Raw genomic sequence first — 110,803 nt, 5'->3', positions numbered from 1 at the left:
CCAGATGTCTTTACAGAAAGATATACACATGCAGATTTTAGATACCTTTGCAAGAGATGTAATGGGGATCCATAGATAAGTAAAGCACATTTAGGGACCTTGTATAAGGAACTTATATTTTACTGAGAGGATCTTGTTGTAGGTATGACTGAAGTGGAAAGGCATTCCATAAAATTACTATGTATCTCTGAATATATAGATTCTTAGTTGTCTTACTGGAGGTGGAGATAGGGGAGATAAAGTAAGTTTTTCTATTTTCTATAGATAGATTTTCTATAAATTCATCTCTGAGTTTCCTTTCACTTTAAATCTTTTAGTCTTTTGTTAAATGAATTCTCCCTTAAGAATTGTGAGCAACTGACTCTTACCTCCTGTAAAGTTATTTAGTGAGTAAGTGCAGGTATTTAAAGCAGGAAATATTTTTGAGAGGTTTGCTCACTTGCCTCCCATACCAAGTATCTCGTCAACCATTCCATTTTTAAATTGAAACTTTCTAAACTCCATAATAGCTACAATTTTACAGTGCTTTGACATCACCTACTGTGTTTTTATACTTCAGTCTTCCCTGTTTGCAAAGTTTTATTCCTTATCTTTATTGACTGATGTTCTGTTGTGATCCTTGTGATAACTAGGATGATATTTTATGTATTTTACAAGGCATATAAAGTATTTTATATGCCAAATAATTTTTGGCATATAGACGTTAAAGTTTTTCCATATGAATTCCACTCTGCTCCCATGCCAAATACTTTATTTTGATGAAAAAATTTTGAGTTGTCTCTCCAGGTCCTCCACTTGCTAATGTTATCTCAGGGGTATTCTTAATTGTCACTTTAATGATTAGGCTGATATCTTTGTCCTCATTTTTCAGCTTTTGGGCAAGTGTTGACAAACTGATAGGTACAGCTTACTTGCCACCAGTGCAAGACGCTGAGTGCCAGATGATAAAATATTGTTACCCATTATCAATATCAAGAGGCCTTAGGCTCACTAATTGTAAGTTTCTTAAGCATTATTCTTTTATTCATTTTATTTCAAGGGCCTTATATGTTGAAATAAATTATTAATTTAGGTGGGTTTTAATTTACCATAAAACCCAAATAGGTGGGTTATCCGATTTGTACCTGGCTCAGGGGCTACAAAGATGAATGTTCAGACGCATCAAGTATATCAGTTTTATCCATTTCATCTGCTGAGAGCAAATCTCTTGAGTTATTTCTCTGATATCTATCACACTTCTGTTTTTTTCTGTTCTCTGTCTGGAAATCTTACTATTCGGAAGCTAAACCTCCTTGGACAAGTTATTTAATCTCATCTTTTCTCTTGTTTCTAAGTTTTCACTTTCTGGAAGATTTCCTTGATTTTGTCTTCTGACCTTTTTACAGAGTTAAATTTCTGCTACGTTTAAAATTTATAAGTACACATCTGTTATCTTGAATGTTCTTACATGTGTATTCCATTCTTGTTTTGTGATTGCATTATTGTCTAATTCTAAGTATAGTTGGTTTTCTTAAAGTTTTCTTCCCTCTGTAGTCTATTTCTGTACTTCGTTTGTCCTAGTCTCATATCTGTATTGTTATATTTGCTCAGAATCTTGTGATTATTTGTTGACTGTTGATATTTAAGAATGTGGCACCTAAAAATGATTGGAAGCTTTGAATGCAGAGGTGGGGCTTGTTGATTTTGGGGTTTGTAGTAGCATGATTTTTGTGGGGAGAACACCAATATGGAAGTAGGGAGGAGCTTTCTAAGTGGGGCACAAAACCCAGAAGCTGTAAAAGATGGATAAATTTGACACATAGAATTTATTCCCCTAAAACTTGTTAGGGGAAATAATGTTAAAAGACAAATGACTGCCTGCAATGGGAGAAAATCAAGAAAAAGATGGCCCAAAAAAGCCACAGAAGTGAAGAGACTTTTCATATGCACTTGCAAAAAAAAAAAAAAAAAAAAGATCAGTAAGCATATGTAAAATTTTAAAGTGTATTTTGGTAAGCATGTGGGAAAAAGGGCACTCATACTGTAGATGGTAATAAAATTGGTACTTTTTGGAGAGAGTATGTGCTTTCTAACCCAGAAATTCCACTGCTAGGAATTTACAAGTAGTTTTGGAATTATGCCAAGGTACATGCATAGAGATATTGTGTATAGCATTAATTATAACAGCAAAAACTGGAGAAACAACCTAGATACCCATCAGTAGGAAATTGGTTAAGTCAGAAGAGAAGAATATAGATCAGTGTGTGCAAAATATCATTTGTGTAAAAATTCCTAAAAGCACATATATGTGATTACTTGAATTATTTTGTTTTCCTGGTAGTATGTACAAAACTTGATAGTGTTGGCTTTAAGGAAAAGGGGTTGTAGTAGGTATTTTTCATTCTGCATATTACTATAGAACTTTAAATGTACATATCACTTTCTGTTAAAAATTTTAAAGATAAAATGGTAGATTGCTATGGTACTTACCCTGCTTTGTCTTTCCTTGGATAGAGCTTGAGGGTCTGCTTTAATTATCATTAAGCCCGGGATAACACATGGAAGAGTTACCGTAAAAACCTTTTCACCTTTCACTAATACTTGCATTTCACTTCATAATTTACAGAGTACTCTCATTTGTGTGAACAGGATGACTCCTTTTCCAATGTGAAATGTGGAAAGCCTGAGGAAATGAAGGAACAGAACATTTTGAGGAAAAAACTGATTTGAAAGTACATATTTCATTTTCAGTCTTAGTTAATACCACTCTCTTTAGCTTCTATGTCTCCCGCCCACTACTACCATTTTAGTTTCTTGGAGATGGAAGTTTCTGGCTTCTGATCAGAAACTTCCTAACCCCCTATTACTTTAACTTATATATACTGAATTTTTGTTTTAAAAAAATTCTTCTTTAACTGAGAGGTCTGTCATTCTTTTAGAAAATTCTACTCAGGGCTTTTGGTTACATGTGACAGTTTAAAGGAGATTACCATACCATTGACTTTATTATACTAACAAAATACTGAAGACCTTACATTTATAAGATGTATGTATGTACTCTTGCCTGTTTTTCAGGTGCTATGATGTAGAGCTCTGCCAATATAGGCCCTTTTGAAGTAGAGGCATTTAATCAAAATTAACGTTCTGTATTCACTTACAGATCATTTAAATGGTTTAAGAGATATATTATTAAACTTACAGGTAGAGACTTTTGTGCTTTGGCTTTTAACTCCCATTTTGTCTTTACCGTATGGACTAGATTCAAGCCTGCTAACACAGACCAGCAGTTGAGCTGCTGCCAACAGATGGGGAGGACAGCTGTGTGATATTCCATTTAGATGACTGAAATGTTAAATCTCAAAAAAGGCCACAGTGGCAGTGCTTGGAGTGAAAATTGCTTTCTGTAATTTGTGCTGTAATCATGCCAGTTATCCTCTGTGCTGTATTTCTAGGATAATGTCATCCATTTCTATGGTGTCAACTAACCTATATATACAGATGACTCACAGTTCTCTAACTCCATCCCTTTCTCCTTCCTCTAACACCCTGCCATAGCTTCCTCCTTCTCACCTAGCTCTTCTGTGAGAGCCAGAAGTCAGTTTCTGATTGTCACTAGAAATCTCCACTTGTATAACCCATAAGCACTTCTAGTTCAACATGTCCAAAGACAAACTCATCTTCCTTCCAAAAATATAGTACTCCTTCCGTTTTCTCATAGGTCATCAAAGCTTGATACTCTAGAATCATTTTTGACTTCCCTTTGTTACTTTGTGTATCAGTCACAAATTTCTGATGCTTCAGCCTGTGAAATGTCTCATATCTGTCCTACCTTCTTTATTCCTACTGTGCATATCCTGTTTCAGACCCCTTATCTCTCTCACATTCATTCATTTATTCACTACTTATTAATTGCTTATTATGTGTCAGGCATAGTGTGAGACTGTCTCACTATGTCTCATTTATCAAAGGTTGAATAAGGTCTCTCCTCTCTCCTTAATAGAATACAATGATAATAGTTAATATTGAGCATGTACCATGGGCAATGTACTTATATCATTTAGTCTTCACAGTAGCTTTTGGAAGCAGATGAGGAAACAGGCACAGAGAGGTAAGCCATATGCAAACCTTGATACTACAACAAGACAATACAGCTCGCTCAAATTCTACCTTAAACAAGGTGAATGTGTTAGTAAATATAGACATCCTCTCATATTGTGCATATTAGTTAAAAAAAAAGGGACTCATAAACAACGAGCCATTTATAAGTTAAAGATATAGTTTAGGGAAAGCAACTTTAAAACACTTGCAAAGAAATCTGAGAGAATCAGATGCTTGGTTTTTTGTTTGTTTGTTTTCATGTTGTCTCAGACATCACTAATTTGACAGCATTATTTTTGAGTAACTTGTCTTCACTGAGTCTTTTCAAAGCATACAAAGTTTTCATGGGAACATCATCTCTTTCTTAAATTATATATTTTATAAGTTAAAGTTTATTTTTTGAGATAATTGTAGATTCTCATGTAGTTGTAAGAAATAATACAGATGGGTCCTGTGTACCCTTTATCCAATTTCCTTCAATGGTAACATCTTGCAAAACTATATATATATATATATTACAGTGTCAGATACCAGAGAGAGGTTTTAAGATGAGAACTAAAACTGTCTCTTGCATAGACCAAATGCACATACCTTAGATACCAACTAAGGGATTAGTGTTCATTTTTTGTTGGCAGTTTCAGTGGGGGAATTGAAGGCAGATGCCTAGGAATAGCTGACTGAAGAACAAATAGGAAGTAAGGAAGTAGAGACAAGGAATGAAGACCATTCCTTGGAAGAGAATGAACGTTAGTTAGAGAGCATTACTGAAAAAGATTGTTTTTTAACTGGGGGAAATATTTTTAGGCTGAGGTTGAATCAGTGGAGAGAAAGGTTGAAAATATAGGGAAGTTTTACAAATTGTCAACCATAAGTGTGTAATAAGACTCAAAATTTATTTTAATGAAAAATATATAGAATAGAGATTTATGGAGCAAGGTCCAGAGGAAATGGGAGAAGATTGGGTTCAGATTGGAGGCAAGGAGGTAAAGAGGGGTAAACAGATTAATTTGTGTTTGAGTGATTTGAACCTAGTGGTTTTGTTCATCTTTGCAGAGCTCTGTGGAAAGAGGTAGGGAGTTTGAGAAGAGTCTTGAGGGTGGGAACAGTTGCTTAGATGCTGAAGGTGGTGCTGAGCAAAGGAAAGGAATGGGATTGTTGAGCCTAAGGAAAGAACACATTTGTAGCGGTGTCGGTTTGCACCGTGGGTCAAGGGTAGACTTGAGAAGTTAAATTGGGAGTTTATTAGCAGAGAAGGATGTGTAGTCATGAATGGATAGACTAAGGAAGGGTTGAAAAGTGACTGAGTTGGAAAACCGGTATAGAGTTATTGAGGGAGGCAGAGATGGAAGAGAAGGTCCTAAATTGAAAAGAGGATATTGGAGTTAAGATTTCAGAGGTCAAGGCGTTTTAGATTCATGTGGTCCAAGAGAGTGGGATAAGGAAATAGTGTGAAGATGAAAGGCACTATGATTCATAAAAATTTGGAGTGCTAAGGAGTTTGTATTTTATCTTGAAGTTGATGGGAAATCATCAAGGAAGGGACATGACAGTATTAACCTGTAAGAAACACTACTCTGATGGAATTGTAGAGAATGGGCAAAACTGGAAGCAACCAGAGACATATTGCTAGGCACTTTTGCACCCAGCTGAAGGGCGTGGTCCCATTTACAGCCCCTGTAGAGGGGAGAGCTTTCAGGCAGCTAAGTTTTCCACCACAAAGTTTCTGCCCTCTTGATTGAACCCAGTTAGCTGAACCAATCTGTCTTAATTACCTGCTCCAGGAAAGATCACACCCCTTCAGATGTATTTTGCCCACAGTCATCTTCTTTACAAATGTAATTAAACTCTCTTTTTCTGGGTTAACCTCAGGAACAACTAGCTCCTTAATATTTTTATGCCATTGAAATTTTGGGGCCAGATATGGCCACAGTGGGTGGAGACAGTATAACCTTTCTTGCCTTTCACTACTTTTCTGAGAAGATCTGGAAATATTTCAGAAACCCTCAGGAATAGAGTTAGTTTCTCCGATCTGGAACAGTTACTTTCTAAGTATATTTTTTCTGTTTACATTTGTCTCTTCTAGCACATTGTAAGTTCCTTCATAGTAACCTGCATTGAATTCATTTTGTTATAATGTGGTGCCTAAGTATCGTAGTACTCTGGCCCAAAAATACGTGTTTAAAAAACGTTCTGTGAGGGACTTCCCTGGCGGTGCAGTGGTTAAGAATCCGCCTGCCAATGCAGGGGACACAGGTCGAGCCCTGGTCCGGGAGGATCCCAAACGCCGCAGAGCAACTAAGCCCCCAGCGCCACGACTAATGAGCCTGAGCTCTAGAGCCCACGTGCCTAGAGCCCACGCAGCCAAAAATAAATAAATAAATAAGAAAAAAAAAAACAACAAACCGTTCAGTGAATGAGTGAGTGAGTGAATGAATGAATGATGGCTCCCACAGACTGAGGGAGCCTTGTTCTCCTTTGGGCTAGATGATCTCAAGGTCCCAACAAGTCTGCCCTGGAACAGGCTCAGTTGTAATGCCCAAAGAGTGCTCAGACTAACAAAAAGTGCCACGCCATCCATATATGCTTAATTTGGATGTAGCTGTAAAGAGACCTAGCTAGCTCGTTTCCGGATCTGCGAAGAGGCGGGAGGCTCTTTTCCGTATGGCAGCAAGACTGCCGCCTGCCGGAGCTAGTGAAACCGGTTTCCCTCCGGGAAAGAAGCCGAGACTACTTTCCGTACAGTAGCATGGTGGCCGCCAGCGGGGGCGGCCATAGCATCACGCCCGGGGGGAAGAGGCCGCCGTAAAGGAGGCGCCGCTTCCTCTTCTTACTTCTCCCGCCTCCCACCGGCTGTCGTAAAAGGGTGAATGGAGAGCGAGTTGTTGGGGGTAGAAAGGGAGGACAGGGGGCGCGGAGTCAGAGTGGCGCAGCAAGTGGCTGCAGGTGGCGACGGTGGCGGGGGGTGGGGAGTGAGGTAGTGCAAGGGTCGCGGAGGAGGCGGCTGAGAGGGTCAAAAGAAAAACTAAAGCTGCAGTCTGGCCTACTGGTCCGGGGGCCGCGGAGCCCCCGCCCGGGGAGATGGACCTCAACCGGATCATCCAGGCGCTGAAGGGCACCATCGACCCGAAGCTGCGGATTGCAGCTGAGAATGAACTCAACCAGGTAAGGAGCAGGCCTGCGGCGCCCCCCGCCGGCTCGCCGGACTCTCCCTCCTCGACGCCCCTGATCTCCACCCCCACCCGGGCCCCGGGCCCCGGGCCCCAGACCCCGACGCGTCTCTCGGCCGGTTCCACCCTCGCCCCAGCCCCCGCCCCGGGGTCCAGTGGCGCCGCACTCCCCGGATCTTTTCTCAACGGCTCACGCACCTGTTGGCCACCTTTGCATCTTTTCATGTCGTTTTCCTTCCCCAGTGCAGTTTGTTCAGCCTGCTTGGTCTGCAAAAAGAAGCTTTAGCAAGCTTTGCTAGTGTTTTAGGAATGTGATTTCTTTTCCTTAAGTACGCTGACTTGGTGGGAAAATTCACTTAAAATTCAAATCTGAGTTCAGCTTTTCTGCAGACCCAGCCCTTTTTAGGTGTTGCTGTGGGAAACCCTGCCCATCGACTGCTTCTGTGGGGTTGGCAGCACCGTTTAGACACTGATTGGCAGAGTTTTGTTGGAGCGTTGGAGAAATGCTGTCAGGAGAGTGCTCTGGAAGAACAGGCAATTTTTATGGTGGTAGTGCTTTGCGAAAGACACGCCGAGTAGTAAGTGTTTGTAGGGATTTCTTATAAACGGTAAAATGTGTGAGACTTTCTTTCATCCCCCATCCTCTATTCTTACTAACTAGGCTTGACCATGTTCCAGCGATACTACCGACATTTACAAATTTAATGATCCCAAACCCTAGCTTGTATTTTACTCCTCACCTGTAAGAATGAATCAGAGACCTCTCACTAAAAAGTACAAATTAAGGTCCACCCCCAGGATAGAGTGACAGCTGTTTGAGGTTGCAATAATCCTTAAAATGTAAAGGAATATACCTAAATTAGTGGCTCTCAAAGTGTTGCCCAGGATGAGCACCATCAACATCGTTTGGGAACTTGTTGGAAATGCAAATTATGGGGCTTCACTCTAGACTTAAAGAATTAGAAACTCTGGGGATGGGGCCCAGTTATGTTTTAATTAGCTAGCTAGGTGATTCTGTGCTTCCTAAAGTGTGAGAACGACCGTCCTAAGTAAATGTTTCTGTAGGAGTTCACTTAGGTTTTCCCTGGTTGTAGTTGACTTTAAAGTGCAGATATCCATTGTAAATCTCTGAAAGGGATTATTTTAATGGGAAATCTGGGTGGAGTAAGTGTGAATCCAGGATTTCCAAGAGATAAAAGGGAGAGTGAAAACACTGACTCTGGAGGGAAGGTTGAGTTGAACTGAAGCCCAAAGGGAATGCATCGGTGCTTCAAAGAGAAAAGGATTCTCACTCAGAATAGGGGAAAGTTAAAGTCAGTACCTGTCCCAGGCTTTGCAGAGCAAAAGTACTATATGTTGCTTGGCTAGAAGAGTAGTAATCCAGGCATTGGTTAGGAGGAACAAAGCAAGAGCTGAACTTGCAATCTACCAGTATGAACAGGGGAGTTGGCCTGTTTCTCTTCACAGTGAGGCCAGATGTTATACTGACAGTGTTGACAGGGATCGTGTCTTTGCTATCATGTTGTACTACCCTGCCTCTGTTAGCCCACCCTTGCTTTGTTTCTGAGTCATCAGTATGTAAGTGCGGTTGAATTTATTGAAGTGGAAAAGGTAGGTAGGAAAGCCTACAGAACTACAAGAGACATTTAGGATCCATTTCTACCCTTTTCTTCGTGATATTTCAATCCAAATCCATTCCAACCTCACTCTGCCCTGCCCCATATCCACCCAACTCATCACAGACCACAATTTCCTCTGCAACTTCTAAAAGTAGCTTATTGCTATGTCACTCATTTAACATTTATATTTAGTATAATGCTTTGGATTGTAATATGCTCTAAGTATTTTTTTGAATTGTAAGTAGAAGACCAAAGTATAATGTCACATAACCTTTTAATAAAACATGGTTTTAATGTCGGATTTTGTATGCTTTATCCTTTACCAGCACTGTAACCTCCTTTTTTGTTGAGTAAACAGGTGGGTAATCTACCATAAATGATTAGGGTCCAGCTTATTTAATATTTTAGTCTAGGTCCCCCCACGATAAACATTCTCTGCGTAGGAAATAGGGGCAGTTTCTACAGTGTACTGATTGATTTGTCAGTTGCCATTTAGAAGAGTAGGCAGTTTCAAATCATAACGGCCTGTGTTCCAAAGGACTGGCTCCTTGACTGCTATATCTGATATTGTTTCTCTGGAAAAAATGTGTTTTCAGTGTTATTGGAGGATATTAAGAATGGATCCTGTACACATTCATCATTGTCTTTAAACCCAGCAGTCCCTTTAGCAGCAGCATAGGGAAGTAGGAATGGGTAGATATCTTTTTCCAGTAACTCATCCAGAAAGGTGTCTTCTTTTAATAAATCATGGCCTCAAAAGGGAAGATATTTACTTTCATTGCCACTCTTTGGAATTTCTCCTTTTCCATGCATCTGTATGTATCATTTTTATTGCCCTTTAAGAGAGTTTGCTTCTATGAATAACATATTTATCGGGTTATTTGCAGGCACTACTACAAGACTCTGCTCTCATGGACCTTACATTCTAGTGGGGGATACAGAAAAGTAAATAATACAATTTTAGGTTATAAGTGCTGTAGAGAGTAAAGCTCTAGAGAGAGTGTTGGGATGTATAAGTAGTGTGATCAGTCTCTGAAGAATGGCATTGAGCAGAGACCTAGATATTGTGAAGAAGTGAACCAGATGAAGAACTGGGAGAGGAAGAAAGGGAAGAGCAAGTTCAGTAAAGGCCTTCAATTTGGTGTGTTGGAGGACTGGAAAAGTTAATGTTGAGGGAGCAATGAGGCAGAGTGGAAAAACATCAGGTTTTTTGCTTTAAATGAATTCTCATAAAATGCAGAATTTAGCTAAGCAAGGAAAGTTTATTTTCAGAAAACTTCACAGGTATGAACCAAATATCCTCAAGAAATCATTGAGAGATAGTATTATTATTATTTTTTAGAAACTTGAAGCCCAGGGTAGAAAAGGAAATTGGATAAATATTTGTAAGGAAAGTAATATGAGAATATATCTGAATTTACCACTGAATGTTTTAGCTGATCAAATTAATGTTGATTGAATCAAGGCTGAAAGAAGACAAAAAGTTGCAGAAGTTCTCTGAAATGTCAAACAGTTGTAAAAAGAGGAGTTCCAAAATGTGTACAATGACAACAGTGTTGAAATAAAATCTCCACTATAACTACTTCCAAATAAGTAGTATTAATCTAAGTGTAAAGGTTATTTTGTACTTATGTATAATAAGTAAACTATGTAGATTAAAACTAAACAATATATATGTTTCAATCAATGATTCACTACAGGATCTTACAGTATCTCAAAAGTTATAAACATGAGTTATTTTACAAGAATGTAAATGTAGAAGGTGAGACTGAGCTAAATCTGTTTTAATTTTGACTCCTGTAAACTGCTATTAAAAGAAATCTGTTTTCTTAAAAACTACTTTAAATTTCTGGTGGTTTCAATTTACTTTATACACAACAGATTTAAGATTTTGAGGTTTATACAGGATGAAAGGAAGAGCAATTATAAGATAATTTAAAATTTTACTGAAAGATATGGAAAGACTTGGAAAGCATAATGTTCCTGGATGGAAAGAAGCGATATTTTAAAGATGCCAGTTTTCTCCAAATTGTTGGTCAAACATTTATTTATTTATTTTTAATATGTATTTATTTGGTTGCACCGGGTCTTAGTTGTGGTAGGCGGGCTCCTTAGTTGCGGCACACAGGCTCCTTAGTTGTGGCATGTGAACTCTTAGTTGTGGCATGCATGTGGGATCTAATTCTCTGACCAGGGATCGAACCCCGGCCCCCTGCATTGGGAGCATGGAGTCTTAACCACTGCGCCACCAGGGAAGTCCCTGAACATTTATCTTAATAAATGCTATTATAAATAATAGGAAAGGTGATAAATTTAAAAAATGGAGTGGTATGCATAAACCTAGTGGTGTACTGAAAGGGATGCACCATAGATCCAGGCTCCTGGGAGGAGGTAAGCAGAAAAGACTCTCTGCATCATGGTCTGGCTTTACCCTCACTGAGTATGAGTCTTTTCTGGGAATGTCAGCGGGCAAGGCCAAGTGTGAGCTCTGGGAATGTGGCAGGCCTGTACTAGACAGGTACTAGGTCCAGGTACTAGACATCTGGAGGGTATATGATCAGAAGGAATAGGCTGCTCTCTATTTTTTTTTTGCTTCTAAAGTTACCATGGCCAAACTCAGGAATAGGTCAAAGTAGAACATGTCTATGGGGAGAAATGGCCCAGGCAGCAGGCAGTTCATCAGCACAGGCTCACTTGGGCATTGTTAAGTTTAAAAGATGCTCTGGCAACAGAGAGCAGCTGGTGACGACAGCTCTCAACACTGTCTTGTGAAGCACACTGTTCCAGTCTGGACTGGTTCCTCTCTATAGCTCATGCACAGCCATTGTCCATATTCTGTGTTGGATCTCTTGTTTTCTGTAGCCCATGTTTTCCTGTTTGTCAAAAATACCATAAACAAAATTGAAGCACAAATAAGCTGGAAACAAACACTTGCAATGTATAAGTCAAACAAAAATTTGAGATTAAATTCATAAAATATCTCCTAGAATTTATTAAGAATAAAACAAATATTCCACTTACAAAAGGGTGAGGGGAAAAAGGAATTTGTAGAAGAAAACAAATAGCCAACAAACAGGAAAAAAAATTCAAGCTAGAATAAATGTAATTTAAAATATGAATAAGGTTTAAAAGTTTTGAAGGAATGATAATGCTAATCCCTATATTAGATAGATGAACACACACGTATTCTACTCTTGAGAGTGTAAATTGCTACACCCTTTCCGGAGAGCATTTTGACAATATATGTCCAAAAAACATGAAAGTGTTCTTACTCATTTATTCATCAATTTATTCTAAGTAAATTTTTCTGACTTGGAGTATTTTAGTAATCTTCATTTGGCTTTGGAGAGTTTTTCTCACTTTAAAAGTGATTCTTTTATTTGGACAGTAATGCATTCAGGAACAGGTGCTAACAGTTATTCGTTTATATTGCCCTATTTTTTTATAAAATATTTCTTTGTAATTTCAGTCTTACAAGATTATCAATTTTGCCCCCAGTTTACTTCGGATTATAGTCTCTGACCATGTGGAATTCCCAGTACGCCAGGCAGGTGAGTTGGTTTTTTTATCCTTTATAAGTTTATTTATGGGTAAAAGTAGGACTAGCGTTTTATTTCATTTCTAAATATCTGCTTTCTTTGAAAACATAGGAAACACACGTGAAGTATTTCTAATGGCTTAAAAACTCCACTCTCTTTTTCCCTGGAAATTTAGAGGTCCATACTGAGCTCTTAAATCTCCCATAGCTTTTTCTTTCCTCTTCTCCCTTCTAGCTTCTAGCTACAGTTCCTTTTCTCTATAACCTTGTCATTTTTCCCTCTTAGCTTTCCCAGTTTTAATAACTTTATCTCCCTAATTTTTAATGCTTCCTGGTGGCCTTGCCTTTGTGCCCATAGATTAAGGCCATGAATTTGTATATATTAATTTGGTTCCATTCATGCGTCAGATCATGGAGATAAGGTTTGCACAGGTGTTCTTAACCACATGATTGGGGAGCAGGACTTTTGTTATAAACATGAAACTTACTTTTGAGTCTGAGGGATCTTAGGGTAGTTCCCTGATGTTGTGTATAATTCTTCTTTTTACTTTTTTAATGAACTGGTAATTAGAACCCAGAAGGTTAAAAAATGGAGAAAGTCTTGGAGTGTAATGAGTCCTGGAAAGAGAATAATTTCATGATAAAAGGGGTAAAATGATAATAGCTAATTAAAAAATATGTAATTGAAGAGACTTAAAGAATTATGTAGGTGATATGTACTAATAAATAATTTGGGCAATATAGAAAAATAGAAACAAAAAAGTAGAAAAAAATTACCTGACATTCATCACTCAGAAATGACCATCATTAACATTGGGTGAACATTAGTCTTTGCATGTGTTCAAGTAGAAGGATAGATGAACAATATAGAAATGGGATTATACTATACATGCTGATAAAAGTATTTAGTTTTACTTGAACATAACAGAATAAAAAAGTAGGGAACCATTAAGTTTTGGAAAAATATGTATGATTTTCTAAATGATCCATTTGTGGTTAAGAAAAACCTATGGAAAAACCTTCACGGTGGAATTATTTTTTTACTTTAATAAGGTTTATAAGACTTCTATGTAAGTTTTTTGAAACCACAATTCTCAATTTAATCTTTGTTTTATAAAATAGGGCTGTTTTGAAACCACATTTTGCTAAGTGGAACCTATTTTAATAACCTAAGTGTTTATAGCACCATTGTGAATTTCCCATAAAGCTTTGTAGAAACAGTATTTTTAAATATCTTAAAGCAATTTATTAAATTAATATGTCTTCTTTATATGACATATAAACATTACAAAAATACAGTTTATATTATTAGATTGCTCTTAATCCCACCCCCAAAGATACCTACAATCAACTTTGGTGCATGGTTCTCTAATTCTTTTTTTTTCTGTAGATAAGCTGGTTTTAAAAAGTAACAAAAATCTGTTTGTATTACACATGCTATTTTATAATTTCCTTTTTTTTCATTTAACCTTATACCCTTGGGGGATCATACCATGTCAGTGCATGTACATATACTTCATTCTTTGTAAAAATTATTCAATATTTCTTTGAATTAGAACTGCCATAGTTTATTTAAGCAATCTGATATTAGTGGACATTTCCTTTATTGTCCCTTTTTGTTGTTTTTGATAGAGGTAATGCTGAAATGAACATCCTTGGACACATATCTCTGGATGCTCGTGCGGATAGTTTCACAGAATAAATTTTAACAAATGGAAGTGCTAGGTCAATGTTACTAACAATATTAACATTTAGAATTTTGAATCTTATCACCAAGTTGCATTTACTTGCTTTTTCTATCAACAGTGCATTAGAATGCTGGGTTCCCCATGTCCTCACCAACTGTATACAACTTTAAATCTTAATAACTTAGGTAATTAAGTTTTGATATAAAATGTAAATAGCATTTAAAGGCAATTTTTTCTTCACAGTTTATGTAGATTTCAAATCTGTTAGCCACATGACAGGGTTTGTCTTGGTGGTTGATCATGTCCTAATTTATTAGGACAGCTTTCTACTTTAGAGCATCCATTTTGTTATACAGTCTGAAATATACTGTGTAGACTTCTACATTATCACCTGAATTTAAGTGCCATTTATAAATTTTCTGTTCTATTTAATCTATTATTAAAAATACAAATGCTCCAAGAATCTGATGGTGACACCCAGACAGATAATTTATCATTTTAGCATGACATTTTAAGAAGAATGATATGATCTTTGATTAAAAAATATCAGCCTGTATAAAGCTGTAAAAAATTATGCTAATATTAAGTGGAAATACTTAGTTCTGCAAAATATTCAGTTCTTGATTATTTTGTTTGTGGGCAATTCTAAAATATTCTTGCTATTATCAAGCAAGCTCATTAGTGAATGTCCTTTATTACCTTACTGTGAAGAAATAGGAAATAAATGTAATATTTTGATATTGGCAAGCCAAACAAAATAAATTTGGATGTTTGCTTCACTGTTTTCCTTTTGATTGGTAAGCTTAATAGCATTATTAAGGTTAACCTCAGTGTTCCAGAATACAAAACCTAGAAATAAACAGAAAGTTGCCTCTGATCAGTCCAGAAGCACTTCAAGAAGCTCTTTTGTTAAAACTAATGTGTCTTATTTGTAGGATACTCAGAATCTATTTAATCTTGTTTTAGATATAATATATACACTTTGTTACCTTATTTCCTAGCCTTTAACAGATTAAAGTAATAACAAGGGAGAGAAGGAGAGAAGGGCTACCAAATTACTATGAAAAATGGAAAAAGCTTAAAAACATCAACTCAAAAAGCACAGCATTCTGCTTCACAGAGTTTAATGGCATCCTTTCCCCTTTGAGGTTATGGAACCCAGTTGATCTGTGTAGTGGTGGCTCTGGGTCCAGAGGATAGAGCGTATGTGATGATTCATTGTGTTTGAGAAGGGGAGAAGCGTGTGTATGTTTTAAAACTAATTTCAAACTTAAGATGCTTGAAATTGTAAGTGGATTCTGCAGAAAAGCAAATTTTAATACTTAATTTCTTTATGAAGGAATTAAGATATTTGTATTTTCTTAGCTTTGGCAAATGTTAGATACTTGAATTAAATGATTAAAGGGAGATTTTTAGATTATTGGTACAGTTTCAGTTATTTTTGGTATTTTTCCTTCATTATCTTTAGTAATCCATGATTATCCATGAGAGTAATTAATATTCTCTTTTCAAATTATTCATTAAGTTCAATTTTATTTTAACTAATTGCAGATTTATTCCAACATATACAAATTTGTCAGTGTGCCTTTTATATAGGCCATCTCTTGTGATGTCCCATAATAAAAATATTTTTAGTTATAAAATTAATAGCGTTTAATGACTGAATTATGAGTAAGTCCATGATTTTACCATGTCTGTATCTTTGCTTCTGAAAGTTGTTTTTTATTTTCAAGACTAGTTCTGTAGGGATTAAAATGCTGTGTATAATATATTGATTTTTTGATTTTTCTTTTTGCAAAGATTAATCTCATGAAATCAGTCTGAACTGCTGACAGGTTGGACCATATTCTTAGATCATTTATTCATTTTTTTCAACAGTTTATGTATTTTTATTGCTGATGACTGTAATATTAAAAAATAAATATACTGGGACAAACGATGGTACTTAGTCCAGAGCCTGTGTGATCTGAATTAAAAAAAGACAAAAACCCAAACTATCTCACATATAGACACATTTTCTCCCTCTCTCTCCCTCCCTCCCTCCCTCCCTTTCACTCTCTCAAATAATTTTTGTTTTTGTCCTAAAAAATGGAAATCCTAGGTGAAATTGTCTTTTTCAGACCTGTGTTGAATCAAAACTAATGAAAGAGGAGCTTGTAGGGTGTCAGGTTTATAATTTCATTGGGTTTCTGTTGTATTATAGCCAATGTAGAACATGGTGGTTTATTCTCTGTGGTATAATGCTTTTACGAGCCAATTTAGTTTATGTTAAAATTGAGATGAAGGGAGGATTGGGTGGGGGGGAGAAGGGAGAGGAGAAACTTAAGGGAAGAAAGTTATAATGCTTTGCAGATCATCTCTCTTTATTCATATATATTATGTATATGTAAGAATATGACACTATAAGTATTAATTTACATTCAGTGCTCAGCTGGGATGGTTAGAAAACTTCACATCCCCTATCAAAATTCTGTAGCAGTATGTTAGCTTCTTTCAGAAGTCTTTTGTTAAATGTTGATGATGATTAAAAAGAATAGGAATAGAATCATTGATTATGTATTTTGATAGAAATAAACAGGTAAGAAATTTCCTGAGATTTTCCAAAAATATTTGAAAGCTGATGTCCTTTTCTTTATTGTTATATTTGCAAGTGGCAAATATTTCAAAAGGGTTAGATAAAAATTACCAATACTATAGGTATTTCAAAACGGTAGTGCGGGATAATAGCCAGTGAAAGAAAAACAAAAAAAGCAATCTGCATGAAGGACTGTAGAATTTCATGTGTTGTCAGTTCAGTATTAGGCATTATGAACAGTATGACTCTTACAGTCTCAAAGTACATTTAGTAGAGTTTCATTTAGACCATCTTGTATTTAGTCTAAGGATGCATACTTGAGTCCCTGGATCATTTTTCTGTCATGTAAATTCTGGAAGCTTGATTTAATGAGATGTTTCCTGGTTAGGCTTGCTTTACTAGCTAAAGAGAAACTTTAAATTCTTATCCATTTTCCCTTCCCCACTTGGCTATTTATAACTGTAAGATTTTCCATTTTTGCTGGGTATCATGTTTAGCGTTGAAGGGTTTAGGCTTTCATGCTCTGTAAAGCTGAATGAAAGCCATCTTTTTGATACTGCTACTTTAGCATTTTTTTTCTCTGACTTAGCTGCCATTTACTTGAAGAACATGGTGACCCAGTACTGGCCGGACCGAGAACCTCCACCAGGAGAAGCAATATTTCCATTTAACATTCATGAAAATGATCGCCAGCAAATACGTGATAATATTGTGGAAGGAATAATTCGGTCTCCAGATTTAGTGAGGTACATTATACTATTTCTGTATGCTTAGTAGGAAGCCCAAAATATATGAATGGGGGAGGTTGGATTTAATCATCAGCCTCAAGTTTGTTTTTTAAAAGAGATAAAGTAATGAAGATGGGCACTCAAAGAGTACAGTTTTAGTTATTTGTTTTTGCATTTGTAATTCTTTGCCTCAAAATATTTTGGAAAAAAAAATTTAGTTTCTATAAGTTGCCACAAAAAGAGTTGAGGCAAAAATCTAACTAAAATTGTTGTATAGATCCTTGCTATGTGAATAACCTGTGTTCTTAGTTATGAGCTCTTGACTTTTTACTATCTGCTTTTCTTTTCCCTGATACAGGGAAATTGACTTATGGGGGTTTTAACCTACCAGTTTTTGTAACACTTTACGTATCTTTTTGTTCATTTTTATGAACTGAGCTTCTTTTCTTTTGAAGAAGACAGGATAGAGAAAATATAAACTAGAAGAATTGTCTCTGGTTTTTCAAATTTAGATTAGATGCTATAAAGCAGCACTGTCCAATAGAACTTTCTGCAGTGATGGAAATCTTTTATATCCACACTGTCTGATATTTAGCCATGTGGCGTAGAAGCCAACTGAGTACTTGAAATGTGGCTAGTGTAACTGAGGAACCGAATTTTTAATTTAATTTTGATTAAATTACAGTGTGTGCATGTAGCTGGTACCTGCCCTTAGTGGACAGCAGAGGTGTAGGTCAAAAAAATAATGCAGTCTTAAAACAGGAGAAACAAATTCTTTTCACCATGAGCAAGTGATTAGGTTTCTTTTGAACATGTGGGAGGGAAATAGATGAAATTGAGGTAGGGGAATGAAATTATTTAACTTCAAGAGATTAGATGTAACCTTATCCCTGAGTGTATAATGTACATCGGCATAAGCAGAAGAAAGGGAAGAAGGTGTGAGGATAACAGTGAGGAAGGTGGACAAACATTGAACACCTCTTTGTGCAGTTGTTTGGGTAAGAGGAGAAAATAGGGGTATTGATGAAAGAAAATCATCATTCTCATTGGTTGCCCAAATGCCATCTGGTACTGGCTTCCCTGTGGTACCATCATGTGTCCACTTCTTGTCAAAATCTTTACATTTTCAAATCTCTCTGAATCTTGCAAGCAATGCTTCTACACATTAATATATGAAAGGATGGCTGTTCATAAACATCCTTTGCTTGGCTTGGAATTGAGAAAGGATTAAGAGGGTCAACCTGAAGATGAAATTAAAAAAAATGAAAAGTTTCAGTTTTATTGAATACAAATATGACCTATTTATTGTTTAGGAACAGCTGCTGGTGGCACAAGAGGTTATCTTTATTATGAGACAGTTCTTTGTGGCTTTGCTTCTTTTATGTCCTGAAGGCTTAACTGTAACTACTCTTAAAGAAATATTCTCAAAGTTTATTTAAGAGTATTGCAAAGGATCTTTTGCAATTAGATTTGGAAAAGATCCTTTGCAAGGGAAAGGCATTATTTGTTTGTTTCATTTCAGTGAAATCAAGTTATTGGCTGTCTTGGCGCTGTGGAATCCTAATTTAGCTAGATTCACTCTCCAACCATTTGCAAGTGACCATGTAAGGACATACTAATAGTTGGTAGAAGAGAAATTTTTTTCCCCTCACTTTCTTGTCAATCCCAATTACAGTTGGATCCAATTGAGGAAATGATTACTGACCTAAGTGTTATGAGATCACATCTTTCATAGCTTCACTTTGTGGTTTCATTAAAGAGATTTCTTCTTTTTTTTTTTTATGTCTTTCCTGTTGCTTTTTTCTTTATTTCTTTGGAAATAGCTCTTAGCATTCCTCTTCAGGAATTGCCAGCTAATGCTTGTTACTTCATACAAAAATTAGGATCTCAGGAAGCAGTGATAGGTGCAAAATACTGTGTGACTTGGAACTGATGATGAATGGTTCCAGGTTTTGGCTCACAGAGATGTTTCCCACTGTTATGTAGGCCTCCATTTTACTTACTTTGACCATTTTTAGGCTAAGTTTGTCCAGTTGAAATGATAAAATACTTTTTTGGTTTGTTTCCCCCTTAGGATATGATAACCAAAATACAAAATATAACAAGCTGGGAAATTTTACAGAGCTGGGGTGGATTCATTGTCTTTTTTTGGGAAAATTTTTAATGAATTTATTTTAAGTTTTTTTTTTTTTTTTTTGGTGTGGACCATTTTTAAAGTGTTTATTGAATTTGTTACAATATTGCCTCTGTTTTACGTTTTGGTTTTTTGGCCACAGGGCATGTGGGATCTTAGCTCCCCGACCAGGGATCAAACCCACACCCCCTGCATTGGAAGGCGAAGTCTTAACCACTGGACCACCAGGGAAGTCCCTGAATTTATTTTAAAATTCTTCATAGGACTTTATAGGTTTTTCTTTATAGGACTGCTCTTTTTCCCTCCACGCCAGATAAATATCTATATAATGTAGGTAAATAGAAATCAGAGTGTTTTTATGTACAATATTAGAGGTCTTTGAAGCCTGATATTTATAACTACTTAGATTTTGGACTTTTTTCCCCCACTTTATAGAGTCCAGTTAACAATGTGTCTCCGTGCCATCATTAAATACGATTTCCCTGGTCACTGGCCAGCGGTAGTCGACAAGATAGACTATTACTTGCAATCACAGAGCAGTGGAAGCTGGCTTGGCAGTTTATTATGTCTGTATCAACTGGTGAAGACATATGAGTAAGTTGATTTCTATTGGCTGAAGATACCAGCCTCCTGTTACTTAGAAAGAATTGCATTGCATAGAGGGGTCTGCTATGGGTGTTCTACAGAATCAGGTTAGTTTGGGAAATGTTGGATTAAACACAGTTAAACATGTTTATTTACTACAATTTTTCAAAGAATCTTTAATCTGCTAATGTACTAATCTCTAAGTTAGTGCTTTTCAAACTTATTTGTTAGTTTCAGAGGACTGTTTATTAACAGCTTTCCTTGGAAATTTTGATGGAGAGAGGTACCTTAACATTTGTCTTTAAGTAAGCACATCATTAAGTAAACCAAACATTTACCTTTTTGGATGCAAGGTAGAAAATGTTCAAGTTTCTTTGCTAGTGACTTTCTTTTCTATAAAAGTTGCTTGGGAGGTGTGGGACTAGTGTCGCATTTAATAGCAGTGCTTTCTAGCTTCTAAGGGGATTGCTGCTCCTGCATGCAAAATCCTGTAGTCTTCCTTCTAAAATGATTTTTAGAGGATATTTTAGATTTATACGTGTTAAAGTGGTCTAAGAGCACCTAAATTTGTAAACTGTTTTAACTTCTCAAAGTAGGGTGGTAGACGGAGAAATGTTTTTTCCACCACATTATTTGTTATATGATAGGAATGTCTATTTGAACTGTTTATCAACTTGTATTTTATAGCAAGAATTGTGGTATGTGAAAATTAATTTAAGTACTAGAAAAATCAATGTAGGAAAGTTGCAAAACTATCTTGGATTTTTTTGAACTAGTCTCTTTCTAGAAAGATTTTAGGTATTCTGCCTAAAACAGGGATATGCTCTTTCAAAGTTCCTTTCAAGTTTATTCTAACAATCCAAACAGAAAATGTAAGCTAGTGTTTGGAATATTATTGTTTAGCTTTATATAGTTTAAAAATATTGTTTTTCATTCATTGTTTATAGCTCTTTTGTGGGGGAGAAATTATTGTTTTCTCTTTTTGTCTTTGCTTATGTAGATATAAGAAAGCAGAGGAAAGAGAACCTCTTATAGCAGCAATGCAAATATTTCTGCCTCGTATTCAGCAACAAATCATGCAGCTCCTTCCTGATTCCTCACATTATTCTGTATTAATACAGAAGCAGATCCTGAAAATCTTTTATGCACTTGTGCAGGTAAGTTTCTATAGCAGAAGACAAATACGGAGCCTTGTATTTCTGCCTGATACATAGAAAGTGCTCAGTAAGTGTCAGTTATTGTTAAAAATTACATATTGTATATTCTCACATGTATTTCCTTAAAAAAATCCTTATGAGCAAACAGACTTTGAGAGGTCAACTTAATTGTCCAAGGTTATCTGAGTGGCAGAGCTGAGATTCAGTGTCCATATGCCTTTCACCCGCAGTGTCTGAAGTCTGGGTATGGAAGAAACAAGGTAGTTAACTTCCCTGAAACCCGATAATTTGACTAATCTGTCCATAGCATTCTGCCTGTAGATTAGTTATGATTATAGGAGAAGAGGAAGGAAAAGAAGAGAGCTGCTTTTTTTAATTGGGAAATCATATTGATGGTAGTTTCTTTGCATTTGACCCATTTAAAGCTAACAAACAAGATTGAGTGCCTCATTTACCTTAATTTAAAATACTTCCTTTTTCTTACCTGAAAGCTATAAAGAACATTAATATGGAATGTTTTAAATATAAAAATATTTAAAATTTAATCCTCAAAAGACTTGGGTAAGTTATTTCGATCTGGGCGGAGAAAGAATAATTGTTGTCAGTTTAAACTGTGTGATGATGAATGGATTAAGCCTTTATTTCATGCTTTCTAGTTAAATTAGTCACGGCAAGAGGGTAGTTTCATCAGGCTAGAGAGCCAAGATAGTTTGGTTTTGTTCTTGGCTTCTATCTGACGTAAGTACTTTTGTACTGTTCTAGAATATTTCACTTGAATAAAGATTTATATTTTTAGCCTCATCTTTTAAACTTTTAATAGAGACAGTCCAAGGCAGATTTTCCTTTTTTTTCAGCTTAGCCTTTTTTGGGGAAGAGAGAAGGGGAAAGGAGGCACATCTGAGAAAAGAGAAGAAACTGGACTACTAGGAAAACATATTCCTTCACCCTCTATTTTGTTTTTTCTTTTTTTAAATGTAATAAGGTAGGAAGATGTACGGTGCTTTTGTTTTTGTTCTTCCGTTCAGAAATCTTTCTCAGGAGAATCACTTTGTGGCAAATATTTTTTATTCAGTGAGATGTTTTGCCGTTAGATATAGTAATATCCCATTTATTCTGAGCCAGACTTTCCTTTCCTATTGGGAGGAGCATAGCCAGGAATCAGTAAGTAAGACAGAGGCTGATGAAATCGTTTTCTTAAAGCCTCTACTTCTACTTGGTTTGCTAAGAGAACAAAAATCTAAATTTTTTTTCCTCAACATGTATGTGCTAAAAATCTAAAAAAACAGAAAAAAAACCTCATCATTTGAAACCATTTTAGTAATCTATTATATGCTAATACAGTAATATTCTTTAGTGGGAAATCCTGGAAGCAAAAATTTAGAAGGCTTTAAGAGGCACAGTTACAGTGTTTATGTAAGTAAAAAGTGATTGACAATTTGGGAAGAGGCAGAAAAGTTTATGTTTTAAAAAGTATGATACAATGAAATTGATTTTGTCTAAGCATTTATTAAATATTGTGTACAGGGCTGTTGAATATTCCGTACATATTTCAGAACTCGTTTGTCCAGAAGTGAACTCATTGTTACTTTCCCCCAGCCCTTAGCCTGCTCCTCCTATGTTCCCCATCGTAAAGCCAACTGACTCCCCACTGCATTTAGAACAAAGTGTTAACTTTTTCCCATGGCCTATAAAACCCTTCATCTCTTGCCTCATCTTATACCATACTTAGCTTGAGCTTTGTTCTTTACACTCCAGCCATATGGAAATTCTTTCAGCTTCATGAGCAGATCATGTCCTCTTGTCACTTCTGAGCCTTTAAGGCACTGTGTTTCTGCCTGGAGCATTCTCCTTCCCCTTTATGCCCTGGTCAATTTGTGCTCCTCCAGGTCTTGGCTTGCATATCACTTCTTCCAGGAAGTTGTCTCTGATAGTAGCAGGCTGCATTAGGTGGTCCTCATGGGTGCCCTTATCAACATTATACTGCTTTTATCTGTACTGTTTATCATACCATATTGTAATTCCTTGTTTAAATGTGTCCCCCCTCCGCCCCAACTAGACTGTGAGCTTTACTTAACATTATGTCCTTAGTGTGTAGTAGGTTTTGGAATGCATGGATGCAGAGGTGCTATGCCTCATCTCCTGTAGCTCAAGGTGTAGTAGGGGTGGGGTTGCACACTGTAATACAGTGGACTGTGATTTCATGCCACAGTGTAGAGGAAAGTAATTGAAAAAATGTTTCTTGAATGTTTCATGACATAAAGATTTTCATTAAAGTCATTAGAATGAGTTTCCACCACAAAAAAAGATAATTATGGGAGGAGAAATTAAGGAAACACCTCTATTTACAATTGCATCAAAAAGAGTAAAATACCTAGGGATAAACTTAACCAAGGAGGTAAAAAACCTATACTCTGAAAACTATAAAACATTGATGAAGGAATTTAAAAACAATACAAAGAAATGGAAAGATATTCTGTGTTCTTGGATTAGAATAATTAATATTGTAAAAATGTCCATACTACCTAAAGCAATCTGTAGATTTAATGCAGTCTCTATCAAAATACTGATGACATTTTTCATAGAACTAGAACAAATAATTTACAAAAGACCCTGATTTGCCAAAGCAATCTTGAGAAAAAAGAACAAACCTGGAGGTATCAGGCTCCCTGACTGCAGACTATACTACGGAGACACAGTAATCAAAACAGCATGGTACTGGCACAAAAACAAGCATATAGATCAATGGAACAGAACAGAGAGCTCAGAAATACACCCATGTACCTATGGTCGATTAATCCATGACAAAGGAGGCAAGAATATACAATGGAGAAAAGACAGTCTCTTCAGTAAGTGGTGCTGGGAAAACTGGACAGCTACATGTAAATGAACGAGATTAGAACATTTCCTCACACCATCTACAAAAATAAACTCAAAGTGGATTAAGACTTGGAAACCATAAAACTCCTAGAAGAGAAAATAGGGAGAAAACTCTTTGACATAAATCATAGCAATTTTTTTTTGATCTGTCTCCTAAGGCAAGGAAATAAAAGCAGAAATAAACAAGTGGGACCTAATTAAACTTAAAAGCTTTTGCACAGCAGAGGAAATCATTGACAAAACAAAAGACAACCTACTAAATGGGAGAAAATATTTGCAAAGGATATGACCAATAAGGGGTTAATATCCAAAATATATAAACAGCTCATACAACTCAATATCAAAAAAACAACCCAATTAAAAATGGGCAGGAGACCTGAATAGACATTTATCCAGAGAAGACATACAGGTGGCCAACAGGCACATGAAAAGATGCTGAACATCACTAATTATCAGAGAAATGCAAATCAAAACCACTAGATACCACCTCATACTGGTCAGAATAGCTATCATCAAAAAGTCTAGGGCTTCCCTGGTGGCACAGTGGTTGAGAGTCTGCCTGCCAATGTAGGGGACACTGGTTCGAGCCCTGGTCTGGGAAGATCCCACATGCCGCGGAGCAACTGGGCCTGTGAGCCACAACTACTGAGCCTGCGCGTCTGGAGCCTGTGCTCCACAACAAGAGAGGCCACGATAGTGAGAGGCCCGCGCACCGCAATGAAGAGTGGCCCCCGCTCGCCGCAACTAGAGAAAGCCCTCACACAGAAACGAAGACCCAACACAGCTAAAAATAATAAATAAATAAATAAATTAATTAATTAAAAAAAAAAAAGTCTACAAATAACAAATGTTGGCAAGGATGTGGAGAAAAGGGAATCCTCGTACATGTTGGTGGGAATGTAAATTGGTACAGCCATTATGGAAAGCAGTATGGAGGTTCCTGAAAAAACTAAAAACAGAACCACCACATGATCCAGCAATTCTACTGCTGGGTATATATCTGGAAAAAAATGAAAACACTAATTTGAAAAGATACATGCACCCCAATGTTCATAGCAGTATTATTTACAGTAGACAAAATATGGGAGCAACCTAAGTGTCCATCAATAGATGAATAGATAAAGAGGTGGTGTGTGTATCTACATACACACAATGGAATATTACTCAGCCATAAAAAAGAATGAAATTCTGCCATTTGCAACAATGTGGATGGACTTAGTGAAATAAGTCAGACAAAGAAAGACAAATACTCTTATCACTTACATGTGCAATCTAAAAAAATAAAACAAACGAATGTATATAACAAAACAGAAACAGATTTACAGTTATAAAGAACAAACTAGTGGTTAACAGTGAGGAGAGGGAGGTGGGGAGGGTCGAGATAGGGGCATGGGATTAGGAGATACTAACTACTATGTCTAAAATAAATAAGTAACAAGGATGTATTGTACAGCACAGGGAAGTATAGCCATTATTTTGTAATAACTTTAAATGGAGTATAGTCTATAAAAATACTGAATCACTCATATACCTGAAACTAATATAATATTTTAAATGAACTATACTTCAAAAATAAAAAGATAATTTTATGAGGTAATGGAGGTATTGACTAACATTATTGTGATAGTAATTTCATAATGTATATGTGTATCAAATCATCCTGTTGTGTACCTTAAACATACATAGTATTATATATCAATTATATCTCAATAAACCTGGAAAAATGAAAAGTTTGACACACAAAGGGGTAAATGGTAAAAAATCACTTATCTAGAATCTCATGTTGAACAAATGATGCCTTACTGCATTATTATTTATTTTTTACTTAAAAAAGTAGCTTTGGGACTTCCATGGTAGTCCAGTGGTTAAGACTCCGTGCTCTGAATGCAGGGGGCACAGGTTCGATCCCTGGTCAGGGAACTAAGACCCCTTGTGCCTCACAGTGCGGCCAAAAAAAAAAAAGCTTAGAGAAATAATTCATGGCATGTATATTTTCTAGATTTAAAAAATTTAATTTATATACATATGTTTATAGAGCTGTTTTAAGTTAAATTTTAGGTTGAACCATCTGAAATTACTAATTTCATGGTCAGGTGTTAACCGTTCCATATATTTCAACCTTTCAATATAGATAAATTGCTGATTTTTTAGAGGGGCGGAATTATTGTCTGATGTTGTTGTCCTTTGTTTTCAGTATGCATTGCCTCTTCAGCTGGTGAATAACCAAACCATGACGGCATGGATGGAGATCTTCCGAACTATTATTGACAGGACTGTTCCACCTGTAAGAAAGGGCTTCTGTTCCTAAGAATAATGGGGAAAACTTGGATTTGGGTTATTTGTGGTAGATTGATTTATTATACCAGCCTGCTATTTAGAAAAAAAAAAATACTACTGTAATAAAAGTAATTAATGATACATACTCATTTTTAGAAAGTTCAGATAAACAGAATTAATAAAATAACTATTTAATCCTACTAAAAATGATAACCATTTTTAAAACTTGGTATTTATTCCTCTTGTCTTTTTTTCTCTGCATTTATATACAACCATATATTTTTTCTTTCTACAAAAAATATTACAGAATCTTTATAGGAAGAAGTGATTAAAAAGGGTATGCTGACAAAATCTTATTAAAAAGTAATTTAAAAGGGTATACAGAAAAAGGAGCATTAATGAAATTTGTCAGGAGGAGCAATCATATTTTATTTGTAAAAATGGTATAGATAGGTACTGTTTTGAAGTTCATTTTTCACTTAAAATCTATTGTAAATATTTTGTATGATTATGAATTTTTTTACATTGTGCCATTTTTGTTGAATGCTTCATTTGCTAGATATTTAGGTTGTTTTAGTTTTTTAGTGTTTTGACTATAAGGATGTAGTTAAATTTTTATGCACATACATGATTATTTTGTTTGGATAACCTCTTAGCAGTGTTTAAGGCTTTGACAGATCTTTAATTAATTAATTAGTTAATCAATTAATTGAAGTATAGTTGATATACAATATTATATTAGTTTCAGGTGTACAGCGTAGTAATTCAGTATTTTTATAGGTTATACTCCATTAAAAGTTATTAGAAGGTACTGGCTATAATTCCCTGTGCAAGACTTTGACAGATCTTGCAAATGGCTTTCCAGAAACAGTGCACTGGTTTATACTTTAATAAGCAGTGACTGAGAATGTCTGTTTTGTTAAATTCTAAGTTTGCCGGTTTGATAGGTGAAAGATGGTGTCTCATTTTTATCTGTAGTAACAGTGATACTATATTTCATCTATCAAATTAACTCAAATAATTAATCAAATTAACTAAATTAAAATATATCAAATATTTAAAATTTTGAGCTTGTCTCCAAATGTGCAGTATTCCTTCCTTTGTCCATATCTTGGGACAAATTATGTTGAGGTTTAGTTTATACACATAAATGCCAGAACTTAGTGAACAGTTCAGTGAATTCTGACAAACATACACTTGTGTTACCATCACCCAGATCAAGATATAGAACTTTTCTGGCATCTCAGAGAGTTTCCTTGAGGGATATGGTATTTTGTGTTTTGTTTTCTACTTATTTGGGCCTTTTAAAGATAGAAGATAAAACAACAGCACTGGTTGGTTGAAATTTGCTTTGCTTGTTTAATTCCTACCTAGCAATCTATAAAGTAAGAATTTGCATTTGTATGGCAGTCTGAATTCACATTTAATATTACTTAATTTGTATCAATATTTATTCTGCCTTTGTTAGTCACACAAACCTTTTCATTATGTGGGAATTTTATCTGGGTGTTTTTGTCCTCCTAGGAGACTCTGCAGATTGATGAGGATGATAGACCAGAATTAGTCTGGTGGAAGTGTAAGAAGTGGGCATTACACATTGTAGCTCGTCTCTTTGAACGGTAATTCTGGTTATTAGATTTACAATCTATGGTTAGTACCTCAATATTGGATATAATAAAATTGAATAGTCCCTTGATGCTCTACAGTATATGATTATTTTTCTTTAGAGCAGCAGAGGGCAAAAAGTCACCCTCTGCTTTGATTTAAAGCAGGCTTAACTGTGATCATTGGCTTTGAGATCATAGTGAGGTGAACAGTCTTCTCTGGATCTTTCTATTCTCTGTAAAAAGGATCAAGAAATGATATTTCTGTCTGAAATTTTAAGTATGGCCTGGAGTCTGAGTACAGCTTATCATAATTTCATTTTGGGGCTTGTGAAAAAAAGGTAAAATGTTAGTTTTCTGTCCCAATAGAATACATCTTTCAACAAGTATTTAAACTGGTGAGCATGCTTTGTTTCTAAAATTTGCAGTATTTAAACATTTTCTCTTTGTATTTTAAGATATGGAAGCCCAGGAAATGTCACAAAAGAATACTTTGAATTTTCTGAATTCTTTTTGAAAACTTATGCAGTGGGAATTCAGCAGGTAATAAACTTATATTTTTAAAATAGAAGGATGGTTACTGCTGAAAGTAGTTAAGTCACTTCTATCCATTTAAAAGTAGTTTACAAACATGTTAATTAATACATGTTTATAGGGGATGAAATGGCAGCTCTGGGAATCTAATGCAGTGTAGTCTGTTTTAGAACCAAATGTCCTAGGGTAGCTACTGCAAGAATTTCCCTTCTAGACTCCTAGATGCTGGACTGAAACCTTTCAAGTCTGTTGATTGATACTTGTGTAGCAGTCGCCAGTATTAGATCAGGTTCTTCAGTTAACTTCCTGACCTCGCATGAGTTTCTTACCCTCTATTTCTTGGAGCCTCACCTCTTTGTTCTAAGCTTTTATGTCAGAAGATTTAGGTAATAGGAATTGATCTATTTCAAGAGGAGTTGAGCTCAGAAGTTAAGACTTTCAGCTGAGAACTTACACATTTTTGTGGAAGTTTGGGAACCATTCTGTACAGTGAAAATTAGGAGTTCTTGAGAAATAATCCAAGTTGATATTAATATTTACAAACTACAAAGGATAGATGGGCATGAAGACTATCTGTATGGCCATTTGAATCATGAAATTTTTGTTTCTATTTCAACAAATGAAATTCAGTAATGATTGAGCATTGGCTGTGTCAGGGCTATATTAAGGAAGCAAAGATTAATCAGACATAGTAAAAGGCTTTCATGATACAAAGGGTGTTTGTAGATTTTTATAAATCTATGCAGATTAGTCTTCTTTACTGTCAATGATAGAAAGTTCAAACCTGTCATCTTAGATGGAATACTTCCTTTTATGGATTATCATTTTGTCTAGTATCATTTTATGGATTATCATTTCTAAAAATTACCTTGCAGCAATTCAGGAAAGCTATGGCTATAATTTTCTCACAGATTATTTTGTTGGCCCATGAGAAAGTCTGTAGGGAAAATTGGTGAGTGATGAATAAAATTAAATATTCAGCCATTCATTTTAGATACTAGGATAATCAGGGAGCTGGTTAGCTCTGTCTTCTGCTCTTTCCACTGCTGTTAAACCCCAGTAAGCATCCTAAAGTTGATGCCCTCTTCTAGTGTGTTCAGTAGAGGTTTTCCAGTGTCACATAAACATGTATGTACACACACATTTAAATTTCATGCTGTTGCATAAACTGTTTGAACATTGGTCATTTAAGGTATATATTCCTGATATTTTAAAAAGTTTTTTTTTTTTTAATCAAAAACTGTTCTCTTCTTTACTATTGTGTCTCATCTGCGACCACCTCCACTTTGTGTGAACAGCAACTGTATTAGGAAGAACTGTGTTTAGTAGCATCCATTTTTAGCCTGCATTGCAGAAGGAGTTTCTAGGTGATAGTAGGACTTCTGACGAATTTTATAAACCTGAACTTTATATAACTTGAACTGAATTCATGTTCTGAATTTATAAATTCTGTACATGTTTTAAAAGAACCCCTTTTATTTATTCAGCAGTTCAGTGATAAGCTTGCTGTAGTGAAGGACTCTGGAGATCAGGAATTGGAAGACTTGGACTGTGTTGTAGTGCAGCCTCTGACTGCATGTCCTTGGGTCCTCACAGCTGCTTTGGGCGTGGTTCTTTCCTTAGAAACAATCTTTTTTTTAAAATCAATATTTAAAAAAATAACTTCTCAGTTTTGTGGTATTTGTACAAAGACTTTCCGGGGTCTGAGATTATAAAATAAAATTTTTGCACACTCTTTTTTAGTTACTCTGTGGTTTCATTTTTTGTTGCTGTTGAAATATTTCCCTATCTGGAATTTATTTAGGTGTGAAGTTTAGTTAGGGAGCCACCTTAATTTTTTTCAGAGGGCTAGTCAGCTGTCCCAATACTGTTTTTTGGATAACTTACCATTTCTCTTCCAGTTGAAATGCACCTTTATCAAATATTAAAATATGTTTATGGCGTCTCTTGCTATATGGATGTTTTCAGTGTTCACTTAGTCAAGTCTGTTAATATTTGACAGGAGTCTTAATTTATTTGAAGAGCTAGTATGTGGAATAGTGTATAGACTTATTTTGATTAGTTCCACAGGTTAGAAGTAGGATAAATGGCTGGAAATCACAGTGAGACACCCTTCAGTTCAATATCACAAAGACCTATCTAAGAATTAAAACAGCTCGTGTGCTTTCTCACAAAATATTTACTTCTCTAAAAATCTGTTAATTTTTATCTCTATGACTTCTGCATTGGTTTTATGTCATGCCTAAAATGCCCATCCTGTTAACTTTAAAATTGTTTATGTTTTCCTATGTTTTCTCTTCCTATTTTCCTGTAGGTACTACTAAAAATTTTAGACCAATATAGGCAGAAAGAGTATGTAGCTCCCCGTGTTCTTCAGCAAGCATTCAACTATCTCAACCAAGGCGTTGTTCATTCTGTAACCTGGAAGCAGATGAAGCCGCACATACAGGTTAGTGTCAGGGAGCAGCTCTCGGAAGTCATTCTCTGGTTAAATTTTCTGGACAGGGTAAGTGTTAACTAATCCCATATTTTATATTTAATATGTTTTTGTTTCCATTAATAATTTCAAATGAATGCAGTCTTATATCTGATATGAAGGGCTTGGAAATTTAGGTATTTGAGAAGAGTGAAGTTTTCAGGTTGTATGAGTTGGAAGGCTTGGATTTAGTTAATCTTGCTTGGAATCTCATTTAGCCTCTGTTTCTCCTCTGTTAGGTCAGATAATATTTTTCTACCCTTCTTACCTAAAGGTTGCTAGGATCAAATGAGGTATTTTGTATGATAGCATTTTGAAAACAGTCACCAGGGCTCTACTAAGGTAGTGTTATTTTGCAGGAAATGCAGCCTGATACATGACCATTTTCTTTTGTAGGTATGAGCAAACAAGGTTTTTATTTCTCTTTTTAGATTGTTAAATTCTATAAAAGAAGTTGAAGTTTTCGGTTTTTATATCAGTTGTGTACTTAAAGGTAGAATCAGCATTGTTATTAAAGAATAAATCAGAATGAAAAATTATGGACCATTAATAAATAAATTAATATTTACATACAGATAATTTTGGGTAATTCAAAGATGTTAGGAACGGAATTTTTTTCCTCTCAAACTATGAATTCTTAAATTCTGTAATCTCTAAGTTGGTATCTAAAAAGTAAAGCAATTCTTTTACTTTGTCTTTGGTGTCTAGGATAGAATTTGTTTAGTGTTATCTTATTATAGGTCTTACAGATATTAGATCTTTTGCATTGTTTTCCGTGGACATTTTAATAATGTTTGCCTAATTCCCTTGATCAAATAGTGATTGGTTCTTTGCAATTAATAAAGATACAGATTTCATTTTATTTACTGTGTGCCTGTAAAGTAAGGGTGAACTGTGATAGCATTTTTTTCTACTTGATGCCTTTGGCCTTATTTTTACATGGCTGTAACGTAGGAGTAAGAAAACTCTGATTATTAGGCTGAATTTTTTTCTCTTAGAATTACTTAATTTGGAAGAAGTGATAAGAGCTAATTTTGTTCTTACATATGTAATTGTTAGAGCACGGAAGGGCTTGGTAGAGCATTAGCGGTAGTGAACATAGAGGCTATTAGATGTGATTTTTTTTCCCCCCACTGAAGCCTGCATTTGTAGGGTAGGAAATTAAGTTGTTGAAAATGGAAAAAGAGAAGAAAATGTTAATGTTGTTGAAATATTGACATTTAGGATCAAAATGGAAACGTAAAAATGTTCACAATAAGTAATATAATAGTAAATATAACCTTGGTTTGATATTTATTTCTCTTCCTTAAAGAATCAAGGTATGTTTAGGTATGTTTAATATTGATAGTAAAACTTTATTATCCCCGCTCTTGCTTCAAAGAATAACATTCATCTCTTTCTCTGTACCTTTAATCAATTGTTGTTTAAAAACAATCTTATGTTTAACTTCTTCTGCCCCCCACCCCTTACCCCCAAGGCTTCTGCTTTCCTGCTTTCACCTTAGCCAATGCAAGCTTAACAGAAAGATTAATATAACGGTTTGGAAAACTAACTTCATGAAGGCTTTCATTCTTGGTGTTCGCCAAATGTGAATAGTCTATACCCATTTGTTGTTTTGTTTTTTTCTCTTGTTAGAATATCTCTGAAGATGTGATTTTTTCTGTGATGTGTTATAAAGATGAAGATGAAGAGCTGTGGCAGGAAGATCCATATGAGTATATAAGGATGAAATTTGGTAATGGAGATGATTTTAGTCCTCATCAGTTCCTGGCTGTGTAAAGTAGTAGAACTAAATTTATACTTTTAAGCAGATTTTACTACTTTGTTAAATTCCCAGAGTTCTGCTTTGCACGATAAACTCTGAAACTCGTGAGAGTTTGATGTTCTGTTGACCCGACGGACTTGAGATGAAAAGCTGCGTTATTTGTCCATCCCTCTCATGGGTGCTGAAGCAGTCATGGAGCCATCTACGTATAACTCTTTCTGTTGTGATGCTGATCTGCAGGGACCATTCCTTTCTGTGCCTTTTGGGATACCTGTTTGTAGATTGGGTTGTTCTCAGTCCGGGAGATCCTTTGCATTTCTGCATATTTTAGGAGCACCCAAATTTAGTTTGCATCCTTAACCTAGGGACTGAGTATTCCACAGGGGAATGAGATTACTTCTGATGACCCCACTGTGTGGCCCAGTTCTCTGTGGGTCCTTTTAGCTTTGGATCTTCCAGGAAGCTGTTGAATTGTGTAGGTTGCCTAAGTTCATTCCCTTTTGTCACCAGTTTGAATTAAGCACTTCCTGGAGTACTCAGGTGCTTAGCATAGGAAGATGTTATTTGTGTACCTCTGTTCCTCCCACGGTGAAGAAGCTATCTGAGGGCAGGGACTTTATCTTACTTGCTTTAATTTGCATTCTCCATCCCTTCTACACCACTACATTCCTCTGCAAGTTCTTGGCCCTAGTCTGCCTTCAGTGAATGTTGAAACAAATAATTGATAAGACTAGCACTGACCAAGGCATGCTGAAGGTGCTGTGACCACAGTGCTTCCCCTTGTTGGGCCATATGTCTCTAGTTACTTGAGTTAAGCCTACTAGTATAGATGCTAGATTATTGCGCTATGATGTTTTCACAGTACTTTGTGTTTAGATTCTTTGATTCAGTAAGTGAGGAAGTGCCTCTTTCCTTTGGAGACAAAGTACAGGAAAAGCAAGTGAATGAGAAACAATATTTACCACTGCTTTATCCTTCCATTCTATCATTTCTATTTGAAAATCATTGTACATGTGCATGATTTATTAATTCCCCTTCCTAATGCTTTTGTTTTCCTAGTTTGCTTTGACAGAGCAGAATGGTTAACTGGTCTTTCTTCTTTTTTAAGGCATTTTTTAGTGTCTAGCTTTTCTATGATACCTGTTTTTATAATGTGCAGTGTATTTGTTTAACTTTCAGAAGGCTACCATTATTTTATTTATTCTTCATATCAAATAAGAAAGTATCTCAGTTCTTAGAAAATATAATAGTTAAGAGCTGTGTGTGTTGATTGATAGAATTTACATTTTATTGATTAAAAGAGAATATGGATAATTCAAGACTAGCTAAAGTGCCTTTTTTCCTTAATCATTTCCTTCTGTAGAATGCAGTGGGTATTACTTGATATGTGTATTTTACTTTTAGATAACCACTGGGGAGAACAATTACGTTATTAGTTTTCTTTTTATATTTTTGTCACGTGCAGTTATTTAATTAACAAAATACTCCTGTGTAAGTGTATTGACTGATATTAATAATGGTGTTTTTAGATTTGGTAAAAACTGAAGGAGCTCAGGCCTTCATGTTAAGACAGCCTGGATGTGAATGCTGGCCTGGTTGCTTACTCACTGTGTGACTGTGGGCAAATTACTTAACCTCTCTGAGATGGAGTGTCTTCAGCTATATCTTGTGTGTGTATGAGTGTCTATATGTATATTATCAGTTTGTTTCTTTCTCTTACTACGTAAGCTCCATGAGAACCTTTTTTGTTTGATTTTTGTATCCCCAGAGCCTAGAACAGTGCCTGGCACATAGTAAGCACTAAATAAATTTTTATTGTTTTTTGATAGAGGTAAAGCATTTTTCCTATCCTCAGTGAAACAGATATGCCTAATATATATTGTTTGTTTTAATATGATTATTTAAAAGGTCAACCTTTTAAATAACTATTTAAATATTTTAATAAACATTTGATATTTATTAAAATAAACATATTTAAATATGTGTTTATTTTGATAAATAACATTTAATTTAAATATTTAATAACTATTTAAAATATTTTAAAAACGTTTAAAATAAATATTTGATAAATATTGTTGTGCATGAGAGCAGTGATGATATATCTTTAGCTTTTTTATGCTGTAAACCAACGTTATATGTGGACTGTTTTATTTCTTGGTTTTGGAATAGTGGTCAATCAGGTTTAAAATCTATAATAAGTAGTTGTATTTTTGCTAACATGGTTTAAACTTTTAAAATCTTAGATATTTTCGAAGATTATGCTTCTCCCACCACAGCAGCCCAGACTCTCTTATATACTGCTGCAAAGAAAAGAAAAGAGGTATATAGTTATTCTTTTTAAATACAAAACTGAAAGGTGGCCTGTGATGATTTGACACTGTAATGAATGCCCCTAGTATTTGAAAAATTATGTTAGTAGTTACAATCTGTTACTTTAAAAATATTTTTCTGTCCTTGTTAAGGGAAAAGGAATATTTTGTTTTCTTAATTATAATTGCTTGATAGAACACAATAAAATGGCTTTATTTTTGAAAATTTGTACATCATATTTAATACAATAGTAAGGCAGTAAAAGTTCATGTAGACTAAAATGGTTTCTTCTGTTTCTTTAGGTGTTGCCAAAAATGATGGCATTCTGTTATCAAATCCTAACAGACCCGAACTTTGACCCTAGGAAGAAAGATGGAGCCCTGCATGTGATTGGTTCCCTAGCTGATATTTTATTGAAGGTTAAGCTACTCAAATTTAATTTACTTAATAACACTGTGTAGCACAGGCAAATGAGAGAATATGAAAGTTATGGATAATTTAAAACTGGTGACTTTCTGCATAATTGAATTGACTAATAAATATTTTTCTTTCCTTAATTAAAAAAATGACTTTTTTCGATAGTTCCATTTTTATTTATTTATTTTTTAACATCTTTATTGACGTATAATTGCTTCACAATGTTGTGTTAGTTTCTGCTGTATAACAAAGTGAATCAGCTATATGTGTACATATATCCCCATATCCCCTCCCTCTTGCATCTCCCTTCCACCCTCCCTATCCCACCCCTCTAGGAGGTCACAGAGCACCGAGCTGATCTCCCTGTGCTATGCGGCTGCTTCCCACTAGCTATCTATTTTACATTTGGTAGTGTATATATGTCAGTGCTACTCTCTCACTTTTTCTCAGCTTACCCTTCCCCCTCCCTGTGTCCTCAAGTCCATTCTCTACATCTGCATCTTTATTCCTGTCCTGGCCCTAGGTTGTTAAGAACCATTTTTTTGTTTTTAGATTCCATATATATGTGTTAGCATGTGGTATTTGTTTTTCTCTTTCTGACTTACTTCACTCTGTATGACAGACTCTAGGTCCATCCACCTCACTACAAATAACTCAATTTCATTTCTTTTTATGGCTGAGTAATATTCCATTGTATATATGTGCCACATCTTCTTTATCCATTCATCTGTCGATGGACACTTAGGTTGCTTCCATGTCCTGGCTATTGTAAATAGTGCTGCAGTGAACATTGTGGTACATGTTTCTTTTTGAATTATGGTTTTCTCAAGGTATATGCCCAGTAGTGGGATTGCTGTGTCATATGGTAGTTCGAAAAAAATGACTTTTTATTCATCACTTTTTCAGTATGAAAATGTTGCTGTATAAAAAAAGATACAAAATGACTTTAGTGTTATTTATTTCTAGAAAGATCAATCAATATCAAATTATATCTAAAGTACTATTTCTGTCTTGCTTTAAAACATGCAATATGTAGGTAAAATAATTTTACAGAATTGTAAATAGAAGTATATTAAGTGTAAGTCATAACAAATGTATTTTATTAGGAAGTGATTTTTACATATGAAAAAGACATTGGTAAGTTAAACTTAATTTCTGTCTCCTAACAGAAGAGTTTATTCAAGGACCAAATGGAATTATTGTTGCAGAATCACGTATTTCCATTATTATTGTCTAACCTGGGATACCTTCGAGCCAGAGTAAGTTTTCCATATTTCCATTATAGTATCTCGGAATCTTCATTTGTAAGTTAATTATTGAACTAAATATTTTTAGATAAGTTGACCTTTTACCACATATTGAGGCGAAATGAAGGCAATTAGAATGTCTTTTATGGTCACATAAGCTGAATAAAGAGCAAACTGGTGAATAAAGGAATTTATAGATTTTAATTCCAGCTGTTTTTTCCCCTAGCCTCACTTGCTGCATATGCAAAACATTCAGTGAGAGGGATGATGTTACAGCAATGGTACAATGTAGATTCATAAGCTGATTAATTTTTAATGTCCAAAACAGCATGGAAATTATATTTTGGCTAAAAACTTGATTATGATTTCCAGTATAATAGATATGCCTTAATAAAATAGAGAAAATAATAATCCATGTAAATTTATTTGTGTTCTAAGTGTATATTATTTATAGAAATAATATATTTTATGGAGAAATAAAAATAGAACTTTAATTTAAGAGCCTAGTACTTATTTTTATAACTGTATCAACCCAACAAAATGTCTTGCTAAAAACCAATATATGTTAAAATGCCTTGTACACTCTAAAGCATTTTATAAACAGAAGATAATAGTCACTAAGGAAATATTTGTGTGAATGTAGATTAGCGATGTGGAGGGCACACAAGTATTTTTATAAGTAGGCTGTTATTTCTGCAGACTCTGTGAATTGTATTTCTCTTGTTAAGTCTTTAGCCATTCAAATTAATTACTGTCAATTGTGTTTTATGCACATAGAGAATTTTAAAAAATAATTGATTCTGTGGTTTAATAGTTTAAACTTTGGTAATTTACGCAAAGTTAAATTTCTTCGTGTCTTGTGTGAGTGGAAAAATCAAGTTTGTTAAGCCAGTTAGTGTAAGGGAAAATAATATTTCATTCATTTGTTGTGAAGACCAGTAAATGAATATCAGCATTGTTTGGTTCATAGTGCTTTTGCATATAAATAATAAATAAGTTATGAATCGTAATATTTATTAAAAGCATTGACAGGATTTCTTTTTTCAGAGACGCTTAAATTTGGCTCTGTTTTCTTTTTCCTGTGAATAATGATATTGCATAAAGGTAATTTAGAAGTAACAAAACTGCCTTTATTATAAGAAGTCTGGGAAATCCAGAAGTTAGCCACTAAGGCTAATATGCTTCTCTCCAAAAACAAATAAATAAACAAATAGCACTTGGTAGAATTAATGATATTTTACTTAGTAAGAAGTTCTTATATGTGTGGCATTATTACATAATGCCATAATCCTAATAGTTTCCTACTAACTTTTTTCTTATAACATAGTCCTGTTGGGTACTTCATGCATTCAGTTCTTTGAAATTTCATAATGAGCTCAACCTAAGAAATGCAGTTGATCTAGCTAAGAAGAGCCTGATTGAAGATAAGGAGATGCCTGTCAAGGTTGAAGCTGCCCTTGCTCTTCAGTCATTAATTTCTAACCAGACACAAGGTAAAGACAAAATTTTTAAATTTAAAAAATTTAAAATAAAAACACACCTTTTAGAGGGTGTATTTAATTTATTTTTTTGACATGGTCTTCTCAAGGAGTTTTGTTCACTTCCTTCCCTAACAAAGATGAGTCCCTAAGTCTTAAGGTTCAGGGTTTGGATTTTTGAGCTTTTGCCCCCTCAGAATTTTATAGGAGTTTATTCTTGCCACTTTTAGGAGTGTCTATTGACTGTGGTTTCCAGAAAAATTTTAGATTAGAAAAGAAGTTGATGATTAGTAGATGGGGAATCAAGAGACCTGGGGGTCTAGTTTTGATTGTGCTACTACCTTGCCATGTAGACCTGGGCAAGGCACATGATCTGTCAAGACTTAGATGCCATATGTTTAAATTTAGGGGGATTGGACTAGATGGCTTTAAGATTCCTTTCAGCTCTAGGATTCTATGATTCTGCTAGTTCTGAAAGTAGCAAGTAGCATTTCTAGTGAGTGATAACACATATCTCATTTGTTTGTTTAAAAGAATGTTCTGTTCAAAATTCAAATAAACCTTTGAAAGTAAATTGGGCTTTATGAAGAACGTGCACCTTTACCTCTATTCAACAGTGTTCCAATGGAAGGACAGTATTACATAAGCACATGTGGGGAGAAGGGTGGTGAGAGATGGGGTGGGGGAGGGAACAGGCACATCAGTGTTGGGCATAGTCTTTATGTACATGATTTTTTATACTTGTATCTTGATGGCATATTCATGTTTGGTAAGTCGTGCTGATGACAGAGCACGTGTGTAATTAGAATTTCTCAGTGGGTGCTATTGGCATTTTGGGCAGGACAGTTCTTTACTGTGCTGAACTGATTATCCCTATGTTACTCATGGGAAAATTGATACATTGGTGAACATTATTTTGGTACAGCTTTGTAACTTACTCACTGTGAAGCAAATATGTTATCTAGAACCTATTACCCTGTGTTATTTGCCTTGTGACCAAGTTACTTTCCTTCACCACTTGTCAATGGCTAATTTTTTTACTGAGTTTGTGTTTTATTGCATTAGCTAAGGAATATATGAAGCCACACGTGAGGCCTATTATGCAGGAGCTGTTGCACATTGTTAGAGAGACAGAAAATGATGATGTTACTAATGTTATCCAGAAGATGATATGTGAATACAGTCAAGAGGTAGCCTCAATTGCTGTTGATATGACTCAACACTTGGTAAGACTGGGCGAAGTTTTATGTTAGTTGGTATAAAGGCTTTGAATAATCTAAATCAATTAAACTCCAAAATCTGGAGTTGAGTTTACATGTAATTGAAATGCTAATATAAAAATATTTGCTCTAATAATTCTGACAGTTAATAATTTCTATATATACTTTTCAGTTTTCCTAGATTTTGGATTTATTTATTTAATGACAACCAGAAGTTAATTATTTGCTATCTGATTGTAATAGCTAATATATATTCCACTTTAGTGACTAGATAAGGGAAAAATGGCTATGTTTAAAACATGACAGATTCTATCATTGATTCACTTGGCAAAGTGCATATCTTAAAGTTTGAGCAATGCTGACATTTGGATGTGTGACACTGCCCTTTTTTTTTTTAAAGAATTTATGTATTTATTTATTTATTATTTATTTTTGGCTGTGTTGGGTCTTCATTGCTGCGCATGGGCTTTCTCTAGCTGTAGCGAGTGGGGTCTACTCTTCATTGCAGTGCACGGGCTTCTCATTGCAGTGGCTTCTCTTGTTGCGGAGCATGGGCTCTAGGTGCGCAGGCTTCAGTAGTTGTGGCACACGGGACTCAGTAGTTGTGGCTCGGGGGCTCTAGAGCTCAGGCTCAGTAGTTGTGGTGCACGGGCTTAGTTGCTTCGCGGCAGGTGGGGTCTTCCTGGACCAGGGCTCGAACCTGTGTCCCCTGTATTGACAGGTGGATTCTTAACCACTACACCACCAGGGAAGCCCGACACTGCCCTTTTGCTAACTTATAGAGAAGGGCGGGTATAGCAGTACTAATTGTTGAATGTGTTTGCTATTTTCATAGGCTGAGATATTTGGCAAAGTTCTTCAAAGTGATGAATACGAAGAAGTTGAAGACAAAACCGTAATGGCTATGGGAATTTTACATACCATTGATACTATCTTGACAGTTGTAGAAGATCATAAAGAGGTAGGATTTCTTTGTGTTTTATTATGTCATTATAGTAACTGAAATTTATATGATCACTGGTGATGAATTTTAAAGTCTTATCCTTTAAATTGCTATTTATGTTGCTGGATTTTAAAAATTACCCTCAAATTTTAAAGAAAAGTGTTAAAATGATTGAAGGGAAATATTACATGTGGTTTTAAAGTATATAGTATATCTCTTTGTGCTAAGCTTAGTTCAGTTCATCACATCTCCTATGTGCCAGGCTAGGTTTAGGGGGATATCACATTGAATAAGACATGAGCCCTGCATTTTGGAATCCATAGTCTGGCCTTCTTGGCAGAGAGAGACTGCCATTCAATCACGGTGGCAAATTTTAAATAATGGAACAAAATGCTGATGTAACAAATGTCTGAGAATGGAAGGGAAGAAGAGCTTAAAACATCATCTTTCCTAAACTGAGTTCCAGAACAATATTGGGATAAGAATTTGTGCAAACATTTGTTAAGTGCTCTCATATCCGTTAGCTGACAGAATGTTACTATGTCAACCTGCCATAGAGCAGGTAATGGTAGTGTCCTTTTGCAGAAGTGGAAAACAAGGTTCAAGTAGTATCAAGAGTCTGAATCATGTTCACAGAGCTAGAAAGTTGTAGATTTGGGGTTGCAGTCAGTTGATATATCCTGATAATATGTCAGTTAATCCCTACCTAAAACCTGCTGCTCTCTTCCCCAAGTATTATATATTATAGAGCCTCTACTTAACTCAAATTAGATTTGTGTTCATTACTTCTGTGAGCACGGTTGACTTGTTTGGCAATGATGGCAGCTCTCATTTTGTACAGTGGGACTTAGGAAGCAGGTGCTGGTTCTTTAAATAGCATTGTTAAACCCTGTGGCTGTTGACTTATCCTGTGTTTATCACATACCAATGGACACTTACCAGGTTCTTAAAAATGGTTCAGTTTTCTTCTCCTGGGCAGGGCTTCCCTTGCCTAAAAGGCTTAGTGTGAATTTTTATTTCCGTATTCATTATTGTATTGTTGTGTCCTTGTTGAAACAGTATGGGCCTATCGGTAAAAGTGAGATTTCCAAGTTAAGTTACATGTCTACTTAAGGATTATTCTTTCACCTTATATGTAGAACTTATATTTTAAATTTGAAGAGAACTTAGACATCGCCTTGTCAAGTTTTCCCAAATGTGTGTGTATGGAGGATGGGCAGTAGTAGAATGAGCAGCGGGATTAGTTTGAAGACAAAACAGCATTTTATCTTTTTGTTTTAATTTTTAAATTCTTGATATTAACTTTATTTTGAATTTCAAGTAAAGTTAAAGGAGCATGTGACCTTATTGTGATTATCAAGGGAGGCATGGGTTAAAATTGAGATGCACTAATCAAATCCAGCTTCCTTAACCTACAGATGAAAAAACTTAAAGCCTTCAGCTAAATGGCTTTACCAAGGTCATAGGTAACTAGAGGCAAAACAAGGACTGGAATCTTGGTCTCCTGACTACCAGTCTTATGATTTTGAACTTTGACTTACTAAAAGCAAACTTTGAAAACAAGATTTCCTTAAAAGGAGTATTTACACGTGTACAAATACTTAATGTATGAAGAGCAGAATTAGAAATCTGGAACAGATGCTTAGTATTTTTATGGCTTAAGTCTTCACATTGAAATCCTAGATATATTAGGAATTAATTTTGGTATAAAATATGAGATAAGGAAGTAATTTAATTTGTAATTTTATTATGAATGTAACTGCCACTTCTATCATTAGTCTACTTTTCAGAATTTCCTGGTTATTCTTGCACGTTTAATTTTTCACATGAAGTTTAGAATTCTCAATTTCTCTTCTCAGAAAAGTCCTGTTGGTATTTTTATTGAGATAATATTAAAGTTATAGATTAAATTAAGAGTTATGATAAATTTTAAACTAAATGTTTAAAATATGTCTTTAGGTTACTCAGCAGTTAGAGAATATCTGTCTACGGATCATTGATCTTGTTTTACAGAAACATGTAATTGGTAAGTTCAAAGGTAGAATAAAAAGGTAAATTGGGACTATTTTTAAATTTGATGAAAAATGCATTTTAGCCCTTCAGATTCAACAAGATGGACAGTTTTGAGAGAGAGAGGCTTGCATTCTGTTCAATTTTTAGATATACTTTCTGATAATAGGCATCCAGATTTTCATTTAGAGGTAAGCTTAACATATCCAGTTAAGAATTTTTGGTCTTGGAGTTTTCAAAGAACAGAGAATTTAAAGTTTTTTAGAAAGGAGGAACTGGGATGAGGTTCAGGTGAGGTTACTTTAATCTGGGATTGAAAAATGTGAAATGATAGACATATATCCTATCAGAAGTGTGCATTAATTGTTGTTCTGTTATCTGTTATGGTGCCTGACTGCTGAGTAGAATCAGTAGCTAATGCTGGATGTTATACACTGATTGGAATTTGTAGAGGAGGCAACTTTTTCATAGTATCCAAGCATTTTGAAGATGCCAGCCCCAAATCTTGTGGGCATGAGGGAAGTGCAGCCTGTATAGTGTATAGATAGAAAGATGGAACAAAAACATGTTACTGCCTAAGAGCAGTTGTCCCCAAACTTTTTATCATTCACACCATTAGTAAAAAATTGAGCATGTACTTCTAATATATGTGAATAATATTTGACTACCTATTTATAGGCAATATACATGTTACTATACTACATTTACATACATAAAAATAGAAATGTAAAAACATGAGATTAAATATAAATATATATGTATATATCCACTAAATGTTCTAGTAGCATTCTTCTCCCATCTCAGTGGATTATCCTGCACCCTGCCGAGGGTACTCCTTACTTTTGAAATAGTTGCTATAAAGCAGTAGTTCTAAGACTTCGGTGTGCATAAGAATCCCTGAGGATCTAGTAAAATGAAGATTCCTGGACCATAATTCAAAAGATTCTGATACACTCAAAAAGAGTATATTCACTTATGTCCTTATTCATGGAAGAGATTGTAACTGAAAATTCTCCATTAAAAAAATGTTTTTTAAGTACTTCAAACGTGAATTTTTAAAATTGATTTACAATATTATATTAGTTTCAGGTTTACAATGTAGTAATTTGATATTTTTATAGAATATGCTACATACAAAGTTATAAAATATTGACTGTATTCCCTGTGCTGTGCATTACATGCTTGTAATTTATTTATTTCAGGTGAAGGGGATTAAGAGATACAGATTACTAGGTATAAAATAAATAAGTTACAAGGATGTAATCTCCATTTAAATTTAAAGTAAAGTAATCTTGAGGAAAAAACTGTAAAGTAAAGCCAAGTAGTTTATACCAACCTTCTGTAATCTGCCTACACCAAATATTTAATTTGAGCAATTACAACATCAGGATGTTAAAAAAAGGAAAGGGGCCTATTTCTTGGGTGCTGTGGGCAGAGGAGAAAGCCATGGTTTCAGCTGCCTGTCTCCTCTAATCTCATCCCTAGTCCCAGGGTGATAGCTCATCTCTCTTATGTTTTCAGCTGTGATGCACATAATGTTAGTGGCCCTTTTTTGAACCAATACTTGGCTATGTAAGATCTCAGATTAAAAAAAAACAACAACCAAACTTGTTCTGGAAGATGTCATGGGCTGAATCTGTTAATCCAGGACCCCCGCCACAGCAGTCTGACCGTGTTATGTCCATGGTCCAGTCTCTTTCTATTGTCCCACTTCTCCCTCCCTCCTTTGCCTGTTTTCATTGCTAATTTACTCATGAAGTTGATTTATTATTAGAAGCCAGGCTTAGCTGTTACTGATTTAACTGTTCTATCTTATGCAGTAAGTCAAAGTTAGTAAAACCATCCTACCCTAATAGTCAGTCTTCTTGGTTGAGAATAAATGAAAAAACTTCTGGTCAATTTGAGCAGAAATGGAATTTAGTGGAAGGATAGTCATAGCACACCAAAGCAGTGGGAAGGCTGGAGTTGGCCAGAGCCAGCCAGGATTCTGCCATAAAAGTGGTCTGCTTAGAAGGCCAGTGCTGCCTTTGTCAACACTGGGTCCTTGGCTGCTACCATAGTCCAGACTCCAACACAGACCCTGTCCCCCCCACCTGCTGCCCCCCAAAACTGGAACAGCTTTGTGCCTTCTAGTTTCTCCTTCAAGATTCAGAGTCCTGGTCTTGAGCATCTGAGTAGCCAGGTAATGCACACATGCCGTAGCTGTCACGAATGTGAAAGGAAATATTTCTATCTTTTAGGCTTCACTTTAGGAAGAGGCATTTGCTTTCCTGAACAGAACTCTCAGAAATTTTATATTCAGACAATTAGTTGTATTTCAAATGATTGTCTTACATAACAAATTATTTCCCAATATCTATGATTTCCGTCTTATTTTGCTTTTGGTAAGGCATATATCTGTATTACTAGCTTTTGAATGTATTGTTTTAAATAATGTTACAAAAAAAATTTGTTCAAACTTCCAGGGTGAATATTAGTTCCTTTTAATAAGAAGGGAAAAAAATAATAAACTTTGAAGTTAGACTTTTTTGTTCAGTGACATGGTAGGAGTTATTTGAAATTTTTGTATTGAGGTTTGTGTTTTCTGATTGTATGTTTAGATATAATTTGCTTTTGAGTGAGGGTAATAATAATAAATATGTGTACAAATGCAAGAACATTCCCTTTGGACTCTTCTACTTTGAGTATAATTGTCTTGAGGTAAATTAAGAAATACTGTACAAATTTTACAAGCTTTGTAAATTGACGAAATACTGTCCAGTATATAGTTTGTAAAAATATGTGAGACAGACAGATATTTTCACCTAGATTAATTAAGCTCTCTGAAGAACATTAATTATTTGTAAATTTAAAATCCTGTGTAGGAGCCACATACAATAATCTGTTCCTTCTTGTATCCATTTCTAATATAGTTTTATACATATATATATAAACTATACTTTCTATATTACAAAATATAAAAAATATAATTTTTCAGTATTATAAGTAAGTTTAGTAAAAACAGATCTTTGGCTTGTCTTATTGAGTAGGGGGCAGATCTTGGTAAGAAACGGGAGGTGGCAAATAGATGTAGCTGAAGATGTGAATGCTGAGAAACAGATGCTCAAAAGTACGTTAGATATAAAACATGTGTGAGTGTATAGCCTAAATCCTCTTCTGAGTGGTCTTTGTGTTTAATTTTTGCTATTTCCTGGGATTCTAACTAGAGATTTTCTTCTTTTTAGAATTCTATGAAGAAATTCTTTCACTGGCATATAGTTTAACCTGCCATGGTATTTCTCCTCAAATGTGGCAACTTCTAGGTATATTATATGAGATTTTTCAGCAGGATTGTTTTGAATATTTTACAGGTATGACTTTGACCATGTAACATTTTTGCTTTTCTGTGTCTACATAGATATTATTTTCGAGTAAAGGATGGTGCTATCATAGGAGTGTTTTTCAGCCCTAGGAATAGAGGTAGTAGGAGGGAGACCATATTGCCTACTGTATCTTGAATTACTTTGCAGTCAGAGTATATATCCATATATTTATTAATATTTTCTGAATATCGACTATATTCCAAGTATTGTTCTAAGCTCAGCAATACATCAGTGAACAAAATAGACAGCCCTTGCCCTTTTGACACTTCCATTCTAGTGGGGGGAGGGAGAGGGTAGGAAACACACAGCCAAGTAAGCAAATATACAGTATGTCAGATGGTGATGAGTGCTATGGAAAGAAAGAAGAAAATTAATAACAATCACTATAATAAATGATGAGCATTTTAGTCTTTCTGATCCACATTTTCCTCATTTATAAAAAAGGTGGATTTAACACTTTCATTTCTAGCATTTTGTGGTTGCAAGGGAAGATAGTAATGTGTCAGTGCTACAGAAATATGCTTTCAGTGGTAATAATTTATTTCTACTTCTCTTACTCAAGTCTCACTGGGATTTTGAATTTTTTTCCAGACATGATGCCTCTTCTGCATAATTATGTGACAATAGATACAAATACTTTACTATCAAATCCAAAGCATTTAGAAATACTTTTTACAATGTGTAGAAAGGTAAGCATGTCCTAATCATTTGTCATAGTGATTCTTACTAATAGTTTACTTACTAATGTTTACTTACTAATGTTGTATTTTACTTCAGGTACTCTCTCAATTTGTTTCTTATACATTTAGTTCTATATTGCTCTCATCAACATATATTTGTCATTTTGTATTTTCAAATGGAGTTTGGAATTATAATCTGAAAATTTCATATTGTGTGTTATACTTAAGAATATTTGCTACTTTTATAGCTGTGTACTTTATAATGCTTAGGTAAATAATTTCCTTTGTGTTTTTTCTTTCAAAAATGCAGACTTGCTCCTTGATTAAAAAAGAGTGCTAGAAAAATACCACACAGTTTGTCAATTATTGATTTTTCTTTTAATTGAATGTATATATTAGAAGACACTAGATATAGGTAATTTGAACATAAATAACATAAGACAAAAAATTGGAATAGTTGGAAAAACAGCATCATTTAGCTCAATACAAGATAATTGGTAAGCCACATAATGGCTACTGTTGTATTTATGCACAAACATGATTGTCTACTATGTTCTCTTTGTCACAAGTTAGATTTGGCCCTCTTGGTTATATCTGGTAATCATTGATGAGTAATGCTTTCCTCCTCTTTTAGGTGAATATTTGTATCAATATATACATAAATATAAAACTGTATTGCATAGAGATGGCAGATTTTAGAAAGCTCAAATAGCCAGAAACCTAAGTTTGGCCTTGGAGTTGGGAGTAAGATAGCTAGTGTACAACCTATTTTCCTCCCTAGAAGAGATGTGTACCAGACTCTGTTAAAAGCGCTGAACTGATAATCAGTTTACCTGATGGAGGTCTCAGTTCAGTTATAAAGAGCCTGAGAGATTTTGGGAAGTCACTAAGTTTCATCACATGTAAACAGCAGGAGTAGAATCACGATTTTTGAAGATTCATATAGCTCTGTAATAACCCAGCTTGTTAAGTCGTAATCACCTGTCTGTCTTCAGTTTTTTCCTAAGTTATAGAGACAGCTGCTAGTGAGGGAAAGGGGAAGAGAAAGCAAAGGTAGAAAACATAACAATCCTACATGGTCCTTTATAACTCACAGTTGCTCTGTATTATAGCAGATATAGTAAAAGTGACAGTCACAGTGATGTCCTTCTACTTGTTGAGTAGTTAAATATATTTTGTATTTCTGGTCTTATTATTGAACTCTTACTGTACACTGGTATTTCCTAAGCACTTTATACACATGAATTTATTTAATCTTTACAACATTATATCACCTTTTGTCAAAGAGGAGACAGGCATTTTGCATTGTGCCTGAGGTTTAGAAAACTGACCTAGTCACATAGCTGTTATGTGTTGGATCCGGATTTGAATCCTGGTTATCTGGCTCCAGAGCCCATTTTTTAAGCTACTGTACTATATTTTGTTTCTCTTCCTTTTGTCCTTTTGGGACAAAACCTCAAACCAACAAAACCAGCAAACAAAGAAACCAAGTAAATGCAATTTGGGGAAAAGGGGCTGATTTTTTTCTTTCTGTATCATATAATCCTATGACATAAGTATATTACTGTATTCCTTTTTACAGATGGGGACTAAGGTACAGAGGTTAAATATTGGGTGGGCCAAAAGGTGCGTTCGGTTTTTTCCGTAAGATGGCTCTAGTAGCGTTTAGTTGTCTTTAACTTCATTTGAAACAATTTTGTTAAGATTGTATGTGACAGCTGTCATATCACCGCGAGTTTAAAAAAAGACTTATCACAATTGGTGAATTTTTGTGTAGCCATTTTAATATTGAAGATGGAAGAAAAACAACATTTTTGGCATATTAAACTTTATTATTTCAAGAAAGGTAAAAACGCAACTGAAATGCACAAAAAGATTTGTGCAGTGTTTGGAGAAGGTGCTGTGATGTGACTGACCAAACGTGTCAAAAGTGGTTTGCGAAGTTCCGTGCAGGAGATTTCTTGCTGGCTGATGCACCACAGTCAGGTAGACCAGTTGAAGTTGATAACGATCAAATCGAAACAATAATTGAGAACAATCAACATTATACCACGTGGGAAATAGCCGACATACTCAAAATATCCAAATCAAGCGTTGAAAATCATTTGCACTAGCTTGGTTATGTGAATTGCTTTGATGTTTGGGTTCCACGTAAGTTAAGTGAAAAAAACCTTCTTGACCATATTTCTGCATGCGATTCTCTACTGAAACGTAATGAAAACGTTCTGTTTTTAAAACAAATTGTGATGGGCAATGAAAAGTGCATACTGTACAACAATGTGGAACGGAAGAGATCGTGGGGCAAGCAAAATGAACCACCACCAACGGCACCAAAGGCTGGTCTTCATCCAAGGGAGGTGATGTTGTGTATATGGTGGGATTGGAAGGGAGTCCTCTATTACAGCTCTCCCCAACACTTTTGGCACCAGGGACCGGTTTCGTGGAAGACAGTTTTTCCACGGACCGGGGGCGGGGTGGGGGAATGGTTTTGGGATGATTCAAGCGCATTATATTTATTGTGCACTTTATTTCTATTATTATTACATTGTAATTGATAATGAAATAATTATACAACTTACCATAATGCAGAATCAGTGGGAGCCCTGAGCTTGTTTTCACTTGCCACTCACTGATAAGGTTTTGATATGAGTCTGCAAGCAACTGATTTATTATGGTCTCTGTGCAGTCAAACCTCTCTGCTAATGATAATCTGTATTTGCAGCCACTCCCCAGTGCTAGCATCACCGCCTCAGCTCCACCTCAGAGCATCAGGCATTAGATTCTCACAAGGAGCACGCAACCTAGATCCCTCGCATGCGCAGTTCACAGTAGGGTTCACGCTCCTATGAGAATCTAATGCCACCGCTGATCTGACAGGAGGCGGAGTTCAGGTGGTAATGCGAGCGATGGGGAGCGATGGGACCAGTGGACCACTACTGGTCCGTGGCCTGGGGTTTGGGGACCCCTGCTCTATTATGAGCTCCTTCCAGAAAACCAAACCGTTAATTGCAACAAGTACTGCTCCCAGTTAGACCAACTGAAAGCAGCCCTCAATGAAAAGAGTCCAGAATTAGTCAACAGAAAACACATAATCTTCCATCAGGATAACGCAAGAGCACATGTTTCTTTGATGACCCGGCAAAAACTGTTACAGCTTGGCTGGCAAGTTCCGATTCATCTGCTGTATTCACCAGACTTTGCACCTTTGGATTTCCATTTATTTTGGTATTTACAAAATCTCTTAATGGAAAAAATTTCAATTCCCTGGAAAACTGTAAAAGGCACCTGGAATAGTTCTTGGCTCAAAAAGATAAGAAGTTTTGGGAAGATGGAATTATGAGGTTGCCTGAAAAATGGCAGAAGGTAGTGGAACAAAAGGGTGAATACGTTGTTCAGTAAAGTTCTTGGTGAAAATGAAAAATGTGTCTTTTATTTTTACTTAAAAAACTGAAGGCACTTTTTGGCCCACCCAGTAGCTTTTCTAAAAACACAGCTCATAAATGGTAGAGCTAGGATTTAGACCAAGGCATTCTGGTTCCAGAGCCCACATGTTTAGAATCTAGATCTAGAAACACTGCTCTAGAGGTAGAATTTTAAGTTTATGTAAATAGGGTTGGTTCTTGGTTTTGCTAGCTACCTGCTTATGTTTCAGCTCACTGATCCATCTGTCTTCCAGCTTCTACAATTTTATAGCTGTCTGTTTTTTCTTTTTCTCTGTCTTTGTGGATATATGCCTCTAAAATATCTTTACCTTTATTTTAATGGCCTTTGGGAAGGGATAAAATTGAATGGGGATGTTCAATCTGTCATCTTTATCTGGAATATCTTTTAAATTCAGTTTTCTTAAATTGTATTTGTCTAGGAAATTATCCAGTTCATCTAAGTTTTCAAATATATAAGGAATATAATATTCTTCATAGTATTCTCATTTTTAATCTTTCCTTTATCTGTATTTATGTCTTTCATAATGTTTTAAAATTTTGCTTTCTTTGCTTTTTAAAAATAATTTTGGCAAAAGTCTACTTCATTAAGTCTTTTTTTTAATGAATCTATTTTTGATTTCTCTTTGTTTTACCTCTTTTTGTTTATATTCCTAATTTCTATCTTACTTTTATTCTCTGGGTTAAGTCTGTTCTTTTTCTTATGTCTTGTGTTTGAACCCTTATTAATTTTTCCGTATTTCTTTATTTCTAATATAAGCATGCCTCTACTCTATAAATCTCTCTTCTGGGAACCTTATTATAAGGCTGCTGTATTTGGTGTATGAACATGTTCATATCAGTGAAAATACAGAATTGACATTAGGGGAACAGGCTGGTAAGCTTTGTTATACTCATCTTCTGTAATACTGTATAGTCCTAAATGGTTATAATGTCTATGGAAAGTACTTCAAATTATGAAGTCCAAATGAGGAAATTAAAAGGTGTGTAATATTAAATTTATGGTTTCATTATGAAAAAATGGGTGCATATAGACAAGAATTCAAAAGGAACAGAAAAACACAGGGTTTATTTAATTGTTTAAGGAGAAGGTTATTTTGTTTTCTTTTGATTTCATTGTATTTTACTGTTTTGATGCATTCCCTAAAGGGAAGCTTCATTTGTCTAGACAGTTAACTCATATAGCCTATTTTATTAATCCAAAGTTAAATAAGTGAATTATTACACCTTATAAGGAATCAGAGTAGATAAAGTAGATAGATGAACTTCATTTTGAACTTCCGTCTTTGGGTTGGCAAGGTAAACTTATGATGCAAGCAACGCTGAGATTCTAGTGGCTGAATTTTTATGTGATATTTACTTCATGTAGACTTGATTAAATGTTTTGCAATTGCTGTTTACTGCTGAGTGAAATTTTAATTACTGCAGGTACTATGTGGAGATGCAGGAGAAGATGCAGAATGTCATGCAGCCAAACTTCTTGAAGTCATCATTCTTCAGTGCAAAGGAAGGGGAATTGATCAGGTAATATATGTATAAAAACATCCTACTTGATGTTTACATTTAAAATGTGCATGTCTGATTGATGTTTTGTTTATATTGTGATGGAAAATTATAAAGATAGCCTATAGTTTGTGTTTACTGGTACAGATCCTATGACAAAAATACCCAATGCAATTTGGCATCATATTTAAGAAACCATTGCTAAATTCACGTTCACAAAGATTTTCCTCTGTTTTCGTCTAAGAGTTTTATGGTTTTAGCTCTAACATTTAGGTCTTTAATTCATTTTGAGTTAGTTTTTGAATATGGTTTGCGGAAGGGGTACAAATTCATTATTTTGCACATGGATATCAAGTTGTCTCAGCACCATTTGTTGGAAAAAAACTATTCTTTCCCCATTGAATTATCTTGGCACACTTTGTGAAATCAATAGACTGTAAATGTGAGGATATATTTCTGGATTCTCATTCAGATTTGATGAATTTTTTTGTGCTTAATCCAGGACTGCAGTATCTTTATTACTGTAGCTTTGTAGTAAATTTTGAAATTAGGAAGTTTGTGTCCTCCAATTTTGTTCCTATGTAAGATTGTTTTGGCTATTCTGGTCCCTTGAATTTCCATATGAATTTTAGGATCAGCTTGTCAATTTGAGCAAAGAAGCCAACTGGGATTGTGATAGGCATTGTGCTAAATCTGTAGATCACTTTGGGAAGTATTGTCACTTTGGGAATATTTAGTCTTTCAATTCCTGAACATGAGATGTCTTTCCTTTTATTTAGGTCATCTTTAATTTTTTTCAAAAATGTTTTGTAGTTTTCAAGTACAAGTTTCTTTCGTTAAAATCTCACTAAAATATTTTATCCTTTTTAATGATGTTGTAAATGGTATTGTTTTCTTAATTTTATTTTCAAGTTTTTTATTGCCTGTGTTTAGAAATGCATTTTTTCTATATTTATCTTGTTTCTTGCAACCTTGCCAAATTTGTTTATTAGTTTTAATAGAGTTTCAGAGAATTTCTTAGGATTTTCTGTACACAAGGTCATCTCATCTGCAGATAGAGTTTTACCTTTCCAACTTGGGTGCTTTTTATTTTATTTTTCTTGCCTAATTGCCTTGGCTAGAACCTTCAGTGCAATGTTGAATGGATGTGGCGAGAGGAGACATTTTGTCTTGTTCCTGATCTTAGGGGGGGAAGCATTCCTTTCACCATTAAGTCTGACACTGTGGGTTTTTCATAGATGTCTTTTATCAGATTGAGTGTGTTCCTGTTTATTCGTGGTTTTTTGAATGTTTTGATCATGAAGGCGTGTTGAATTTTATCAAATGCTTTTTCTGCATCTATTGAGATGATCATGTGGGTTTTGTCCTTTATTCTGTTGATACGGCGTTTTGCATTAATTGATTTTCAGATGTTAAATCAACCTTGAATTCCTGGTGTAAATCCTTCTTGATCATGGAGTATGATCCTTTTTATATATTTCTAGATTCAGTTAGGTAGTATTTTTTTAAAACTATTTTTGTACTTGTATTTATAAGAGATATTGATCTGTAATTTTTTTTTTCTTGCGGTATCTTTGTCTGGCTTTGGAATCAGAGTTATGCTGGCCTCGTGGAATGAGTTGGGAAGTGCTCCCTCCTCTTCTATTTTTTGGAAGAGTTTCTGAAGGTTGGTGTTTTTTAAATGTTAGAATTTAGCAGTGAAGCCATCTTTGCCTGAGCTTTTTTTGTGGGTAGTTTTAAAATTACCAATTCAATCTCATTATTTGTTATAGGTCTACTTGTATTTCTATTTCTTTTTGAGTTAATGTAGGGGTTTGCATCTTTCTAGGAAGTTGTCCATTTCATCTAAATTAACTAATTAGTTGGCATGCAGTTCATAATATTTCATTATATTTCTTTTTGTTTTTGTAGGTTGGTAATAATGACCCTGTTTTGTTCCTGATTTTAGTAATTATTATCTTCTCTTTCTCTCGCTCTCTTTTTTCCCCCTTTTGTTAGTTGAGGTAGAGGTTTGTCAATTTTGTTCATCTTTTCAAGGAACCAATTTATGATTTTGTTGTCTGTTTTTTTTTTGTTTGCTATTTCATTAGTTTTTGCTCTAATCCTCATAATTTATTCTCTTCTACTTGCTTTGAGTTTAGCTTGCTCTTTTTCCAGAGTCTTGAGGTGGAACTTTAGGTTATTAGATTGAGATATTTCTTCTTTTTTAATATAGAGATTGATAGCTATAAATTTCCCTCTAACCACTGCTTTAGCTACATTCATAAGTTTTGGCATGTGTTCATATTCATTCATCTCAAAATATGTCCTTATTTCCCTTGTGATTTATTCTGGACCCACTGGTTATTTAGGAGTGTGTTGTTTAATTTCCATGTGTTTGTGAATTTACCAGAATTCTTTCTGTTAATGATTTCTAATTTTACTCCATTGTAATTGGAGAACATACTTTGTGTGATTTCATTTCTTTTAAATTTATTGAGGCTTATTTTATGGCCCTGCATATAGTCTGTACTGGAGATTGTTCCATGTGCACTTGAGAATAATATGTACTTTGCTGTTATTGGGCTGAGTGTTCTATAGGTGTTTGTTAGATCTAGTTGGTTTATAATGTTGATTAAGTCTTTTATTTTTTGCTGATCTTCTACCTAATTGTTCTATTTGTTATCAAAAGTGAAGTATTAAATTCTCCAACTGTTGTTGAATTATCTAGTTCTCCCTTTGTTTCTGTTAGTTGTTGTTTCATGTATTTTGGGGGTCTGTTAGGTGTATGTATGTTTATAATGGTTTTATCTTCCTGATGAATTGACCCTTTTATCATTAAAATTGTCTCTCTTTATCTCTAGTAACACTTCTGTTTTGTTTTTTTAAAATTAATTAATTAATTTATTTTTGGCTGTGTTGGGTCTTCGTTTCTGTGCGAGGGCTTTCTCTAGTTGCGGCAAGTGGGGGCCACTCTTCATCGCGGTGCGTGGGCCACTCTTCATTGCGGTGCACGGGCCTCTCACTATCGCGGCCTCTCTTGTTGAGGAGCACAGGCTCCAGATGTGCAGGCTCAGTAGTTGTGGCTCACGGGCCTAGTTGCTCCGTGGCATGTGGGATCTTCCCAAACCAGGGCTCAAACCTGTGTCCCCTGCATCGGCAGGCAGATTCTCAACCACTGCGCCACCAGGGAAGTCCCTTTTGGTTTGTTTTGATGTTGTTTTTGTCTAATATTAGTATATCCATTTCAGCTTTCTTATGGTTGCTGTTTGCATGATATATCTTTTTCCATTCTTTTACTTTCAACCTATTTGTATCTTTGAATTGACCCATTCACATTTACTGTTGTTACTGTTACACATAGATTCAATCTGTCATTTTATTTTTTATTTATATGTCTCATGTTTTGTTGTTGTTGTTCCCCTATTCTTTCTTTACTGCTTTCTTTTGAATTAAGTACATATTTTCTAATGTCACATTTTAATTCCTTTAATTTTTTTTCCACTATTTTAAACATTTTTCTTAGTGGTTGCTCTAGGGCTTACCATATATCTTACCTTATCAGAATATACTTCAGATTGAGATTAACCTAATTTTTAGTGAGATATAGATGCATTACTCTTACATAGCTCTATTCCCTCTTCCCCCTTTTTGTACTGCTACTGTCATATATATTGCATCTATATATGTTATAAACCCAACAATACACTGTTTGTAATTATTTCTATTTGTAATTTTATTTCAAAGAAGCTAAGAGAAAAGGCAACCAAGTATATATCTACAGAGTTTGTTATATTAGCCTTCTTATTTACCATTTCTCAGTTCTCTTTATTTGTTTGCTTTGGGTTGAAGTTACCATCTGCTGTCATTTCCTTATTCCAGTAGAATCTTGCTTCTACATCCTTTGTATTGTTAATGTTGAATATATTACATTTTATAGTTTCAACAGTATAATTATAACATGTTATTTTATGTGATTGCTTTTTAAAACAGTTTAGAAAGTGAAAGAAATCCTATTTTTACTATTTTTTATAATTAACATAATTACCTTTACTGGAGTGTGTGTGTGTGTCTTTCTTTGTCTTTGAATTACCCTCTAGGTCACTTGCTTTCAGCCTGAAGAACTTCCTTTAGTATTTCTTGTAGGATAGGTCTGCTAGCAATTAATTTTTTTTTTTTTTTTTTTTCTGAGAATGTCTTTATTTCATCTTCAGTGAGGTTGAGGTCTGAAGGTATTAGTTCTGTTCTAAGCAAGTAGTATTGGGAGTAGAAGATTAGAACAAGATTCATAGTGAGAGTCATTGCAGACATTGCATAGAAAACACCAGAAAAAACAAGACATAAGATGAGGAGGGCAGGGAGAAACCTGTGAGCACAGGTTTACCTTGGAAAATAGATGATCTTTTTCACAGAAACAGAAAGTGTAGATACCAGGAGATGGGAATAGAGTGATATTACTCAAATGGTGACCATCTAATGGTGTCAGTAGGTGTTCATAAAAAAGTGTATTCAATGGTCTGGGAAAAACTGGATAAAACAAAATTCATTTCATTATTGCTTGAATTCTTAGTGCCTTTATCTGGAAATGTGCCTAAGGGAGTGATTAGTATTCTGTATTTTCCAAATTAATTTAACAGTGGAATCTTTTTGTTTTCCAAACCCAAGGAACATCTATTAACTGTTGTGACAGTGCCGTTTAGATAATGCTGATATAGGATCTGTCTTGAGGTAGAAATAAGGGATGTGGAAGCTTAAGTCCAATGGCTTTATTTTCGCAGTTAAATAGGAAGAGTTGTAGAAAATGAAAAAAGTTGAAATTTCAGTTTGGAGGAGTCTAGTAAGTAGTAAAGAAGAGTTGAATAAAAGAATTGTTTTTAGCTGGATAGACTCATTTGAAGTTAGTAAGTAAGAATTTCATATGTAATGTATGTACAGTGGGTTTCTACTCCTAAAACTGGGTTTTTAGAGGGATTGGAAAGTTGGTACCCAAGCATTTCTATGTCAGAAAGTTAAGTGAGTTAACTCACTGTCTAATGTTAGTGAGGTTACCATTACTGTGCTGAAGGATTGTAATGCCTTAGAATTAAATTCCTCAATATTTCCTGTAAATTGGTAGTTAGATCTAGAGATTTGGTTGGATTCAGTTGTGACTTTTTGGCAAGAATACTTCATAGGTGGTGTTGTGTATTTCTACTAGGGACAGAATGGTTGTCTCTCGTCTTATGATCTTAGTGCTGTTGGTGATGATATTCTAATTCTGTCATTCCTTCTTCATTTATGAGTGGAAATACTTCTATGAAGAGAAGTGTTTTCTCATCAGTTATTAGATTACTCTGAGGAATAGTTTGAGTATTTGCCTTTGTTTGTCATGACTGAGACAATAAGTTTGTTTCCTTATGCTCCATCTTTGGAGCACCCTCCAAAGATGACCAGTGAGGTATTTTTTATGTTTTTTTTTTTTTTTTGGCTTTTTAGTATTATTTGAACTTATAGATTCAAATTTATTTGATACACATCAAATATATTCAGTATATTTCAGGTATACAAAGTTCTTTAAACTTAGGCCAGTGGGAGCCTCTTGAGTTTGCCATATGAGTGCTCTTGACCTGACTCTCATAGTGTTTGGAAGTTTTCTGCTATCTGGTGTGATTAGATGTTCCAGGTTCATCTTGTACATTTCCTGCCCTACCCTGGGAAATGGTATTCCAAGACTGCACGAGGGATATTCCTTGCTATTGAGTTGGTCTTTATTTCCACAAAAGAGAACCAGGAAATACATATTATATTATTTTAAGATTAATGCATCATTAGTAGACACAGATATTTCCAGTTCAAATTTAGGACTACATTATTTTTACTTAACCTAATTGATCCTAATCAGTATCTCCCACACCCAAAATCCTGGTTCTCATCATAATTACTCACTTACTTTACCCCACTAATATGTATATATTATCACCAACATATGATTACTATTAACAGTTTAAGATTTTTTAGTAGCTCTTTCTATCTCAAGGGTATATTCATATGCTAGGGATATTTATAGCCAAACAAGTCAAATCATAAATTTTAAAGTAATTTAACATAATCCCTGTTTGTTTGATTATTTATTTCATTTTATTTTAACTTTTAGGGATTGCTTAAATTTTTTGTGAATAAATAAAACATATGCATCGTCTAAAGTCTAATTTACAAAACAAGGTATATTCAGGGAAATCTAGCTTCCATTCCTGTCCCCTCTACCATTACTTTCTTTCCCCATTTCTACCCTCCCCCCACCCCCCAGTTTTTAGTTCATCCTTTCATTTTAAAAAATAAGCAAATAGTTACATCCGTTCTCTCCTCACCTTCTTAAACAGTAGCATACTAAACAAATTTTTTTTCCATCTTGCCTTCTTCACTTAATAATATATCTTGCAGATCACTCCATAGTGGTATATGGAGGTATTCTGCATAATCAATCCCCATAATTGACTTTATTTTAATATAAATGGATCATTTTAGATTTACTAATTTTGAAACCTCACAGTTTCTTTGTATTCTTTTTTTTTAATTAATTTATTTATTTATTTTTGGCTGTGTTGGGTCTTCATTTCTGTGCGAGGGCTTTCTCTAGTTGCGGCAAGCGGGGGCCACCCCTCATCGTGGTGCGCAGGCCTCTCACTATCGCGGCCTCTCTTGTTGCGGAGGACAGGCTCCAGACGCGCAAGCTCAGTAGTTGTGGTCCACGGGCCCAGTTGCTCTGCGGCATGCGGGATCCTCCCAGACCAGGGCTCGAACCCGTGTCCCCTGCATTAGCAGGCAGACTATCAACCACTGCGCCACCAGGGAAGCCCTCTTTGTATTCTTAATGGCGTTGCATGTAATAGTAGATATTTGTTAAAATGAAGCTTTGTTATTAAAACATATCAAAAAGAGTTTTTCAAACTTAGTTTACATTATCTTTTGGCTTCATTGATTCACAATAATTATTTAACTGTAGTAATAATTTTTAATAGAGCCTATGTCCTATATATGCTCTATAACAGAATATGAGACAAAATCAGTAGAGTTAATCAGACTAGTCATTTCTTTATAAAAATCTCAATCTTAAAAGTACCACGTGTAGTCATGTGTTTTGATATTATATATCATCCTAAACAAGTCTAGTATTCTTCTGATACTAATGTACTTACAGTTTGGCTTACTAAAGGAAACATATTGAATTTGTCTTAAATTTTTACATGAAACTCTGATTATTTTTTAATAGTTTTTATTTTTCAGAGTAGTTATAGGCTCTCAGAGAAATTGAGCAGAAGATACAGAGATTTCTCCTGTACCCCTTACCGCACACATGCATAGCCTTCCCCATTATCAACATCTCTGCCAGGGTGGTACATTGGTTATGACTGATGAACCTACTGACACATCATTATCACCCAGAGACCGCAGTTTACACTAGGGTGTACTCTTGGTGTGCACACTTTATAGGTTTGGACAAATGTATAATGACATGTGTCTACCATTATAGTATCATGCAGACTAGTTTCACTACACTGCCCTAAAAACCCTCTGTATTCCACCTATTCATCCCATTCTCCCCTGAAACTTTGATTTTTTAAAGTTTAATTTAAAAATGAACTTATATTAAGACCTCAGAATTTTATTTTACACAAATCATTTTAGCCCATCCCTTTCTAAAAATTGAACTGTAGTTGCTGTACAATATTGTATAAGTCACAGGTGTGCAATATAGCGATTCACAATTTTTAAAGGTTACACTCCATTTGTAGTTATTATAAAATATTGGTTATATTTCCCATGTTGTACAATATATCCTTGTAGCTTATTTTATACCTAATAATTTGTACCTCCTACTCCTCTGCCCCTATATTGCATCTCCCCCTTCCCTCTCCCTGCTGGTAACCCCTAGTTTGTTCTCTATATCTGTGAGTCTACCTCTTTTTTGTTATATTCACTGGTTTGTTGTATTTTTTAGATTCCACATATAAGTGATATCGTACAGTTTTTATCTTTCTCTGTCTGACTGATTTCACTTAGCATAATGCCCTCCAAGTCCATCCATGTTGTTGCAAATGGCAAAATTTCATTCTTTATTATGGCTGAGTAGTATTTCATTGTGTATATACACCACATCTTCTTTATCCATTCATCATGTTGATGGACACGTAGGTTGATTTCATATCTTGGCAATTGTAAATAATGCTGCTGTGAATATTGGGGTGCATGTATCTTTTGGAATTAGTGTTTTTGTTTTTTTGGATATATACCCAAGTGTGGAATTGCTGGGTCATATGGTAGTAGTATTTTTAGTTTTTTGAGAAATCTCCATCTGTTTTCCACAGTTAGCCCATCCCTTTTAATTGAAAGTAACTGTTAGGAAATATTTCTAATAAAATTAAACAATATTGCACTTTAGAATTGGAGTCATAGGATTTTAATGTATGAAATCCACCATTTTTCTTCAGTCTTTTACTTATATCAACAGGAATTTTCTTTTTCAAAAATTTTATTGAGATATATTTGACATATAAAATTATCTTAATTTCAGGTATACAACATGATTCAGTATTTGTATATACAGTGAAATGATCATGACAATAAGTCTAGTTAACATCCATCACCATACATAGTTAAAAAAAATTTTTTTCTTGTGATGAGAGCTTTTAATGTCTACTCTTTCTTAGTAACTTTCAAATGTACAATACAGTATTCTTAAGTTTAGTCACCATGTCGTTCATTACATCCCTGTGACTTTTTTAGGAATTTTTTTTCTCAAGAGAAATTCTGATCACATCATGCTTATTTTTAGTCTCTTTTTTTTTTTACACTTGACCCTTGAACAATGCAGGAGTTAGAGGCATTGACCCTCTGCACAATCAGAAATCCATGTATAACTTACAGTTGGCCCTGTGTATACACGTTTTCTCCCTATCCGCGGATTCAACCAACTGTGGATAGTGTAGTACTGTAGTATCCACTATTGAAAAAAACCTGCATTTAAGTGGATCCATATAGTTCAAACCTGCGTTGTTCAAGGGTCAACTGTATTTCCAATTTGATTTATCAAAGAAAAATTCCACCCTAGTCATTTTAACTCAAACATGGAAGTGACTAAGTCTACATTTGGATTATTGCCATCATTTGAGTGTGGACTCTTGTAGAACAATCTTCAACTAAATGTAATCTTCGCGTAAAAGGGAAGGAGACGTTTTGGCACTACTGTAGGACCTCTTTTTGGCCATTTAAGCTCTCTGGGTTTAATAATTCTAAAAATGATTTAAACAAGCAAAAGTTTCACTGTCGTTAAGAGTATCTGATTTATTGATAACACTTTACCAACATTCAGCTTTCTATAAAAGTTACTTGATTTCTCTTTTTCTTTTTTCCTCTAGTGCATTCCGCTCTTTGTTCAACTTGTTTTGGAGAGATTAACCCGAGGGGTCAAAACTAGTGAGCTTCGTACTATGTGTCTTCAGGTTGCAATTGCTGCCTTGTACTACAACCCTGATTTGCTGCTACATACTTTAGAACGAATTCAGTTGCCTCACAACCCTGGACCTGTAACTGTACAGTTTATAAATCAGTGGATGAATGATACAGATTGTTTTCTTGGGTACGTATGTGTCTTTTCGATTTTACACTGCATTTCTATTCTGGAAAGTTGACTTTTTAATATGTACATATAATAGCATATAAAGAGATAATTTTTATATCTTAAGAATTAGTATTATTTTTTGTTTATTTTTGGCTGCTTCGTTGCTGCATGCAGGCTTTCTCTAGTTGCGGCAAGTGGGGACTACTCTTCGTGGCAGTACGCAGGCTTCTCGTTGCAGTGGACTCTCTCGTTGCAGAGCACGGGCTCCAGGCTCGCAGGCCTCACCAGTCATGGCTCGTGGGCTCCAGAGCACAGGCTCAGTAGTTGTGGCACACGGGTCCAGCTGCTCTGCGGCATGTGGGATCCTCCTGGACCAGGGCTCGAACCTGCGTCCCCTGCACTGGCAGGCAGATTCCCAACCACTGGGCCACCAGGGAAGCCCTTTAAGAATTATTTTTAGTGTATTGTTAACATAATATTAAATTCTTAGAGAATTAAGAATGTGTTTCAGCAGTATAATCTAGTGGAAAGAACACAGGCTCTGAAAATTAGGTATAGCCATTCCCCGCTTGTTTTTGACTTATGTGTATTGTTATATCTCTAGGCAACAAGAATTAAGTGTCCACTTGGGTTCCATGACTATTAAGTGTCTATGGGTAACAACATTCTAAATAAAGTCGTGTTTCTAAGGAAAGTACTGGTCTGGTAAATATATAAAGATTTCAAGGGAGCCCGTTTTCAAATGTGAGGTCAGAAGATTGTTAGTTGTATTCCAGGTCCTACCCTGGTAGGAGAGTTTCGCTTTGTGTGAAGCACTCTCCTAGCTTCCCAACATAGGAAAAGTGAGATCCTAAGTAGTAGTTATAGACCCACCTCAAGTGACCCAACCCATGTAAGTGACCCTGTTGTGCTAGAATTTGAGCTAAGTTGCTGATTAATTTGTTCAAAACATTAGAAATAACTAGTGTTCTTTTTAAGTTTTGTAAGATATCATTTAGAAAAATTTACTGAGGGGAAAATAATTTCAACAGGAGTAGTTAGGACATTGCCAAGTGGTGGGGAGATGATGGAGGGGCTTGAATTAGGATGGTAGAAAAGGAATGGGGGAGCATATTTATAAGTTGCTATGTGTATTCTAATTTTTCTACTTGTAGGAGACTGGAATTTGTCCCTGATTTAGATTTCTTATTAAAGCTTTGAAAGGAAGAGCATACTTTAAAAAGAAATTGTGCTTAAAGTTATCTCTGACAAAGATTTAGAAAGTAGAGATTTAGTCATTCACAGTTATAGTTAGTAGCATCTGTAAGTAATTTTCCAAAAGTAGAAAATCCATCTCAGCTATTGTATAGATTGGGCATGCTTGGATTGTGCTCCCTTGGATTCTTCAGAGCCCCACTCGATAATCATCTTTTGTACTATGATCCATTTGACACCTGGTGTACACTACTAGTTAGAGGCTACATGGATGAGAAAGTCATCAGGTCAAGCACAGTTCCTGTTACAGTATACTGTACTTTGGCATTAGTAACTTGAGTCAATAAAGCAATGGAAATAATGAAGAATAATAGAAGCTAGTAATATATTTGTCATTGGGTTTGTTGTATATTACTCTCATTTTGAATCACTGCCAGTGAATTTTTTGTTCATGCCTGTAATTTTAAGTGTTATACTAATATAGTAAATCTTTTAATTCTTAATATTTTTAGTTTTAAACAATTTAGAAGAAACATTCATACAAAAATGTGTGTAATGTATATTGGTCAAACATTTTTCCTTCAGAATTAAATTTTCCTTATCCTGTTTTATAGAACAGGACATTTAATAGATTTACTTATAGCTATTACATTCAGCTTATTAGATGCTGAGATTTTGGAGGTGCTTTTGGCACCTGGGGTTAGTGTACAGTGTATGTGCCAAGATACCTTGTAGACCAATCCAATGAAGACAAAGTCTAAGGGACTCCTCATTTTTTCCATTGGATAGGAATTTTATGCTGTCATATACAGGTATTCTTGTTTTAATAAAAGTTGTTATGCTAAGGCCCAGATACAGCATTTGTATTATCATAAATTGATATTACACAAGACTCACCATATTAATTGCAGACTCCCATAGGTCTTTGATGATGATAATTGGTTTACAAAACTTGATTTACATAGGATTTCATATGGTACAAAATGGAGATACCTCTGTGTAACTCCAGTGAATGAACCTTAGAGTACACCTTGGACATTTCTTTTTGTAATTTCTTCAGAATTTGTTCTCATTTCTCATGTGCACATTTCTTTTCGCCTTTATAATTTGTAGGCATCATGACCGGAAGATGTGTATAATAGGACTGAGTATTCTTTTGGAATTGCAAAATCGACCTCCTGGAGTAGATGCTGTGGTGGGACAGATTGTGCCCTCAATTCTTTTCCTTTTCCTTGGCCTAAAGCAGGTCTGTGCTACCAAACAACTGGTAAACCGGGAAGATCGTTCAAAAGCAGAGAAAGCTGATATGGAAGAAAATGGTAAAGTGTTCTAATTGCAGTGAATGCTAGAATTGATTGTGATTTGAGTATGTGTTTTCTTTGAGTTTTAGTCTATTTGGAAACATTAAACAGGTGTACATTTCTTGGCCTGTTACACGTTTAACAAATATTTTGGGTTTGGTTGACTTAATTATAGTAGTCCCTTCTTACCACAATTTTGGTTTCATGCTTTCAGTTGTCTAAAAATATTAAATGGAAAATTCTAGGAATAAACAATTCATAACTTTATCTATTTATTATTGAAGTATAGTTGATTTGCAATATTATATTAGTTTCAGGTGTACAACATACATAGTGATTCACTGTTTTTATAGATTATACTGTGTTTAAAGTTATTATAAAATGTTGGCTGTATTCTGTGTGCTGTACAATATATCCTTGTGCTTATTTATTTTATACTTAGGAGTTTGTACCTCTTAATATTCTACTCTATTTTGCCCCTCCCCACTTACCTCTCCCCAGTGGTAACTACTAGTTTTTTCTCTGTATCTGTGAGTCTGTTTCTGTTTTGTTATATTCATTTGTTTCTTTTATTTTTTATGTTCCACATATAAGTGTAACATACAGTATTTGTCTTTCTCTGACATACTTCATTAAGCATAATATCCTCCAGGTCTATCCATGTTGTTGCAAATGGCAAAATTTCATTCTTTTTTATGGCTGAGTAATATTCCATCACATATCTCACCGCATCTTCATTATCCATTCATTTGTTGATGAACATTTGGGTTGCTTCCTTATCTTGGTTGTTGTAAATAATGCTGCTGTGAACTTTGGCATGTGTGTATCATTTTGAATTAGTGTTTTTGTTTTCTTTGGATATATATCTAGCAGTGAAATTGCTGGATCATACTTTTAGTTTTTTGAGAAATCTTCATGTTGTTTTCCATAGTGGCTACACCAATTTACATCCCCACCAACAGTGTGCAAGGGTTCCCTTTTCTCCATATTCTTGCCAACATTTGTTATTTGTTGATAGCCATTCTTACTAAGAGGGGTGAGATGATATCTCATTGTGGTTTTGATTTGCATATCTCTAATGATTAGCAATGTTGAACGTCTTTCATGTGCCTGTTGGCCATCTGTGTGTCTTCTTTGGAAAAATGGCTATTCAGGTCTTCTGCCCATTTTTTAATTGGGTCATTTAGTTTTTTGACATTGAGTTGCATGAACTTTTTTTATATTTTGGATATTAACCCCTTATTGTAGCATATCATTTGCAAATATTTTCTCCCATTTATAGGTTGTCTTTTCATTTTGTTGATGGTTTCCTTTGCTGTGCAAAAGCTTTTAAATTTAATTAGGTCCCATTTGTTTATTTTTGCTTTAGTGTCCTTTGCCTTAGGAGACAGACCCCCAAAAATACTGCTACAATTTATGTCAGAGAGTGTTCTCTTTTTCTTCTAGGAGTTTTATGGTTTCTGGTTATACATTTAGGTCTTTAATCCATTTTGAGTTTATTTTTGTACATGGCGTGAGAAAATGTTCTAATCTCATTCTTTTGCATGTAGCTGTCCAGTTTTCCCAGCACCACTTATTATTGAAGAAAGTGATATTCCCCATTGTATATTCTTGCCTCCTTTGTCAGAAATGAATCAACCCTAAACGCAGGAGTTTATTTCTGGGCTGTCTATTCTGTTTCATTGATCTATGTGTCTGTTTTTGTGCCAGTACTATGCTGTTTTGATTACTGTAGCTTTGTAGCATAGTCTGAAATCAAGGAGCATGATACTCCAGCTCTGTTCTCTTTTGTCAAGATTGCTTTGGTAATTCAGGGTCTTTTGTGGTTCCAAATAAATTTTAGGATGATTTGTTCTAGTTCTGTGAAAGATAGCATGGGTATTTTGATAGGCATTAAGTCTATGGATTGCTTTGGGTAGTATGGATTTTTTTAATGATATTAATTCTTCCAATCCATGAACATGGGATATCTTTCCATTTCTTTGTATCATCTTTCAGTTCCTTCATCATTGTTTTATAATTTTCAGAGTAGAGGTCTTTCACCTCCTTGGTTAAGTTTATTCCTAGGTTTTTAATTCTTTTTGATGCAATTTTAAACAGGATTGTTTTCTTGCTTTCTCTTTCTGCAACTTTACTGAATTCATTTATTTGTTCTAAAAGCTTTTCAGTGGAGACTTCAGGGTTTTCTGTATATAGTATTTTGTCATCTGAAAATAGTGACAGTTTTACTTCCCTTCCAACTTGAGTACCTTTGATTTCTTTTTCTTGTCTGATGGCTGTGGCTGGAATTTCCAATAGTATGTTAAATAGAAGTGGCGAGAGTGCACATCCTTATCTTTAGAGGAAAATCTTTTAGCTTTCACTGTCATGTATGATGTTAGCTGTGGGTTTGTCATAAATGGCCTTTATTATGTTGAGATATGTTCCCTCTATAACCACTTTGATGAGAGTTTTTGTCATGAGTGGATGTTGAATTTTGTCAAATGCTTTTTCTGTAGCTCTTGTGATGATCATGTGGTTTTTATCCTTTCTTTCTTTTTTTTTTAATGTGGTGTATCACATTGATTGATTTGTGGATATTGAATCATCTTTGCATCCCTGGAATAAATCTCACTGGATCGTGGTGTATGATCCTTTTTATAAATTGTTGAGTTTGGTTTGCTAATATTCTGTTCAGGATTTTTGCATCTATATTCATCAGAGATATTGGCCTGTAACTTTCTTTTTTTGTAGTGTCTTTGTCTTCTTTTGGTGGCCTCATAGAATGAATTTGGGAGTGTTCTCTTCAGTTTTTTGGAATAGTTTGAGAAGAATAGGTATTAGCTTTTCTTTATACATTTTGCAGAGTTCTCATGTTAAACCATCCAGTCCTGGACTTCTGTTTGCTGGGAGTCTTTTTATTATGAATTCAGTTTCACTACTAGTGATCTCTTTATTCAGATTGTCTATATCTTCCTGATTCGGTCTTGGAATATTGTATGTTTCTAGAAATGTTTCCATTCCTTATAGGTTGTCTAATTTGTTGGCATATAAATATTTGTAGTATTCACTTATGATTTTTTGGTATCTCTGTGATATCAGTTGTAATTTCTCCTCTTTCATTACTTGTTTTATTTATTTGGGCCCTCTCTCTTTTTTTCTTAATGAGCCTGGTTAACAGCTTATTAATTTTGTTTATTTTTCAAAAAAAATAGCTCTTGATCTTTTCTACTTTTTTTTGGTCTCTATTTTATTTGTTCCCTCTCTGAAGTTTATAATTTCCTTCCTTCTTCTGACTTTGGGCTTTGTTCTTATTTTTTAAATTCCTTTAGGTGGTAGGTTAGGTTGTTTATTTGAGATTTCTCTTGTTTCTTTTTTTTTTTTTTTACATTTTTTTTAACATCTTTATTGGAGTATAATTGCTTAACAATGGTGTGTTAGTTTCTGCTTTATAACAAAGTGAATCAGTTATACATATACATATGTCCCCATATCTCTTCCCTCTTGCATCTCCCTCCCTCCCACCCTCCCTATCCCACCCCTCTACGTGGTCACAGAGCACCGAGCTGATCTCCCTGTGCTATGCGGCTGCTTCCCACTAGCGATCTATTTTACGTTTGGTACTGTATGTATGTCCATGCCACTCTCTCACTTTGTCCCAGCTTACCCTTCCCCCTTCCCGTATCCTCAAGTCCATTCTCTAGTAGGTCTGCGTCTTTATTCCCGTCTTGCCCCTAGGTTCTTCATGACCTTTTTTTTTTTTTTTTTTAGATTCCATATATATGTGTTAGCATACGGTATTTGTTTTTCTCTTTCTGACTTGCTTCACTCTGAATGACAGTCTCTAGGTCCATCCACCTCATTACAAATAACTCAGTTTCGTTCCGTTTTATGGCTGAGTAATATTCCACTGTATATATGTGCCACATCTTCTTTATCCATTCATCTGTCGATGGACACTTAGGTTGCTTCCATGTCCTGGCTATTGTAAATAGAGCTGCAATGAACATTTTGGTACATGACTCTTTTTGAATTATGGTTTTCTCAGCGTATATGCCCAGTAGTGGGATTGCTGGGTCATATGGTAGTTCTATTTTTAGTTTTTTAAGGAACCTCCATACTGTTCTCCATAGTGGCTGTATCAATTTACATTCCCACCAACAGTGCAAGAGGGATCCCTTTTCTCCACACCCTCTCCAGCATTTATTGTTTGTAGATTTTTTGATGATGGCCATTCTGACTGGTGTGAGATGATACCTAATTGTAGTTTTGATTTACATTTCTCTAATGATTAATGATGTTGAGCATTCTTTCATGTGTTTGTTGGCAATCTGTATATCTTCTTTGGAGAAATGTCTGTTTAGGTCTTCTGCCCATTTTTGGACTGGGTTGTTTGTTTTTTTGATTCTCTTGTTTCTTGAGGTAGGCCTGAATTGCTATAAACTTCCCTATTAGAACTGCTTTTGCTGTGTCCTGTAGATTTCAGAAAGTTCTGTTTTTATTTTCGTTTGTCTCAAGGTATTTTCTGATTTCCTCTTTGATTTCTTCATTCATCCATTGGTGTTTTAGTAGCATGTTGTTTAGTCTCCATATGTTTATGTTTTTCCCATTTTTCTACCTATAATTGATTTCTAGTTTCATACTGCTGTGGTTGGAAAAAATGCTTAATATAATTTCTATCCCCTTAAATTTGTTGAGACTTGTTTTGTGGCCTAGCATGTGTTGTCTCCTGGAGAATGTTCCATGTGCACTTGAAAAGAATGTGTATTCTGCCATTTTGGGATGTAATGTCCTGTAGATACCTATTAAGTCCAACTGGTCTAATGTGTCATTTAAGACTACTATTTCCTTACTGATTTTCTGTCTGGATGGTCTGTCCAGTGATGTAAGTGGGTTGTTAAAGTTTCCTCCTATTATTGTATTATTGTCAACTTCTCCCTTTTAGTCTGTTAATATTTGTTTTATATATTTAGATGCGTATATGTTAACAAATGTTATATTCTCTTCTTGTATTGATCCTTTTATCATTATATAATGCCCTATTTTGTCTTTTGTTATAGCCTTTGTTTTAAAGTCTACTTTATCTGATATGCGTATTGCTACCCCTTCTTTCTTGTTTCCATTGCATGAAATATATTTTTCCATCCCCTCACTTTCAATCTGTGTATGTCTTTAGCTCTGAAGTGAGTCTCTTGTAATTGTTTATTTTACTAAATATATGCAGACAATCACAGAATTCTTTTTTTCAGTACATTGCATTCTTTATAATTTCTTGCTTTGCTCTCTAATGGGTTATAATTATTATGACTCAAGGGAAATTTTCTAGTAATTTCCCAGACTTTCTTGTTGAATTTCCTACTGAGGTGTAGGATGATTAACCAGTGAAGGTTTCTCTTGCTGTCTTTGTTATTATACATATATATATATATATATTTTTTTTTTTTTTTTTTCCATGTATGTGGTCAAAACTATGGTTTCTTGCATTATCCCTAAAACTACCTTGCAGTTGAATCTAGTTGCTTCAGTATGGTGCATTTTATAGAACTAGGTTTAGATTAATATTGCCTGGTTTGGGTTTACTCCAGGTTTCTCCTCTTAGGTTGATTTCGTTCTGCATTTACTGTCTTCCGGTTATTTATAATACTGGACTAACTGCTTGGAACAGACCAGCCCTGAAAATAGAAACTGAATCTATGGGGATATACAATTCAGCTTTCAATTTTTTTAACCCACATATAGCTAATTATTTTTCCTCTGTATTTCTATATTTTTCTGTTTCTATTAGCAGAAATGACCTCTTCATTTGAGCATTTCCGAGCAGTTCATAATCAACTTAGTTAATTGCTAAGAGACTCAAATTCTCAGTGGGAGGTCATTGTTATTTAAAACACATGCACTGAATACGTAATCATTTTATGTCTTTTTTGACAAAAAAGTTAATTTGGGAATCTGTGGCTAAATAGTATATTTTATATTAATGGATGTGAAACAGCCATAGTAAAACAGTAATAATGTTCGTCTTTAGAGATAGTTAGAAATTGTTTTGAGTGAGGAGGATAAAGTCATTTTCAGTTTAGCAACTACAGTAAAGATAAGGTTTATTTTTATAATTTTACGTGAAATTATTTGGTAGTTTTTCCATTTCTAGAATGTCATTTATAATTTTTATTTTCTTTATGGAATTTATATTTTGTCCTTATGTGGTTTGATTCCTTTTAAATAAATAATGGATTCACAGAAGAGATTTCAAGTGATGAAGAGGAGACGAATGTAACTGCTCAAGCAATGCAGTCAAATAATGGAAGAGGTGAAGATGAGGAGGAAGATGATGATGACTGGGATGAAGAAGTATTGGAAGAAACTGCCCTTGAGGGATTCAGCACTCCACTGGACCTTGACAATAGTGTGGATGAATATCAATTTTTTACACAAGCCCTGCTGAGTATGTTGTTACTCCCTGAGTCTTCAGATATGTTTTTCATTTCCATCTATTAGAAGTTGTTTTGGGATCGTCCCCCAAATTGGTTTAGATTCACTTTAAATTTTTAATTTATTTTTAATTACAGAAATCCCTGAACATACACAAAATGAGAGCAAATAGCATAATGAAACATCCATCATCCAATCCCAGCAACCATAATCATTGTAAAGTGGCAGGGTGAGGCTGCAGGGTATCCTCACAAAAGTAATTACAGGCAAGAGTATCTGCGTATATTGTTCATCCTCTAGATATAAATGGATAAGGATTTTTGCAGAATGAAGTATCTCACATATGTTGCTTAAAAATTGTGGCCATAAACTTATTAGCAATTCACAATCCCCATGTGAACGAACAGAGTCCATTAGAGAGTAGATTTTTACTACATAAGCAATTTACCAATTTTGTACAGCAAAGGACACTAGAAATACAGTTAAAGTACTGAAAGATTGGGAGAAAATATTTGTCATGTACATGTCATAGGCTTAAGACCCACAGATTACAAAGACCTTCTATAAATGAATAAGACCAATAACCCAGTAGAAGAATGAAAGATATAAATGGAAAACTTATAGAATTAAAAATAAATAATAAGCCAATGAAAGCATTTAGAAAATTATTATAAACAAATTATAATGAAAAAATCCCCCTAAATAGGTTGTTTTATAGTTACATCATATTTCTATGGTAGTACCATAATCTAGCTTATTTCCACTGATGGACATATAAGATATTCCCAGGGTTTGTTTTTTTTACAAGCAATATTAAATTGAACATCCTTGTGTATAAAGTATTGTTACTAACAAGGCAATGGTAGTGTAATATATTGGCATTATTTAGTATGCCAATGTATTGGTTGTTACAAATACCATTAATGAACCACCTCTATGATTTATTGAAATTCAGCAGGAACAAGAGGTAGAGAGTATGGGGAATGATATTCCAAAGCTTGAGGAAGAGAAGAGTATAAATGTGGAGACTGGAATGCGGAGGGTACGCTCTAAGGCAGCTACTTCCAGACCTGGGTGTGCATCATAGGCAACAAAGAAGCTCTTAGGTCTTGGGTGGGATCTCAGGATATGTATTTTGAAAATGCTCCTCAAGAGATAGGCAGCCAGCTTTGGCTCAGTCAGCATATAGGGACCACTGCTTAAAGTCTCTGTGAAGTAGTAAAATTGTACCAGCCTTGAAATCTGGTGGGTTTTTTTTTCCTTTTTCTTTTTGGCCGTGCAGCATGCGGGATCTTAGTTCCCTGAGCAGGGATCAAACCTATGCCCCCTGCAATGGAAACAGGGGTCTTAACCACTGGACCGCCAGGGAAGTCCCCCAGTCTTGAATTCTGGACTGAGATTGTCTTTATCCCATTGCCCATTAGAGTGTTTTTGAATGTTTTTCTATAAAGAGGTGACCTTGGGGATATGGTAGTTTCCTTCAGGGGTATTATCTGATGATGATGTCCAAAAAGAACTAAAGGGGGCTAGACTCGGGAACCAAGCGTTAGGAAATTACTTTATTGATTTAGGAGTAATAGGGCCCTGGAGTGGGAGGATGGCATTTGATGGGAAAAAGCATATCAGTGAAAGACATCAAGAAAGCAGCACAGAATTGGATGTGGAGAGAGCATGATTAAAGATGTTAGGCATTTGTAGTGGTTGACTAGGAGACTGATAGAACTAGTGATGGAAATGGGGAGATAAGGAGGGTTTGGGAGGTAAAATGTTAAATTTGGTTACAGTTGTACTGAGCTTGAGGTGAGCTATTCAAAGTAAAAGTCCAGGAGGCTTAGGGAACAATTTTGCCTAAAGGTACAAATTTGAGTTTTTGGTATAGAAGTGATGCTGAAGGAGCAGGTAGCATGAGAATTCCTGAGGAAAATGGTAACAAGTGAGTAAGGTGTTTCCCAAGATCTGGATTTTAGGCAGCATTCATAGTTCATAAAAACCCAGGAAGAAGACGAGATGGGGAGGGAGGCAGAGAACTAGGCAAAGCAGAGATTTGTGATGTCCCAACCTTCCTTTATAGCCCCACGTAGGTCGAGTACTAAAGTGAGTACTCAGGAGTAATTCTTTGTTGGAATAAGTTTTATCACCTATTGTCTGTGATCATTGCATTGTAATTTGATTGTGCTATTAGTTATTCTCTGAAATAATAATTGTCATTGGACTCCTTTATTTTTCCTTCTCCCTCAACACACCCCCAAAATACAACAGCTGTGCAGAATCGGGATGCTGCCTGGTACCAACTGCTGATGGCACCGCTCAGTGAGGATCAGAGGAGGGCGCTACAGGAGGTGTACACACTGGCCGAGCACCGAAGGACGGTAGCAGGTCAGCCAGCATGATTTCTAGGTCGGAGTGCATGTGTCAGAGTGCCAGTAGTCAGCTTTTGTTTTACGGGTCTGGTGGCACCTAAATACTGTTCTAAAAATTGTTAGAGGCCAACCTTTCAAGATAATAAGGAATTATCATTATTGTATGATCTTTTTAATCATTCGTGATATCTTAGCTCTGTGAAACACCATGTGTTAATGTGTCTTTAGTGGTGTTCTTATTCACACCCTTATCCTATTTTGGAGCCAAAGGTAAGATGTAAAGGTTGGGATGAATCTTGCTGAGGGAGAGATAATCAGTTGGGTCACCGACCTAAACATCTAAACAACAGATGGGTCAAAAGCATTTTATGAGTTCTTGCAGGGAGCTTGTATTCCTAGAAATGAAATACTCTCCATTTCTATTTGTTGGGCTTTATGTGTTGGTGATTCTCATTGATTTTCAGTTTTTGAGCTGGAGAAATTATTTTACACAGACGTTATTATGGTCACTCCTAGAAAATTAATGGAAGATTTTGTAATTACAAAAGTATTTTAGTGGGGAACATCATGGAGTAGGAATCTAGAGTTTAGAACCCAGGTTCTTCTGCTTGGATTTAGGCTTTAAGTCCTGTACAGATTCTGTATCGGCCCTCCTGATGTGAGAAGTCAGTGTGCCCTTTCAGCAATAGACACTAGCTTTGAGCCTTGTTTTTATTTTGCTCAGTTTTAGCAAATAATCTTTCCAAGATAGAAAATATAACTACAGTCTTCCTTCGGTATCTGTTGGGGGGGATTGTTTCCCTGACCTGCCTTGGATACCAAAATCTGAGGATGCTCGTGTCCCCTGTTAAAATGGTGTGGTGCAGTGGGCCCTCTGTATCCGTGTGTTCCATATCTGCTGGTTCCGCATCCCCAGACACCAAGACGATGGTACTTACTGACATGGGTTTATTAAAGGCTAATGTTCAATTGGGCAGAATAATTAATACCACGATTCACATTCCTTCACAGTACTAACTCTAAAGAATCTGGCTCCTTTGAGGTTATTTCCAACTTTGTCACCTTAAATACTCTTCTCTTTTCACCCCTTTCTCTTGGCAAATGCTAGAGGCAAAGAAGAAGATTGAACAACAGGGAGGCTTCACCTTTGAAAACAAAGGAGTCCTCTCTGCATTTAACTTTGGGACTATGCCCACCAACAACTGAAAGAAGGAAGATCAACCGACCAAATGTCATCGCTACATGGTACGTCAGCCGGAAGGAGAGGGTCAAGGGGAGCCGGGGCTGCTTTTTGTGCCACCTGCTGTGCCAGTTACTGCCTGGTGTCCGGCAGCACCTTTCTCCACCCCTGCATCCCCTTTGACCTTTCTCACCCTGAAATACATATTTTAAGCAGCTACTGTAATGTATGAAATTAAAGAACAACAAAATCATTGGACTGCAAAGGACAAAGCATATGCTCCAAAGGATGAGTGACCAAGGTGGTTTTAGAGGATTGGATGGAATTGCACGTCTCAGGTTTTGCCATGCAGAATCAATGGATTTATGCGAATAACAGTGCCTTCTGTTGTACATGAAATATCTGAAAAAATTTTTTTGGAGTGCATTGCAATTTTTTTTAAGGCATAAAACATATTTCTAGATAAATGTAAACCTTGGCTATATGTTGACTTATTCTGCATTTCACTATGTGAATTTATTGTTAGGAAGTTAGCTACAAGTCACTCTGGTTTCAAAATCATCACTGCTCCCCTTGCTCCCCACTGCTGCTGGGGGCTTTCTTCAGGGGTTGTACAATATGCACTGGCTCTGATTTTTCATAAGGTGTTTTTTCCTAAAGATGTGGCTTTCCTAAGAAGTGTCTTATTCTCTCTTCCATCATATTTTTCAGCCCTGAAAGGGGTGGTATTTCTTTTGAGTCAGCCTATATGAATATCGATTTCATTCATAACCTAATAAGTTCAGGACTCAAAAATTTCTTGGCAGCAAGTGGCAGGGACTCTTTCGTCACTGGAATTAACAATCAGTCCAAGTATATTCTGAATCATGTACTTAATTATGCAATTAATTGACAGTTATACTAAAGCACAGTGGACTTCTATGAGAAAGGTGCTACATAAGCACACTGTCTTTCTGGATGGGGGCTTGCATTTTCAGTAACTTATCATTCCAGCTATGTTGGACCCGGGTCCAAAACATTTTGTAACAATATTTTTTATCTAGGAAAAAGACCCAAGTAAATCTAACTTCTTGCTTTCTCACACATCTGAATTTTCTCCTATCTAATCTGTCCTAGTTTTTATTATAGCTCAGTTTGGCTTCTTATATTTTTCAAGGGCTGGGGATATCAGTCAGCTGCACTCTGACATGGTAATGATGCAAGATAGCCCATGATAAATATTGCAGATGGAGGTTACAGCTGTTTTTCTGAACTGATTCAACACCAGAACATGGGTCACAGTGTTTTCATTCAGTAAAGTGAAAGTGGATTTTCAGAATTTAATATATTTCCGGATATGATAACAGTTGTCCGTTTTTGTGAAATGTTTGCAGCTTATATTTTCCATAAGTCACTGGAGGAATTTTCTCCAGGTGCTTTCTATATTACCATCCCTTGTTAATATGAACTCTTTTTAGAATTTTAGGTTATTTAAGTAGTTTTTTACAGAAGTAGCCCAAGAAGCCCTGAGTTTCAGAGTTAAATGATCCTCTGCTTTCTTCTGCCCCCTCTTCCCAAGGCATTGATGCTGAATGTGCCAGCTGGCGGTTAGAAGAGAAAGATGGCATGGGGGAGATTGTAGACATCTTAAGCTTTGAAGCTCTTCTTTTTCTCCTCATGTCCCAAATGGTTTAATTTTAACATAAGTAACATGCCTTCACACTGGACTGTAAAAGGCATGTGATTTTTTTTGTGTGATGTATTGTCTTCTGCAGTATTAAAGGGAAAGAAGTGTTAATGTGTATCATCCTATCTTGTTTTTGAAGCCAGGGTAGTTGTACAGTTTTGTTACCAGCAGTGCTAACCTGAATGTGATATGATTACCTTGGAAAGGCAGGAACTCATATGAATGTACTGTAAAATAAAATGCGGACTGATTCCCAGGATCCTGAACTCCTCTGTGTGAAATGTTTTCTGAAATGTGGAGGTGCTTTATGCAGGTAATAAAAACCCATCAGTGTGTGTTTTCCTGACTCCTGGGGACCTGGAGCAAGGTCTGGGAGGGTAACAAGGGCTCATCAGGAACAGCTAAAGACTGAGGAGTGGTTGGGGGCTAGAGCTCGTCTCATAAACCAAGTTATCCAAATAAGAGCTGCAGAAGCTCTGAAAAAGCAAGGTCATTCAACCACATCAGGACCTTGAAGGAAAGGAGAAAATGCCTGAGGTGGAGCCATTTTCTGATGGGCTGCCATCAAATTAGGAGTGGAATGGTAAGTGCTGGCCTTTTGATTCTCAAATGTTTACCTAGCATGACAATAAGCTCCTCCTCCCCACCTCTAATTTATGTTAAGACCACACTGAACCGGTAAATTGTTAATCAGTGAAAATTCTAAAGAAAGAAAACAATGAAATTATGTCATTTATTTAATATAGTGAATTATAGTCCAGTTTTCTATTCAGCAGGGGAGACTGAAAATTGTAATAAATTTATGGAGGAAATCAAGGAGAACTTGGCCATGTGATCAGAGACCACCAGCATTTGTATGTATGTATACATGTGTGTAGGCACGTGTTTTATCTATAAAAAAAATCATTTCAGATAAGCCTTAAATGGTAACCCTTCCTGTCCCCGTTTCACTCTCTCCATCGAGATCAGTGTACGAGTGGGTTGGAAACTTCTCAGACAGTCCACGAGTGAGTAAGGCCACACAATCAATGAAAAAAAGGTTGGACTATGTTTTTAGGAAGAAGCATAAACGGCGCAACTGTGGCTGATCCTGTAGAGGTGTGTATGCAACAGAACTTTGAGTGGCTGGGCGGTAGGAGAGTCTGGGGCAGACAGCAGTGCTGGCAGAGGGAGGAGAGGTGTACAAGGCTCTGACATCAAGTGGGGAGGTGAGCGAATGCACATGCTCCCTGCAGGGTATCTGAGAGGAGGTTCACCTTGGAGATCACCTAATTTGAAAAAAAGATTTCACAAATACACAGGGGCCTCCCAAGAGCTAGGAGTTGGCGGCTTCCCAGAGTGTTTGGAATATGCCTGGAGCTGAGAGCAAGTCAGGCAGGAGTGACCTTATGGAGACTTTTTTCCAAAAGACTTCCTTGGGCATGAAGGGAAAACCTGGGGAGGATGAGAACTACCCAGCAAGACCTCCTGGGCACCTGTGTCCCCCACAGAGCTCTTAGTTAGGAGTGACACACCATTCTCACTGCCTAGTGAGTGAGGACAGTCCCCTCACTTCTCCCCCTTTGCAGTCATTGTCTCCTGCTGCAGCTTGACCCTTATCCCTTACCTCCACTCTTAGGCCCACCTCACTGCTTTACCTAGTCACAAGATAGGCAGAATGATTTTTCAAAATGCAAATCTTGGTTGTATCACTAACCTGAGAGATGAACACCTCTCAGTGGCTTTTAGGATGCAGATAAAATCATTAATGTGGCCCCAAAGCCCCTGAGTGATTGGCCCTACCTCAACTCTCTCATCCTTTTCTCACTGCCTTCTGCCTCCAATTCACTGGGTTCTTCTCCCTCCAGGCTCACTGATGCTCTTTTCTCCTCTTCCCCTCTGTCCTTTACCTGATAAATTCCTCTTCATCTTCACTTTGGAACATAAATATTACTTCCTTATGGAAGCCTTTCTGCTCCAAGGGCCCCTAAGTCAACTTTGAATCATGTCTCCCACTTATAATCAAATAATGTACAATATAAGCTGTCTGAGCCAAGGCTGTGTCCTCCTCACTACTGAAACCCCAGCACCGAGCACAGTGTTTTGCTTACAGTGGGTTTATCATTGGTACCAGGTCCCCCAAAGAAGACTCTGGTAATAGCTACATTGGAGAATTCAGGAGGACTCAATATATCCCACCTAAAATCTAATTATTTACTTGCCTGGCTACAGTCAAACAAATATTTAAAGGAGGCCAATAATTTGATCTCCCCTTTAAGTATTTAAGTACGTTATTTAAATACTTTGTTAAGTATTTGCTCTATTTATTTGGTGGAGTTGGGGAGAAACTGATTTTTTATTAATAAAAATCGTATACTTCTATTTTCAAAATAAGAAACTTTATGCATTTATTACAGTTTTCCAAGCCAGATAACCCAATATTGGTCATTCCCAATAACCAAAACTACAAATTCAATTTCCTAATTTTTAGCTCCCCGCAGCTGCTGATGTCAGACAACCCTCAGCTAGGTGGTGCCAGGATTGGGGGCTTTTTCACATAAATTAGAATGTTCGACATTGGTAGATGCCAGCAAGAAGTATTTATTTTTTCATGAGGGTGTTGTCTACTTTGGTGGGAACGAGACTAGTGTTCATTTCATAGTTAAAGGAGGAGTTGTATGGAAAGGTTCATTGCCTGGCACCATGTTTCCCGTGTGTCCCAGTGAGGTTTCAGCCCTCCTTACAGCGGGTGCTCCAGGCCACTCCCTCTGGCCAGCCCCTTCGTGGGGTTGTGGTTGGGCACTATCGCCAGAGATTCTCTGAAGGCAGAGACAACTTAAATAAGCAGATTGTTTACTCTCTCATTGTGCCTGCATCTGACAGGCCTTCAACCTCTCTTTTCAACCAAGATTTGAAGAACATGGTACAGCCTAAACTTTGGATCTAGAGTTGTGTGACTCCAGTTGGATTCTTCTTCTTTGCTTGTGGTAGCCAGCCTGCGTGATGACCCGCAATGAACTTTGATATCCCTTGGGTTGTTTCTTCTCACACTGTCCCATGGTTAGACTGTGAGAGCAATAGCATGTAGGAGTTACGGTATGTCACTTCCAAGATTAGGTTATGAAAATCTGTGACTTACATCTTGGGTGTGTTTTCTCTCTCCCTCCTCCTCTCTCCATGTGCTCTGGTGGGAACCATGTCATGAACAGCCCAACGGTGAGGACCACATGGTGAGGAACTGAAGCCTCCTGCCAGGAGACACATGCGTAAATTAGGAAGCAGATGCTTCAAATTTGTCAAGTCTTCCGAGGCCACAGGCCTAGCTGGCAGCTTGACTATAACCTCATGAGGGACCCTAAATCATAATCATCCAAGTATGCCACTCCTGGATTCCTGACTCTCAGAAACCGTGAGACAATAAACAGTTGTTGTTTTTAGCTGCTAAGTCTGGTGACAATTTGTTATGGTGCTGTAGATAACTAACACACTGTTTACAAAAACTCTCCTATACTTTGTACTATGAATAAATAATATACCCTGGATTGCCAGGAAATAGAATGCTGACATCTGATACGAGGCAGAACTAGGTAATCTCCAAGATTTCTCCCCACCCCAAGATTCTACAATAGGTTGAAACTGAAGACTGCCTATGATACCCAAATTTCCCTAAAATAGTCTAGATTTTCTACTTTCAAACTAAGCTATATCTAAAAACAGATATGACAAAATCTGTAGCTCAGATTCAGTTTACATCGTGTTTATAGATGTTAGGCATTTGTTCTCAAGTATTACCATTTATCTTAATTTTTAGTCAGCCTTATTTTTTAACATGCAAAACTTTCTATAAATGAAAAGGCATGGTGTAATTTATAGGCTATATTTTAATTGTCATAAAGCACCACTTGAAACCATGGCTGAATTAATTTTTGACATATTCAGGCATTATCTTGAGTTACACTGACTCAGTGGGTCAGCTCTACCAAACTCATGAGATGAGCCTGCTAGAAGAACTGCTGCAGGATGACTTGGATTTTAAAATTTTTAATATTTTAGGGAACAAAAGTATTAGAAGTGTTTCTTCCTTTGGAAGCTGAAAGCTTGATAGCAGTTCAAGAACAACTTGGAAATACCAATCATTTGGTTATCTTTATTTTTGTTTCCAAAATTGCAGATAAACTTTGTGGCCTGGGACTCTCAGAAGACTGCCAATTTCTGTTTTGATTTTTATGAAAATCAAAGTAAAAGGAGGAACAGTAAATGACTATATTTTTGGTTTTAGAAATTATGCCAAAGTGTCATAGTAATATCTCATCAAAGAACAGTTTCACATTCTCCATTTGTTATTGGACTTAGCTATTAACAAAATAATTTGTTTTACAGAATATTTATTGTTGTAAGTATTATTATTATTATTAGATATTACTAATTAATTGATAGCCAAAGTTGCTCAGGCAGGAGAAGGGTAATTTTTTACACAACGTAAGTTTAGAAGATCTGAGTCTCTGCATTTAGCTCCTGATTTTCACACTGGCCTGTTAGGAGTTTCTTTATCTGTAGAACAGGGTAGAGGGAGGCCTGGCTGCCTTGGGGAATTTTGTCCTCATAACATGAGTCTGATATTTTATAAAAGGAGAATTGTCTCTATTCTTAGTTAAAAAAATTTTTTTTTACCTTGTAATTCAGAATGAGAAACAAAGAAAAAAGAGGGAATTATGCAGAAATTATTTTATACTTCATTTTTAAAACCAAGTTATGTTGTTTTCTATTTGCAAAAATGCTATATTCTTCAAAGTAATATGGTTCTTGAAAAATAGTACAGCTGTATCTCATGTCACGCTATAAACATTTCAGGAAACTACAATCATAGAGGAGCTAAAAGACAAGACACTTAGTAGATGCCTCTTTAAGGAGCAAAAACAAGTTGAAATTTTGAAAGTAGTTAACTGAGAAGCTGCTGACTGGTTCTGGGGGTGGAGGTGGCCATTACTGTGATTTTTGATTAGGTTTCTATGTTCCTAAACCTCTATCACCTCTTGTTGTGAATATAATTTTTCCCCCCTTCTGCTAGGCTATGAAGAGAGAAAGGAATTTTGAAGGGCAAGTGGTCCTTGCCCCTGAGAGAGGGGGGGAAGCTAAAAGTTGCCAGAACTCCAGGAAATTCATATGGTTGCAGGATGGCAGCTGGGAGGTTGGGATGTTGGCTGTTTCCTCTGCTCCTAGTTCTAAGATGCACTTAGGGAAAACTCTGTACAGATCTTTTCCTTACCTAGCCCCTCTATGTATTTGTTTGTTTCTCTTGATAATTAGTCATACGGTTCTTATCTTTGCATGCTGAGTAATTCTTATTTAATACTGGAAATTGTGTTAAAAAAAAAAAAAATAGAAGCCCGGGAATTCCCTGGCGGTCCAGTGGTTAAGACTCCATGCTTCCACTGCAAGGGGCACGGTTTGATCCCTGGTCAGGGAACTAAGATCCCGCAAGGCCAAAAAAAAAAGGAAAAAATAAAAATAAAAAAAGAGCCTCCATATGATGATGCCTTTCAATGGAGAAAGTTCAAAATTTTCTTTAAGATAACAGAGTGGAAGAAGGAGGAACTCATTGTAATACAATCAGAGACTGGTCTGGGTTGAGGTTAGATTGCAGTTTGGGTAAGATGCAGTCTACTGCCTGTTTGCCCTGTACCTAGGGCTTGGCTCTTCAGAGTTTCAGTTAAGAGATCAGTAGGTCTGGGTCTCCTTAGTGCCAAGAACTATGGGAATTTCTGCCCTGCTTTTCAGTGGTTTTCAGCTTGGCTCTCTCATCTCCCACCATGCACATCTTTAGAATTAGCTGAATGCCTTGATGGGGGAGACCAGATCTCAGGTCTCCAACTTTGGCATTCCAGTCCTGAATGCCCACCCAGAGCTCTGTTTCTCTGTCTGCCCAGCAGAGACCTTCTGTCTGGACCTCGCTCAGATCCTCAGTCTTCAGCCCATGCTCAGAACCGGCAAATACCTCTTGGAATAGTCAACTGTCAATTCTCAGCAACTTTACGAATGTTCTGTCTCTCAGTCTCTGGAATTTTAGTCCCTCTAGTAGTTTGCTTTTGCAGCTCTCTGATACCTTAGTAAACACGATTTAAAAAGTTTATCTGGATTTTGTAGTTCTCAGTGGGAGCATTTTCATGCCATGAGTTCCATCATATCCAGAAGCAGAAATATACCTTTTTTTTTTTTTTTTTGTCCATTTGGTCTGACCTTGACTGAGAGAAATGAAGTAAAGTCTTCCACTACTGTTTCTACCTGTTTCTCCTTGTGCCTCCTATAATTTCTGCTTTTATCAATATTGTTGCTACATTGTTTAGTACAGAGGTATTCAGAGCTGTTACATCTTCATTTTGGTTTGTATGCTTTGACACTATAAAGTGCCTTTATTATTGCTTTTTGGCCTGATTTCTACCTTCTCTAATATTTTATTACAACAGCCACTTTCTTTTTGTTTTGCTTTCTCCTGGTATGTCTTTGTTCATCTTTTTTTTTTTAACTGTTCTGAATAATTTTGTTTTCAGTGTTACTCTTATATATAGCCTAGGAATTGGGTTTGTGACCTAGATTTGTGAGTCAATCTGAAAATCAATCTTTTTCTTTTATTAGGTAAATTTAACCTACATTTATTGGTTAATTTTAGATCTATGATATGTGTAACATTTTATTATTGTTTTTAAATGCACAGCTCCTCCTTTTTTATTTTTTATATTTATTTATTTATTTGGCTGAGCCGGGTCTTTTTTGTGGCATGTGGGATCTTCACTGCTGCATGCGGGATCTTTAGTTGTGGCATGTGGGATCTAGTTCCCTGACCAGGGATCGAACCCGGGCCCCCAGCATTGGGAGCACAGAGTCTTAGCCACTGGACCACCAGGGAAGTCCCTGTGTAACATTTTTAAAGTCTCTTCTATGTAGTCTCTTTCTTTCTGATAGTGACTACATAATTATATCTTTAATACCTTTATTCTCTTTTTTCTTTAGAATAATATCTAGAATTTTCCTAATATAAGCAGCATTAAAATTGCTTGTATTCTCTTCTTCCCCTTCATCCCTTCCCCTCCATCCCACAATTTTGGTAAATAATGTCATCTTTCTTAGTGTTGACTTTTGTACTGTCAAGTATGTTTTACTTCTAAAACTTAATTGTTCAACTTAAAATGTCTCTTGGTTTCTCGGTATTATAGATGAAGCAGTCAGTGAGCTTATTCTTTTTTCCACTTTCCCTCTTATCTTTCCATTTTTTTAGTTTATCTTTTTTAAGTTGTCAGATCACATACCGCATGTATTCTATTCTGTCACCCTTATTTTTCTCTTTTTTTGGTCGTATATCTATGGGTAGATATATTTGCCGCCCATGAGAAGTCTTTTTACTGAGGCTTCCTCAGTCATCCCTTGACGGGTTACAGTTTCTCCTCCAGTAGTTTCCTTGAGAAGAGCGCACACAAACATTATTCCCTGAATTCTGGAATGTTCAAAGCAACTTGGTAGTATTAACTGTTGGAAGGAATGTGACTAAAATCTCTGTTTCTGGCAAGAGTATAAATTGGTACAACCACTGGAAAGCAGGTTTGCCACAACTCATAAACATTCACTACTCTAGGACTCAGAAATTTCATGTCTATTCAGGGCCAACTCATGCACAGGTATACGAGGAGTCACATAGAGGGCTGTTCATAACAGCACTGTTTATAATAGTAAAAACTGAATGACCACCAAAAAACAGATAGATAAGTAAATCAAGGTATATGCCTCAAATTAAACTTTATACACCAGTCAAAATTAATAATCTATAGTTACACTCGATAGTATAGACAAAATCTTAGCAATGTGCCGTATTTTACTAATTCTCATCTTTGTCATTTTAATACTTGTAAAATTGTGATATATCTTACAATTGATGGCATGTCATCATTTAATTAGAAGATATTATTTTTTCTTATTTTATTACATAAAATAATGCTGGATCTTACATTTGATGGGGCCTTATATTCAATGACATATGGTAATAATATGTGACAAAATGAAGTGTCAGAAGATTACATAAATATGATGCCCTTTGTGTAAGGCTGAAACGACTAAAACTAAGCAGTTTTTATTTATGAACACATATATGTGACAATATTATATATGTTCAAGGGAATAATAAAAAAATGTCAGGGCGGTGATTGCTTCTGGTGGGGGAAGTTAAATGGATGGGATAGGAAAGGTAGATGAAAGTTACTATTTGAGTTCTCATGTTGGTTTCATGGGTATTTATGTTATTATTTAACATAATGGCTTATATTAATAATAATTAACAAAATTATAATGAATCAAATATATATACATTATAATACTGATACATAAATGAGGACATGTATGGACTAAGAATGCAGATATGTCATGAACCAAGAATTCTGACTAATTTTATACACCTTAGGTTGAAACTTTATATTAGAAGTAAAACTTGGCTGGTTCATACTGTCCTTGAGTATAAGTGTTGAAACTATCTTCTGGCATTGAATGTTGCTTTTGAGTAATCTGACATCTGCCATCATCCTGATTTCTTTTTTCTTTTTCAAATGATATAATCTTTTTGCTTGGATTTCCAAATGATTTTCTGCCTGTTTAAAGACAATGGCTTTACTAAGACATGTCTGTTTTGTTGGAGCTGGATCAAATTTCCCTGATATACAGTGTGCCTTTTCAATAGGTAGGCTTAGATCATGTATTTCAGGACTATTTTCTATAATTATATTTTCAAATACATATTCTATGCCAATGTTTTGACTTTCTTCTTTTGGACTCTCTGCATGTGTGGGATATAAGTTACTTGTCTTCTATATCTATGATTTTGTCTCTAATCCCTTTGATTTCTTTCTCTATTTTGGTTTAATTTTGCTTGCTTTCTCCACTTCTTTCCTGCCTATCTCTTACTGTGCTTTCCATAATATCTATTTTCCCTTGTGCTTTTTAATAATTTATTCTTTATATTTGATTTTGGTTTCCTTTCCTGAGTCCTGACAGCTCCTCTTTCTCTTCTTCCTGTTATTGATCATGCCATCAACATCTATTGCCTCTTCCTTTCTTCTCTTAGTTCTTTTATTTCTGCTTTGCTGTCTTCCTTCATAATTGTGATTTTATTTGAATACAGTTCTTATCTGGTCTGTGACAAGTCTTTCTGGTGGATTTTCTTATTTATAGGAAAGTTTTGCTGTGCTTTCCCACATTTTCTTATTGTACAGAATTTTTATAGTTTATATTTTCCTGAACTAGCTTCTGGCAGGTGATTAGGGAAGTGTAGGTAAGTAGGCACAAGGGTTATCTCCTTTGTTGGTATAGTGAAAGACTCTTTTCTCCACGTCTCATGTCTTTTTTCAGTCCTCCTTTATCACCTTCTCTTATGTTAAATAGATATTCTGGTGTACCATTTAGAATAATACTAACTTAATTCCAATGGTATATATATATATATATATATATATATATATATATATATATATATATATATACATACATACATATATACATTTTGCTTCAACATAGCTCCCTTTGCTCCCTCCTCCCTTGCATTATTATTAATTGTGTATAATTTTACTATTGTCATAGTGATTACATCTTTACTAGTTAGAAGTACATCAATATAGCAGTATCATTATTATTTTATACAGTTGTCTTTTAAATCAGTTAAGAGAAGAAATAAGTAAAAAATACATTTATGTTGTGTTATACATTTACCTATGTGTGGTAGACAGAATAATGGTTCCCCAAAGATGTTCATGTCCTGTGATTATGTTTACATGACAAAGGAGAATTAAGGTTCCAGATAGAATTAAGACTGCTCAGCAGCTGACTTTAAGACAGGGGAGGCTATCTTGGATTAGCCAGGGGGACACAATGTAATCACAATGTTTTTAAAAGTGGAAGAGGAAAGCAGGAGAGAAGATCAGAGTGATAGGGGAAGGACTCAACCCACCATTTCTGACTTTGAAGATGTAGGAAGAGGACCACAAGTCAAGGAATGCAGGTACATTATAGAAGCTGAAAGAGGGAATTCAGTGGATTTTCCCCTAGAACTACCAGAAAAGAATGCAGACCTGCTGACACCTTGATTTTAGCCCAGTGAGATATGTTTTACACTTCTAAACTTCATGAGATAGTATATATGCCTTGTTTTAGGCCACTAAGTCTTTGGTAATCTGTTACTGCAGCCATAGGAAACTAACCCACTATGTAATTATCTTTACCGTGTTCTTTATTTCTTCATGTGAATTCAAGGTCTAGTTTCATTTTTTTTTTTTCCGCTAGAAGGATTTCTTTTAGAATTTATTGTAGGGGCAGATCTGCTAGCAACAATTTTTCTCAGTCTTTTAAAAATCTGGGTATGTCTTTATTTCACCTTCATTTTTGGATAGTTTTGCTGGATATATACTTTTTAGTTGACTTTTTCTTTTCTTTGAGCACTTTATCATCCCACTCTCTTCTGGCCTCCATTGTTTCTGATGAAGTCAGCTGTTAATCTTATTGAGGATCCTTTGTGGTGGATTGCTTTTCTCTTGCTATGTTGAAAAATTTCTTTATGTCCTTAGACAGTTTGATTATGATGTGTTTAGGTATGGATCTGTTTGAATTTATCCTACTTAGGGTTTGTTGAGCTTCTTGGCTCTGTAGATTAATGTTTTTCATCTAATGTGGGAAATTATCAGTCATTTCTATTTCAAATCTTTTTTTCTGCCCCCCTCCCCCTGCCTTTTTCTCTTTAAAAACGGCACCTCTGTGTATGCCCCTCTGAACTTCACCTGGTTCAGTATGGTGTCTTCAGCCTGTTTTTATGCTCCCCTGGTTGCTTCACCCAATGCTGTACCTACCTGAGAAGGTGATCCCTTCATTTTGGCTGCTGCTTTTGATATTTGCTACTCTTGATACCTCTGGGCACCTTCCATCTTTCTCTCTCTCTCTTCCCCAGCACTTGAAAACTATTCAAAGTCAGTCCTGTCCACAGCAGGTCTCATTCAGGTGAGGTCCTCCCCTTCTGGGAGAATACTTTCACTGGTGATTTCTGAGGTCTATTGCTGCTACATCCCTCTGTGCTCTCCTGTGCTCTCTCATTTCTGCCTTCTGCTCAGCTGCTTTTAAAAACACTTCCATTTCAATTTAGACTTAGTGGGTTTTCTATGTTTCCCAGTTTCATGAAAACTGAGTTTGCGGCTTTAAAAACTCTGTGTTTTTTTCCTGTGATTTTCAAGACAAGTCATGGGAAGATTCATTAAACGACCACCATATTTATACCAAATAGCCTCCAAGTATGTTAAAAATTTTTTAAGCATATTTTCAAAATCTATTTACAGTGTTCAGAAGAAAGACAAGACAAAAAAAAAGTTGGCCCAGAGTTTCAGTCAGATGTTATGTCTATTGTTTTGTTCACTTCAGTGCACAACATTCAAGGGGGTTGGGGATCAGTGTGATGTTACAGGAGGTTGGTTACATGTCTAAGTTGAATTTTGAGCAGGTTTGGGAAAACCCCTTAATAGGACCTACATCAAACATGAAAGTATTATAGTTTCTTGGTGATTTTCTTCAATTAATCTTGGGAAAAAAACGAGATGCAAAGAAAGAGAGAAGGCAATGGAATTTTGCAAACACAATAGAAGATGCAAGTGGAGATGATGCTTTGGACTAATGAGTAGGATAGAAAAAAAAATGATTTCTTTCTCTGATTAGATAAGCAATCACATAAAAGTGGACAGATGGGTTTTTGATGTAAAACATAGTTTGAGAGCCTTGTGATATTCTCAGAAAATTTTCATTTTAAGTTTGTAAACCAAGAGCAAGTCAAGTTTCAATTGATAAAGCGGTATCATGTAATTCTAAGTCTTGTTATATATGTTATACTGTGTATTTAGCTAATACACATTTTAACAGAAAAGACATAAGTGACTGGATTATGAACCTCATCATGTGTCAGTTATCCATTCCAAACTCATGGCATTTCTAGTGCTGTATGCATCACCATCCACCAGATGACAGGGTCAACTCTGCAAGTCTTGTGCTTTGGAGAAAGAACAAACAAACCTATTTAGCAACAAAAATATCATGAAGTCTTCAAGAGCTTGGTTTCAGGTATCCTAATAGAAGGTAGAGGAGATCTGTTTGTGGAAGGGGATCCTTTTCATAAGCCTCCAAATCACAGGTTGTTTACTAATTCTTGGCTGCTGAGGCTAGTCCTAATAACTCCTGATAAACGCACCCAGACAAGATGGGGAGGCCCTACTGTGAAATGCTGGGATGGGATACAAGAGGGCGGCAGCAAGGGCTGCTGCTGTAATGTGATCTCTCCAGATGGATTCTTTCATCTCAGGTAAAAAGTTCAGTCCTACGATCTCATTCTTTTTTTTGCAAACATTGCAATGGTTGACTTTATTATAGGGATTAAGATCTATGATTAAAGTGATGTAATGTCAACAATCCTTTCTTAATCCTATATTGATTCAACAACTGCTGTGTATATGCTTTGTTTCAGTTAAATATGATGGACTAGTTTGTAGACCCCTGAATTCCAACAACAGCAACTGATATACTTACAGTGCAGCTGCTGAGCTGATAACCCTTCTTTATGACAGTGTAATAGAGTGGAATGATATTAAGTTACTCTGAATACAACAGGCATGACTCTTCATTTGTCTGTATTATATTAAAATATATTCATATTTAAAAATCATTTAATTTTTATTTTGAAAACACTCAAATTTTGAGTTACAGACAAGATTATTTCATGACTTTTTATGAAACTTTAAAATATAATAAATAATATAATCCACTGATGATTTGTATCAGTATTAAAAATGATTATTTCAAGGACTTTTATAATCCCTTAGTGATAAATGATGCCTACATATGCGTGCTGCTCTTGAAATGGGCTCAGAGTCATTTAAAAAAAAATAGTATGGGTGTTTCTCTTCCCTCACTGGCTAAATTCTGGATCAACACACTCTGAGTGGCAAAGCTGAGAGAACATAGTGGAGAAATAGTGAGTGGGTGAGAAACAGGGGTAATTAATATAAGTGCTCTGAAGTCCTGTGATGCCTGAAAGGATTTAAAACAAAAATGTAAGAGCACCAGAGGAGTAGGTTTACACTGTGCCACACTCTCCCCTCCCACCCCACCCCCGGCCCCTCCCCAACACAAAACACAAGCCTGTATACTTATTACTTCAGGAAATATAGCACGATAGCAGGGTTACTTGTATCATCGGCCTTGAAGTCACAGCCTCTCCCCCTCGTTTCCCCACCACACCCATAGTCCTTTTCTGATGAAAATGAGGGAGCCCAGATGCCTCTGTGGGGTTTTGGGCAAAACCATATTCTATAGAGGAACTCCATAGGGGATGGTGACAACAGATCAATTTGATCCTTTCTTTATGACAAATATGGATTCCACAAGACATGCAGAAACGGAATGTTTGCTGAGATGTGGGCTGGTGCTCCATGGGGCCTGCTGTTTAGCCAAGTCTTTGGGATCAAGAGTGATTGAACAGCAAAGAGGAAGATGATGACCTGTGAGACCTAACATGCTCCTGAATCTTTGTAAGAGACCCTTGTCACTGAAGGTGGCCAGGCATGTCTCTTGTAATCCTGAAAAGCCAGAAACTAAGTTTCTGCTTTAGGGTCTCTATCTGTATTCCATGTTTCTCCCCAGACCAGAGAGAACAAGAGGTTGCAGAAAGAACAAAGAGGACATGCTTTGGAGTCCCTGGGTTCAGATTCTTGCCACTGAGCTGAATATCAGCCACCGTCAGATCATTTAGTTCAGATAATCCAAATACGGTCTGTCTTATTCACCCCACAGAGTTCTTACAAGGGTTCAATAAAGTCATAACATATCAAACATATGAAGATTTTTGAACGTTGTAAATGGTTGTAAAATCTTATTGATTATATTTCATCTCTTAGCTCATCAAATATCCTCAATATTGCCTTTTATATATTTTACCTCCCCTGGGCTCCACAGTAAGATGTGGGATCCCCAGAAGGTGTTTAATAAATGCTTGTTGCATGTATGACCATCCTAAAATGCTGACCCTTGTGGTTCATTCAGGACTGGAACCATGTTCAAAGAACAGAACAAACAGGAATTCAAATCACTCTCAAATCAAATGCAGAACTCTAAGGCAGCTCTTACTAAAATCCCCTTTCCCTCCTGTTCTCTAGCACTTTGCAACTCCCAGGCCCGTCACTGTTCCCCCACAGAAGGACCCTCTCCCTCACCCTCCTTGACCCACCCAGTACTCTCTCTAACCCACCCCTAGCCCACCCCTCCCAGCATTGCCCTGGGCCCTCCACACCTCCACATGTGAGACTCCCCTGGGAAGTGCTGCTCCTTTTTACTGTCGCTCCTGTTTTCACTAGAATAGACCTTTCATTCTCAACTCCTTTTCCTAATTCTGCCTCCAAGAACCCAAATCTTGCTTAATTCTGCTCAGGGGAAGACGGGGGAAGGAACTAAGCAGCAGATGGAATCAGAACCTAATTTATTTGGCAGGAAGAAGGATTGGAAACACCGTTTTTATCCCATTCCATAGATGGAGAATAACAAAGTCAGCAAGTATCTATTACGTTCCTGCTAGGAAGCTGGCTCCAGGGATGAGCCAAAAGGAGAAAGCTACACTCCCTAGTCATTGATGACTGGGTGGGGGAGAATGGGAGGGGTGTTTCTCCAGAAAACTTTATGGATGCTTGAGAAAGTGAAAATTCTGCAGCACTCAAAAAATATTCAAGCGTAATTTACATAAAATAAGTCCACTTTCTTAAGTGTCTAGTTCAATGAATTTTTGGCAAATGTATAGTCATCTAACCATCATCACAGTCAAGATACAGAAATGCCATTACCTCCAGAAGTTCCACTGTGTTCCTTTTCAGCCAATTCCCTTCCACTACCCCCAGCTCCTGTCAACCACTGGTTGATTTTTCTCTCCCTACAATACTGCTTTTTCTAGAATGCTATGTAAATGGAAATATAGATAGAGTATGTAGTCTTTTTATACATGTATTAATAATTCCTTCCTTTTATTGCTGAGTAGTATCCCATTGTACATATATATCAAATTTGTTTATCCATTCTCCAGTTGATGGGCATTTGTGTGTTTCCAGGTTTTGGCTACCATGAATAAAGCTGTTATGAACATTCATATAGAGGCCTCTGTGTGAACATAGATTTTTGTTTCTCGTGTGTAAATACTTAGGATTTTGATTGATGTGTTACATGGTAGGTGTATGATTACTTTTACAAGAAACTGCCCTGCTGGTTTCCAAAGTGACTGCATGAGGGTTTCAGTTGCTCCACATTCTTGCTGACACCTGATACTGTCAATTATTTTGATTGTGGTCATTGTATTGGTATGCAGAGGTATTTTGTGGATTTAATTTTCATTTCCCTGATCATTAGTGACTTTGAGCATCTTTTCACATGCTTATTGGCCATTTATGTATCTTCTTTGATGATATATCTGTCCAAATCTTTAGCCCATTTCTAATTGGGTTGTCTTCTTATTATGAGTTGTATTTTTCCTATTCTTATTGAGTAAAATTTCTGTATGTATTCTAGACACAAGTGCTTTATTGAATGTATGTTTTGCAAGTATTTTCACCCACTCTATGGCTCATTTGTCTTTTCACTTTCTTAATAGTGGTTTTTAAAGAGCAGAAGTATTTAATTTTGATGGCATCCAGCTTATCAATTTTCTTCTTTTATAGTTTGTGAGAAATCTTTGCCTAACTAACACAAGGTCACTGTTATTGGCTGAATTTCGTCCACCCCCCACCCACCCCGCCCCCCCGGCCCCAAATTAATATGTTGAAGTCTTAACCCCGACTACCTCAGAATGTAAACTTATATGGCGATAGGGTCTCTGTAGAGGTAATCAAGTTAAAATGAGGTTATTAGGGTGGGTCCTATCCAATATGACTGGTGTCCTATAAGGAAAAGAGGAAATTTGGAGACGGACAGACAGACAGACAGACACACACACACACACAGACACACGCACACACATAGGGAGAATGCCCTGTGACCATAAGCCAGAGATTGGGCTGATGCATCCATAAACCAAAGGATGCCAAAAATGCTAACAAAGCACTAGAAGAAGAGAAAGGCATTGAACAGATTCTTCCTCGCAGCCCTCAGAAGTAACTAGTCTTGCTGACACCTTGACCTTGGACTATCAACCTCTAGAGTTGTGAGATAATAAATTTCTGTTGTTTCAGCTATTCAGTTTGTGGTAGTTTGTTACAGCAGTCCTAGCAAACTAATATAGTCACTAAGATTGTCTCCTACTTTTTCCCTAGAGGTCCTGTAACACTTCTGTAAGATTAATCTGGCAGAGATATGAGAAAGTTCCTGAGTTCAGAATGATTTCAGAACGAGTTTAAGGAGCTGGATGATGCTTGTAGCAATAAAGTTTTTACAGGAATAAAGAAACTCTGCCTTGGTTTTGGCAAGCAGAGAGAAGAAGATTTCATCTTTGTGAAAACGAATTTCACTGAACTAAGAAGCCATAAAAGTTGTTTCACTATAATTTAATGAATTGGAAATATATATATTTTGGACCAGAAGCTGCAGTTTGCCAAGCCATCATTCTTTTGTTCCATTCTGAGGAAATTCATTGCGTCTTCATAGGTAGTGTCCAAATCCAAGGTTTTGGAATTAAGGAGCAAAGTGCTAAGTGGGGTATTTAATAGCTAAGATAGGCAATGAGCTTGTGTTAGATTTTTCGCAGAGGCCACTCGCTGAATTGTGTCTCAGGTCTCAGCAGTGTTTGGTTACCAACCTCTATTTAATCTATCTTCTTATAAACATAGGGAATTCAAGAAATTCAACTAGAAATTATGGACAGCTCACAGTATACTCAGCATTGTCAGGATAAGTAGAAACCTATGAGTTGAAGACCCAGTGCTTCAGAAATATTCAGTGCACTGGATTCCAGCCACTGTGTTTATTAAGGACACCACTCCTGCATTCTCTTGGCTTTTTAAGGTAGTCTTGGGGCATCAGTGTCCATGTAGGGACCCTCAGTAAAGAATTAGAAGAGTGCTAGATGGCAGAAGATGCCAATTTATTATAAAAAGAAGTGCTGCAGCTTTCAAAAAAAACACATGATACGTGGATGAGGATGATGATATCTCATTTCTGTGAGTTAAATAGAAGGGGATATTATAATCATGTTTTACAAATGAGGAGACTGAATTAGAGACAGGCTAGAAGGACATATTCAGATATACCAGCGATATCTAGCCAAGGTTTTCCATTAAAGGTTTTTTTTTTTAAGTATTATTCTGGTCACAAGTATCTTCTTTACTATTACAAAATCTTGGCTCATCAGGATGTATGGAAGATTATTGCTACACAAACTTCCAATCCCTCTCTTCCCCCAACCTCCGTGGGTGCTGCGCCTACCCTTCCCACCCTGCTGTGCTTGACTCTGGACTCGGCCACCTGAATTGCTTTAGGCAATGGGATGTCAACAGATGTGAGCAAAGGCTTGAAATGTGCTTGCACATGTGGGTTTGCTCTCTCGAACTCTTGACTTTCACCATGAGAGGAACATGATGTGGACACTGCTCATCTAAGGAGGATGAGAGATATGGAGCCGACCTGGACCCGGCCTCCAGCTGGGAGTCAGACCCGGCTAAGCCAGCCCACCCTAGCCGAGCCCACAGATGTGTGAGGCGGCAGCATGCTGCTGCAAGCCACTGAAGTTTCCAGGTTATTTGTTAAGTATCTTTGTTTGGGTAATACTACATTAATACATACTTTTGTAAAGCGCAAAATGGTTATAAGTAGCACAAGGTAGCCCACTGTGCTTATGTACTGCATAGACTGGAAATAATAAGAATGGAGGCTGAATGGTCTGAAGAACCGGCACAGGACTGGAAATCAGAAGACCCGGGTTGCAGTGGTTTTTCTACCTTTAATGATAGTAGCTGATCTTATGAAATGCTCACCAGGTGCCAGGCATTTTTCTAGCAGTTTTATTAACTCATTTAATCCTCATAACAACCTTATGAGGTACATTTATTGATATTCCTGCCTTAGAGATGAGGAAACTGAGGCACAGAGAGATTAAGAAGCCACCTGAGGTCTCACAGCTAGTAAGCGGCTGGACTGAGATTGGCACCTTGACAGGCAGTGTAATGGATGCTGTCGTGCGCCACCCGGGTGCCTGGTCACAACTGAGGCACTCGTTTTCCCAGATGCTGGGAGAGTTGGCACCTGATAGTTCTCAGCTGAGTCCCTCTCTGGGAGCTGTCCTTGACCAAAGGGAGCTGCCTCACTCAAGTTACATCCTTTCTTGGGGATAGCACATCCAATGGCTTGTCAACATGTGGCCAAAATCCTGGTCAAAACTTTTTTGTCTACATTAGGGACAACTTGAAGTCCCTTTCAACTCAGGAGCTCTCTGCAAGATCAGACTAGTCCTTTGAAGCTACTTCATCATCTCTACCCAATCCTGCTTCCCTCATTTCCTTACAGGTTTTGGTTTTTAAAATGCTCCCTAACAAGCCTGCATACAAATACCCATCTCAGAGTCTAATTCAAGCAACCCAATGTGAGATAGCTGCATTCCAGAGTCTGAGTTTCTAGACGCTATGCAGTATTGCAAGGTATCTACTTGGAGTTTCATTATAAAGTAGGGACGATCATACCTGTCTTATTGAGAGGGTTAAAAGTGGTAGCATTTCACATTCATTTTTCACTCTGGAGTGTGGTGATCTGCCTTCTGCCCCACGCTTTGCCACTCCATGGACGCTCTTACCACTATGGTCATCAATGACTTTTAATGACAAAACCCAACTGATATTGTTTATACTGGACTCTACTGCATCTGATTTTATCATCACTTGTGAACTTGGTCTTCTGACGATTGTTTTCCACAAGATTCCAACTCTCCCTTTCTTATTCAACTATCTATCTCCTGCATATTCGTGACTCCCTACCCCAACTTCTTCCCCAAGCTTTGGAATAATTGTTCCACAAACAGTTGAACACACATTGCTACTTGTTTTCTCCAAGTTCCTCAAACTCAGCATTTCCAAAATGGAAATCATCATTTTCTCCAGCAAACCTGCCCTTCCTTCTGTAATTGCTTTCATTGGTGATACCATCCTTCCAGGCCACCATTCAAACAAAAAGGTGTTTTTCTTTAATAGTTCCTCTTCCTCACCCCCACACTAAATAAGCCTGTCTAATTTTCTCCTTGTCCCCAAACTTCTCCACTGTGTCCCTCCACTCTATTCCTTCTGTCATTGTCCCCCTTGAGACCCTCATCAGCTCTGTCTGAGCAATTGCAATAGCTTCCTAAGTGGTGTCCTTTCTTCCAGCCTTGCTTTCTCAAATTCAACATCCAAACCACAGTGTATGTGATCTACCTAAAAGGAAAATCTGATTATGCCATTCTTCTGCTTAAAACTCTTCAGTAGCCCCCATTTTCTACAGGATGATGCCAATAAAAAGCTCTACAAGGGCTTCCCTGGTGGCACAGTGGTTGAGAATCTGCCTGCTAATGCAGGGGACACGGGTTCGAGCCCTGGTCTGGGAAGATCCCACATGCCACAGAGCAACTGGGCCCGTGAGCCACAATTACCGAGCCTGTGCGTCTGGAGCCTGTTCTCCGCAACAAGAGAGGCCGCGATAGTGTAAGGCCCGCGCACCGCGATGAAGAGTGGCCCCCGCTTGCCACAACTAGAGAAAGCCCTCGCACAGAAATGAAGACCCAACACAGCCATAAATAAATAAATAAATAAATAAATAAATAAATAACGGATTGAAGGACTTCATTTGAAAAAAAAAAAAAAAAAGCTCTACAATAAAAAGCTCTTCATAATCAGAATCATTGCAGTACAGTGCAGTGGCCAAGATGTGGGTTTTAGAACCAGGCAATTGGAAAAGATACCTGGCTCCTCTGCTTATTAGTAGTGTGGCCTTGGGCAATACCTTTAACCTCACTAACAGAATGGAGATATAATAGAGGTATCTACTTGAGGCAGTTACTCACCAATTTTTCTACACACTATCTGATGTTTTACAGCCTTTCTTGGGGTTAGGTTGGGACCATGCAATAATCTACTGGGAGTGGCATTGATGCGAGGCCTGTGACTTGCCTCCTTTTTTCCTCTTTTCCTGCTGTGACAGCTTTGGAGGCCACACGTCCAGGGTGGCACTGGACCATGAGCTCCGTGAGGACACACAGAGCTTCACTGTGGCACCTCCAGCACTAGAACAGTGCCTTGTCCATATCAGGTGGTCAAGAAATGTTTGCTGAATAAATTGACACCCACTTTGAACTTTGGAAAATGGAATATCTTTTTCTTAAAACTATGCAGAATAGATTTAAACCCTCGTATTAATCCACTAGGGCTGCCATAACAAAATACCACAGACTGGATGGCTTAAACAACAAAAATTAATTTTCTCAGTTTTGGAGGCTAGAAGTCCAAGATTAAGGTGTTAGCAGGTTTTCTTCTGAGGCCGCTCTCCTTGGCTTGCAGATGGCCGCCTTTTTGCTGTGTCCTCACATGGTCTTTCCACTGTATATGCAAGTGTCTGGTGTCTCTCTGTGTCCAAATCTATTCTTTCTATAAGGACACCAGTCATATTGGATTAGGGCCCACCCTAATGGCCTCATTTTAACTGAATCACCTCTTTAAAATATTTATCTACAAATATGGTTACAATCTGAAGTAGTGGGGGTTAGGACTTCAACACATGAATTTGGGGGGACACAATACAGCCCATAACAACCCTCATCTGGAGACTACCCTGTTCACTTCAACAGACCAGAGGATCTTTTCCTCTCAGGAGAAAAAATCTTGTAATAAGAATGATCAAGACAGGGAAAGTAACACTTGTTGTGGATATGACATGACAGCAGCCCACAACTACTGTCCGTCCACTCACTATGTGCAAGATCTTATGCTAAATTCTGTAAGTGCATTGTCTCTTTCAATCTCAAAATTGAAGTACAGGAAGATAGAGGAAATTGTCTTAGGACATACAGCTGATAAGTGGTAGAGCTAGGATTTTAGGATTTGAATCCACTTATATTGCCCTACTCCCCATCTCAGCTGATTGTCACAAGTGCCCTGTGAGAGAGTATATGCTTTTTCAAAAAAACTGATAATAAAATAGCAAGCATTTATATACTGTTCTCTACATGACAGGTACTCTCAAGTATTTCACATAAGCTAACTCATTTATAACCTCATAATAATGCCATGAGGTGATGGCATTATTACCATCACCAGTGCCATCACTGTCCCACTGCCAGGAGTCCCAGCAAGGAGGTGGCACAGGAGGGTTTGAGCCTAGGAAAGTCCACCTGCCACACTCAGCTGCTGCTTGGGACGCAGGTTAAGAAACTTGGCCAAGGGCATGCCTCTTAGAAGGGAAAAGACTGGGCCTTGAATCTGGGCCTCTCTGGAGACCCCGCACTCCCTTCATTACTGTGCACTGCGCCTGCTTGCGCCTGCCTGTGTGCTGTGTTTTCCTCCACAGCCTTGGTGATGTGAACAGCTTTGCCAACACTGATGTCAAGGAAAGGGCTTTAATGCTGAAGAAACAAGAGTTGGGGGAAATCCTCCTTTGCAGTGTTATTGGAGTAAACTCTCATTTCCCTTAGACTGATTAGCTGCGTGTTTAATATTTCAAAACGCAATGGTCTTTAACAAATCTGACGGGTTAAACCTGGAAGGGGGTGGGAATCTTTAGCAGACTGGCAGTTGCAGGCAGACTGACTTTTTTTAAAAAAATTTATTTATTTATTTATTTATTTATGGCTGTGTTGGGTCTTCGTTTCTGTGCGAGGGCTTTCTCTAGCTGCGGCGGGTGGGGGCCACTCTTCATCGCGGTGCGCGGGCCTCTCACCATCGCGGCCCCTCCCGTTGCGGGGCACAGGCTCCAGACGCGCAGGCTCAGCAATTGTGGCTCACGAGCCTAGTTGCTCCGCGGCATGTGGGATCTTCCCAGACCAGGGCTCGAACCCGTGTCCCCTGCGTTGGCAGGCAGATTCTCAACCACTGCGCCACCAGGGAAGCCCCAGACTGACTTTTTTATATTTATAAAAGTTGTGTCTGTCACAAGGCCTCTGGGAACACTTGCACAATTTAAAATACAAACTAGAAAAATACGTTGACATAATTGTCTGCCTTAAGGAATTTTTCCATAATCACAGCCTTAACATAAATATTCCCGCTTGGTATCCCTCCCCAGGCAGATGTTGGAGTGTACAGATGAGACTTTCCTTGTGCTTAGAAATTAGCCTGAAATTCTTTAGCCCAACACAAGCTCATTTCAGACTAGAGCTCCCAATAGACAGCATCGCCATCCTTCCTTCTGCTTCTGCTTTTCCCCAACCAGGAGCCGGACGCTCCGCCCACTCCCCTTCCCCACCTGCAGGCATCTGTGGCTTTGCTGTGCCGACCCCCTTTGGAGTCTTCAGGGGCTCCTCCTGCCCACCCCTGAGGCCATAAGACCCCGTCAGGATCTGGATCCAGCCAACTGTCCTGGCCTCCTGTCGTCCCCTCCTCCCCTAGGACCCCCCTGGTCCCCCTACGTGTGCGTCTGCGCTGTCTCGATCCACCGGTTACTCCCTGCTGCTGCCCGGGATCCACCGGCTGTGCTCCGGCGCCGCCAATCCGCGAGGGCTCGATGGAGCCCCTGTTTTGTTTCACGAAGCTGCGATGTTTCATCTGCAAGTTCGGGGTCCTTTTATAGAGTCCTCGCTGTTATTGGTGTTCATTTGTTGACTTCTATCTCAAAATGCCAAGGAAGGCAGGGTCTGGAAGGCACCACCTTGTCCACAGTAGGCATCGATAAAAGGAGATCGCATCTCTTCTTTTACTTAAAAAAAAAAATTACCCACGTTGCCTGACTTGTCAAATGAAAGACTATAGTGAGGCAGAAATTGTTAGAGAGAAACTTGGAACAATTTTTAAAAATGTTTTTATTGTGGTAAAATACACATGACATAAAACTTACCATTTTGGTGATTTTTAAAGTATACAGTTCAATGGCATTAACTCCTTTCACAATGTTGTGCAGCCATGCCCACCACCCATCTCCAGAGCCTCTTCATCTTCCCCAGCTGACACTCAAAGCACCAACTCGACATTCTCATCACCTCCCCGCCAAGCCCTGGTAACCCATAGTCTCCTCTCTGCCTCTATGAATTTGCCTCTTCTAGGTACCTCATAAAAGGGAGATCGTACAATATTTGTCTTTTTGTATCTGGCTTATTTCACTTAGCATGATGTTTTCAAGGTTCTTCCATGTTGTAGCACGTGTCAGAATTCATTCCATTTTAAGACTGGATAATAGTCCATTGTAAGTATATACCACACTTTCTTTATCCATTCATCTGTAGTTGGAAATTTAGGTTATTTGCTAACCTTGGCTATTGTGAATCATGCTGCGATGAATATGGATATGGGAGTGCAGATATCTCTGCAAGATACTGACTTTAATCCTTTTGAGTATATTCCTAGAAGTAGAGTTGTGGGATCATCTGGTAAAACTATGTTTAACCTTTTGAGGAATTGTCATGGCCTCTATTTACCTCTTTACTCTGTGCTTTTCTTCATCTTCACTCTGTTCGCAGGCCACCCTCTCTGTATTTCTGCCTTTTAAGTACCCCAAGAGGGAGGATACAATTAGTTTAGAAAGCACTTGCTGGGCAGAGCATGCGAGGCAGGCCTCTGGTCGGCCAGCCTTTAGATGGAGCCTTTGGTCAAGAACCAGTATTTTTGGATGAGTTGTGTCCACATTATCAGTGTCACGCGATAAAACCACCTCTGAACAGTGGACTGTGGATATTGCAACATTCCTCAAAATTAGGCCATATGTAGGCACTCCAGGAAACACTAGTTCACAAGAAAAAACCCAGAGGGAATTACAGACCAGTGAGTATTTATTCCCCTGGGGCATAACTTACTGCCTTTCTACAGACTTGTGCCATGGTCTGTCCTTATCTTTAAGTCCAGCTCTTCACCACTTGGCAAAGTTTGGTGTCATTTGGAAACGTTGAAGACTTCATTGCGCATTTCTCCCTGAAGCTCATATCCTGAATGGATTTGTGAATCCTGAAGATTCATAAATTAAAATGTGGAGTTCAGTATATTATGCAATACTTTAATCTTGATTTAAAGATGACTTCTCCCCCCTCCCCTCCTCACAGCCTGTAGCCTGTGCTCCTGGGCGGGTGAGGCAGTCGGTCCCTGTCTCTTTCCCGGTAATTTCATTCCAGAACATGAGAAGAAGCAGGGAAAAGGGAGCAGAAAGCTCTTACTTGAACAGTACCATCAGATGATGGCTCCGTACTCTTGGGCCTCGGAAGAAGTCTAAAACTGACTCCTGTGAGTGCCTTCCTGGTTTACTTGGTTAAAAACTCGGATTACAACCTTCTTGACATGGGTGGTCTATTCCCTTCCTCTTGTACAATTCTCTCCCTCAGCCCCTGTTTTTCTGATAGTCTATTCTGCATAGGTTTTCACTGTTTGGATTCCCATTACCCTCTTAGACAGTGGTCAGAATGACTCCAGTCACCCCTCTCCCTCATGGTCCATGGGAAACATTCATGCATCCCTTGCTCTGACAAATTCTGAGGCATTGGCTTGCTCCTGATGTGGCCCTCTGTTCTGTGCAGGCCAATTTTGCTGTCCCTCTCATGAATCAGGCACAGTCCTTTGTGCCCCCGTAACTGCAGGGACACATAAACATTCTCCAGGTGTCCTGCTGAAGCTTTTAACCCTAGGCTTGAGCTGAGGGAAGAGTACCCATCCCTTCCCATAAGAGTAGGAGTCACAGGGCATCAATTGTTTTCTCCAAAGAAATATGTTGAGGGTCCCTTCAGCATCAACACACTCTCCGCTCTTTGAAATTACCACATTAGGAGGGTCTGACACTCTGTTAGCATTCATTGTATTTTGGTGCCTCAGTCTAAACTTCTAATTTAACATCTTATTATACTTATTAGCTTTCCCTTTATCTGTTTTGCATCTAAAGCATTTCCCAAACCATAACAAAGCTCCCCCCACCATGCCATTATTACTGTTCTTTCCAGTTGTTTTTGAGGTGGAACCCTGCCACAGGCTTGTTGAAAATCTAAATTGTTATAGCACAGTATGTAAGCTACCTTGCACAGTGTCTAGTAGGTAGTGAGTACTCAAATGTTAGTTCCTTGTTTCCTTTGATACTAATCAAGAACTCACATACACTGATATCACCAATCTCACAAAAAAAGTCTTTGAGCATGGAAAAACTGATGACAAATACAAATAAATACAATTAATACAATTTTCCCAAAATTCGATTTTTTGCTTGAAAAGCTGAAATTTTATTATTGGCAACAAATACTATCAGTGATTTCCTTGAAATGATGGGCTCACTTTGTATATTTTGGAGAAACCGCCTGCCAAATACCCAAAGCCTGAAAAACCATGTATCTGTCAGTAGTTCTGTCATATAAAAGTGTGTTCCATGAAAAAAAGTGACTAGTTCAAATGCAGTTCAAACAGGTGCACAAGGGCTTTTCCTTGAAACAACCATTGCTCTTTGGCTCGCGGAAGTGTTTTAGAAGTGTAGTTCCTATTTCACCACACAGAATATTAAAAAGATGTGTACTCATGGATTGAAATTTCATAAAATTAACAATTTTGGTGGGTTCAAGTTCAAGGGCATTATTAAGTGAAACTGACATTTTAAAAAATTGTGGGACCTCTTGGAGAAGAATATGACAACTTGTAGTTTGGCATCATGTCTTTGATTCATGCTAAGGTGCCAGCAGTTTTAGCCACCAGTACTTTTGCACCATCCATGCAAATCTCAACACAGTGAGAAAGGCAAATTATTTATTATTATTATTATGAAAATAGTTTTGATCTTGTGGACTCCCTAGTCTCATGGACCCCCAGGAATCCACAGACCACACTTTGAGAATTGCTGTTCTAGAACAGTCTCTCAATCTTTTTCTAAAAATAATCTTTGTGAGATTGACATTTTGGAAAATTCAAGTCAATTCTTTTATAAAATGTCCCACAATTTCGATTTTCTGATTGTTTCCTCACGTTTAGGATTCCGGTTAAATATTTTTGACAAGAATACAATGTAGGTGATGTGTTCTTCCTATGCTATTAAATCAAGAAGCACTTACTGTCAGTTTGTCCCATTACTGGTGATTCTGTGTTTGATTACCTGATTAAGGGGGGGTGCCTGACAGATCTCTTTATAGTAAAGGTACTCTTTCCCCTTTGAAATTAGTAGAACTAAGAAACTGACACATACTCACCTGTGAAATCATTCTTGAAGACCATGTGGATATACTGTTCTGCAAAATGGTTTTAGCATCCATTGATGATCTTTGCCTAAAACATGATTACACTGGAGATTACAAAATGGTCATTTTTGAATTCTGTCATTCCTTTTACATTTATTAGCAGGAGTTGTTATGTAAAGAAGTGTTGTCTCTTCACTCTACTTCATTCTCTTTATAGATTCATGGATTCTTTTTTTTTTTAACAATTCAATATATTAATTGGGCAAATGAGAACCCTTTTAAAATGCAGTTGTGTTCTTTTCACATGTCTCCAACAGTTTTGAAGCACTTCCTTGCTTTCTGGTATGCAATAGTCAAGATTCACTTTCTACTTTCCCTGGACCAATCTTGGAACCAGCCATTTGTCCCAAGAGCTTTAGTTCCTTTTAGTAGGAATGGTATTTAGAAATCAAGATCTGGGCATTATTTGTAGTCATTGCTACTAGGGTGTCATTGTTTTTAGACCCATGCAGTAGACAAAGCTACAGTGTATATATTTTTTAAAATAATCAATTCAGAATTGCTCATACATGCAACAACATGGATACATTTCAAAAACATTACACTCAGTAAAAAAAGCCTTAAAAAAGGTCCTAAAGAGATGAACCAGAAGCCTGGGGTCCAGCCTGGCCCTGCTGAGCCCAACCTAGAACAGCTGGGCCGCAGCGCACTGTCAGATCTGTAAGTGAGAAATAAAATGGTGTTTTTTTTCAAGCTACCGAAATTTTGAGATTGTTGTGCATTGTTACTGCAGCCAAAACCTGAGGTATAAGAAAGAAAGCCAAGAGAATACTACGTGGTTTTGAAAGTTAAGGAAGTGCTTCAAGGAGGGGTAGCAATGAATGGTTTCAAATACTGCTGTTAAATCTGTTACACTGTGGGCTGGGAATGGACACTGAATTTAGCTACATGGAGTTAGCATGAACTTAACAAGATCAGTATCAGGGACCTGGGAATGGGTGGATGGAAAGTCTGATGAGAGCAGGTCTAAGAGAGAATGGGAGATGAGGCATTAGAGACAGTGAGTTTAGAAAAATCTTGTTAGGAGTTTTGGTGAAAAGAAATAGAGCAGGAGAAGTACAGTTCAAAGAAAGTTTTATTTTGTTTTAAATTTAAGATGGAAGAAATAGCAGCACGTTTGTATGTTGATGGGGCAGTCGGGAGGAGAAGTGATGGTGATCTTAGCAAACAAAATTTGGGTCCACATGCCCACGTGTGCAATAAAGCCAATCTACTGACACTGTGTTGTGGTGAAGGCAAGGGCAACGTTTATTTCAGGGTGCCAAGCAAGAAGTCCAGGGCAGCTAGTGCTTAAAAGACCTGAGCTCCCCAAAGGCTTTCAGGGAAAGGGTTTTAAAGACAGGGTGAGACAGCTACATGTAAAAGAATAAAATTAGAATATTTCCTAACACCATGCACAGAAATAAACTCAAAATGGATTAAAGACCTAAATATAAGGCTGGACACTATAAAACTCTTAGAGGAAAACATAGGCAGAACACTCTTTGACATAAGTCACAGCAAGATCCTTTTTGACCCACCTCCTAGAGTAATGAAAATAAAAACAAAAATAAATAAATGGGATCTAACTAAACTTAAAAGCTTTTGCACAGCAAAAGAAACCATAAACAAGACGAAAAGACAAACCTCAGAATGGGAGAAAATATTTGCAAACGAAGCAACTGACAAAGGATTAATCTCCAAAATATACACAGCTCATGGAGCTCAATATCAAAAAAAAAAAAAAAAAAAACCCAATCCAAAAATGGGCAGAAGACCTAAATAGACATTTCTCCAAAGAAGACACAGATGGCCAACAAACACATGAAAGGATGCTCAACATCATTAATCATTAGAGAAATGTAAATCAAAACCACAATGAGGTATCACCTCACACCAGTCAGAATGGCCATCATCAAAAAATCTACAAACAATAAATGCTGGGGAGGGTGTGGAGAAAAGGGAACCCTCCTGCACTGTTGGTGGGAATGTAAATTGATATAGCCACTATGGAGAACAGTATGGAAGTTCCTTAAAAAACTAAAAATAGAACTACCATATGACCCAGCAATCCCACTACTGGGCGTATACCCTGAGAAAACCATAATTCAAAAAGATACATGTACCCCAAATGTTCATTGCAGCACTATTTACAATAGCCAGGACATGCAAGCAACATAAATGTCCATCAACAGATGAATGGATAAAGAAGATGTGGTACATATATACAATGGAATATTTTTATTTTTATTAAAAAAATTCTTTTTTATTTTTGGCTGCATTGTGTCTTCATTGCTGCATGCGGGCTTTTCTCTAGTAGCGGAGAGCGGGGTGGAATATTACTCTTCATTGCGGTGCATGGTGGAATATTACTCAGCCATAGAAAGGAACAAAATTGAGTCATTTGTAGTGATGTGGATGGACCTAGAGTCTGTCATACAGAGTGAAGTAAGTCAGAAAGAGAAAAACAAATACCATATATTAATGCATATATATGGAGTCTGGAAAAATGGTGCTGATGAATTTAGTGGCAGGGCAGGAATAGAGACCCAGATGTAGAGAATGGACTTGTGGACACAGGGGGTGAAGGGGAAGCTGGGACTAATCGAGAGAGTAGCATTAACATATATACACTACCATGTGTAAAATAGACAGCTACTGGGAAGCTGCTGTATAGCACAAGGAGATCAGCTTGGTGCTTTGTGGTGACCTAGAGGGGTGGAATGGGGAGGGTGGGAGGGAGGCTCAAGAGGGAGGGGATATATGGATACGTATAGCTGATTCACTTTGTTGTACAGCAGAAACTAACACAACATTGTAAAGCAATTACAATCCAATAAAGATGTAAAAAAAAAAAGGATGAGGAAGGGGTGTTGTGGGGTGTGTGATCAGCTCGTGGACATGCTTCTGATTGGTTGGTGGTGAGGTAATAGGAAGTCAACATCATCATCCCGGTTCCAAACTGTCTGGGGTCAACATGCTTGTGGGCAGCATACAGTTAACTTCTTCCACCTGGCGGGGGTTTCAGTATCTGCCAAACAGCTCAAAGACATGGCTCAGAATATTATCTAGAGCCCCTGAGGAGGAAATAGAGGTCCTTGACTTTAATGGCTAAATTATCATTATTTTGTCTTGCTTGACTGTTTCCCTTTCTCCATTTTCTTACTTCTCTGATTAAATTTATTCTTTGACTGAAGTTCTTCTACAGGCCAAAGGCAGGTGGAGGACATGGGGAGGGGTTCCTGTTCTGGGAAGGCCCCACGGGGTCCTGCTTGGTTACAGCGCTGCGGTCGGGGCTGCCGGGGATCGCCGGAGTGATCTCCTGAAGCAGCAGGAGTGCGTGGGCTCCTGCTCCCCAGGCTTTTCACGGGCAGACTCTAATGAGTCACCGTCCACCCCGCATCGCCCACAGCTCTTGTTTCTCCATAAGCTATAGCTGACTTCACTGGAGTTGAACATATTTTCAAAAAGACTGGTGAACAGCAATATGGCACCAACATTACTGGGCCTGAAATCCAATTCAGTTGACGGCTCTCAGCTCAAAATTTGGTGCAGGCCTCATGCCTGGTAAATACTCAGCACTTTTCTCCTTAATTCCAAAACCTTCCATTTGGACCACCTATGAACAACTGGCAAATTTCATCCAAATAGGGGAAAAAAACCCAAATAAACAATGGGCCAGCAACTGCAGCTTCCAATCCATTAAATTGCAGTGGGACACACACCAAACTAGTATGGATTTTTTTAGTTCAGTCAGATTTATTTCCCTCAAAATGGAATTCCTATCTCTCTGCAGAATATCCTTTTTTTTTTTTTCCCAAAAAACTTTATTACCAGGATCATCTGGCTCTCTAAAAACAATCTAAAATCACTGTGATCTGTAGCTGTTGTTTCCTACACACCCTCCCATAGCAATCTTATGAAAGTCCCACAGCATCATTCATTCCCTCAACCATCTACAAGGATTTGGGGAGTGACCGCCTTGCACAGGGTGCTGGGCAAGTTCTCTGGATACCAACTCCTCAAGGGTGGGGTGATGTAACTTACTTCTTTCATATCATCACTGGAGCCAGATTCCCAGTAGGAAGGTGACACATGCTGACTTGAATATTCTCCATCTGGTTGTTCCATGGCATGGGACAAAAATGCCAAATATATGGGTGAGTGTTCCCAGCTGAAGGAGCATTGCCAGATTTACAACAAACAATGAAAAGCAGAGTACCTCATTAAATTTGAATTTCAGATAAAGAATGATCATTTTTCAGGATACGTGTGTCTTAAATATTGCATGTCTCTTGAGACTCAAATGAACCTTCTCTTGGTAGCATTCCCCAGTTGGCTTACCCCTGGAGGACTTGCCCACTTTGAAACATCTCACTCCTTTAAGAATAAGTGCTCTGCCTTTGTAGTATCCAAGCTCTTGTATTTTTGAACATTAAAGGCTGAGAGATGGAATTAGATCTCCTGGTTGCAAGTGTAGGAAAAGGTATGAGTAGAAGCTTAAGTGAAACCAAGCATAAATGGATACAACATTCATTGTCCCCCCCTTCCCTAGTTGCCCTTTATATTTTCTGCTGCAGAGATGCAAGTGTCTCAGCAGCAGAGTTATCCGCATATGTCCCCAAATATGCCACCGTGAATTCAGAGTGAGAGGAAAGTTTCGCTGGTTGTGCCCTTGCTGGTGTGCAAGCAAGGCCTCCATCATTTTTTTCTCTTCCAGAGGCACCGGCGCTGTCCCACAAGACAGGTTCTGCAAGTGCAAATGTTGTCTAGGTGGGGAGACTCATTTCTGGTGCTTCCTCCTCCACCCTCTTCCCAGAATCCTCTGGCCCTGTCTGTTTTGTTTAATTCTCAAGAGCTCAGCTGAGCTGGAGAGAGCTGAGCTTCCAGGTGTGGGAGTAGCTGACCGAGATGACAAGCCCACAGGAAAGAAACAGTCAAACCTTTAAACATTTGCTGTGATAGTATAAGCAAGAAGCTAAACCAGGGAAAGTGCCGACTCTCCCTTGCTCTATTTTCCCCATGGAAGGGCATGCTGGTGGAGGGACAGGTGGATCCCCCAGATCTCCCTGTTGAGGAAGCCCTAACGAAAGTCTCCTGCCATATAATGGGGGGGGGGGCAGTTGAGGAAAAGGAGAAGGGCAAGGGTTAGGAGTGGACAAGTGTTGAGTATGGAGTGGAGAAAAATGGACAAAAGATGGTGAATCTTCAGTTTTGTTAGATAGATCCAAAATAATTTGTAGCCCTTCTTGGCAGGAAGATTCATCAAAGGTAGTTTTTGTCTTGAAAAAAAAAAGGGGAGGAAAAGCAAGATTATTTTCCAGTAAAAAATCAGGAAGAAAAAAAGAGATAGATATAAGAAATAGGAAAATAGTATTTAAAGTAATTCTTTACTCTTGACATTTGAGAAAACTATGATAAAAGTCAGCCAATAGGCTTTCCACTAGGACTTGAGTTCACATGAATTAGTTTGTAATTGCTGTGTAATACTTCCTGATCTATATGATTCTAGTTGTGGTCAGTAAAGTCATGGTGCTTCATTAGTACACTTTTTTAAAAAAAAAGGAGAACAAGGGATTCATGATATTCAACATCCAGATACACCCATCCCTCAGAGAGGCCATTCACTGTTGACACAGGGCCTTAGTATGTGCTATTTTGCTACCCTCTTTTCTCTGGAACTTCTATTCATCACTCAGTCCTCATTTCCACATCGCTCCACAGGAAAATCTGACTTCCCAGGCCACTCAGGTCCACTGATTATATGCTTTTTAGGGACCAGGGTGCTCTTTATGACATCAGAGAGCACGGCTGTAATCCTACATTGGTTTTGTGATTACTTGTTTAATACCTATCTCCTCCTCTGGATTGTAAGCTCCATGAGGATAAAGGCAATATCTTTTTTCTTCTCATTGTTCAATGCTTGGTGCCCACAGAGTGTCTAGTAATAACAGACATTCAAAAATATTTACTGAGTTTATTCATGAATTTATGGTTGTGTGGCTTTTAAAATAGAGATAAATAATAACAGCTTCTACGAAAGGTGATTCACCTGCTTTGAAGGATTGTTATCAAGATTAAATGTATCCACATGGGGATGACAAGCTACACGGTGCACAAATGCTAGTCTTTATTTATTATAGAGATCACCGAGGACAAGATGAGATAATTCCACTGAAAATCTTTAGCTTAGAGGTGAGCTAAAAAATAATCATACCATTTCAAAGGGAAATTTAAGATAGTTTATCTGTGAAAAGCTTCCACAAGAGAGAATAATATACCAATTGACAATATTCAAGACTACTCAGTCTTTCCAATGTGCAAATTTATGAATTATTTATGTCACTTCTTTTTCTACTTCTCAGTCCAAACACAACTTCAAAGAGTGGCTTTCTTGAAGTGCTTTCTCCCACTTGCTGTGGATGGCGGACAACAGGCGATAGCTTTCAAGGTACCCAGTCTCCTCTGACACAATGTGATTGTTGTCTTTTCAGCTTCTTTCGTCTGATTCATCACGGTCAAAACCTGAGCCTGCAAAACCACATTGACCTTGGCTTAGAAGGCACTTGGTTATTAGTTTATCAAATAAGGCATCCCTGAATAGTGGCATTGGAAAAATTCCTTAGGAACAATACATTACACTATAATGTATATGATATATACATGCCATATATATATATATATATTTGTTATCCTGCCAAAAACTTTCAGGATCTATTTAGTGACACATAGGGCTGTATGTACCACAGTTTACAGTTGTGTGCTTGTGTGCGTGTGTGTGCGTGACTAGCAATGATGGCCAAAAGGAACCCACAGAAATAGCTTGAGCTTTTAAATGAAAAGTTGACTAAATATGTCAAATCATGACCCAGAGCCACAGTACCAAATAATATTTTATACTTTTCACACAACAGTGTGTTTGTAAGACAAGTTTCATTGATTACATTTCTAATGAGAAGGAAGAGCTTATTTAAAGAGATTTTTCATGAGATAAAACATTTTTATGTGACTTGGCAAATGGATCTAACATGAGTGGCATATTAATATTTATAAAATAGATATACTACAGATATTCTGGTTCCTTTTTGAAGGTTACCAAAACCTCCCGATGTTACAAGTCATACTTATGTCCCCAGTTCCAGTCCCTTTTTCCTTTTGTTCCTTTTTTTTGGTGGTCTTTTACTTGCCAGTGGTAGATGGGGTTCCCTGTGAGGAGCAGAAGAGCTGCAGCTTCCTGTAAATCTGCAGGGCCGCTTCACCCACCACTGTGGTGACATAGTGCACCCGAGGTGGGTAATATCGCCTCTTTGTGTGCCACCTGCATCACAGAGCAACACATTTCGTTTTTTTAAAGGTACATTTCCAAAAGGTCTAAATTTAGAATTAGGGAAGACTGTCCATGGATTGAGTCTTGTGCCAACATGGGCTTTGAGATTATGTGAAGAAAAAGGTAAAGGAAAATGTCATGATGTCTCCCTCTGTGTATAGGGAAGGATGTCTCCCTCTGTGTATAGGGAAGGATGCCTCCCTCTATTGAGCTACAAATAGGGGTTGTTCCCATCAAAGAGGATCAATGGATTCTGCCCTCTGCACAGTCTCTCATCTACCGCCATTGTTAAAGTTGCTAATACCCATCATGGAATTAATTCCAGCTTTGGCTTTATTAACCCCATGTTCTAACCAGTCAGTAGTTAGGATGGCATTTATAATATTTTGTATGTTATTTATTTTTAGATTTTGGTATAATTGACATATAACATTAGATTACTTTCATGATTCAATATTTATATATATTGTGAAATGATCACCACAATAAGTCTAGTTAACATCCGTCACCATACACAGTTAACAAATTAATTTGTGTGTGATGAGAACTTTTAAGATTTACTCTCAGCAATTTCAAATATGTAATACAGTATTATATAGTATTATTAATATATTGTATATAATGTATATTATATATTATTAACAATAGTCACCATGCTGTACATTACAGCTCCATGACTTATTTATTTTATAGCTGGAAGTTTGACTTCCTTCACCCATTTTACCAGCCTGACCCTCCCTCCCTGGCAACTACCATTCTGTTCTCTGTGTCTATGAGCTCGTTTATTCATTTGTTTGTTTGTTTTTGTTTTTTTAAGATTTCACATGTAAGTGAGATAATATGGTGTTTGTCTCTCTCTGTCTGACTTATGTCTCTTAGCATAATGCCCTCAGGGTCTATCCACATTGTTGAAAAATGGCAAGATTTCTTTCTTTTTTATGGTTGAGTAGTCTTCCGTTGTGTATATATACCACATCTTTATCCATTCATCCATTGATGGACACTTAGATTGTTTCCATATCTTGGCTATTGTAAATAATGCTGCAGTGAACAAGGGGATGCATATATATTATTCTTCTTGAGAAAGAAAATCGATACTATCCAAATAGATGAAATTAGCTAATATCCTAAAAGCACATCTCATCCAATTAATTTTTAATTAAAAAGTTGATGGGCAATGCTGAGGTCTCTGAACAATTTGCAAAGTGAAGAAAAGGGATTTTATCATTTGTACCATTTTTTGGCCATAATGTTCTCCCTCAGTGATCTGTAGAGTCTCTCCAGGTTTGCCATGGTCACCTGGGGATGACTTGGGCTTAGTTTGATGGCCTGTTGATAATGGGTCACTGCCTTCTCTGGATCCCCTCTAAACTCTTATGGATTAGTAAGAGCAAAACAGCCCTTATTTATAGAACTCTTGAGTTCTTTACTCTCTTTTTTGACACATCATCCTCCTCATTATTAAAGTCATACCATCAATTATTTGTAAATTAGCTTCCTTTAAAAATTTTTCTCCTTGCCACTGCCTAACTTTAGACCATTTTTCTATTTACTTCTATCCTCAAAGAAATTAACAAGAAAGCAACAATAGTGAAGACAATAATTTTAATGTATAATACAATTGCATATACAATAATATAATAATCAGTAAAATTAAAACTAATCTCTTTTGCTTTTTGAGGTATTTTAGTAAAAATTTTTTGATGGCCAACATCCTAGCTAATATGACAATTTTGAGATTATCAGTAACTCATTTATTCAAATACAGTATCTGTATCCTATTAAGATGAAGAAAATCATCCTGAAGCAATTTCTAAGGGGCTTTCTTAATTTCTACATTGGAACACAGCAGTTGAAGATACTGCTTTAAATAAGTATGTGCCAATTACAGCTTGAACATTTCTTTTAAGGCTACAATTTTATTTTAATAGTATTTACTTAACAAGACTTTTAACCATATAATTATAACAATGTTACTTTTCATATGTCTAGAGAAGCATGTAGATTAAAACATTTGTGTCTATGATCTCATATG

General features: G+C 36.8%; 1 protein-coding gene across 3 annotated transcripts; it reads left to right on the top strand.

Annotated features, from left to right (window-relative positions):
* The first annotated feature begins 6,920 nt into the window (after positions 1–6,920).
* On the top strand, positions 6,921–75,363 carry IPO8 (importin 8). 3 transcript variants are annotated; one of them, XM_082352125.1, is made up of 25 exons: positions 6,921–7,239; positions 12,362–12,414; positions 17,254–17,410; positions 19,962–20,120; positions 21,112–21,268; positions 26,340–26,429; positions 27,947–28,041; positions 28,485–28,569; positions 30,875–31,009; positions 32,672–32,771; positions 35,045–35,121; positions 35,414–35,530; positions 36,698–36,787; positions 38,103–38,268; positions 39,319–39,479; positions 40,309–40,434; positions 42,376–42,442; positions 45,651–45,776; positions 46,380–46,477; positions 51,337–51,432; positions 60,786–61,006; positions 63,296–63,501; positions 69,701–69,904; positions 72,151–72,267; positions 73,360–75,363. In XM_082352125.1, the coding sequence occupies exons 1-25, from the start codon at positions 7,226–7,228 to the stop codon at positions 73,455–73,457; spliced, it is 3,015 nt and encodes a 1,004-aa protein (XP_082208251.1). In that variant the 5' UTR covers positions 6,921–7,225; the 3' UTR covers positions 73,458–75,363. The 3 variants fall into 3 exon arrangements, with proteins under 3 accessions (XP_082208251.1, XP_082208250.1, XP_082208252.1); XM_082352124.1 differs by having other exon boundaries at positions 12,333–12,414; XM_082352126.1 differs by lacking the exon at positions 19,962–20,120 and having other exon boundaries at positions 12,333–12,414.
* The last annotated feature ends 35,440 nt before the right edge of the window (positions 75,364–110,803 follow it).

Source organism: Balaenoptera borealis (assembly GCF_965194805.1).
Source record: "Balaenoptera borealis genome assembly, chromosome: 13".
NCBI classification, from domain to species: domain Eukaryota; kingdom Metazoa; phylum Chordata; class Mammalia; order Artiodactyla; family Balaenopteridae; genus Balaenoptera; species Balaenoptera borealis.
This window is presented reverse-complemented; position numbering and strand designations above follow the sequence as displayed.

What these genes read in the sequence shown, in the direction of transcription:
- IPO8 (XM_082352124.1), top strand. Translation starts at nt 7,156, where the DNA reads ATGGACCTCAACCGGATCATCCAGGCGCTGAAGGGCACCATCGACCCG. An exon ending in CGGTCTCCAGATTTAGTGAG is followed by an intron (nt 17,411 to 19,961) that starts GTACATTATACT and finishes CCCACTTTATAG; the next exon opens with AGTCCAGTTAACAATGTGTC. An exon ending in TTTACAGAAACATGTAATTG is followed by an intron (nt 42,443 to 45,650) that starts GTAAGTTCAAAG and finishes TCTTCTTTTTAG; the next exon opens with AATTCTATGAAGAAATTCTT.